Genomic DNA, 121,896 nt, shown 5'->3' with positions numbered 1-121,896 from the left:
CTAGGGACCTGCCCTGCACCAGGCACGCACCTGTAGATGCCAGGCAAGTCCAGGAGGTTCAAGACATGGGTCAATGTGACCTGAGCTCCGGGAGCTCTCCTTGTGTCTCAGACATTAGCCCTTCAGTGTGAAGATGGTGAGGAGGCCCAGGTGGTACTGGGTTAGCCAGGGTGGTAGAGAACTTTGAGGTCTCAGGGCACTGGTTATTTAACAATTGCTACAGCTGTTCCAGTGTGCTGACTGTATCTCAGCCACAATTGTTCCCTGGTGCCCAGCATTGCATGTGGCACACAGTAGGTGCTATTGAGTACATGAATGAAAGAATGAAAGGTCCCTGGTCTAGAAGCATTTACAATCTAGTGAGGGAAACATGACACACCGCAAACCCACGAAGAATCTTGCCCAGTGGTAGCCCCAGAATTTTGCTGTTGAATACCTTGAGGTATCAAAGTACTTTCAGGACTAGGTGGAGGGTGGCGCGTGGGAGGAGGCTGTGAACCTGGGCCTCAGAAAACACTGCATGCATGCACAGGACCCAGCTGTCCCAAGACCAATGGGAAGCCATATGACTCAGGGCAAGGTGGAGAGCTGGAGGAAGGGTGGGGCACCTGGGGAAGTGCCAGTGAACCCCAGGAGGAGTTAGCCTCATCTCTGCCTTCTTGCCTTCTCCACTCCTTTTGCACTTTACTACTTCTAGTCAAAGGCCACTGCAGAAACTCACAGACAAGCTTTGACGGCCTCTGCAACACACGTAGCAAAGACCAACATGAGATAAAGGTGGAGTGAGTTTCTGAGTGCAAAAAATAAATAACATCTCAGAGATCACTTCCAAGAATAGGGGCAGCTGAGTGTAACAGAAGGAACTTGATCCTCAGCGTTAGATAAATCTGGGTTAAAATCCTGTTTAGCCACTGTTTAGCCACAATCTCAGACAAATTCACCTAAACTCCCTGAGCCTCAGTTTCTTCTTTAGTCTGGGGGCTGGAGATAGTGTCTGTAGAGGGCCTGGCTCATTCAGTCGGGCTTGGGAAGGATACGTAGGCATCACCCGTTCATGGTCACTGTCCCAGATTATGGCTGCAAAGATGCCTGGGTAAACAGGCCTTGCTAAAAGCCACAGGGACTTCCACAGGGACAACGTCACTTCCTTTTCTAATATTGCTGAGTGATTACCTACTAAAACTGCCCAGAAGCAATATCTACTGCAGAGGAGAGAGAACAAGGTGGTGCGACTGGTCCTCCCCGCGACATTCAAAAACATAAGCAAACCCATTGCTGGCAAGTCGATTCTGAATCATAGGAATTCCAAGGCTCTAATCTTTATGGAGAAATCCTAGTGGTGCAGTGGTTAAGAGCTATGGCTGCTAACCAAAAGGTCAGCAGTTCAAATCCACCAGCTGCTGCTTGGAAACTGCATGGGGCAATTCTGTCCTGTCCTATACGGGTTGCTATGAGTTAGAATCGAATTGGTGGCAATGGGTTTGGTTAATCTTTATGGAACCAGAGTGTCACATCTTTCTTTCATGGAGTGGCTGGTGGGTTCAAACTGCTGACCTTGGGTTAGCAGCTGAGTGCTTAACCATTGTGCCACCAGGGTTCCTTTTCCCATTCATCAGCTCTCTATCGATCTATCTCCCATGCTGAGTTCTCAGCCCAGAGCCTGAAAGGAAGAGAGGAAAGGAAGACCCAGCCCCTGCCCTCTGGAAATGTGATCTCAAAGGGCTGATCAGACTCACAAGAGCAATGGCATGCAGTGATGGCAAGGCTAGGGGGACCACAAGTCCACAGCTCAAGCTTGAACTGCCAGCACAGACCCTTTTTGCACTGTGACCTCTTGTCCTCATCCCCAGAGATCTTCCTCACTTACAGACACTCTCCCTGCCAGCCACACCCCTTTGCATGTTCTTTCACAGCACATTCCATGCCTGGTCTCTGTTGCACACTCTATCTGGAAAGCCCTTCTTCCAACTCATGTGGCCTCTCCTTTGGGAAGGTTTCCTGGAGGTCTTCCCTCCTCTTTTCTCCTTCAGCACTTTCATTTATTCCAGTAATATTGACTGACGCCTTCTTCATGGTAGGCAGGGCCTGAATAAAATAGAATGTGGTCCCTGCCTTCAAGGAGTTCCCAGTCACATGAACTTTGTTAGTCTCTGTGAAAGAGCCACTACGTGGCACAAATTGTTGGTGGTTCCAACCCATTGAGAAGTGCCTCAGAAGAAAGGCCTGACAATCTGCTTCTGAAAGGTCACAGCCTTGAAAACCCTATCTAGCACAGTTCTACTCTGCACACATGGGATCGTCACGAGTTGGAATTGGCTTGATGGCAGCTGGTTTGGTTTTTTGTTTTGGTGAAAGAACAATCAACTCTCTTTTTTGCAATTATGTGTGTTAAATGAAATGAAAATGGAGTCCTGTGGTTGACAAAATGGCGTTGGCAGTCAAGTCGGCAATGCCCCTAAGACTTGTCTTCCCTGAAACTTAAGCCTAGCTTTACTGTAAGTCAGGCCACCCTCCCTGAGCAATGAAATCTGGACAGTGCTTCCATTCTTCTTGACAGTGAGAACCTGACAATGCTTCAGTAGTAAATCGTATAAGCCAATCAGAAATAAGCTTCATTTGCTTCCATGTTTTGCCAGTATAAGCTAATCGCTGCCGATGCTTGGTGGAGTACCTTTCCACATGTAGTTTGGTGCTACCCAATTTGCGAATCTTCTGCCCGAATAAACCTTATTTAATAGGTTAATATTATTGACCCAGTTTCTTTTGACAAGTGTTTGTGTGTCTGTCTCCCCCACTAGGTCATGAAGGAGCTCTGTTGTGTGTCTGTCCTGATCACTGTTTTGTGTCCAGCACCTACTACAGAGCCTGGCATATAGTGGGTGCACAGTTGATTGAATGGCTCTGTGACCATGTGTGGGACCGAGGGCTTTCTGGGAACTCAGGGAGGGGGTCATGATGGTAAAGAATAACCAAGGAGAGATTCCTGGAGGAGGCAGTGGTAGAGTTTTTATAGGAGGGAAGAGGGCAGGACTACAGCAAAGGTATGGAGGTAGGAATGAGTCTGGGCTGTGCAGGAGACAGTGGGGAGACCTGTCTGCCTTGCTGGGAAAAAGGTGGGAAAGTTAGTTGGATGCAGGGCAGGAGAAGGTCAGGCATGCCTCCTGGGGTTTCAGGGTCTCTCTGCATCTCTATATAGCCTTGGCTTCTCCCAGCCCCTGGTTCTATCTCCCTCATACTCCCACCTTCGAAAAGAATGCCAAGAAGTCCATGGATAAGGGACCCAGAGGGCAGCAATGTAGGTGCAAGAACTCTGATCTGGGAGTTTAGGAAGTTCTTCTGTGGAAGCCCCAGCTCCAAATCACTGTTCCCAGATAGTAGAGTTGCCAGATAAAATAAAAGACACCCAGTTAAATTTGAATTTCCTATAAACAATGAATGATCTTTTAAGATAAGTAGTACTGGGACATGCTTATATTTAAAAAATTAGTTGAACCAAAAATATCTCCTGAAGTCTTCTTAAAACCAAACAACAGTTTTGCTTAGTTACTAAAGAATGTCTGCCTTGAGCATTGTGCTCTTTTAAGAACTATCTACATGGGATCAAATTGATGACAACAACCTGAAAGATTAGACAGGAAACTGATGGGGCAGTAAGTTTATGTTAATGAGGGAGGAACAGCTTGGAACAGGAGGGTGAGAATGGTTATACAACTTGAAGAATGTAGTCAATGTCACTGAATTGTACGTGTAGAAATGGTCGAATTGGTGTATGTTCTGCCATGTATATTCTCAACTGCAACAAAAAATAACATATATTATTTAAAAAATTATTTGTTGTTTATCTGAAATTCAAATTTAACTGAACTTCCTGTATTTTCATTTGCTAAATCTGGCAACTCTTGCCCTACTCTCCATTTCATAATCTGCCACTCACCCCTGCCCTGAGCCCCAGGGAACCATCGAGAGGCCATGTGCCTTCCACAACATACTCAACAAAACAGGAATTTAAAGCTGGAAGAAAAATGCAGAGTATATAGGCCCATCCCTCCTCCCACATACTGACTAGGAGTCTGAGGCCCGGGTGGTGGCAGACCTGGCAGAACAGTGGGTACTCTGCCTTCTTGGCTACAGCTTCCTGGACAGCAGAAGGTCCCTCAGATAGGGGCTGGTTAGAAAAGGGCAGTGCTCACCCACCCATCCCTCTTGGGCGAGGCAGGACAGGGAGTCTCCAGGCTTTCACCCCAACCCTGGGCTGTTTCCTGGATCCTGACACCTCCAGGTGAGTCATCTCCGCCTGCCAGGCCAGCCTTGGCAGCTTCTGCTGGGTGGGCAGGGAGAGCCAAGTGGGCGACGCTGGGTCTCGTGGACAAGGCCACTCCTTCAGAAGGTTTATCACCCCACCATTCCCCCTCTCAGGCCCCTCTAATGGCTGGACCAGGTGGGGCCCTCAAAGATAACCCAGCTCAACACCCATTTTAAGATGGGAAAACTGAGATCAGAGGGGAACAGGGACCAAAATTACCAGTCAGTCAAGTTGGGTAAAGGCACTGTCTGTCAAGTGGCCATTTCATGGCTCCTGCTGAAATATCCCACCCCTACCCTAGTTTTATGTTTCTTCCTCTCTCTTATTCCTTGACGTTATATTTTGTATTTGTTTATTGTCAGCCTCCAGTTAGAACGTAAATCCTGTAAAGTTTCTTCCTCTCTCTTATTCCTTGACGTTATATTTTGTATTTGTTTATTGTCAGCCTCCAGTTAGAACGTAAATCCTGTAAAGAGATTCTAGAGCAGTGCCTGGCACTCAGTAGGTGCTTAATAAACATTTGTTGAAGGAAACTGCCTTTATTATATTTCCTCTTCTGTGGAACATGGTACATGGTGCCACAGTCCTCCCAACCTAAGACCCGTACCATGGCATCTACCAGAAACCTGGCTCTGTGCCAGGTTGTGTGCTCCCCCAGGTCTGGGTCTGTGGCTCCTTCCTCTGATTGTAGCTCCACCTGGGTCCTGGGATGGAGAAAGTAACAGCACAGCGTTGGGACAGACTGATAGACAGTGGGTTTAGGGATGCTGCTTTATGAGGGTTTGGACTCTCAAGTGTTCACCGTAGTGACCCCACATGAGCCAGATAAGCCCATAACATCTGGGCATGGAACCCAATCCCAGAGCCACACCGGGGTTGACCTCTCCCAGTCAGTCTGGCACAGGGTACAGTCCTGACCAGGAGCTAATGACATCCCCATCCCTTACTAGGCATCTTTCTACCTCTCTGTATGATGATGGCTTTGGACTGATTCATCTTTAAATCCCACCAGCCTTCTTCCTACTACTTGCCACCCCCAGACCTCTGTGCCAGCCACTCTTGCCCTCTAATCCTTAGGTCCCAGATCCTTCCCTCCACCCTGGTCAGAACCTCTGCTGACAGTTTCCTCTGTCCTCCCCTGGAGCCCAAGTCCAGGCCCTGTCTGTCCTGAGGACCATGGGTGGTGGGGACCTAAGGGATTGTCCTGGGGACATTTGTTGTTAGGTGCTGTGGAGTCGGTTCAGATCATAGTGACCCCTTTGCACAACACAACAAAACACTGCCTGGTCCTGCACCATCCTCACAATTGTTGCTATGTTTGAGCCACTGCATCAGTCCATCTCATTGAGGGTTTTCCTCTTTTTCTCGGACCCTTTCCTTTACTAAGCGTGATGTCCTTCTCCACGGATAACATGTCCGAATTACATGAGATGAAGCCTTGCCATCCTTGCTTCTAAGCAGCATTCTGGCTGTACTTCTTCCAAGACAGATTTGTTTGTTATTTTGGCAGTCCGTGGTATAGCCAATATTCTTTGCCAACACCATAATTCAAAAGCATCAATTCTTCTTTCTTTCATATTCATTGTCCAGCTTTCACACATATATGAGGCGATTGAAAATACCGTGGTTTCGGTTAGGCGCACCTTAGTCCTCAAAGTGACATCTTTGCTTTTTAACACTTTAAAGACATCTTTTGCAGCAAATTTGCCCAATGTAATATGTCGTTTGATTTCTTGTCTGCTGCTTCCATGGACGTTGATTGTGGATCCAAGTAAAATAAAATCCTTGGCAACTTCAATCTTTTCTCTGTTTATCATGATGCTGCTTATTGGTCCAGTGTGAGGATTTTTGGTTTCTTTATGTTGAGGTGCAATCCATACTGAAGGCTGTAAGTGCTTCATCACTAAGTACTTCAAGTCCTCTTTGTTTTTAGCAAGCAAGGTTGTGTTATCTGCATATCGCAGGTTGTTAGTGAGTTCCCCTCCAAGCCTGATGCCCCGTTCTTTTTCATATAGTCCAGTTTCTCAGATTATTTCTCAGCATATAGATTGAATAAGTATGGTGAAATAATATAACTGCGTTGTACACCTTTTCTGAATTTTAACAACTCAGTATCCCCTCATTTGGAAACCCTGGTGGTGTAGTGGTTAAGAACTATGGCTGCTAACCAAAAGGCCAGCATTTTGAATCCACCAGGTGTTCCTTGGAAACTGTATGGGGCAGTTCTACTCCATCCTATAGGGTCGCTATGAATCGTAATTGACTCGATGGCAAAGGGTTTTGGTTTTTTGATCCCTTTGTTCTGTTTGAACAACTGCCTCCTGGTCTATATACCGGTTCTTCATGAGCACAATTCAGTGTTCTGGAATTCCCATTCTTTGCACTTGGGTCAATTTAAATCCATCCGGAGAATGTTACTCGCAGAGAATCTGCCCAGATTTGCCTTGCCCCACCCCTCTGACCAATGCAGATATCTTGTTTTGGATGACTCTTCCCTTGGTATGTTCGAAACTGAACTCTCTATTTTCCCGCAGACCTGCTCCTCTCAGAATCTCAGGGAGAACACCTCCAGCCAGCTGGTCATCAGAAGGAACCCAGGAATCACCGTTCTCCTCCCGCTTCCTCCTGCCCTCATCCAATCCTTCACTAAGTCCTGACTGTTCTTTGTGAGATCTTCTCCCCTTCCACAGAACCACATTTATCCATGCTTCATTTTTTCTCACCTGAACCTCAGAAATAGAGGGCTCCTAGACACCACCCTCTCTGGAGGCCTTCAACCTATGCTTCATGTAGCAGGCAGAAAGGGATCCTACTGGCAGCAAATCCAACTGTCACTCCCCTGCTCAAAACCCTTTGCCTCCCCATTGTCCTCAGGATAAAGTCTAGCACCTTGGCCTGGCATTCGAGGCTCTTCACGATCTAAATTCTAGCAGCTACACTAGCTCACCTCACACTGCTCTTCCACAGAATGCGGAGCATTTTTCAGCTTCCAGCCTGGGCTCAAGTTGTCCCTTCCACCTGGAATGGCTTTCTCCTTCTTAATGCTGAGATTCTTCCAGCTTCAATCATCTGAAGAGCCCACAGCAGGAGTCAACTTGATATCCAGGGAGGCTGGATAAACAAGGCTTTTTTTCAGGGTGCCTGTGTTTGTTTTTAGAGTCGGCCAATATTTATTTATTTATTCATGTATATATCAAAAAGGATTTGAGATGGGCCATTAAATATTGAGTGCCAGCCATGTGCAGCAAAACCCTGTGTGCACACATGCACACTCATCACACTTGCAGACGCAAGACCAGGGGTACCCAGAGGACCAGGGGACAGGAAGAAAGGCATAAGGGCTCCTCAGTGGGCTCGGAGCCCAAGGCCAGGGTGAATTAGGATGAGGCATCAGGGTTCAGAGACAGGCAGAAGTGGACTCGGGGTTCAAATCCAGGGTTTTCTGAGCCTAGAGCTGAGGCTGCCCCCAGATGGCTGCCCTTGGGGCTGCCCCTGGATGGCTAAAGCCTAGCCCTGCCCTCAGAGAGCTCCTTTTCTATTGGAAGGAGAGGATTCTCTCTGGAAAATTGAACAAAACACTCTGGAGGATTCATCTCTGAGTTTACCCCTTAGTGCCCCATGGGGCTCAGCCTCCAAGGGTAAGGCAGCTCAGAGGACAGCTGTGGTTGGGAGGAAGGGGGATATGGAAGGGGGAGGGCTTGGAAGACATAGAATAATGAGAACTGCATAACAGAAGACAGAAACAGTGGGAGCAAAGGCTGGAGGCAAGAGACGGGGGGAGAACTACAGCTTCCACCTGTGACCCCCGTTTGCATTTCTCTTCTCTCTTGCCCAGCTCAGCTTCAAGATCTGCTCCTCTTTCCTCTTGTAGCATTGCTGGGTGGGGAGTAGGGTGGGGATGCAGGCAGTGGGGTGAAGACTGTTGGATGCTCAGGCCCTCCCTGAGCTCTGGGCTCTCTACAGGAGGGAGCCCCAGGCCCAAGCCTGGTGCAGCCCCCGCTGCTGAAATACACACCAGAGTTCCCAGTGCTCTTTCTGTTACGGAATTCTAGAAGGTGGGTCCTTGTCTGGTACACTCAGACTTGCCAGTTATCTAGACACAAGTCTTTGAGAGTGAGGAAAGTAAATTTATTGCAATTTGCAGAGCAAGAAGCCTGTAGGAAGTTCCTCAGATTCGACTCCTGGAGCTATGGGGAAGCAGGGCTTATATGTGATTTGGGCAAGATGGTGGCCATGCAGACATACTGGGGAGGGGAAATTCTAGAAGGGAGCCAGGAAACAGGAGGTGGCGTGGTTCTCGTCGGACCTCTTGCTTCAGAATAGGGTCTGGGTGCTGATTTTCCTTCTTATTCTTTCCACCTGTTATTGGTCCTCTGTTGAAGTCAATTAGTGGTCACAGCTGGTGCTTCTGTGCATGCAGGGCAAGCCAAATCCTGGCTTGGGCTAGTGTAAGGACTAATGGAAATTTACTGGCATTTGTAGGGTCAGGTTACATTTCCAGTCACACTCATCTCTTCTGTCCTTCTCAACCAGTGATTGTGTATCACTACACCCATTTCATAGGCGAGGAGGCCAAGGACTAGAATATTGTGGCAGAGCAAGGAGTCCATCCCTTTTTCCTCAGAGGCTAAAATCCTCCCTTTACCAACAATTCCAGATGCCATCTGCTTGTGATTCTCAACAGTGAGGCACAAGCAAGGGTACTCAAAAATACGTGTTGGGTTGGCATCAGGAGGGACTCTGGGAAGGGGCCTCCTCTGCACCTTCCAGGCAGGAAGTCAACACAAGCCTTGCTTTCCATGGGCCCCTTTAGGTGCTGGATCCCTCTGCATCTTCACATAGCCGTAGGCACAGGGTACAGAGCCCAGCTGGGCATCAGGATATCACCAGCTCTTCTATCACTTGCTGTATGACTGTGGGCCAAGACCTTGTCCTCTTTGGCCTTTCCTTTCTGCAGGTGCTGAGCTAGAAGTTCTTCAAGGGGGGTCCTTCCTGTCCTGAGCTCTGTGATCTCTGACTTTCATGTTTCCACTTGGCTTGGTTCCCTGTCTGCAGAGAGTGTGCGGGTCTAAGGCAAGACCAGTTCCCATGCCATCTATCTGTTCAGCACTGAGATGGAGCTTTTCAGGCAGGGGAATAAGGAGGTCTGGGGGCAAATATTCTAGTCTCTTCTCCTGCAGCCAAAGATGGGGCTCACCTGGCCCACTCCCAAGTGACCCCACCAGACACCAATGTTGAGCAGCTGGGAACTGAACTGAGGCAGCTATCAAGACAGCCCTAAAATTAGCCCCAACAGGGATAGGGAGGGGGAGCAGGCCCAGACTTCAGCTCCTATGACCCCAAGGGACTGAGTCTGTACCCCACCCAAGGTAGGAGAGGTCAGACAGTTCTGGAAGTGGCCCTACGATGATGCTGGATTGGGACAGTTGCAAATGTGTATGGACACATATCAGGAAGAGGTTAGAAGGGCAGGTGCCCTTTGCCAGTTGCTTGGGTCCTGATGTGGCTTCCAGCCTGCAGCCCTTCAGAACCCTGGGAAGGACCACTCAGGAACCTTGTTATTTATGCTTTTCTAGGCCTGGTTGAAGGGGCCAGTCTGTCCTCCCAAGGCTGAGTTGGATAATTTCACATGTTAGCATGAACTCTCAAGTGCAGAGGAAGGTCAGGAAGCACATATAGCAGCCTGATGTAGGAGCAGACTGGAGCACCCAAAGCCAATTCCTCCCACCCAAGGATAGCAGCTCTACCCTCTTCCTTCCTCTTTGGCATGGTGCTCTGGAGATATTATTCAAAAGCAGATTCAGAAAGTCTCGGGTGGGGAGGTGAGATCTATGAGATTCTCACAAGGTTCCACATTGGTCTACAGGTTCACATTGAGCATGAATCTCACACCCCATGCAGCCTAAGTGGGCCCCAAGGGCAAGCCCCCTGTTTTCTTCTGTTCTATACGTATCCCACCTCTCACCCCTAGTGGAGCCTAGAACAGGACCAGGCACCCAGGAACAGGATATGCCAGGTTGTTGTTAGTTGCTATCGAGTCACCCTTGACTCATGGTGACCCCATGCACAAATGAACATAATGCTGCCCAGTTCTGTACCATCCCCATGATTGGTTGCAGATCAGACCATTGTGATCCATGAGTTTTCATTGGCTGAGTTTTGAAAGCGTCCATGAACAGATGGGTAGTGGTTTTGCATGAGGTACATTGGCTGAGAATAGGACCTGAGTGTCCTGCATGAAGGGTGAGAATTCTACCACTGAACCACCACTGCCCTTATATACCAGGTTGCTGACGTATTATTGTGGGCTGCTGTGTGGGTGTATAGGTGCACACGTATAGAGAGAGTACAAAGATTCACGTGTACAGTAATAATGAAATAAAACTAGCTAAAAGTTAAAAAATAGTTAACTTTTATTGAGCACTTATGCCCAGGCAATGTACTAAGAATGTTAACACCCACCAACAAAAAATGTTAACGCACAGTATCTTATTTAATTCTCACAATGACTCTGATGAGATGACAAAATTGAGGCACAGAGAGGTTAAGTGACTTGGTCAAGGTCACACAGCTAGTAAGTGGCAGTCAGGGCTGGGATATGTATGTACACATGGGTCTATTAGTGTGCTCACCTTGGTGCACATATGCAATGAGATGAGCACATGTGATTGGAAGAGTAAATCAGCAGCAAGGATGGAGTGAGTGAGGTAGGAGTCACGTGCACAATGATTCAGAGCATGAGGTTTCTACAGCATAGGGGGCAGAAAGAGGTACAGGCAGGAGTCTGACCAGCCTGGGCTTGAGTTCTCACACTGGGCAGGGCTGAGCTTTGACTTCCTTCTCCGTGAAATGCGTGTGATAATACTTGCCTCATGAGGCTCTGTGAGAAAGAAATGTGGTAACACAAACAAAGTGCCCCACCCAGCACTTGCGAGGCACACAGTAGGTGTTCAGAGTGTGTGAGTTGGCTGGCCCTTCCTTCCCATATGACCAAACTGCATGGCCATCCAGGAAGTGGCTCATGCCCTGTCTGGTTACGGGCAGAGTAAGAGGAGGGAAGGGCCTGGGAGAAGTGGGCAAGGTCTAGAGGGTGATATTGTGGTCACATCTGAGGAAGCATCTCAGGAAGGGACAGATATCCAAACAGACCTTATAACCAGACGTACTGCCCATTGCCTTGGTCCAGACAGGGAGGCCAAAGCTGGAGACCATCCCCTGCCAACTGAGTACAAGCCTTCTTAGGAAAGCAAACACCTCATCCTTGACTCGCTCCTCAGCTATGTTATACATGTCAGCCTCTATTGTCCTGCAGGTGGTGCTCACTGGGAACAAAATCTCCTCTGGGCTGGTGGTCATCAATTGGGCTAGGCCTGTGGAAGCCTCTGGTGGCTCATTTTCTTTTCCTTCACCCACAATTCTGGCCATGCCCTTAGAGCTGGGGTCTCTGAGGCTGCTCACATCTGGGTGGATTTTGAGTGTGCCACTGTGAGGCATCACCAGGCAGATCTCTGATCTACCATCCATGTAATACCAACAAGTTCACTGCCAGAGCCACTCCTGGGGAGGTAATGAGCTGTCTCCTGCAGGCCTCTATAAAACATAGGAAGTTACCTGGGTAGGAGTTACCTTTTCCTGGGATCCAAAACAGAAGCAGGTGCTCAGATGGATCCCTTGGCTGGCTGAGAAGCAGGTGCTGGGGGACTAAGCTGAGGGCACACTGCAGGTAAGAGCTGGCGGAGGGCAGGAGACCAGATTGTAGCACTGGGGGTCCCGGTGTCTCATTGCATCTGCCACCTTCAGTTGCCATGTGAGGAGCCTCAGGCCCCAAGAGGGTCAGCTGGCCAGGGTCACCCAGAGAAGTGGCACAGACCTGACCCCAGCTACCAACCCACACTGCTGATAGGAGAGCTTCTGGGAGGCTATGGAAAACTGGGTTTGGCACCCCCATGTGACAACAGAAAAGGCAGGACTGGGCAGAGGTTTGGAGAGCAGACATCCTGGATAGCGGGTGATTCCAGGGTATGGAGGTGCCCTTCTCTGGTAACAGGGCAAGGGCTTACTCCAGTTACACAGGCCCTGACCCTGCTGGTCACTCCAATCCAATATCTACATTCCCTGCCCGACTGGGAGCTCCCCAAGGGTAAGGTAGGGTGTGATCTATCATGTCCCTAGGGCATGCTGGGTAGACACTGAGAGGGTTTGAGGAAGGGAATTGAACTGAATGTTATTCAGTATAAATGGAAAGAAACAGTGTGGAATGTGAACAAAGATTTCTTCACAAATGTGATTGTTAAGGTCGTGTGTCAACTTGGCTGGGCCATGATTCTCAGTGGTTTGGCAATTATGTAATAACGTAGTTTGGCAGTTATATAATGATGTAGTTGGCAGTTATGTAATAATGTAATTGTCCTCCATGATGTGACCTGATGTGATTAGCCAGTCAGTTGTGAGGGGTGTTTTTTTTGGAGGTGGGACCTGCATCCAATATATGTATAGGCATTCTGGCAAATCTCTCTTGGTTGCTCTGAATCCTGCATCTGGCTCATCATCATCTGACCTCAGTTCTTGGGATTTGTCAGCCTCCACAGCTTGTGACCCAGCAGTCTGCTGTCTGACCTACAGATCTTGGATTCACCAACCCCTGCAGTTACGTGAGTCAGGAGAAACCTCCAACCCGATGCCTGACCCATGGACTTGGGACTTGCTAGCTTCTGCAATGGCATGGGCTATTTCCTTGTGATAAATCTCTCTCTCTCTCTCTCTATACACATACTTCACTGGTTTTACTTCTCTAGAGAGCCCAGCCTAAGACATTTGGTACTGAGAGTGGTTCTAGAGAAACAAAATTGTAAGAATGAGTTTTCTAAACTGGCTATCAAGTCTGACTAGTCTTAAAGGTACTGATGACTCAGCTTCCATTAGTAAAGAAGGCACTGAAAATCCATGCCATAAGGTGGCAATGTTAATATGCAAAACATGACCACCAATAGATCAAGTATTGTTGAGAAGTGATGGGTGATTGCACTTTGGATACTTTTCTATAATTTTGTCAGAGGGAGAATATAGGAAAGCTGGTTGGTTGACCCTACTTTTCCTAGACGAAGCGGTGAAAGAGCTGAGGTAGGGCTTCAGAGTCAGCTCAAGCACCACATAAAAGACTTGAAAGTTGCCAACTTGTTACTTGAAAGAAAGCCTGATTTTTTTTTACAGTAACAGAGCTGATATTGCCGAAAACAAAACCCAGGGTGTTTTTGTAAGAGTGGCTGAATTAAAATGTCAATTGAATTCTCAACCAAGAATGGTATCTGAAGTTAAAGTTAGGGCATTGATTGGGAAGAAATGGGATTCTGAAACCTGGGATGGGAACATACGGGCAGACAATCAGGAAGTTGGGGACACTGAGCCCCTAAATTCTGTTGAATCACTCCTGCCAACAGAACCAGCCCTCTTACCCTCATCTGAGGAGATTACTCCCTCTTTGTCTGCTGAGCCACCCTCCTCAGAAAAGTCATTAGCACCTCCACCTCCATCTGATGAGATTAACCTAGCTGTGCCTGAAGAGCCTTTGCCTGAGATATCACCTGGGGCGGTGCCAAGGGCATTGCTTGGGGCATCACTTGAGGCAGATGCCTTACAAGACATTGCTGAATGTTCTCAGACCCATCACCACCACCCATTTTTGCTTCTGGACCTATAACTAAAGTTAAGTCCTAGCGAGCCCCAAAAGACGAAGTAAAAAGTGTGACCCAGGAGGAGGTAAGCTACACTTCAAAAGGACTGCTTTACTTTCGTAATATGTACAAATGGAAACCGGGGAATATGTGTGGGAATGGTTATTAAGGATGTGGGATAATGGTGCGGGGAACATAAAGTTGGGTCAGTCTGAGGTTATTGATATGGGCCCACTAAGCACAGATTCTTCATTTAATGTTTCAGCTTGAGAAGTTAGGAAAGGATGTAATAGTTTATTTGTTTGGTTTGGTAAAACATGGATTAAGTGGTGGCTTACACTAAATCAAGTTGAAGTACCAGACCTGCTTTCGTATGTTGTAGAAGCCATCCAAAGGCTTAGGGAAATTGGCACGTTAGAGTAGATTTATCAGGTTGAACCCACCGTCCCACCTGTGGAGTACCCAGAGGACACGTTTTTTACCACAGCCATGACGAACATATCCGTGAAGAGAGCACCACCATTCTTGAAGACTACTGTGATTGTTACTTTATTTAAGTTCGATTTGACAGTGGGAACTGCCCTGGTTTAAGACACCTAAATAAAAGGGGGCTGATTTGGCCCTGTGGTTGTAGGGGCCAAGTGACGGCACTTTATTGACAAAGACAAGGTGGGTGTGATTACCATAATGGACAACACAATCAAAACAATAATCAGAATAGTCTGACTCGTATGGACTCATGGCATTGGCTACTTAGTCATAGCATCCCTCGGAGTGAAATAGATTGAAAATCTCCTAAATATTTTCTTGAACTGTACAAGCAGAATTCTGGGTCAAGTGAATGGCAGTCTAACTCAAATTGCCAGAATAGTCATGGCCCCTCAATCAATTCCCAGACTTGAGCCAGTTTATGGGCCTACAACTGCTCGAATGAAGGGGCGGCTGGGTGCCCTTGAGGAAGGACCCTGTTACGCTGCCCAAAATTTATATTGTTATTTTTCTTCAGCCTTCCCCAAAGGAATCTATGGCCTTTCACAAGAGTGACTGTTCATTAGGGAAAAGGACATAATCAAACTTTTGGGGGATTACTGGTGTCATGGATTGAATTGCATCCCCCCAAAATGTGTCAACTTGGCTAGGCCATGATACCCAGTATTGTGTGATTGTTCACCATTTTGTCATCTGATGTGATTTTCCTAAACAAACAAACAAAAAAAACCAAACCCGTGGATTCCAACTTATAGTGACCCCATAGGACAGAGTAGAACTGCCCCATAGGGTTTCCAAGGAGTGCCTGGTGGATTCAAACTGCTGACCTTTTGGTTAGCAGCTGTAGCTCTTAACCACTCCGCCACCAGGGATTTTCCTTTGTGTTGTAAATCCTACCTTTCTGATGTTAATGAGGTGGAATTAATGGCAGTTATGTTAATGAGGCAGGGCTCAATCTACAACATTAAGTTGTGTCTTAAGCCAGTCTCTTCCAGGGGAATACTGATGACAAGGATCTTCATCCAGAGCCAAGTGAGCGAGAAAGACTTCTCCTTTCAGGGGAATTCAGGCTGGCGCCCTGAATTTGGACTTCTAGCCTCCTAGACTGTGAAAGAATAAATTTCTCTTTGATAAAGCCATCCACTTGAGGTATTTCTGTTACAGCAGCACTAGATAATTAAGACAACTGGATAAAAAACTGGCTCTGAAATGATACTAATTCCAGGAGACCAGAAATGTCACTGTGCCCAACTAGTCAGGGTGGGGACATATGGAATTCAGGCTTTTTAATGGATTCTTAGCTCATTTTTGTCTCACAGTGAGTCCAGTGGGTCCTAAACCCATCTTGTAGTGATTTTCTGTTTCAGAATTCATAATTAGAGTAGATATACTCAGCAACTGGCAGAACTCCCACATTGGATCCCTGACAAGTGGGCTATTATGATAGGAAAAGCCAATTAGAGCCATTAGAACTGCCCTTATCTAGGAAAATAGTACATCAAAAGCAAAACTGCATTCCTGGAAGAATTGCAGAAATTAGTGTCACCATCAATGACTTTAAAAATGCAGTGGTGGTAATTCCCACCACATGCCTATTCAACTCACCTATTTGAGCTGTGGAAAAACAAAACAAAACAAACAAACACAGATGAATCTTAGAGAATAACAGTGAATTATTGTAAACTTAACCAGGTGATGACTAATTGTAGATGTTGTTCCCGATGTGATTTCATTGCTTGAGCAAATTAATACACCTGTTGGTAAGGGTGATGCCTTCTTCTCAATTCTGGTTTTGAAGGATCACCAGAAGCAGTTTGCCTTCAACTGGTTTAAGGCCAGCAATACACCTTCACTGTTCTACTAGGGCGTCTCAATTCTCCAGCCTAATGTCATAATTAAGTCTGCGGCAGCCTTGGTTGCCTTTCCCTTCCACAAGATGTCACACTGATCCATTACATTGATGACATTATGCTGATTGGACCTAGTAAGGAAGAAGTATCAATGACTTTTTACTGATTGGTAAGACATTTATGTGCTAGAGAGTGGCTAATTAACCCGGCAAAAATTCAGGTGCCTTCCAACTCAGTGAAATTTCTAAGGGCTCTGTTGTGTGGGGCATTCCTTCTGAAGTGAAGGATAAATTATTGCATCTGGCCCCTCCTACAACTATAAAGGAGGCACAACACCTGGTGGGTCTCTTTGGATTTTGGAGGCAACATATCCCTCATTTGAGTGCGTTACTCTGACCTATTTATCAAATGACTGGAAAAGCTGCTAGTTTTGAGTGAGGCCCAGACCAAAAGAAGGCTCTGCAACAGGTTCAGGCTGTGTGCAAGCCACTGTGCCACCTGGGCCATATGATCTGGCTGATCCAATGGTATTTGAAGTGTTAGGCAGATATGGATGCTGTTTGGACTCTTTGGCAGGCCCCTATTTGTGAATCACAGCTCAGACCCTTAGGATTTTGAAGCAAAGTCCTGCCATCCTCTGCAGATAACTATTCTCCTTTTCAGAAACAGCTTTTGGCTTGTTATTGGGCCTTAGTAGAGACTGAATGCTTAACCTTGGGCCACCAGGTCACCATGTGGCCAGAGCTGCCCATCATGAATTGGGTGTTGTCTGATGCACAGAGTCATAAAGTCAGACATGCACAGCAGCATTCCATCATTAAATGAAAGTGTTAGTAAATACGAGATGAGTCTCGAAGAGGACCTGAAGGCACAAGTTGCATAAGGAAGTGGCCCAAACACCTGTGATTTCTACTCCTATCACATTACCTTCTCCCCTCCCGGTCTGCATCTATGGACTTACATGGCCTTCTTATGATCAGTTGACTGAGGAAGAGAAACCTTGTGCCTGGTTTACAGATGATTCTGTGTGACACCACTTGAACATGGACAGCAACAGCACTGCAGCCCCTTTCCGAAATCTCCCTGAAGGATAGTGATGAGGGATCATACTTTGGCTCTTGTGGACTTTTTCTAATTTTCTTCAGCTTCAACTTGAACTTCCATATGAGCAATTGATGGTCTGTTCTGCAGTCGGCCCTGGCCTTGTTCTGACTGATGATAATGAGATTTTCCATTGCCTCTTTCCACAGATGTAGTTGATTTGATTCCTGTGTATTCCATCTGGCCAGGTCCATGGGTATAGTTGCCATTGATGTAGTTGAAAAAAGGTATTTTCAATGAAGAAGTTGTTCACCTTGCAAAATTCTTTCATGAGATCTCCAGCATCGTTTTTAACACCAAGGGCATATTTTCCAAGTACCGATCCATCTTTGTTTCCAACTTTCTCATTCCAATCACCAGTAATTATCAATGCATCCTGATTGCATGTTTGATCAATTTCAGACTGCACAAGTTGCTAAAAATCTTCAATTTCTTCTCCTTGGCCTTAGTGCTTGGTGTGTAAATTTGAATAATAGCTGTATTAACTGGTCTTCCTTGTAGGTGTGTGGATATTATCCATTATCCTAGTATTGACAGTGTTGAACTTCAGGATAGATCTTGAAATGTTCTTTTTGATGATGAATGCAATGCCATTCCTCTTCAATTTGTCATTCCTGACATAGTAGACCATATGATAGCCTAATTCAAAACGGCCAATACCAGTCCATTTCAGCTCACTAATGCCTCTGATATTGATGTTTATGCTTTCCATTTCATTTTGATGATTTCCAATTTTCCTAGATTCATGCTTTGTACATTCCACATTCCCATTATTAATGGATGTTTGCAACTGTTTCTCCTCATTTTGAGTCGTGCCACATCAGCAAATGAAGTTCCTGAAAGTTTGACTCCATCTGCTTCCCTCAAATCGACTACATTGAGGAGGCATCTGTTCCCCAGTTGTCTTTTGAGTGCCTTCCAATCTGAGGGGCTCATCTTCTGGCACTATATCAGACAATGATCTGCTGCTATTCATTAATTTTTCATTGGCTAATTTTTTCAGACGTAGACGGCTAGGTCCTTCGTAATCTGACTTTGTCTGGAAGCTCTGCTGAAACCTGTTCTCCATGGGTGACCCTGCTGGTATTTGAATACTGGTGACATAGCACCCACTGTCACAGCAACTGCGAGCCCTCACGGTATGATAAACTGACAGATGCATGGGTGTATATATATATATATATATAATATATATATAAAATAATATTTTTGTTTTCTTCCCTCCTTTATCCCATTACTCACAAAATATAAGATGTAAAAGGGGCTAGTGCGTTTTTGGTTGTATGCATGTTAGTTGTATCATGTTAGGCACATGTATGACTTTATAATTGTCTTTATTTAGAGATTATATATGCTTTAAAGAGGTGTGTATAGGTGCCATGTTGACAAGGGATGGAATGTGATGGTTAATGTTTTGTGTCAGCTTGATTAGGTTATGATTCTCAATGGTTTGACAGACACTGGACTGACTGCTTTTCCGTAAAGCAATATAATAAAAAAAAAAAAATTTTTTTTTTTAATATAATCACCTCCATGATGTGGCTTGATGTAATCAGCAAATTAGTTGTAATAAGAGTTTCCTTGGGTGTGTGGCCTGTTTCCAACACATATGGACATTCTGGCAAAGCTTGCTGGCTTGCTTTCGATTCTGCGTCTGACTTCACGTCATCATATGACCTCCAGTTCTTGGGACATGAGTCAGCAGCCTCTGGCTGACCTGTAGATTTTGAGATTTTCCAGCTTCAGCAACCCCATGAGCCAGCAGCCTTCTGTCCGACCTGCTGATTTTGGTTCATCAGCCCCCTGTCCTATTGTTCACAGATTCACTATGTGACCGGCATTCTAACAGTAACAACAGCCACTGCAACCACGTGAGTTAGGAGAAGCCTCCAGTCTGACATCTTCTTTGAGATAAAAACCTCTATCTCTCTCTTTATGTATTTATATACATATATATAGTCTTAGGCTGGCTTCTCTAGAGGAGCAAAACCAGCAAGGTGTATAAACCAGTCAGGCTGGAAACTTCCTGACTCATTTAGCTGCAGGAGCTGGTGAACCCAAGACTGATAGGTCAGACAGCAGGCTGCCAGCTCATAGGCTATGGAAGCTGATAAATCCCAATTGGCAGGTAAGCTGCTAGCTCAAGTTCCAAGAACTAGAGGTCAGATGTAGGACCCAGAGTGAGTAAAAGCCAGTGAGCTTTGCCAGAAACTCTCCATATATTGGATGCAGGCTATACCCCCAAGGAAACTCCTTTCAAGTGATTGGCTGCTCATAGCAGATCTCATCATAGAAATCATTACATTATATCAGATCTTATTACAAAGCTGCCAAACATGAATATGTGCGTATATATACATATATCTATGTATGTGTGTGTGTGTGGTGTTTTCACTTGTTTTGCTTCTCTGGAGAATCTAGCCTAAAAATTCCATGGCAGCATTTTTAATGTCTGTAGACATTATTACCTTGCACAGCTGCATCATGTTATTTAGATTTCTATTGTTGGACCTATGTTTCCTATTAACTCATTTGTTTTGAAATTTCAAACACATACAAAAACAAGCTGAATAGTATAATGAACCCCTATATCCATCACTCAGCTTCAACAATTATCAACGCACTTTTTGCTTTTACAAGCATTGATGAAGTGAATATTTTTGTTGTCTTAGGCTGGGTTCTCTAGAGAAGCAAAACCAGTGAAGTGTATATGTGTATATATATATATAGACAGAGAGAGAGAGAGAGAGATTTATCTCAAGGAAGTGGCTCAAACGGTTGTAGAGACTGGCAAGTCCCAAGTCCTTGGGTCTGGTGTCAGGCATCGTCAGGCTGGTGGCTTCCCTTGACTGATGTAGCTGCAGGGGCTGATGAATCCAAGCTCAGCAGGTCAGACGGCAGGCTGCTGGCTAACAGGCTGTGGAGGCTAATGAATTCCAAGAACTGGAGGTCAGATAATGATGAGCTGGATGAAGGAGTGAGCTTTGCCAGAATGTCCATATATATATTGGCTGCAGGCCACGCCCTCAAGGAAAATCCCTTATAACTGATTGGCTGATCACATCAGATAACATCATGGAGGTGATTATATTATATTACATTATGAAAAAGCACCACGGAGAATCATAATCTAATCAAGTTGACACATAACATTAACCATCAGACTCTCTGCTGCCCGGTCTCTCCTAATGTGGTAAAATGAGTCTTGAGTGCTACCACTTGCCTGAGCCCGAGTGTGTCCACCAGTGTAGCCTGCGGGGTGCTGCCTAGCTCAGGTCTGGCACTTCTTTTCTGCTTCTGAATTGTCTCTCTTTCCCTGTTGCTGCTCAGTCCAACGTCCCCAACTTTGTCTTTGATGTTCAGGGCTCCTAGATTGTCATATATAGTCAATTCACTTGTTTTTTTGTGTCTTTGTTGTAAGAGGGACCACAGGAATCATTTGACTATTCCGCCACCTTGGCCCCGCCCCTCTAGATAGTTCTTAAAAGAGCCAGGTGCCAGGCAGACATTCTTTACTAGTTAAGCTAAACTATTCTTTGGTTTTAAGGAGACTTCAGGGGATATTTTTGGTTTAAGGTTTAACATTTAAAGATTATCTCAGGGTAATAGTTTTGGGGGTTCATCCAGCCTCCAGGGCTCCAGAAATCTGAAGTCCATGAAAATTTGAAATTCTGTTCTATGTTTCCCCCTTTTGATCAGGATTCTTCTATAGAATCTTTGATCAAAATGTTCAGTTGTTCTTATCTCATGGTAAAGGAGGCAGTTGTTCATGGAGGTAATTAGTCACACATTCCATTTCTTTTTCCTATTTCTGACTTTCCTTTTTTCTCTGTTGTTCCAGGTGAATAAAGGCCAATTATTGTACCTTGGATATTGACTTGCAAGCTTTTAAGACCCAGGCACAACTCAGTGAACTAGAAGATAGAACAGAAGCGCCAAACAGAATATTAAGCCAATTAACTGGGATGCCCTATGAAAGCAAGACCCTAAACCTCTGAACCAAAAAACCAAATCTCTTGAGGTGTGTGGGTATAAATAAGCAGCCTCAGTAGCTGCTCCTTTTTTGTTATTGTAAGTATATATATCACACGATTTTTGCCAATTCAACTTTTTACAGGTGTACAACTTATTGACAGCAATTACGTTAATTGGTTGTGTAGCCCTATTCTTAATCAATGAGATTTTTTTCCATCATCATAAATTGAAACTCAGTGTTCCATGAGCAATAACCTCTCCTTTCACCCTCTCTCATGCCTCTGTAACCACTAATACACTTTGGTCTCTATAAATTTGTCTGTTCTTGACTTTTTCTATAAGTGAGGTCATATAATATTTGTCCTTTTGTGATTGACTTATTTCACTCAGCACAATGTCTTCAAACTCCATCCATGTTGTAGTATCTATCAAGACTTCATTTCTCGTTTTGGTTGAGAAGTATTTCATTGTACCAGATTTTGTTTATCTGTTCATCTGTTGATGGGCATTTATGTTGTTTCTGCCATTTGACAATTGTGAATAATGCTGCAATGACCATTGGTGTGCATATATCTGTTTGTATCACTGCTTTCAAGTCCTTTTGGCATACACCCACTCCTCATTTGTTGACATGATTAGGTTCCAAAGACCAGGTAGTTATGTGAAAATCAGCGTTATGCAAAAATGGAGAATAACTACATCTGATAACAAAATGGAGGATGACTACATCATTACATAACTACCAAAGTACATCATAACATAACTGCCAAATCATATCATTACATAACTGCCAGACCCCAGGTCCAAGAATCATGGCCCAGCCAAGCAGACACATAACCTTAGCCTTTATAGCCAGCGTTACTCTTGCCACACTCTTCAGCATTCGTTATGGCCAGATGCATGTCATTAATGAGCAAAACAATCAGATAGTAGATTTTTTACTATTGTAGTAAATGCAAAATGTCAGATAGTGAGACAGTCAATGAGTAAGGAGCAGGTATATTCCTAGCAGTAGAATTGCTAGGTCATATGGTAGTTCTATTTTTATTTTTTTGAGGAACCACCTGTCTTAGTTATCCAGTGCTGCTGTAACAGAAAATACCACAAGTGGATGGCTTTAACAAACAGAAATTTATTCTCTCACAGTCTAGGAGTCTAGAAGTCCAAATTCAGGGTGCCAGCTCCTCGGGAAGACTTTCTCTTTCTGTTGGTTCTGGGGGAAGACCCTTGTCATCAATCTTCCCCTGGTCTAGAAGCTTCTCAGTGCAGGGATCCCAGGTCCAAATGACACACTCCACTTGTGGCTCTTCTTTCTTCATGGTATGAGGTCCTTCTCCTTTCTGCTCAATTCTCTCTTTTACATCTCAAAAGAAATTGACACAAGATAAAACCTAATCCTGTAGATTGAGTTCTGCCTCATTAACATAACTGCCTCTCATCCTGCTTCATTAACATCAATAGAGGTTAGGATTTACAACACATAGGATAATCACATCAGATCACAAAATAGTAGACAACCACACAGCACTGGAAATCATGGCCTAGCCAAGCTGATATACATTTTTGGGGGATACAATCCAATCCATAACATTCCACTCTTTGGTCTTCAAATATCCATGTCCTTGCCACATGTGAAACACATTCACCAAATCATGTCATTTCAAAAGTCTTAAATCAACTCAAAGACCAAAATCTCATCTTGTGCAAAAGTCCTCTTTCTTCATCTGTGAAATCTAGAATACAAGTTATCTGCTTCCAAAGTGTAGTAGTGGAATAGGCACAAGCTAGACATTTCCATTTGAGATGGAAGAAATTTGAAGGGAAAGGAGATAATAGGCACCAAGAAAGTCACCAGAACACATTACATTAGCTCTCAGGCCTTGAAAATAATCCTCTGTTCCCTGAGATCATTTAGGCAATGGCACTGCCCTCTGGATTCTAGGTATTGTTCACACTCTCAGGATCTGGGTAGAGGCCCCTCAGCCCCGGGCTTCAGCTCTGCCTTCCAGGTTCACTGGAACAGCAACTCTGCTGCCTCACATTTGGGCGGCTCGATTCTCCTACTCCATCTGAGTGGTGACCCTACTCACTTGGCCCTGACAGCCCCTGTTCTTCTGCCTCTTAGGCATGGCAGACCGGCTCTTCAGCTTTGGGCAGCATATCTGGCCTCATCTTGCTGCCCTTGAGAAGGGTAGCCCCACACTCTGAAACCGAGCTGGTGAAGATCTGATTCTTTGAAACCTAGGAGACTGTGGGCCCACCCTTTGCAACTCCAGAGGCCATGGCTCCGTCCTTTGAGACCCCAGAGACTGTGGCCCTACCCTTTGAGACTGAGGCAGCCCTGCTTCCTGTGTTCCCTGTCTCTTCAGCTTCTGCTTCCTGAGTCCTTGGCCTCTCAGCCCCTTGGGCCTCTTGGGCTGGCCTTGGCATCTGCCTTACTCAAACAAGTGTTCCAAAGCTCTTTAGCTCTACCTATAAGTGCCTGGAGGCATCCCACTTTGCTAGTAAACATCAGCCAGAAGGAGTTCAGCTCTCTCCCTCCGTGGGTTGGCAAGCCTAGCTCCACTGATAAGTGCCTGGAGACACCCCACTCCACCAGGAAGCCTCTTGGGCAAAGGCACTCAGTTCTCTTGCTCCATGGGTCAGTCTCCTGGTTCTGCTGCCACTGTTTCTCTGCTGCTTCTTCTTGCCATCTGTGCTGTCTCCAGCGTTTCAGCTCTCCTCATTTCCTTCTGAGTCCTCACCAGAATTGTCTTTGGTTTCCATAATTCCACCAACAGTGTCTTCAAGGCAATCAAGGCTTTTACTATTAGGCACTTTAAAGCTCTTCCAGCCTCCGTCCATTCACAGTCTCAAAACTGCTTCCACATTTTAGGTATCTGTTAGAGCAGCATCCCACTCTCCTGGTATTGAAATCTGTCTTAGTTATCTAGTGCTACTACAACAGAAATACCACAAGTGGATGGCTTTAACAAACAGAAATTTATTCTCACAGACTAGGAGGCTAGAACTCTGATATCAGGGTGCAAGCTCCTGGGAAAGATTTCCTCTTTGTCAGTTCTGGAGTAAGGTCATTGTCATCAATCTTCCCCTAGTCTAGGAGCTTCTCAGCCCAGGGACCCCAGGTCCAAAGGGCAGGCTCTGGTCCCAGTGTTTCTTGGTGGTAAGAGGTCCCTCTCATTTTTGCTTGATTTTCTCTTTTATATCTCAAAAGAGATTGATTCAAGACACAACCCAATCCTGCAGATTGAGTCCTGCCTCATTAACAACTGCCTCTAATCCTGCCTCATTAACATCATTGTTGCCATTGTTAGGTGTTGTCTAGTTGGTTCTGACTCGAAGCGACCCTATGTACAACAGAATGAAACACTGCCTGGTCCTGTGCCATCCTCACAATTGTTATGCTTGAGCTCATTGTTGCAGCCACTGTGTCAATCCATCTTGTTGAAGGTCTTCCTCTTTTTCACAGACCCTCTACTTTACCAAGCATGATGTCCTTCTCCAGGTACTAGTCCCTCCTGATAACATGTCTAAAGTATATGAGATGAAGTCTTGTCATTCTTGCTTCAAAGGAGCATTCTGGCTGTACTTCTTCCAAGACAGATTTATTCATTGTGATATTAATGATATTGTTCAATAGTTTCCACATTCTGTTGGATCACCTTTCTTTGGAATGTGCACAAGTATGGATCTCTTCCAACTGGTTGGCAAGGTAGGTGTCTTCCAAATTTCTTGGCACAGACAAGTGAGCACTTCCAGTGTTGCATGTGTTTATTGAAATATATCAGTTGGTATTCCATCAGTTCCTGGAGCCTTGTTTTTCACCAATGCCTTCAGTGCAGCTTGGACTTCTTTCTTCAGTACCATTGGTTCTTGATTATATGCTACCTCTGGAAATGGCTGGACATGGACCAGTTCTTTTTGATACAGTGACTGTATTCCTTCCACCTTCTTTTGATGCTTCCTGCATCATTTAATATTTTCCCTGTAGAATCCTTCAATATTGCAGCTCGAGGCTTGCATTTTTTCTTCAGTTGTTTCAGCTTGAGAAGTGCCCACTGTGTTCTCCTGTCTTACTTTTCTAACCCCAAATCGTTGCACATTTCATTATACTAGGAAGAAGGAACTGGTGGTGTACTTCTTATATAATTAGCCAGGGAAAACCTTATTAATAGCAGCGAAATATTGTCTGATATGGTGTCAGAAGTTGAACCCCTCAGGTTGGAAGACACTCATAATATAACTAGGGAAGAGCTCCCTCCTCAAAGTAGTTGTTGTTAGGTGTTGTCAAGTTGTTCTGACTCATAGTGACCCTATGTACAACAGAACGAAACATTGCCCAGTCCTGCTCCATTCTCACAATCATCGTTATGCTTAAGCCCATTGTTGCAGTCACTGTGTCAACCCATCTAAGGGTCTTCCTCTTTTCCGCTGACCCTCTACTTTACCAAGCATGATGTCCTTCTCCAGGGACTGATCCTTCCTGACAACATGTCCAAAGTATGTGAGACATAGTCTCACCATCCTTGCTTCTAAGGAGCATTCTGGCTGTACTTCTTCCAAGGCAGATTTGTTCATTCTTTTGGCAGTCCATGGTATATTCAATATTCTTCTCCAACACCACAATTCAAAGGTGTCAATTCTTCTTCTGCCTTCCTTATTTATTGTCCAGTTTTCACATGCATATGATGCCATTGAAAATACCATAACTTCGGTCAGGTTCACCTTAGTCTTCAAGGTGACATCTTTTCTTTTGAACATTTTAAAGAGGTATTTGGCACCAGATTTGCACAATGCAATACATCTTATGATTTCTCAACTGCTGCTTCCATGGGTGATTGTAGATCCAAGTAAAATGAAATCCTTGACAAATTCAATCTTTTCTCCATTTATCGTGATGTTGCTTATTGGTCCAGTTGTGAGGATTTTTGTTTTCTTTATGTTGATGTGTAATCCATACTGAAGGCTGTGGTCTTTGATCTTCATCAGCAAGTGCTTCAAGTCCTCTTTGCTTTCAGGAACCAAGGTTGTGTCATCTGCATAATGAAAGTTTTTAATGAGTCTTCCTCCAATTCTGATGCCATGTTCTTCTTCATATAGTCCAGTTTCTTTGTCCAGCATACAGATTGAATAGATATGGTGAAAGGAGTGGGCGCTTCCAGCGCTGCATCCATTTGTTGAGACATCTCCACTGGTATTCAGTCAATTCCTTGTTTTTTGCCAATGCCTTCAGTGCAGCTTGGACTTCTTTCTTCAGTACTGTTGGTTCCTGATCATATGCTACCTCCTGAAATGGTTGAATGTCTACCAATTCTTACTGGTATTAAAAAAAAAAATTGCTGTTGAGTGGATTCCAATTCATGGTAACCCTATAAAACAGAGTAGAACTGCCCCATATGATTTCCAAGAAGTGCCTGGTGGATTCAAACTGCTGACCTTTTGCTTAGCAGCGGTAACTCTTAACCATTATACCACTAGGGTTTCCCTTTTTGGTATACTGACTGTGTATTCCTTCCACCTTCTTTTGATGCTTCTTGTGTCATTTAATATTTTCCCCATTAAAAAAAAAAAAAAAACCCGTTGCTGTCGAGCAGATTCTGACCCATAGCGACCCTATAGGATGGAGTAGAACTGCTCCATAGAGTTTCCAAGGAGGGCCTGGTGGATTTGAACTGCCAATCTTTTGGTTAGCAGCCATAGCACTTAACCACTACACTACCAGGATTTCCTTATCCCCATAAAAATAGAATCCTTAAATATTCTAAATCAAGGCTTGTATTTTTTCTACAGTTCTTTTAGCTTCAGAAATGGAGATTGTGTCCCGTTCTTTCGGTTTTCTATCCCCAGGTCTTTGTACATGTCATTATAATAGTTTACTGTGTCTTGTTGAGCTGCCCTTTGAAATCTTCTGTTCAGCTCCTTTACTTCATCATTTCTTCCTTTCTTTTTAGCTACTTGATGTTCAAGGGCAAATTTCAGAGTCTCTTCTGACATCGTTTTGGTCTTTTCTTTCTTACTTGTCTTTTAAATGATCTCTTGGTTTTTCATGTGTGATATCCTTGATGTCATTCCACAACTTGTCTGGTCTTCAGTCATGTGTCAATGTTCAATGTGTCAAATCTATCTTGACATGGTCTCTAAAGTCAGGTGGGATATACTCAAGGTCGTACTTTGGGTCTCATGGACTTGTTTTAATTTTCTTCAGTTTGAACTTGAACTTCCATATGATCAATTGATGGCCTGTTCCACAGTTGGCCTCTGGCCTTGATATTGAGCTTTTCCACTGTCTCTTTCCACAGATGTAGTCGATTTGATTCCTGTGTATTCCATCTGGTGAGGTCCACGTGTATAGTTGTCGTTTATGTTGTCGAAAAAAGGTAATTGCAATGAAGACATCACTGGTCTTGCAAAATTCTATCATGCAATCTCTGGCATTGTTTCTATCACCAAGGCCATATTTTTCAACTACCGATCCTTCTTTGTTTTCAACTTTCTCATTCCAATCACCAGTAATTACCAATGCATCCTAATTTCATGTTTGATTAGTTTCAGATTGCAGAAGTTGGTAAAAATCTCCAATTTCTTCTCTTTGGCCTTTGTGTTTGCTTCATAAATTTGAATAATATTTGTATTAACTGGTCTCCCTTGTAGACATATAGATATTTTCCTATCACTGACAGCATTGTACTTCAGGATAGATCTTGAAATGTTCTTTTTGATGATGAATGCAACGCCATTCCTCTTTAAGTTGTCATTCCTGGCATGGTAGACCATATGATTGCCCAATTCAAAATGGCCAATACCAGTACATTTCAGTTCACAAATGCCCCTAGGATATTGATGTTTATGAGTTCCATTTCATTTTTGAGAATTTCCAATTTTCCAGATTCATACTTTGTACATTCCATGTTCTGATTATTAATGAATGTTTGCAGTTGTCTCTTCTCATTTTGAATCATGCCACATTAGCAAATGTAGATCCTGAAAGCTTAACTCCATCCATATCATTAAGGTTGACTCTACTTTGGGGAGGTAGCTCTTCCCCAGTTGTCCTCTGAGTGCATTCCAACCTGAAGGGCTCACCTTCCGGCACTATATCAGACAATGTTTCACTACTATTCATAAGGCTTTCACTGGCTAATTCTTTTCAGAAGTAGAACACCAGGTTCTTCTTCCTAGCCTGTCTTAGTCAGCCGAAACCTGTCTGCCATGGGTGACCCTGGTGGTGTTTGAATACCTGTGGCATACCTTCCAGCATCACAGCAACATGCAAGCCCCCACAGTACGGCAAACTGACAGACGTGGGTGCCTCAAAGCAGAGTTGACTTTAATGAGTCAAGCTTTTGGGACCTTCATTTGCTGATGTAGCATGACTCAAATGAGAAGAAACAGCTGCAAACATCCATTAATAATCAGAACCTTGAATGTACAAAATATGAATCTAGGAAAATTAGAAGTCATCAAAAATGAAATGGAACACATAAACATTTATACCCTAGATGTTAGTGAGCTGAAATGCACCGGTATTGGCCATTTTGAATTGGGCAATCATATGGTCTGCTATGCTGGGAATGGCACATTGAAGAGGAATGGTGTTGCATTCATCGTCAAAAAAGAAAATTTCAAGATCTATCCTGAAGTACAAATAATTAAAACTACACCGATGTTCACTGCAGCGCTATTCACAATAACCCAAAAGTGGAAAAAACCTAAATGCCCATCAAAAGATGAATGGGTAAACAAAATGTGGTATATACATAAAATGGATTATTACTCAACCATAAAGAGAAATAAATTCCTGATACATGCTGCAAGATGGATAAACCTTGAGAACATTATAATGAGTGAAATAAGTCAGTCACAAAAGGACAAATATTGTATGATTCACTCATACAAAATAGGCAAATACATAGATATCAAAACTTATTAGTGATTACCCCTGGTATGAGGGAAGGGGAAAGGAGGAGTCATTGCCTGGGGGGCACTGAGTTTCAGTTAATGGTGGTAGAATAATTTGTAATAATGCTTAAGTTCTGTTAATAGTGGTAATGGTTGTGCAATTTGATGAATGTCATCAATGTCACTGAATTATACATGTAAACACTGTTGAATTGGCAAATGTTTTGTTATACATATTTCTACCACAATAAAAAATAATTATGTTTTTAAGATAGAAGAAAAAAATGTATAACTATATCTACACATGATCACAGATCTCATATTGCCCCAAAAAACATGGATGTGCCTTTTAGCTCTCAACCAATTAGATAATTATTTTGCAAAGATAATTTTATAGAACTCATTGTCTTTCCCAATGGGCAAGTTTCTAACAAACAATACAAAACAAACAAAAAAAACCAAGCCGATGCCATCAAGTCATTTCTGACTCATAGTGACCCTACAGGAAAGAGTAGAACTGTCCCATAGGATTCCCAGAGAGAGGCTGGTGGATTTGAACTGCCTACTTTTTGGTTAGCAGCCAAGCTCTTAACCACTGTGCCATTAGGGCTCTGCCAAACAGTAGTGCATGGCAATAATTAACACACCAAATAGCATTATATGATAAGTTTAACATATCAACTCATAATATAAAATCCTTTTAAAAATCCTTTTTGGCAAGTGTGCCATTTGAGGCTTCTCAAACTTGGTGTCATAAACAGCCTCCAAGATGTCCCCCAATGGTCCTCACCTTATCTGAAGAACGTAGTTGGTGGCCATAGTTTTGGGTTTCACGTGGAAGTATGTCCTAAACGGACATGTTGGGTACTGCCTCCTTGGAAAGAATCCAAAGCTTTAACAGCCTTTTTTTGGTATGCAGGAAAAGCCTTTCTTTACTGTAACTCTCTTAAGAAATTTCTCTGCAATTTCAGTAAGGAAATTCACCTATAGGTGATGTGGAGGACTTGTGGAATCATATGGCCTCCAAAGTAGAAGATATCAGCTGAGTATAGTATGACTCCAACTTGCAAGTGCAGAACAGAGATACTGGAGGGTGACCTACAGTAAAGCTTATGGTGTAGGGAAAGGATCTTGAGAAGATCCATCAACGAAATGTGAAGAGGGATATAAGAGAAGCAGAGAGAGTATGCAAGTTGCCTACTTCAAGGATACTGGCCTCATCTCATTTATGAAAGGGTTAAGTTTTTTAACTCATTTTTTTAAAAATCATGTTACTTTGATAGGTCAGAGTAGAACTGCCCCATAGAGTTTCCAAGGAGCACCTGGTGGATTTAAACTGCCAACCTCTTAGCAGCTGTAGCACTTAACCACTATGCCACCAGGGTTTCCATATATATACGTTTTTTTGATGTATATGTATATATACATATAAAAAAAACCAGTGCATATACATATATATATATTTCTTCCCAAGTATATGTATATATTTCTTCCATTCATTTTAGCTACTTGAGGTTCAAGAGCAACTTTAAGAGTCTCTTCTGACATCCTTTTTGGTCTTTTTTTCCCTATGTTTTTAATGACCTCTTCTTGCTTTCTTCATGTATGATATCCTTGATGTCTTTCCACAACTCATCTGGTTTTTGGTCATTAGTGTTCAATGTTTCAAATCTGTTCTTCAGACGATCTCTAAGTTCATGTGAGATATGTTCAAGATTGTATTTTGGCTCTCGGGGACTTGTTCTAATTTTCCTCAGTTTCACCTTGAGCCTCCATGTGAGCAATTGATGGTCTGTTCTACAGTCAGCCCCTGGACTTGTTCCGACATGATATTGAGCTTTTCCATCATCTCTTTCCACAGATGTAGTCGATTTGATCCTTGTGTGTTCCGTCTGGAAGGTCCATGTGTATAGTCGCTGTTTATGTTGTTGAAAAAAAGGTATTTCCAATGAAGAAGTCATTGGTCTTGCAAAATTCTATGATGCGATCTCTGGCTTTGTTTCTATCACCAACACCATATTTTCCAACTAACAGTCCTTCTTTTTTGTTTCCGACTTTCAAATTCCAATCACCAGTAATTATTGATTGCATATTTGATCAACTTCAGACTGCAGAAGTTGGTAAAAATCTTCAATTTCTTCTCTTTGGTTTTAGTGGTTGTTGCATAAATTTGGATAATAGTCATATTAACTGATCTTTCTTGTGGATGAATGGATATTATCCTATCACTAATAGCGTTGTACTTCAGCATAGATCTTGAAATGTTCTTTTTGACGATGAATGTGATGTCATTCCTCTTCAATTTGTCATTCCTGGCATAGTAGACCACATGACTGTCTAATTCAAAATGGCTGATACCAGTCCATTTCAGTTCACTAATGCCTAGGATTTTGATGCTTATGAGTTCCATTTCATTTTTGATGACTTCCAGTGTTCCTAGATTCATACTTCATACCTTCCATGTTCCAATTATTAGTGGATGTTTGCAGCTGTTTCTTCTCATTTTGAGTTGTGCCACATCAACAAATGAAAGCCCCAAAAGACTTCATCCACATAACTATGGTGGATTCTACTCTGAGGAGGCAGCCCTCTCCCAGTAATATCTTGAATGTTTTCCAACTGAGAGGCTTATTTTCCAACTCTATATCAAATAATGTTCCACTGTTATTTATAAAGTTTTCAGTGGCCAATGTTTTCAGAAGTAGACTGCTGGGTCCTTCTTTCTACTCTTAGTCTGGAAGGTCAACTGAAAACTGTCCACCAAGGGTGACCCTACTGGTATTTGAAGTACTGGTGGCAAAGCTTCCAATATCACAGCTACGTGCAAGCCACCACAGTATGATAAAATGATAGACACGTGGTGAAAGGCAAGGAAGAAATGATGAGGTAAAAGAACTGAAAAGAAGATTTCAAAGGGTGGGTCTAGAAGACAAAGTAAAGTATTATAATGAAATGTGAAGACCTGGAGACAGAAAACAAAAGTGGAGAACATGTTCGGCATTTCTCAAGCTGAAAGAACAGAAGAAAAAAAATTCAAGCCTTGAAGGATTCTACGGGGTAAATATTAAAAGATACAGGAAGCACCAAAAGAAGATGGAAGAAATACACAGAGTCACCGTAACAAAAAGAATTGGCTGATGTTCAGCCATTCTAGAATGTAGCATATGATTAAGAACCTATGATATTGAAGGAAGAGGTTCAAGCTGCACTGAAGGCATTGGTGAAAACCAAGTTTCCGGGAATTGGCAGAATACCAACTGAGATATTTCAAAACACGGGTACAGCTCTGGAAGTGCTCATTAGTCTATGCCAAGAAATTTGGATGACAACTATCTGGCTGACCAGCTGGAAGAGATCCATATTTGTACTGATTCCAAATAAAGGTGATCCAACAGACTCAGAAATTATCTAACAGGATCATTAATATCACAAGTAAGTAAAATTTTGCTGAAAATCATTCAAAAGTGGTTGCAGCAGTACATTGACTGGGAACTCCTAGAAATTCAAGCAGGATTCAGAAGATGTGGAACAAGAGATATCATTGCTTATGTCAGATAGATATTGGCTAAGAGCAGAGAATACCAGAAAGATGTTTACCTGTGTTTTATTGACTATTTTCTTAGTTATCTAGTGTTGCTATAACAGAAATGCCACAGTCGATGGCTTTAACAGAAATTTATTCTCTCATAGTCTAGGAAGCCAGAAGTTCAAATTTGGTCTCAGCTCCAGGGAAAGGCTTTCTCTATCTGTTGGCTGGGGAGGGGAGGGGGAAGGTCCTTGCCATCAATCTTCCATGGTTGAGGAGCTTCTCAGCACAAAGCCTCTGGTCCAAAGGACGTGTTATTCTTCTGGCTCTTGGTTTTTGGTGGTATGAGGTCCCTTTGTCTCTCTACTCACTTCTCTCTTTTGTATCTCAAAAGAGATTGACTTAAAACACAACCCAATCTTGTAGATTGAGTCCTACCTTATTAACATAACTGCTGCTAACCCCACCTCATTAACATTATAGAGGCAGAATTTACAACACATAGAAAAATCACATCAGATGACATAATGGTGGACAATCACACAGTACTGGGAATCATGGCCTAGTCAAGTTGAAACATATTTTTAGGGGACACAACTCAGTCCATAACCAATAAGTAAAGGCATTCAACTGTGTGATCATAACAAACTATGGATAACATTGCAAACAATGGGAATTCCAGAAAGCTTAATTGTGTTCCTGAGGAACCTGTACTTAGACCAAGAGGCAGTCATTAGAACAGAATAAGTGGCTATTTCGTGGTTTAAAGTGAAGAAAGGTGTGCATCAGGGTTGAATCCTTTTACCACACTTAGTCAATCTGTATGCTGAAAAAATAATCTGAGAAGTTGGACTACATGAAGAAGAACAGGGCATCAGGGTTGGAGGAAGACTCAATAACAACCTGCCTTATGCAGATGACACAACCTTGCTTGCTGAAAGTGAAGAGAACCTGAAGCACTTACTAGGGAAGATCAAAGACCACAGCCTTCAGAATGCATTACACCTATACACAAAGAAAACAAAAATGGACAAAAACAGCTGGGCCAATAAGTAACATCATGATAAATGAAAAAAAAAAAAATTGAAATTGTCAAAGATTTCATTTTACTTGGCTCCACAATCAATGCCCATAGAAGCATCAGTTAAGAAATCAAAGGATACGTTGCACTGACATATTTGCTACAAAGGATCTCTTTAAAGCATTAAAAAGCAAAGATGTCACTTTAAGGACTGAAGTGCGCTTGACCCAATCCATGGTGTTTTCAATCACTTCATATGCATGTGAAAACCGGACAATGAATAAGGAAGACCGAAGAATTGATGCTTTTGAATTACGGTGTTGGCAAAGAATACTGAATACACCATGGACTGCCAGAAGAATGAACAAATCTGTCTTGGAAGAAATACAGCCAGAATGCTCCTTAGAAGCAAGGATGGCAAGACTTTGTCTCGCGTCTGACAAACCCAAGATTGGCAGGTCAGATGGTAGATCACTGGAAGTATCAGAACACATCATGGAGGATGACTACATCATTACATAACTGCCAAATTACATCATTATATAACTGCCAAACCGCTGAGAATCATGACTCAGCCAAGTAGACACACAACCTTAACCATCATAGGTGTATTATATTTTGGGACTTCAGGAGGACAGGAACTTACCCAAATCTGTGGGTAAAAAAAAGTACTAGAGGTAAAATCTGGTGGCAAGCTCTTGTCTTGGCTTCCTAGCTTGGAGAAGCTTTTACATATTCAATCTGAGATTTCCTAGGAAAAATTCCAGCAAAGCAGATTTAAAAGGCCTATATGATAAAACCACCATTCTTGCTGCACCTATGTAAATACTTATGAGCAACATTATTGTTATGGATTGAATTGTGTTCACCAAAAATATATGTTAGAATTCTAATCCCTATACCTGTGGATGTAATCTAATTTGGGAATTGGATTTTCTTTGTCAAGTTAATAAGGCCATATCAGTGTAGGGTGTGTCTTAAATCTCCTAATTTTTTTAGATATAAAAGGAGCAAATTAGACACAGAGAAGCATGAAAGGGGAAAGATAGATGCCACATGGAGATCTCCAAGGAAGTACAGAATGCCACAGAAGCTGAGACAAGGATTTTCTGCAAGAGTGAAAAGAGAGAGATCCTTCCCCTAGAGCTGGCACCCTGAATTCAGACTTTTAGCCTTCTAAACTGTGAGAAAATAAACATCTGTTTGTTAAAGCCACCCACTTGTGGTATTTCTGTCTGCTATATAGGCACTAAGAAACTCAGACATCAATTATAAAGGAAAGATACTACACTTTCCTAGAGAAAAAGAGCAGGTCAGCTACAAAGAAATGAGAATAAAATGACATTTTTCTTCTCAGTAGCAGCCCTGGATGCTGGAAATCAATGGAGTTATGTCTTTACCATTCTCAGGGGGTCTTCCCTACTTATCTAGCAGCAGTAAGTAACTAATACATTTATTTTAAGATCAAGAATAACTTTGTTTTGAGATTGTCTTTGAGCAAAAGTAGAGTAACTATACAAATTTATGTTTCAATAGATAATCGTAGCAAGCCGTTGTGGGCTATCAGATACTGGTCCTGTTCATTAACTTTGAGTGCTTTACACCTCTTTGTAAACCACAGGCAACTAATGATTGTGTTTTCTACCTGTAAAACAGCTTATGCTGTTTCCATGTGTCCATAAATAATCATTTACCTGAAAGAAAAATTAGGAATATGAGAAGGACCAACAATGTAGAAACTAAAGAATAAACCATTAGCCATTTAGATGCAGCACTAAAAGGAAGTTAGAAAAAATCCTCTAACGCAAGGCAAACTTATAGGATGCTTGATTTTGGGTACAATTTCTTTAGTCATGGGAGCTGAACTTTCATGTTTTGGAAGATAAACTCTAAGATTACAAATAGTGCTAGACAAAGTAGCATTAGAACTACACAACTCAGTGTCACAACTTAGGCAAGGCATCTTTTCACTATCCAAAGAATTATCAGAAATTCATGAAATGACACTAAAAAAAAGACTAGATAATCTTCAGATTATATGTTGATCTCACAAGAAAGTGTTTCATGCTTTGTTTGGGTCACAGTGCTGTGTGTACACAAATGACACCTAGCATGAAATTCATCAAAGTGTTGGAGCAGCTGAAGCTCATGCATAAGAAGCTGCCGAACTGGTCAAAGTGAAAATTGAAACTCCATGGGATTTACTCTCCCGGCTAAATCTTGGCTCAGAGGAATCTTTCAAACTTTGAGTATTGCCCTATTAGTCACTATCATTGTAATCACCTTCCTAAAACGTATAATCTCAAGGATCTCAAATACTTGTGTACAGCTTTCTAAGATGGCAAATGATATCCACCATCATCAGTCAGTCCACAGAAACAAGCACAACAACAGGATCAGATTTCGGCTTTCTTCAATGAATATCTCTACTGAGCAGTGATGGAAATATTTGATCAAGCTCTCAGTACCTTTGAGGTTATTTCCAAGAGGAGGACGTATTGTTTAAAAAAAAGAAACTGAGGCCCAGAATTTCAGATTCCTCTGTATGCATAGGAAATTTCACAAAGATCTCTGATCAATGTGGAGTGCACCCAAGAACAGATGAACAGAAACAGAGGACGCATGGTTGTGTACTCAACATGGCCCTTCTAGCTATGATCTTTGCGATCTAGACAGTGATTGAGTGGGACTATGCAAATAAGGTATATGGAACCTGTGATGGTTGGGATTATGTGTCAGTTTGGCTAGGCCATGATTCCCAATATTGTGTGGTTGTCCTCCATTTTACGTGTCTTGGATCCTGACCTCCACATTTTGATAAACCAGGATTGATTTATATATACATTTTTTTTTTTTTTGGTGAAAACATACACAGTAAAACGTGCACCAATTCAAGAATCTCTACATGTACAATTCAGTGACAGTGATTATTCCTCATGTTGTACAACCCTTCTCCTTTTCCAAATTATTCCTCCACCATTAACATAAACTCACTGCCCCCTAAACTTTCCCCTTAGTTTTTCCGTCAATAAAATGGTGATAATATAGGCGGCTGTGTGAAAATCAATTGGAATAATAGTTTCCAAGCATTTAGCACCATGCCTGGCATATGGCAAGCTGTCAATTGATGTCCTATGTTGTTCTGGGGTGCGGTAGGGATGAATTACACCTCTCTGGAGTATGTCCTCTACTTCAGTGCATTTTCTGTTCTTAAGCTGGGAGAAGTGATATAGAGAGGAAAGAGGATGTAAATTCTTAAATCTGGTGGTTAGGTAAGGGAGGACCCAGGTCTTGGGGTGTGACTAGAGCTATGGAGAAGCCTGAAGCTTTAACTACAGAGATTTTTCTTGATATCAGCATTTGAAAATTCCATTCATCAGCTTGTGCAATGTGCCTTGTTTACAAGTTCTTAGAGAGTATCATGTGGAGAAGAGCACAGGCCAGACAGTATTCCAATGGTATGGTCAATAGGTGTTTATTACTCACAGAATAAACAGGACAAGGATGAGTAGAACTGCATACATTATCATCAGCCAAGGCTCCCTGAAGTTAGCCTGTAGTCTAGGGTGTGATATCACACCCATGCATGCCCCTTTGGCACCATGGGAAATGAATGCTGAAGCTCCTCTCTGCTGGGATTAGATACTAACAGGGAGCCATGTCCATATGACAAATAGAATGTATAGAGAAAAGGTAGGGGGCATAATAAAAGGTTAAAGTGGAAGGGGTCATGAAAGTAGAAGGCCACCCACAGAGCAACAGACATTATTCATAGCCCCTGATCTGGGGTAGTGACCATCTCCTACTGGTTATTCTAGATTTACTTGGCCTCAGGAGCATTCTTTCCCCCTTTGTCCTGGTAGGATAATTTAACGCAGTCCTGGGTTTCTTCAGAGGGCTATTGTCTCCCTCTAAGGCACATACTCTGTGCCCATTAATAGCTATTATGTCCATTAGCAGTTAGGGAGCAGGTAAGGGGACATTTATAATACAGCACATCTGTGTGCCCAGCAGACCCAAAACCCAGCAGATTTAAGTAAATAGACTTCTCTATATAATCCACCAGGTGCTCCTTGGAAACTTCATGGGGCCGTTCTACTCTGTCCTATAGGGTCGCTATGAGTTGGAATTGACTCGATGGCACTGGGTTTGTTTTTTTTTTTTTTTTAATCTAGTCTAGGGAAACCCTGGTGGCATAGTGGTTAAGAGCTACGGCTGCTAACCAAAAGGTTGGCAGTTCAAAATCCACCAGGTGCTCCTTGGAAACTCTACGGAGCAGTTCTACTCTGTCCTATAGGGTCGCTATGAGTCGGAATCAACTCAATGGGAACAGGTTTGGTGTTTTTTTGGATCTAGTCTAGAGGAGCCCTGGTGGCTCAGTGTTTAAGAGCTCAGCTGCTAACCGAAAGATTGACAGTTTGAATCCACCAACCACTCATTGGAAACCCTATGGGGCAGTTCTACTGTCCTATAGGGTTGCTATGAGTCAGAATCAACTTGACAGAAACAGGTTTTGTTGGTTTTGGATCTAGTCTAGAAGGAGACTGGGGAACGTAAGTGGTTTGTGTTAGCTACTACAAGAAAGGCTGGGGGTTTGAAACCACCCAGCAGCTCTTTGGGGGAAAGATCTGGTGATCTGCTTCCATAAAGATTACAGCTAATAAAACCTTATGGAGCAGTTCTACTGTGTAACATATCGGGTAGCCATGAATCGGGTGCTGACTGGACAGAAGCTAACAACATCTAGTCTGGAATGCACTCTGGAAGGCAAGCCTCCCACTGCTATTTTGGTTTCAGGGCTTTCTTTAGCAGCAGCCAAGGCACGTATTCATTGTCTAAACTTATTTTACTGGAAGCTTCAAATATCTTGATCTCACCACATTCAGGGAAGTAGAACTCTGAGGCCTCGGATGCCTCCAGAGTCAATAACTCACTTGAATCTTACGAATCCTTTGGCCGAATAAGGCAGACATGATTCTACCATTTTAAAGCTAGTTAAAAGGAGACAGAAAGGTTACAAAAACACATGGCTCCCTTGCCTGACCTTGAGGTGAGCAGAGTCAGGGTTGCTAGATGAAGCCAGGGCCAGAGTATCCCTGAGGCAAGAGGAGTACACCTGGGATCCCATTGGCTGCTCTTTTCAGGTTATAAACCAGAGATTCTCTGTGCCTAAGGTACTTAAGTTTTTTTTTTTTTTTTTAAGGTACTTACCAGCTATACCCTGCCTCCTGCTCCTCCCTGGTGCTGGGCTCTGAGATGGGTAAGTGCCTCCTGCTGCTGCTCCTGGGCCTCTCTTTGCTGCTGGGCTTCCTGCAAGGTGAGCTCCTGGAGAGGGAGATGGAGCTGGACACGTTTAAGAGTACAGGTGAGCAGAACACATGCAGGTGGCTGTGGATTGTTGGACCATGAGGTGATGTGCAAGGATGGCCCTAACCTTCACTTTAGAGGTGGTCTCCACAGCCTCCACCCTACCCCACTCATTTTCCTCACCCTTTCCACTCTCCTTTGCTTACTCCTCCACTTTTGGCCTCACTTTGCTCCTTTTCCTTTCTTTCTCCTCCCTCGCCTATTTTACTTCAGGCTCTTCCCCATACTACCTCAGATTCTAACCCTGATACTCCCTGATACTCTCAGCTTTCTTGCTGAGAGCCCTAAATTTGAGTTGACAGGGTGCTAGGAAGGCTATATGTGAGTGATGAGGGCAGATGATGATGGTTGTTCTGGGAGGAGGGGTGCAGGTCACAGGATTTGGGATCTTGGGGAGTTGTAATGTAAGTCATGATTTTCACCCTCTGGCAGCATGGTCTATTTCAGGAAGCCTGAGTACTTGTGAGTATAGAGATTCTGTCTCTACTTGGGCGAGACCCCGCCGCCAGACACGTATCCTCCTCCCCAGAAAGGCCCTTGATGCAGGCCCCAACACCCCTATACGTGGAAGAGGCTCCAGAGGCATAAGCCAACCACACAGAAATCAAACTGAGCTTTCAACACATTCACCCAGGCCAATACCAGTGGAGACCTGGCCATGGTTCGTGCTAGGTGTGGGGTACGTGGCTGGCAAACTGAGCCCAGAAAGAGACTCATTATGCTGGTTTTTACTTTCTAGCTCTGAAATGTTACAAATGTCATTTTATCGGTTTTAATGGGACTTGCTGGACTAAGAGAACCATCTGCCAAGCTCAAAAGGACCAGCAGTGTGTTCTGAAGAAGTTCTATGGAGGTAGGTGGGTACTGAGTAGCCTGATCTTGAGGGAGGTGGCTCTCTCAGGAGCCGTAGTGGGTAGGAGCAGAGAGTGTGCGAGGATTTTTTTTCCCTAAAGATTTGGGACAGTGTTCTCTGGTTTGGTGCTGTATTGCCACTGGTTCTTGATGAACCAGTAGACCTGTCAGGAGAAAAGGTACTTGCTGAGGGGTCTCTGGGTTCTTGGGTGCTGCTAGAACAACAGGCAAATGGGTGCTGTTAAATCCTGAGGGATGACAGGAATTTGGCTATAAAAATTCCACTGGGGTTTGTTTGTGGAAAGCCTTCTTAGAGCTGGAGGCTCTGTTGGGGAAGATTTGGGGCTGGGACAGGGTGATCCACCAGAGGCCCACCTCAGTCATCTCAGTCCCTTCCCACCAAGCAACTTGACACCCAGGGCAATGTGCTGTTTCTCCTCACTCACTGAATCACTGATTTTCCAACAAATGTTTATTGCTTACCACTTATGTGGCAAACGCTTGCCTTCTTGAAGAGTGATTGAAGGCAGAAATCAGGATCCCCTTTTCTTGTCTTTCTTCTTCTCCAGGTAACAAGTTTATATTTGGAACCCAGACATGTGGGACTACGTGCAACCCCACGACCATAGTCTATCGAGATGAGTACACCTATTTCTCATGCTGTAAAGACAATCTCTGTAACAAGTTTTAGAGGATTGACCCTTGATCGTGAGCCTCAGCCCTCCAGTTCAGCCCTTCTCTGTTCTCAGCCTCAAAGGACCGGGCTTTCTTTCTGCTGCATTGTCCAAGCCCTGAAGCCAGCTCCTGCTCAGCTACAAGTGCTCAAGTTTCAACAGCTCCACGCATCTGATAGGTGCTTTCTTCTTTCCACCATCCATAGTGCTCTGCCCTATCTTGGATTTTAGTCTCCTTTCCTTCATTTATTCCTCCCACTCCTGCCTCCCATCCTCCCTCTCCTCAATCCTTTCTTTCTTCAACAAACATTTCCTGACTGCTGAGCACTGTAACTAGGTGGTGAATGTACAACAGTGAATAAGACAGAAATAAGACAGAAAAGATCCCTCTTCTCAACACATCTTTAGTACTCCTTTTCTGCCAGGCTGGCCAGGATTACTATGGTCCCAGCGCTCGCTACCCTTCTATTTATAGAATTTAGGGCTTGAAAGAACTCCTTTGCCATCCCTTCCATCATACACACACACACACACACACGCATGCACGCATGTGCTCTTCCTCTCTCTCACTGATACAAATTTCATCAGTCTTTTCCCCTTTGCTCATTTTTGCTTTTTTCCTAAGACATCCCTTAGATTTTGGGGTTGGTGTCACTGTAATTTTTGTTTTAATTACATGAGCAATATGAATGTTTAATTTAAGAAATGTTAAAATAAAAAAGTAGACATCATTAGTAGTCTTATCCTGTGCACTTGCATATACATTTTTAGTGTATTGATTTCTTTTTTTATTATGATATTTTATTGTGTTTTTGGTGAAAGTTCAAACAGCAAATTAGGTTCCCATTTAACAATTTCCATACTTGTTCTTCAGTGACATTGGTTACGTTCTTTACAATGTGTCAACATTCTCATTATTTCCTTTCTGGTTGTTCCATTTCCATTAATCTAGATTCACTGCTCTGCCTTACTTTCTCATCTTTGCTTTAGTGTAAATTTGACTTTTGGTCTCATATAGATGATTTTTTAAAGGAGCACAGTACTCACGGGTGATATTATTTATTTTATGAATCAATCTGTTATTTAGCTGAAAGGTGACCTCTGGGTATGGTTTCAGTACAAACTTCAAAGGGTATTTCAGGGCAATAGTCTTGGGGGCCCCTCTGGTCTCTACTGGTCAAGTAAGTCTGGTCTTTTTTAAGAATTTGAGTTTTGTTCTACATTTTTCTCCCATTCTATCTGGGACATTCTGTTGTGTCCTTGGTCAGAATAGTCAGTGGTAGTAGGATAGAACTGATGTGGTTCATGCAGGCTATTAGTTTATAGACTAGTTTCTTTGAGTCTTTGTTTTCCTTCTTTATCTTTTGCTCCAGATGAGTAGAGATCAATAGTTGTATCTTAGATGGCCACTCACAAGCTTTTAAGATCCCAGATGCTACTCACCAAACTAGGATGTAGAACATAAACTGTGTTATGCCAATTGACTGAGTTGTTGCACGAGACTTCAGTCCTAAGCCTTCAAATCCAGTAAACCAATCTCACAAGGTGTTTGGTTATGTCTAGGAAGTATCTGCAACTGTGCCTCCTATGTGTTTTATTATATATATGAATATATATGCAGTACGCACATACATGTATATACTCATGCCTACAGATATGCGTACACATACACCCTTATATACACATCTATACATTCATAACAAATCTGTCTTAGAAGAAGTACAATTAAAATGCTCCTTAGAAGCAAGGATGGCGAAACTACATCTTACATACTTTGGACATATTATCAGGAGGGTTCAGTCCCTAGAGAAGGACATCATGTTTGGTAGAGGGTCGGTGGAAAAGAGGAAGACTCTCAATGAGATGTATTGACACAGTGGTTGCAACAATTGGCTCAAGCATAACAACAATAGTGAGGATGGTGCAGACCAGGCAGTGTTTTGTTCTGTTGTATAAAGGGTTGCCGTGAGTCGGGACTGACTTGATGGCACCTAATAACAACAACATACCTTCATATACACATATATGTACACTTATCTACCTATGTAACCACAAACACATTTTTTGGTTGTTATTGCTGTTGTTGTAAACTTGTACATGGTATAGCATTTACCAAAAACGTCCTTTATTTTTGTGTACTTCTTAGTATCATCATTCACCCATATTTGGTATTGCCTTAAACATCCTTTATTTTTGTGTGCTTCTTAGTATCATCATTCACCCATATTTGGTATTGCCTTCACCATCACTCAAAATAACAAGCATCTACTACCCAGAAAGTGATTGCCCCTCCCTCGCCCTCCAATCCCTGGTAACCACCAATGAATGCTGGTTTCTGTATATATACCTATTAACGGCTTCTTATAAGAGCATGATCAAACAATATTTGTCCTTTTGGGGTTGACTTATTTCACTAAGCATAATGTCCTCCAGGTTCATCCATGTTATATTTTGAGAACTCATCATTATTCTTTATAGCTGCAAAGAATTCCACTGTATGTATGTACCGCATTTTGTTTATTCATTCATCCATTGATGGGCATTTAGGTTGTTTCCATCTTTTTGCTATTGTCACTAATGCTGCAGTGAACATAGGTGTGCATATGTCTATTTGTGTCATTGCTATTAGATCTCTAGGGTAGCTACCTAGAAGTGAGATTGCTGCATCATAAGGTATTTGTATTTCTAGCTTTTTGAGGAAGTGTCATACCATTTTTCATAGTAGTTGTACTGTTTGACAATCCATTTGCAGTGGATAAGGGTTCTAATCTCCCCAAAACCTTATCAGTATTTGTTTATGTCTTTTTTTTTTTTTTAATCATTGCCATTTTTGCAGGTAGGCTTATTGATTTCTAACAAAAAATGCCTGATGAAATTTTGATTGGAATTAATGCTATACATTTCCTTGAAGCACTGTTGATCTGCATCCCAGAAATTTTGGTATGTCTTTATTTTTATTCCATTCAAAGTATTTTCTATTTCCCCCTTCGACTTACTCCTTTCAGTTAGAAGTATGTTGGTTAATTTCCAAAATAATTGGAGTTTTCCTGGTTATCTTTCGATTATTGATTACTAGTTTAATTTCAATGTGGTCAGAAAACATACTCCGTATGATTTATTTTAAATTCATTGAGACTTATTTTATAGCACACAGTATAGTCTATCATTATGAATGTTTCAGAACAGTTAAAAGGAATGTTATTCTACTGCTGCGTATTCTACAAAATATCAGTTAGGACTAGTTATTTGACAGTGTGTTTAGGTATTCCACTCAGCAATTTTTTTTTTTTTGTCAACTTGTTCTATTGATTGCTGAGAGAAAAAACCAAACCAAACCCAGTCCCGTCGAGTCGATTCCAACTCATAGCAACCCTTTAGGACAGAGTAGAACTGCCCCATAGAGTTTCCAAGGAGTGCCTGGTGGATTTGAACTGCTGACCCTTTGGTTAGCAGCTGTAGCACTTAACCACCACGCCACCAGGGTTTCCTACTGAGAGAAGAGTTTTGAAATTTCTAGTTATTATTATGAATTGGTCAATTTCTCTGTTTCCACTGGTTTTTGCTTTATGTATTTTGGCATTCTTTTGTTAATGCACAAAACATTCAGGATTATTATGTTTTCTTGGTGAATCGGCCTTTTTATCATTAAGCAGTGTCCCTCTTTCTCTCTGGTAATATTCATTTTCCTGATAATAACCACTCCAACTTTCTTTAAATTAGTGTTTGCATGATACATCTTTCTAATTCCTTTATATATACATATACACACACACACGCATAAATAAATAAATATGTTGTGGTTAGGTGCCGTCAAATCAATTTTGACTCATAGCAACCCTACGTACAACAGAACAAAATACCGCCTAGTGCTGTGCCATCTTCACAGTCGTTTTTATGCTTGAGCCCATTGTTGCAGCCACTGTATCAATCCATCTCATTGAGAGTCTCCCTCTTTTTCACTGATCTTCCACTTTACCAACCATGATGTCCTTCTCCAGGGACTGATCCCTACTGATAATATGTCCAAAGTATGTGAGACATAGTCTCACCATCTTTGCTTCTAAGGAGTACTCTGTTTGTATTTCCTCCAAGACAGATCTGTTCATTTTTTTGGCAGTCCATGGTATACTCAATATTCTTCTTCAACACCACAATTCAAAGATGTCAATTCTTCTTCAGTCTTCCTTATTCGTCATTCAGCTTTCTCATGCATATGAGGTGACTGAAAACACCATTGCTTGGGTCAGGTGCACCTTATCTTCAACGTGACATCATTGCTTTTCAACACTTTAAAGAGGTCTTTTGTAGCAGATTTGCTCAATGGAATGCGTCTTTTGATTTCTTGACTGCTGCTTCTGTGGGCGTTGTTTGTGAATCCAAGTAAAATAAAATCCTTGACAACTTTAATTTTTTCTCTGTTTATCACAATGCTGCTTATTGATCTAGTTGTGAGGATTTTCATTTTCTTTATATTGAGACATAATCCATACTGAAGGCTGTGGTCTTTGATCTTCATCAGTAAGTACTTCAAGTCCTCTTCACTTTCAGCAAGTAAGGTTGTGTCATCTGCACATGGAAGGTTATTAATGAGTCTTCCTCCAACCCTGATGCCCTGTTCTTCTTCACATAGTCCATCTTCTCAGATTGTTTACTCAGCATACAGATTGAATAGGTATGGTGAAAGGATACAACCCTGATGCACACCTTTCCTGACTTTAAACCATGCAGTATCCTCTTGTTCTGTTTGAACTACTGCCTCTTGACCTATGTACAGGTTCCTCATGAGCACAGTTTGGTGTTCTGGAATTCCCATTCTTCGCAGTGTTATCCATAATTTGTTATGACCCACACAGTCCAATGCCTTTGCATAGTTGATAAAACACAGGTAAACATCTCTCTGGCATTCTTTGCTTTCAGCCATGATCCATCTCATATCGACAATGATATCCCTGGTTCCACATCCTCTTCTGAATCTGGCTTGAATTTCTGACAGTTCACTGTCGATACACTGCTGTAGCTGCTTTTGAATGATCTTCACCAAAGTTTTACTTTTGTGTGATGTTAATGGTATTGTTCAATAATTTCCACATTTGGTTGGATGACCTTTCTTGGGAATTGGTGTAAATATGGATCTCTTCTAGTCAGTTGGCCAGGTAGCTGTCTTCCAAATTTCTTGGCATAGATGAGTGAGTACTTCCAGTGTTGCATCCGTTTGTTGAAACGTCTCAACTGGTATTTCATCAATTCCTGAAGCCTTGTTTTTCGCCAGTGCCTTCAGTGCATTTCAGACTTCTTCCTTCAGTACCGTCAGTTCCTGATCATACGCTACCTACTGAAATGGTTAAATGTTGACCAATTCTTTTTGGTATAGTGACTCTGTGTATTCCTCCCATCTTCTTTTGATGCTTCCTGCCTTGTTTAATATTTTCCCCACAGAATCCTTCAGTATTGCAACTCCAGGCTTGAATTTTTTCTTCAATTCTTTCACCTGGAGAAATGCCAATCCTGTTCTTCCCTTTTGGTTTTCTATTTCCAGGTCTTTGCAAATTTCATTATAATACTTTACTTTGTCTTTTTGAGCTGCCCTCTGAAACAAAAATAGAAACGATGCCAGACTATGCATTACAAACTATGCAGTACTGTACAAAATGGAGTGACTGTTTTCAAATGATGATAGAAAATGCACCAGGCCAGATTTCTATACCCAGCAAAAATATTTCCAAAAGTTAAGGGTAAATAAACATAAATAAAGAAAAAGAGGAGATTCATTGCCAGCAGCATATAACAAGAAGTATTAAGGAAGTTCTTCAGATAGAAGAAATGTGATACTTGGGTCTACACAAACATGTCTCATGCATGCGAGGATATCAGGGGTGCTGGAGGGTTTTTCTTTGCATTTGTCTCCTCATCAGCTTTCAGCCATCTCCGAACGACTGCACTGCAGAGGAAGTTTCTTTCTAGGTTTTTGCTTGTTACGTAGTGCTAGGCTTGTGTTAGTAACAGAGGAATTCTCTGTTATTCTGGTTCAATGACAGCTGAACTATAGTAAAAATGAATGAGAAGACATTATCAAAGAAATATGAAATAAATTATGTAAGCACATTTTCCTCACCTGAATGAGACATAAGTCTTCAAATGGAAAGGGTCTACCAAATTTCAAGTAGAATAAACAAAAAGACCCCTCTCAGACACATCATTTTGAAAATCCACATGCTAAATATAATGAAACTATACTACACTTTCCTAGAGAGAAAAAAAATACCAAAAACCAAACCTGTTTCTGTGGAGTCAGTTCTGACTTACGGCCACTCCATGTGTCTCAGAGTGAAACTGCTGCATAGGGTTTTATCTGCTGTAATCATTATGGAAGCAGTTAGCCAGGTCTTTCTTTTGCGACACTGCCGGGTGAGGTTGAACCACCAACCTTTAGGTTAGTAGTTGAGTACAAACCATTTATGTCACACAGCGACCTTTCCTAGAGAGAAAGAGCAGGCCAACTATAATGAAATGAGAATAAAAACAACATTGTTCTTAGTAGCAGCCCTAGATGATGGAATTCAAAGGAGTAATGCCTTTACCATTCTCAGGGAATCCTCCAGGTTTAAGATGACAGAATAAAAGTGTTTCTGCCCTCCTGCCCTCAGAAATCATTTAAACATAACAAAGAGAATGAGAGACAAAAGTACATACTTTACCTTGGAGGAAACAAAGCACCTGTAACACCACAATACAGCACATGAAGATGGAAAACCAATGATGGAGTGAGAAATGACTTGAAAAGCAAGAGATGTGGAGATATAAGGGCCTGCATAGAGTGTACCAGAAGCAGAACCCAGGGAGGCTTATAAATTTTAGCCCCTAGGAACTGCTTTGGGGTGAGGCTTGGGCCTAAAAACAAGGAAGAAGTTGGTAAGGAGCAGTTAGTTTCCAATTCTCCACCCTACCCCACATAGGAGGGTAACACTTCCTCCTTTTTCCCCTTGGAGCTGAAAAAATTATTCCCAGAACTCTAGACTCTGGACTCTGAGCAGAGCTGGAGGCAATATAAAGTGCCAGACAGGAAATGAGGATGAAAGGAATGCCTGAATAGTGAATGGTGAGGCTCTGCTTGCCCTCCCCCTAACTGCTTTCTGAATGCTGAAGAGACTCCTGCCTCCACAAAGGAAGGAGTTTGAAGAATCATTCTCTGGACTCCTGCAAAAATGCGAGAACTAAAAACACTGACATTTGTAGCCCCCTTCAAGAAAAGGTCAGCTCTGCTAGGTTCCCCTTCTACCCCTACAGTATAGACCACTAGTCAAAAAGCTCTACCCTATCACACAGAGCTTTCTGTCAGCTCTTTAGTACCTCAGTCTTAAACTTCAAGAGCAGAATCGCGGGGCATTTTAGGAAACGTCCACTAGAAATGACAGAAACTGAAACAAATACATTAATTTTTTAAAAAAGCAACTTAAACAGAAAAGTAGAAGAAAATTTCAAAAACGCTAATATATTCAGAGATGATAACATTATAAAATTATTGGAGAATTTTAAAGATAATGTTGAAAAAACTACCGTAATAGGAAAATAAAACAACAACAACAAAAACCCAAAGAGATGGGCAATAGAGAAAGCCAAAGTTTTGGAGTCATTCTTGACTTCTCTCTTTCACTCACACCCCACATCTAATTCATTGACACATTCTGTAAACTTTACCTTCTGAACCTATACAGCGTTGGCCCTCTCACCACATCCAGTGCTACCCATGCTACAGTCACCATCATCCCTCACCTGGAAGACTGCAATAGCTTCCTGGTCCTGTTGCTTCCAAACCTGCCTTCTCTTCCACCCCTGCCATAGTTTTTTTTTCCACAACTGCAGCCAGAATGCTTCTTTTAAAATGTAGGCAGATCAGGTCGTTCTGCTGAACACCTCCCATTTGCTTCCCCTTTCTCTTAGGTTGTAGCTGAAATACGGGGATCTGCAATGCCCTACCAGATCTGGGGTCGCTTTATATCTCTGGTCTCATCTACTCTCCCCACTCAGCAGCTCTTGGCTTTCTTTCTGTTCTTCAAAACCCTCAGCAAAGTCCTACTTCAGAACATCTGTGCTTGCAGTTTCTTTTGCTTGGAATGCTTTCCCTGGGTAGCCTCAAGCCTTACTCCCTGACTTCCTCAGGTCTCTGACCTTTTCAAGAAATTCTACACCCAAGACACTACAGCAAGATAATATCACTTGTGTTAGTCTTTGTCACTTGTATTAAAGAACCCCATGAGTGGCAGCATGACAATCTTAGCAATCTCTAACTGAAAAGGTGTTGGATAATATACGAAACAGAGACAATTTTCAGGAGCATCTTTCATTAACTATTATAAAGTAGCAGACACCAAGAGGTAATAATGTTTGTACATTTATGTTTTGAATATCATGTAGCATAATCATGCAAAGATTTTAAAGTACCACTAAAAATCCATCCATGTTCATTAGCGTCTATATAAGGGACATACCATGAGTTGATATCTAGAGGAATGTACGGGAGAATCTTCTGTAGGCCTCCAAACATCATGAAGTGATAGTTCACACAGAAAGATGAGGCTGAGGAAGTTGTTCCATTATGCACCAACTTGAGGAAAAAGTTTTCTGTTTCAGGAAAGAAAGGCTGCAGAATGAAGGCTAGCAAACATTCCCATGCATCATAACAAAGAGAAAAGTTTAGATGATTGATTATTTTCTTTAAGATTATGTTTAGGCAGAATTTTTGGGACATCATTCTCCTGACCAAGGGTAGAATAAATATCTCCTGGCCTATTGGCTTTATCATTATGTTGTTTAATTTATATTGGAACAGGTATTTTTTTTTCATAGCAGTCCTCATGGGATTCTATTTAGCAGCCCCTCACCTCTTCTCTTTGAGATTTTAGGATAATGGGCGAAGATGAGAGTGAGACCTATGCCCACAGGAGACAATAGCTCTTGTAAGAAACCATGAGCATTTCCAAGGTCTTCACCAGGGGCATGCCAAGTGGATGTAATTTACCAATTAGGAGACAATGTTGAATCACAGGCAATGGTAACTAGTAATGTAGCTGATGTGCATCCTCGTTGGGTTAATAGAGTCATAAACAAGGTTGCTTAAACACGGTTGACATACCTTCTTATCAGATTACAGAGAGGAGCTGAGCTAATAAATTAATCCAAGGTCAAATTCATTCAGAATAAAAAAAAAAAATCCACCCCCTTGACCTGTGGCTTCTTTATCCAAAGGAGTAGAGGAAAAAAATGACAGCGTAATCTACATGTGTTCACAGAACTCATATTACCCCATAAAACATTGGTGTGTTTTTCATTCCTTAACCAATTACATAATTCTTTTGACAAAAATAATTCTATAGAACTCATCGTCTTTTCTAATAGGCAAGTTTCTACATATGACAGTATAAGACAATCAGGGGTGAATTAACCAGCCAGCAAAGTAAGCACAGGCTTATAGTAAACAAGGTACACATGAGCTTAATTGTGTTTACTTACTAATCTGCAGTGCACAATTTCACCTGTTTTTCACATCTTTGCTTTGGTGAAACCCATGTGAAATTGCACACTACAGATTAATAAGTAAGCACAAGTAAGCCTGTGCATACCTTGCTTATTGGGTAATCCATCCCCAATGACAATACTTAATACACCAAATAGCACTAAATGACAAATTTACCTTATCAAATCATACTAGAACATCATTTATGAAATCCTTTTTGGCAATGTTGTTGTTGTTAGGTACCATTGAGCTGGTTCCAACTCATAGTGACCCTATGTATAACAGAACAAACCACTACCTGGTCTTGCGCCATCCTCATAATCATTGTTATGCTTGAGCCCATTGTTGCAGCCACTATGTCAATCCATCTCTTTTTTGCTGACCCTCTACTTTACCAAGCACGATGTCCTTCTCCAGGATCTGACCTCTCCTGACAACATGTCCAAAGTATGTGAGACATAGTCTCACATCCTTGCTTCTTCCCAGACAGATTTTTGACAATCATGTGCCATTTTAGGCATCTTAAACTTAGCATGGTACCAACCTCCAAGATGGCTCCCAATGATCCTCACCTGAACAAATGATTTCTTTAATAAGGATCAGCACAAAGTCTTCCGGCCAACATGGCACCATAGACAGAAGCATCATGCCATCCCTCTACAGCAACGACCTGAAAAACCAAGTAAAACAGACAAACATCATTCCTGGAACCTGAAGTGTCAAATGAAGAGATAAAGAACTCAGCCAAACACCGAATGGAACAAGAAACTGATTCAGAGGACAAGAAGCAAAGAGAGACACGTGCAGAGGTTACCTATCGGCTTGCACAGTGTGGATTCACCATCTTGGACTCCTATCGGGGATCCATGAACTTGGAGCACGGGAAAGCAGCTTCATGGAACTCCCAGCAGGAGACAGAGCAGCCAGTAATGAGCGATATATGCTTTCTTACTCCCCATCCTCTCCCTGCTGCTCTACCTTTGAGCTTCCTGGCTGGCTGCGGTGGCTCAGCTGTTTCTCTCTCCTTTTTCCCATACCCATATTAGCTCCACATATCACAACGTACCCCCTCTTTCCTGCCTACCTGTACGGTGCACTGAACATAACACCCCCAAACAGCACAGGTATGGCCTACTGGAACCTGCCCAGCACTGATTCCTGGCCCACCCTCTCTGCCCTAGTATGTGCCACAAACAACCCATCCAAGCCCCTCCCCTTCAGCTGGACCTGCCCTGCTGCACCATAACTCAATAACTGTCCCTGCTCATTGGACAAAGAGGTGAAAAGTATTGTGGCTACAGATAAGCAAACAAGAAAGTACACACAGCCTGCCTGATCAGACATAACCAAATAAAACAAAAAAGCATAATGAAACAAACAAATCTACAATCAAGAAATGAAGAAAATAACTATTGAATGTCCCAAAGACAGCAGATAATATGAAAACATATTAAAAAAAACAGGACAGGATGGTTCTAGTAGGTGTACAAAATAAAACATCAGATGGCTTTCCAGTAGAAGAAAAGGCACTAGAACTACCTGACAGGGAATTCAAATCTCTAATATTCAGAGCAACCCAAGAGCTGAAGCAAAAAGCAGACAAAAATGAGGAAGAAATGGACAGATTTATAGAAAAGGCAGACATTTTCATGGAAAATACAGATAAAAAATAGAAGAACTCAGGAAAATTATACAGGAACAAAATGCCAAAATAAACTCACAACTAGAAATCATACAAAAACAACAATTAGAAATCCAAAAGATAAACAAGATTTCAGAGATGGGCAGTGTCACAGAAGGGCTGAGAAGCAGGTCTGAAATGATGGAAGACAAGATGGGCAAAATTGAAGACAAATAATTGGGTTCAACTCTGAGGAAAAATCAGAAAAAAGAACAAAGAATAATGAAGAAACCCTGAGAATTATGTGAGATACAATCAAAAGCAAAAATTTGTGTGTGTGTTCGGAGTTCCAGAACAGGGAGAGAAAATGAAAAATACAGACAGGGTCATTGAAGAATTGCTGACAGAAAACTTCCCTAATATCATGAATGATGAATAGCTGACCGTCTAAGAAACTCAACGAACCCCATATAGGATAGGCCTCAAAAGAACAACTTCAAGACATATCATAATCACACTCACTAAAACCAAAGACAAAGAAAAAATCCTGAGAGCAGCCTGAGAAAAAAAGTCACGTATGGTGGTGAAACAATGAGACTCAAAAAAAAAAAAAAAACAATGAGACTAAGCTGTCATTATTCGGCAGAAACCATGCGGGCAAGAAGACAATGGGATGACATATATGAAACCTTTAAAGAAAAAAATTGCCAGCCAAGAATAATATATTCTGCAAAAATTTCATTCAAATATGATGGTGAAATTAGGACATTTCCAGATAAACAGAAATTAAGGGAATATGTAAACACGAAACCAAGCTTACAAGAATTTATTAAAGTGAGTCCTTTGATCTGAGAACAAACATGAGACCACAGCTTGAATCTAGGATGCAAGATTGTACCACCCAGATACCAACCTAGGAAATGAACTCTCAAGGATTATCCAAAACCAAAAGAATTGCAATCTTTTGTTAATCTGTAAATGACAACAACATCGGAACAATAAAACAGGGAATAGATGGTGTAGGTATAGAACTTTTGAATGAAGAGGAAGGCAAGGTGATACCAAGTAATAATAGACTGGTTCAAACCTAGGAAGATAAGCGTAGATTTCAAGGTGACCACAGAGAAAGTTAACAAACCTACTCATCAAAATAAAGAAGAAAACATAAAGTCTCAATAAAAACAAAATCTACAAAGACAAAAGAAACAAAAAAGAAATCTACAAACAAAAGGAACTCAGTGCAGGAGAGTAAGAGGAACAAAGAAAATGTTGGCACCAAAAAAAAAAAAAAAAAAAGCACTACAAAATGACAGAAATAAACTCAGACCTATCAATAATTAGACTGAATATAAATGCCTAAATGCACCCATAAAGAGACAGAGAGTGACAGAATGGATAAAAAAAGCAGGATCCATCAATATGCTGTCTACAAGAGACAAACCTTAGAAACAAAGACATACATTTATTAAAAATCAAAGGATGGAAAAAAATATATCAAGCAAATAACAACCAAAAACGTGCCTGAATGGCAATACTAATCTCAGATAAAATAGTCTTTAAAACAAAATCCACCATAAAAGACAAAGCGGGGGAGGGGGGGCCGATGGCTGACTAGGTAGACGCTACCTCGGATCCCTCTTGCAACAAAGACTCGGAAAAACAAGTGAATCGATCACATACATGACAATCTACAAACCCTGAACAACAAACACAGATTTAAAGAGTTGACCTGAGTGACAGAGAGGGAGAACGAACAACTACAGGGAAGCTGCGGCTGTTTTCGGAGCCTGGAGCCAGCGTCCCAGTCAGGTAACCTTGGCGCCGGGCTTAGGACTGGCCCCTGGAGAGCTGAACACAACATCTTGTGAGGGCGCAAACATGGGGTGCAGCCCTACCCCCCTGAACTGACCCCGGGAGGGGGCCCAGCCGGTCCGTGCTGGCGGCGTGGCGACACGGCTAGTGGGAGGAGAAATCCCCGGGAGGCAGTGACTGGTTTTGGAGCCAGGAGTGCAGCGTCCCAGCTGGGGAACCTTGGTGCCGGGCTTTGGTCTGGGCACAGGGGAGCTGAACACAGCATCTGGTCATGGCGCAAACACGGGGCACAGCCCTGCTCCCCTGAACTAACCCAGGGAGGGGGCCCAGCCGGTCTGCGGGGGCAGCTCGGTGACGTGGCTGGCAGGACGAGAAGTCCCTGGGAGGCAGCGACTGATTTTGGAGCCAGGAGTGCAGCGTTCCAGCAGGGGAACCTTGACGCTGGGCTTTGGACTGGCAGTGGAGGATCTGACCGCGGCTTCAGCGGGCCAGACCCTCGGGGACAATCTCCACACAGCCAGCACACGTAGGCGACACGCCCCTCGGGAATCTCAGATAAAATAGTCATCCCAAGCAAGATAAGCAACTTTGGCTATATTCCGGGGTGCTACTCTCTCCTGTTTTTCTGAACCCTCCCCTCCCCTTCCCAGGCGGCTTCATTAACATTGGAATTTCCTGAGCCAGAGGGAGAAAGGCTCTGGCTCCGCGGCTTTGCTTTTCCCTTTTTTTGGTCTTTTCCTAACCCATTCTTCCGGCCTGAGAGAAGCAACCACAAAAAACCCAGGGACCAAAAATCCTTCCCTAATTGGACTAAAAACACAGAACCAGCTCCAGCCAAGCATATATGATCCAAATCTCAGGCTTTCATCCTTACAGGGAACAAGGTGGCTGTTATAATGCAAAAGCAGTTCTAATAGGGATCTGACTGCATTTTTTTTAGTGGATTTACTGGAAAAACAAGTTTCCCAGGTCTAATATCTCTGCTTATTCAACAGAGCCCTAACTGACCCACAACAGGGAACTGAGGGCTGAAGCTCCCCCCAGGCCACCTAGCCTCTTGCCTTAGGGGTCTAAGGAGGGTGACACCTACTAATCAGTAGAGGTACTTGCATTGGGGGCCTAAGGTACAGCTGCAGAGCCCTCCCATCAAGGTGCTATAGGAATAGAGACACATCTACCTCACTGACACTTGGGGGAAGCCTGTCAGCATTCTGCCCCCACTGGAGGGTGACCCCCCAGTTGCTAATAGAATCTGGTGCACACAACTATCACCAATACTTCTCGAGGTGGATAGGTGTTAGGGTGCAGCACACACTTGATGACCCCAAATCAGATTCTACTCAAGAATAGTGAATAGACTCAGGCATATATATCTGGCAACAGCCCAAACCAGCTGGTAATAGGTCATTAGTAAGTCAAGGGCTACGACAAACAAGACAGCACAATCTAGTAGCCCATCCACATATATTGAAAGAAAACAAAACAAGATAAGACTCGGTGAGCAATTATAGAATAAATCACTACTATAAAAAATTTTTTTTTTTATATCTTAGTGATGGCTTGGAGACAGCAGTCGATATCAAACCACATAAAGAAGCAGACCATGGTTGCTTCTATAAGCCCCCAAACAAAAGAATCGAAATCTTTCCCAAATGAAGATACAATCCTGGAATTATCAGATACAGAATATAAAAAACTAATTTACAGAATGCTTAAAGACATCAGGGATGACCTCAGAAATGAAATAAGGCAAACTGCAGAAAAAGCCAAGGAACACACTGATAAAACAGTTGAAGAACTCAAAAAGATTACTTAAGAACATAGTGGAAAAATTAATAAGTTGCAAGAATCCATAGAGAGACAGCATGCAGAAATCCAAAAGATTAACAATAAAATTACAGAATTAGACAACGCAATAGGAAGTCAGAGCAGCAGACTCAAGCAATTAGAATGCAGACTGGGACATCTGGAGGTCCAGGGAATTAACACCAACATAGCTGAAAAAAAATCAGATAAAAGAATTTAAAAAAATGAAGAAACCCTAAGAATCATGTGGGACTCTATCAACAAGGATAAATTGCTTGTGATTGGAGTCCCAGAACAGGGAGGGAGGACAGAAAACACAGAGAAAATAGTTGAAGATCTGCTGACAGAAAACTTCCCTGACATCATGAAAGATGAAAGGATATCTATCCAAGATGCTCATCGAACCCCATTTAAGATTGATCCAAAAAGAAAAACACCAAGACATATTATCATCAAACTTGCCAAAACCAAAGATAAAGACAAAATTTTAAGAGCAGCCAGGGAGAAAAGAAAAGTCTCCTTCAAGGGAAAATCAATAAGAATAAGTTCAGACTACTCAGCGGAAACCATGCAGGCAAGAAGACAATGGGATGACATATACAGAGCACTGAAGAAGAAAAACTGCCAGGCAAGGATCATATACCCAGCAAAACTCTCTCTGAAATATGAAGGCAAAATTAAGATATTGACAGATAAACACAAGTTTAGAGAATTTGCAAAAACCAAACCAAAGCTACAAGTAATACTAAAGGAAATTGTTTGGTCAGAAAACCAATAATATCAGATACCAGCACAACACAAGGTCACAGAACAGAACGTCCTGATATCAACTCAAATAGGGAAATCACAAAAACAAACAAATTAAGATTAATTAAAAAAAAATGCTCAAAACAGGGAATCATTGAAGTCAATACGTAAAAGATCACAATCATCAAAAAGAGGGACTAAATACAGGTGGCATAGAACTGCCATATGGAGAGGGATACAAGGCGATATAGGACAATACAAGTTAGATTTTTACTTAGAAAAATAGGGGTAAATATTAAGGTAACCACAAAGAGGTATAACAACTCCATAACTCAAAATAAAAGCCAAGAAAAATGTGACGACTCAACAAACATAAAGTCAAATACTATGAAAATGAGGATCTCACAATTTACAAAGAAAAACGTCTCAGCACAAAAAAGTAAGTGCAAAAATGAAATTGTCAACAACACACATAAAAAGGCATCAAAATGACAACACTAAACACTTACTTATCTATAATTATGCTGAATGTAAATGGACTAAATGCACCAATAAAGAGACAGAGAGTCACGGACTGGATAAAGAAACCCGATCCGTCTATACGCTGCCTACAAGAGACACACCTTAGACTTAGAGACACAAACAAACTAAAACTCAAAGGATGGAAAAAAATATATCTAACAATAAGCAAAAAAGAAGAGGAGTAGCAATATTAATTTCTGACAAAATAGACTTTAAACTTAAATCCACCACAAAGGATAAAGAAGGACACCACATAATGATAAAAGGGACAATTGATCAGGAAGACATAACCATATTAAATATTTATGCACCCAATGACAGGGCTGCAAGATACATAAATCAAATTTTAACAGAACTGAAAAGTGAGATAGACACCTCCACAATTATAGTAGGAGACTTCAACACACCACTTTCGGAGAAGGACAGGACATCCAGTAAGAAGCTCAATAGAGACACGGAAGACCTACTTACAACAATCAACCAACTTGACCTCATTGACTTATACAGAACTCTCCACCCAACTGCTGCAAAGTATACTTTTTTTTCTAGCGCACATGGAACATTCTCTAGAATAGACCACATATTAGGTCATAAAACAAACCTTTGCAGAATCCAAAACATCGAAATACTACAAAGCATCTTCTCAGACCACAAGGCAATAAAACTAGAAATCAATAACAGAAAAACTAGGGAAAAGAAATCAAATACTTGGAAAGTGAACAATACCCTCCTGAAAAAAGACTGGGTTCTAGAAGATATTAAGGAGGGAATAAGGAAATTCATAGAATGCAACGAGAATGAAAATACTTCCTATCAAAACCTCTGGGACATAGCAAAAGCAGTGCTCAGAGGCCAATTTCTATCGATAAATGCACACATACAAAAAGAAGACAGAGCCAAAATCAGAGAACTGTCCCTACAACTTGAACAAATAGAAAGTGAACAACAAAAGAATCCATCAGGCATCAGAAGAAAACAAATAATAACAATTAGAGCTGAACTAAATGAATTAGAGAACAGAAAAACAATTGAAAGAATTAACAAAGCCAAAAGCTGGTTCTTTGAAAAAATTAACAAAATTGATAAACCATTGGCTAGACTGACTAAAGAAATACAGGAAAGGAAACAAATAACCCAAATAAGAAATGAGAAGGGCCACATCACAATAGACCCAACTGAAATTAAAAGAATCACATCAGATTATTATGAAAAATTGTACTCTAACAAATTTGCAAACCTAGAAGAAATGGATGAATTCCTGGAAAAACACTACCTACCTAAACTAACAGAATAAGAAGTAGAACAACTAAATAGACCCACGACAAAAAAAGAGATTGAAACGGTCATCAAAAAACTCCCAACAAAAAAAAGCCCTGGCCCGGATGGCTATACTGCAGAATTCTACCAAACTTTCAGAGAAGAGATAACACCACTACTATTAAAGGTATTTCAAAGCATAGGAAATGACGGAATACTACCCAACTCATTCTATGAAGCCATCATCTGCCTGATACCAAAACCAGGTAAAGACATTACAAAAAAAGAAAATTACAGACCTATATCCCTCATGAACATAGATGCAAAAATCCTCAACAAAATTCTAGCCAATAGAATTCAACAACATATCAAAAAAATAATTCACCATGACCAAGTGGGATTTATGCCAGGTATGCAAGGCTGGTTTAATATTAGAAAAACCATTAATGTAATCCACCATATAAATAAAACAAAAGACAAAAACCACAAGATCTTGGTTTAATATTAGAAAAACCATTAATGTAATCCACCATATAAATAAAACAAAAGACAAAAACCACAAGATCTTATCAATTGATGCAGAAAAGGCATTTGACAAAGTCCAACACCCATTCATGATAAAAACTCTCACCAAAATAGGAATTGAGGGAAAATTCCTCAACATAATAAAGGGCATCTATACAAAACCAACAGCCAATATCACTCTAAATGGAGAGAACCTGAAAGCATTTCCCTTGAGAACGGGAACCAGACAAGGATGCCCTTTATCACCGCTCTTATTCAACATTGTGCTAGAAGTCCTAGCCAGAGCAATTAGGCTAGACAAAGAAATAAATGGCATCTGGATTGGCAAAGACGAAGTAAGATTATCTCTATTTGCAGATGACATGATCTTATACACAAAAAACCCCAACGAATTCACCAGAAAACTACTGAAACTAGTAGAAGAGTTTTGCAGAGTCTCAGGTTATAAGATAAACATACAAAAATCACTTGGATTCCTCTACATCAACAAAAAGAACATCGAAGAGGAAATAACCAAATCAATACCATTCACAGTAGCCCCCAAGAAGATAAAATACTTAGGAATAAATCTTACCAAGGATGTAAAAGACCTATACAAAGAAAACTACAAAGCTCTACTACAAGAAATTCAAAAGGACATACTTAAGTGGAAAAACATACCTTGCTCATCGATAGGAAGACTTTACATAGTAAAAATGTCTATTCTACCAAAAGCCATCCATACATACAATGCACTTCCGATCCAAATTCCAATGTCATTTTTTCAGGTGATAGAGAAATAAATCACCAACTTCATATGGAAGGGAAAGAAGCCTCGGATAAGCAAAGCATTACCGACAAAGAAGAAGAAAGTGGGAGGCCTCACTCTACCTGATTTCAGAACCTATTATACAGCCACAGTAGTCAAAACAGCCTGGTACTGGTACAACAACCGACACATAGACCAGTGGAACAGAATTGAGAACCCAGATATAAATCCATCCACATATGAGCAGCTGATATTTGACAAAGGACCAGTGTCAGTTAATTGGGGAAAAGATAGTCTTTTTAACAAATGGTGCTGGCATAACTGGATATCCATTTGCAAAAGAATGAAACAGGACCCATACCTCACACCATGCACAAAAACTAACTCCAAGTGGATCAAAGACCTAAACATAAAGACTAAAACGATAAAGATCATGGAAGAAAAAATAGAGACAACCTTAGGAGCCCTAATACAAGGCATAAACAGAATACAAAACGTTACCAAAAATGACGAAGAGAAACCAGATAAGTGGGAGCTCCTAAAAATCAAACACCTATGCTCATCTAAGGACTTCACCAAAAGAGTGAAAAGACCACCTACAGACTGGGAAAGAATTTTCAGCTATGACATCTCCGACCAGCACCTGATCTCTAAAATCTATATGATTCTGTCAAAACTCAACCACAAAAAGACAAACAACTCAATCAAGAAGTGGGCAAAGGATATGAACACACACTTCACTAAAGAAGATATTCAGGCAGCCAACAGATACATGAGAAAATGCTCTCGATCATTAGCCATTAGAGAAATGCAAATTAAAACTACGATGAGATTCCATGTCACTCCAACAAGGCTGGCATTAATCCAAAAAACACAAAATAATAAATGTTGGAGAGGCTGCGGAGAGATCGGAACTCTTATACACTGCTGGTGGGAACGTAAAATGGTACAACCACTTTGGAAATCTATCTGGCGTTATCTTAAACAGTTAGATATAGAACTACCATACAACCCAGAAATCCCACTCCTCGGAATATACCCTAGAGAAATAAGAGCCTTCACACAAACAGATATATGCACACCCATGTTTATTGCAGCTCTGTTTACAATAGCAAAAAGCTGGAAGCAACCAAGGTGTCCATCAACGGATGAATGGTTAAATAAATTGTGGTATATTCACACAATGGAATACTACGCATCGATAAAAAACAGTGACGAATCTGTAAAACATTTCATAACACGGAGGAACCTGGAAGGCATTATGCTGAGCAAAATTAGTCAGAGGCAAATCGACAAATATTGTATAAGACCACTATTATAAGACCTTGAGAAATAGTATAAACTGAGAAGAACACATACTTTTGTGGTTACGAGGTGGGGAGGGAGGGAAGGTGGGAGAGAGCTTTTTGCTGATTAATTAGTAGATAAAAACTGCTTTAGGTGAAGGGAAGGACAATACTCAATACATGGAAGGTCAGCTCAACTGGACTGGACCAAAAGCAAAGAAGTTTCCGGGATAAACAGAATGCTTCGAAGGTCAGCGGAGCAAGGGCGGGGATTTGGGGACCATGGTTTAAGGGGACTTCTAAGTCAATTGGCAAAATAATTCTATTATGAAAACATTCTGCATCCCACTTTGAAATGTGGCGTCTGGGGTCTTAAATGCTAACAAGCAGCCATCTAAGATGCATCAATTGGTCTCAACCCACCTGGATCAAAGGAGAATGAAGAACACCAAGGTCACACGATAACTAAGAGCCCAAGAGACAGAAAGGGCCACATGAATCAGAGACCTAGATCATCCCGAGACCAGAAGAACGAGTTGGTGCCCGGCCACAACCGATGACTGCCCTGACAGGGAGCACAACAGAGAACCCCTGAGGGAGCAGGAGACCAGTGGGATGCAGACCTCAAATTCTCATAAAAAGACCAGACTTAATGGTCTGACTGAGACTAGAGGAATCCCGGTGGTCATGGTCCCCAAACTTCTGATGGCCCAGGACAGGAACCATTCCCGAAGACAACTCATCAGACATGAAAGGGACTGGACAGTGGGTAGGAGAGAGTTGCTGATGAAGAGTGAGCTAATTATATCAGGTGGACACTTGAGACTGTGTTGGCATCTCCTGTCTGGAGGAGGGATGGGAGGATAGAGACAGTTGGAAGCTGGCAAAATTGTGATGAAAGGAGAGACTGGAAGGGCGGACTCATTAGGGGGAGAGCAAGTGGAAGTATGGAGTAAGGTGTATATAAACTTATATGTGACAGTCTGACTTGATCTGTAAACGTTCACTTGAAGCTTAATAAAAGTTAATAATAAAAAAAAAAGACAAAGCAGAGCACTATATAATGATTAAAGGGACAATCTATCATGAAGACTTAACCACAATAAACATCTACATACCCAGTGACAGGGTTCCAAGATACATAAAACAAGTTCTAACAGCACTGTAAAGAGAAATTGACAGTTCTGCAATAATACTAGAAGACTTCAACACACCTCTCTTGGTAAAGGACAGACAATCTAGAAAGAAACTGAACAAAGACACAGAAGAGCTAAAGAGCACAATGAGCCAACTTGACCTCATAGACATATATAGAACACTCACCCAACAGCTGTGAAGTACACGTTCTTTTTCAAAGCACATGGAATGTTCTCCAGAATAGACCACATCTTAGGCCACAGAGCAACCCTCAACAAAATCCAAAACATTGAGATAATGCAAAGTATATTCTCCGACCACAACACCATCAAAGTAGAAATTAACAACAGGAAGAGTAAGGAAAAAAAAAGATTGATTACATGGAAACTGAATAACACCCTGCTTAAAAACCACTGGGAAATAGAAGAGATTAGAGATGGAATAAAAAAATTCCTAGAATCAAACGAGAATGAAAACGCATCATACCAAAACCTTTGGGACACAGCAAAGGCAGTCCTCTGACGTCAATTTATAGCACTGGATGCATCCATCAAAAAAGAAGAAACGGCAATCCCACTCCTTGGAATATACCCTAGAGAAAGAAAAGCCTTTACATGAACAGATATATACACATCCATGTTCACTGCAGCACCGTTTACAGTAGCAAAAAGATGGAAGCAACCAAGGTGCCCATCAATGGATGAACGGATAAATAAATTACGGTATATTCACACAATGGAATACTATGCATTGAAAAAGGACAGTGGTGAATCTGTGAAACATTTCATAACATGAGAAATATGGAAGGCATTATGCTGAGTGAAATTAGCCAGTTGCAAAAGGATAAATATTGTATGAGACCATTATCATAAGAACTCGAGAAATAGTTTAAACAGAGAAGAAAATATTCTTTGATGGTTATGAGAGGGGGGAGAGAGCAGACAAGAACTATTTTAGATGAAGGGAAAGACAACACACAATACAAGAGAGGTCAGCACAACTGGACTAAACCAAAGGCAAAGAAGTTTCTGGAATAAACCGAATGCTTTGAAGGCCAGTGTAACAGGGGTGGGGGTTTGGGCACCATGGTTTCAGGGGACATCTAGGTCAATTGGCATAATAAAATCTATTAAGAAAACATTCTGCATCTCACTTTGGAGAGTGGTATCTGGGGTCTTAAATGCTAGCAAGTGGCCATCTAAGATGTATTAGTTGGTCTCAACCCACCTGGAGCAAAAGAGAATGAAGAACACCAAAGACACAAGGTAATTATGAGCCCAAGAGACAGAAAGGGCCACATAAACCAGGGACTACATCAGCCCGAGACCAGAAGAAGTAGATGGTGCCTGGCTACAACTGATGACTGCCCTGATAGGGAACACAGCAGAGAAACTCTTGGGGAGCAGGAGAGCAATGGGATGCAGACCTCAAATTCTTGTAAAAAGACCAGACTTAGTGGCCTGACTGAGACTAGAAGGACCCCGGAGATCATGGTCCCCAGACCTTATGTTAGCCCAGGTTCAGTAACCATTCCCAAAGCCAACTCTTCAGACAGGGATTTGACTGGACTATGGCATAGAAAATGATACTAGTGAGGAATGAGTTTCTTGGATCAAGTAGACACATGAGACTATGTGGGCAGCTCCCGCCTGGAGAGGAGATGAGAGGGCAGAGGGGGCCAGAAGCTGGATGAATGGACATGAAAATAGACAGGGGAGAGAAGGAGTGTGTAGTCTCATTAAGGGGAGAGCAACTAGGAGTACATAGCAAGGTGTATATAAATTTTTGTATGAAAGACTGACTTGATTTGTAAACTTTCACTTAAAGCACAATAAAAATTAAAAAAAAAAAAAAAGAAGGAAGGGACAAAAGTTAATTACATAACTTGAACAAGTAGAAAGACAATGGCAAAAGTAGCCCACAGGAATCCGAAGAAAGGATATAATAAAGATCAGAGCAGAAGTAAATGAAATAGAGAATAGAAAAACAACAGAAAGAATCAACAAAATCAAAATTGGTTCTTTGAAAGGATCAAGAAAATTGACAAACCACTGGCCAAATTGACAAAAGAAAAGTAGGAGATGAGGCAAATAACCCAGTAAGAAATGGAATGGGGACGTTACAACAGATCCAACTGAAATAAAAGGATCATAACAGAGTATTATGAAAACCTATACTCCAACAAATTAGAAAACCTAGAGGAAATAGACAAATATCTAGAGACACACTACCTACCCAAACTAATACAAAATGATGTTGAAAATCTGAACAGACCCACACAAAAGAAGAGATTGAAAAGATAATAAAAAAAAACTTCCAACAACAAGAAAAAAGCCCTTGCCCAGATAGCTTCACTGGAGAATTCTACCAAACATTCAGAGAAGAGCTTACACTAGTACTACTCAGACTATTTCAGAACATAGAAAAGTAAGCGATACTTCCAAATTCATTCTATAAAGCCAGTATAACCCTGATACCAAAACCAGGCAAAGACACCAGAAAAAAAAGAAAGCTATAGACCAATGTCTCTCATGAATATAGTTGCATAAATTCTCAACAAAATTCTAGCCAATAGAATTCAGCATCATATCAAAAAAATAATACACCACAAACAAGTAGGATTCATGCCAGGTATGCAAGGGTGGTGCAACATTAGAAAATCAATTAACATAAGCCACCACATAAATAAAACGAAAAAAAAAAAAAGAATCACACGATCATGTCAGTCATCGCAGAAAAGGCATTCGGCAAAACCCAACAGCCACTCCTGATAAAAACTCTCAATAAAATAGGTTAGAAGGGAAATTTCTCAACATAATAAAAGACATCTATACAAAACAAATGACCAACATCATTCTTAATTGAGAGAGGCTGAAAACATTCCCCTTGAGAACAGGAACAAGACAAGGGTGCCCTTTATCGCCACTCCTATTTAACATTGCGTTGGAAGTCCTAGCTAGAGCAATAAGGCAAGAAACAGAAATAAAGGGCATCCAAATTGGTAATGAAGTTAAACTGTCCCCATTTGTAGATATGATACTGTGCATAGAAAATCCAAGAGACTCTACAAGAAAACTACTGGAACTAATAGAAAGATTCAGCAGTTTAGCAGGATATAAGATGAACATACAAAAATCAATTTGATTCCTATACACCAATAAAGAGAACAACGAAAAGGAAATCAGGAAAACAATACCATTTATAATAGCCCTAAAAAAAAAAAAAATAAATAAAATACTTGGGAATAAATCTAACTGGGATGTAAAAGATCTATACAAAGAAAACTAAAAAACACTACTGTAAGAAACCAAAAGAGTTCTACATAAATGGAAAAACATACCATGCTCACAGATAGGTAGTCTCAACATTGTGAAAATGACAATTTTACCTAAAGGGATTTACAAATACAGTGCAATCCCAATCCAAATACCAACAGCATTCTTTAAAGAGATGGAAAAACTTATCATTAACTTTATGTGGAAAGGGAAGAAGCCTTGGATAAGTAATGCACTACTGACGGAGAATAAAGTAGGAGGACTTGCACTACCTGACCTCAGAACCTACTATACAACTACAGTAGTCAAAACAGCCTGGTGCTGGTACAACAACAGATACGTTGACCACTGGAACAGAATTGAGAACCCACCCAGATGCAAACCCATCCACCAATAGCCACCTAATCTTTGACAAGGGCCCAAAGCCCATCAAATGGGGAAAGGACAGTCTTTTTAACAAATGGTGCTGGCAAAACTGGACGTCCATCTGCAAAAAAATGAAACAGGACCCATACTTCACACCATATACAAAAACTAATTCAAAATGGATTAAAGACCTAAGTACAAAGCCAAAAACTATGAAGTCCATAGAAGAAAAAATAGGATCAATGCTAGAGGCCCTAACACACATCATTAACAGTATAAAAACCACAACAAACAACACACAAGCTCCAGAGGATAAGTTAGATAACTGGGATCTTCTAAAAATTAAACACTATGCACATCAAAAAAAAAAAAAAATTTTTTTTTTCCAAAAGACTTCACCAAAAGAGTAAAGAGAGCCTACAGGCTGGGAAAATATTTTTGGCTCTTACAAATCAGACAAAGGTGTAATCTCTAAAATCTACAAGAAAATCCAATACCTCTACAACAAAAAGACAATAATCCAACTAAAAAATGAACAAAGAAATGAACAGACACTTCTCCAAGGAAGACATTCAAGCGGCCAACAGACGTGAGGAAATGCTCAGGATCTCTAGCCATCAGAGAAATGCAAATCAAAACCACAATGAGATAACATGTCACCCCCACACTACTGGCAAGAATCAATAAAACAGAAAATAACAAATGTTGAAGAGGCTGCGGGGAGATCAGAACTCTTATGCACTGCTGGTGGGAATGCAAAATGATGCAACCATTTTGTAAAATGATATGGCGTTTCCTTAGAAAGCTAGAAATAGAAATACCATATGATCCAGCAATCCCACTCCTAGGAATATATCCTAGAGAAATAAGAGTCATCACACAAATAGACATGCATACCCATGTTTATTGCAGCACTGTTCACAGTAACAAAAACGTGGAAACAATCTAGATGCCCATCAGCAGATGAATGGGTAAACAAACTATGGCACATACACATAATGGAATATTATGCAACAATAAAGAACAACGATGAATCTGTGAAGCATCTCATAACATGGATGAATCTGGAGGGCATTATGCTGAGTGAAAGAAGCCAATCACAAAGAGGACAAATACTGTATGAGACCACTTCTGTAAAAACTCATGCAAACGTTTACTTACAAAAAGAAACAATCAGATGGTTAAGAGGGAGGGGAAAGGTGGGGATGGAAAAACACTTAATAGACAACAGATAAGTGGTGACTTTATGGAAGGGTAAGATAGTACACAACACTGGGGAAGCCAGCACAACCTGTACAAGGCAAGGTCATGGGAGCTCCACAGACATATCCAAACTCCCTGAGGGGCCAAATTGCTGGGCTGAGGGTTGGGGGGACCATGGTCTCAGGAAACACCTAGCTCAATTGGCATAACATAGTTCATAAAGAAAATGTTCTACATTCTATTTTGGTGAGTAGTGTCTGTGGTCTTAAAAGCCTTTGAGCAGCCATCTAGGTTACTCCACTGGTCTTCCCCCTTGGGGAGCAAGGGAAAATGAAGAAAACTAAAGGCACAAGGGAAAGATTAGTCCAAAGGACTAATGGACCATTTCTACCACTGTCTCCACCAGACTGAGTCCAGTAGAACTAGGTGGTGCCTGGCTACCAACACGGACTGGTCTGATTAGGGATCATGATAGAGAGTCCTGGACAGAGCTGAAGAAAAATGTAGAACAAAATTCTAAGTCAAAAATAAAGTCCAGACTTGCTGGCCTGACAGAGACTGGAGAAGCCCTGAGAGTATGGCCCCTGGACAGCCTTTCAGCTCAGTAATGAGGTCACTCCTGAGGTTCACCCTTCAGCCAAAGATTGAACAGGCCCATGGAGCAAAACAAGACTAAAGTGGGGCACCAGCCCTGGGGCAGGGACTTGAAGTCAGGAGGGAACAGGAAAGCTGGTAATAGGGAACCCAGGGTTGAGAAGGGAGAGTGTTGACATGTTGTGGGGTTGTTAACCAATGTCATAGAACAATGTTTGTACTAACTGTTTGATGAGAAACTAGTTTGTTCTGTAAACTTTCATCTAAAGTACAATTAAAAAAAAAAATTCAGAGGAATAGCCAAAAAGGGGAAACAACCCAAATGTCTCTCAACTGATGAATGGATAAGTAAATGTTGTATACCTATGCAATGAAATATTATTTGGCAATAAAAAGGAATGAAGTTCTGAAAAAAAAAAAAAAGAATCAGCTCAAAGCTGGTTCCTTTTGGGCAAAGTTTAAAGATATTCGAAATGTCCAACTTCTCCCAACTGCTATTCCATCCCATCATCTCTAACACCAACTATCCCCCTACCCTCAGTATTCTTCCTCCCATCTTTGGGTTTGGTAATTTGCTGCAATGTCTCACAGAGCTGATGAACTGTACTAACAGTTAAGTGGTTTATTGGAGGAAATAACAGGTTATAACTTGGGATCAGAATCAACTTAGAAATAACTGGATACAACCTGGGATCAGGATCAACTTGGAAACAAATTTATACAACTCAGAAGACAAGATACAGTTCTTCAATCAGGACAGCTTCCGTCTAAGATAGCTCTCAGCTCCTTCTCAGCTGTATCTGCAGGCAGGTCCTTAGTTTGGGCCTACTGCTACCGGGTCTGCTTGGGCCTGCTGCTGCCAGGCCTGCTTAGGCCTCCTGCCGCTGGGCTTTGCCGTCTCTCACTCATTTCTCCTTGTCTTGTGTCATTTCTTGCCGTCTTCAGTGTTAAAGCCCCTTCTTTTCTCTATCTCTCCTGTCTCTCTCTCTCAAAAACTCAGGTAACTGCTTATACAGCAAGCTCCTTTTCAATTTCAAGGCATGGTTCCTACCCAGCAAGGCTATGAACTAACCAAGCCCCTCAGTAGATCAAATGTACCTTATTTGTGTAGTAAACTGTCCAGTCACTGCAAGAGTTTTACACACCTCATTTGCATGGTAAACTGTCCAATCTCTGCAAGGTTTTATGTAGCTTATTTGCATATTAAACAGTCCACTCCCTTTGCAAGATTGTAGCCTAGCTAATCATCTTGGCAAAGCTATAAGCCTAGGGCCAGAAAGGCCATATATAAAGGAAAACCTGTTGCCCTGCATAACTTTATATGAAGGATATGACCAGTGGTCATCGTTTTAGCTTTCAGGTGGAAGTATGCCCTAACTGGCAAACTTGGCTACAAAATAGTAGATGGTAGGATTTCCAGTTTTCCTGATATTGAGATAGTTTCTGGAGCAGACAGAGAGAAGGAAGGCTTGGAACTAGGTCAGAAAAAAGGCCTAGGGGAATTTAATGAGAAACTTCCCACTAGGTCTGGGAGACCCAGGTCCAGCTTGTTTCAAATTTGTGTTGGCAGGCATCTGTTACCTTAGCGATCTGAATGACGGAAATTAATAAAAATAAATGAAAAGAAGACAGAATTGAGGGTTGTTCATGTAGAACTCTGCCTCCTTGAGAAGAATCTAAAACTTTAAAAGCCTTCTTTTGGTATGCATGAAAAACTTTCTTATATTGTGATTCTCTTAAGAAATTTGAGCTTTCAGTAAGGAAATTCACCTAGAGGTGATGTGGAGGCCTTGTGAACCCACCTGGACTTCAAGCAGAAGGGTTGGCTCATGTAGTGCAGCACAACTCAGAGTTTTAAGTGTGGAAGAGAGGCACTGGAGGACGACCCAGGGTTAAGATTGCAGTGGCAGGGAAATGATCAGAAGATCCACCAAGCAAAAGGGATATAAGAGAGAGAAAGTAAGAAAGTTGCATACTTCATGGATGCTGTCCTCCTAAAAATGAAATGGGGAAAAGAAGGAGGGAAATTAACATTGAGTTCCATCTGTAAAACAGCCATGACAATTTTACCTTGTCTACTAAAATTTTTTTTTTTTTTTACTTTATTGGGTTGTTTTTGTGAAGATTTTATCTGATGATGTAAATAGAAAATGCAAATATTATTATACAGGTGTCTTAGGCTGGGTTTTCTAAAAAAAAAAAAACCCAGCCTAAGACACCTGTATAATAATATTTGCATTTTCTATAAAAACTAGTGAAGCATATATAAATATGTATAGAAGCATATATAAATATGTATAGAGAGAGTTATTTCAAGGAAATGGCTCATGCAATTGTGGAGGTTGACAAGTCCCAAATCGTGGGACTGGCAGAGGCTAGAAGCTTCTCCTGACTCACATGGTTGCAGAGGCTGAAGAACCCAAAATCTGCAGGTCAGGTTGGCTGGCTGAAGGCTTCTCAGGTCCCAAGAAGCGGAGATCAGAGGATGATTAGAAGAATGCAGGATCAAGACAGAGCAAACTTTGCCAGAACATTTATTTTTATGTCATGAATGCAGGCCACACCCTCAAGGAAACTCCTCTCCTAATTGGCTGCTCAAATCAGATCACAAAATGGGAGGTGATACACAGTTTCTGCCAAACCACTGAGAATTATAGCCTAGTCAAGTTGACACATGACATTAACCATCACAATAGGTAACCGGCTACTTTTGTTCATACTCTGATTCTGAACATGCATGTGAAATACATATATGAGAATTAGGTTACATGTTAGAACTGGCTCCTAGATAAATAAAAATATTATCAAAATCCCAATTAAACTTCATCATGTAGACACCATCTTCAATAACATATTTATTTTCGGCGTTTCTAGCACTCTCCTTAAACTTAATTCTCTCCACAATTGCTCGTGATGTAACCTGGGTTAAGTCCAATGAGCATCCAATGGAAGATTTTCTGCTTTTGCTGCACTTAAATGGTTTTTTTTTTTTAGGTCAAGTACAAGGTTTATGGGATCTACAGTTCTCATTTCTACCATAATTTTGTAAAGATTAGAAGTCATATGGAATAATTTTTCAAATAATCTTAACAAACACTGCTGAGGTGACAAAAGTCACAAAGGAGGTGTTGCTGGTTGGTGGTGCCACCTCATGACGCTGGATATATTCACTTGTCAGTTGATGCATCCAAATCTGAGTCCAGCCCATAAAAGGACGTAAGGGGAGTTGGCATATAATGTACAGAAGTACAGATTGATCAAAAGTTAAACAAAGGATGTAGAGACCTCCATGTCCATCAATTTAAGGTGTGATCTTCAGCAGCCAGAAGCCTGACAAAATTAATATAAGAAACGACAGTCAGAACTAGACTCCTGGGGCTTCTTGGATTTTGTAAACAATTGGACAGAGCCTAGTCTGCATAACGCCTTCTACATAGTAGGAGTTCGAATATAGTTTGCTGGGTGCCTGGTAAAAAGTCTTTAGGGAAATTTTTAGATCATGAGAAAAATGTATACTTTAGGTTAATTAAATGAAGATATTATTTATGCAACATAGAAAAACATAATCATTGAAAACTCTGAATTCTGAGTTGACATTTTCTTGGGTTGATAAATCAATATATATATGAGGAAGGAGGAAAAAAAGGAACATTCCAACTTTTTCAAGTTCCAAAAGTAAGTCATTCGTTTTTTTCTTTTATTTGATTTTGCTTTGCTTGTTTTTTTATTGTGGAAAGTATGTAGAAGAATTGATGCATTTCTTTTTTCGTGTCGGGGAAGAATATTAAACATACCATGGACTTCCCGAAGAACGAACAAGTCTATCTCGTAAGAAGGACAGCCAGAGTACTTCCAAGCTCCTTGGAAGAGAGGATGGTGAGACTTCTCACATACCTTGGACATGCTATCAGGAGGGACCTGTCCCTGCAGAAGAACATCATGCTTGGTAGAGGGTCAGTGAAAAGAGGAAGACCCTCTATCAGATGGATCGACACAGTGGCTACAACAATGGGCTCAAACATAGCAATGATTTTGAGGATGGCGCAGGATCAGACAGTGTTTTGTTCTGAGTTGGAACCACCACCACAACAAAAGTATATATATGTGTGTGTGTGTGTGTGTGTGCGTGTATGGAGCCCTGGTGGTGCAACAGGTTTGGTTTTTTTTGGTTGTATATATATATAACCTGTTGCCACCAGTTGATTCTGACTCGTAATGACCCTGTAGGACAGAGTAGAACTGCCCCCTAGACTTTCCAAGGAGTGGCTGGCCTTTTGGTTAACAGCCAAGCTCTTAACCACTGTGCCACCAGGGCTCCACATAGGTATGTATGTGTGTGTGTGTGTATGTATATGTATAGTCCCTAGGTGGCACAAGCGGTTTGCTCTCAACAGCTAACCTAAAGGTTGCCAATTTGAACCCACCCAGTGATACCCCAGGGGGAAAAAAAAAAAGAGACCTGCCAATCTGCTTCTGTTAAGATTACATTTAAGAAACACTATGGAGAAGTTCTATTGTGAAATACATGGGGTTTCTGTGAGTTGGAAGTGACTGTTGGTAACTAAAAAGAACAACACAACAAAACATTTTCCATTTCAATATTTTTAAATGTATAATTCAGCATTATCGCTTACAGTGATCATTTTGTGCAACCATTACCATCATTATTTTCCAAATTTGCCCATCATCCTTAACAGAACCTTGGTACCTCATATGCACGAGACCTTTGTTTTTGCAGAGGAATGGTTGATTCTGTAGCTCTGTGAAGAAGGTAGGGCTATGGTCAAGATAGTGGATGAAGAAGGATTTTGTGCGTAATAAAAGGAGGAAAATTAAGATTCCAGGAGACCTGTGGTTCCCAGGGCTCTAGAGAAAAGAGAAAGTTGGAGAGCCTGGAGAGGAGTCTTGATGGGGAGGTGGTCAGGCAACATGGTAGTATAAAACCCCTCTTTTTATCACCCAAATTTTCAAAAATGCGTGTACACACAAATGCCCTTTTTATTTTGGCGGCAAAGGGGTGAATGAGAAAAGGAGCTGAATTACTTCTCTGGGTTGGTGCTGAGCAGAGATATGATGGAAGCTAGGGAAGGTGAAATGCCTGTGAGGTCAAGGTCCAGGAAGAGATAGAATTGGACCAAGAGTGACCATAAAAAATGTAAAGTGATGGGTGTACCCACATGATGGATGCTGATACTCTAAATACATTGGAAGCTTTTCTGGTCAGGAGAGAACAGGTAAATAAGAGAAGGGCTTGAACTATACTATGGCTCATGTTCTGTTCCACCTGCAGACACAGGATCCCTTAAAGACTGGGCTGGTTCCCTCAAGGGAACCTTACTAAAGGGCCAATGATAACATGAGTGACTTTCTTAGGAAGTCCAGAGCCAGGGACTGGGGAGGAAGATTCTGAATTGTGTTGCTGTACTCTACAAAGATGTGTTGAAATAGCAGGTCTCTGAAGCTGAGAGGCAAAGAAGGAAGGCTGAGAAATCCGCCTGGCAACGTGAGGGTACCTGGGCCTTTTAGGTCATGATTTCCACCATGCACACACTATGCACACACAGCAAAAAGAAAAGCCTCTGATAGTGTGATTTGACCAGAGTGACTCTTGCCAAAAGCAACACAAGATGGTGCTATTGAACTGGGAAATAGCTAAAGGAGGCATTTCTGGGGAGGAATGAATATAATCTCGGCCTTGGAAAGGGAAGGACAGAACGGGTCGGGTCAGCATGAAGATATGAATGTTGTGAAATGACTATACGTGAAAGGAGGATATAACTGTAAGCCTGAAACTGCACTATGTGAAGCATTAAGGGGATCAAGGAGATTTAGCAGAGCAGAAGAAAATAAATCTAAGGGCCCATAAAGAGGGATAGTGACAAGAATCAACATAATGTACACCATAACTACCAGAAAAAGGTGGGGGTGATGTGGATTGCTCCATCAAAAAGATTGGTTAAAAGTCTATACAAGGAAAATTGAGATTGTCAGGTAATCCTTCCTTCCTGAGTTCAGACCCATATAAGCAACTTCTAGCTACGTCCATTTCATATATCTAGGCACCAATCCCACCTCTACTGCCTTAGGAGAAGTGAGGTATATTCTTTAAGGAAATTAAACCAGAGAGGCTCGAGGCAGGGAGCACTAGGTACAGGGTTAGGGAGTGGAGGTGAGGTAGGTGTCAGACTGAAACCTGGAGGGTTAGGTAAAAGTTTGAATGCTGAATGGTGGAACCTCCAGTTCTTTTTAGCTTCAAGCAGGCTACCAGTCAGGCTCTGCCAACCCCTCCTTAGCTAGGAAAAAGATCAGAAGATCCTTTTCTGGAAAACTTGGATGGCTCTAGAAAAAGACCTACAGAAGTTTGATGCTTGGGTAAACCAAAGAAAGAGTTATTTGCCAACTCCACCCCCATTATTTAAAGTGACGCTTCACTTATTGATGAGCCCTCCACCCTCTCACCCAGGCACACGGAGTTTACAGTGGCTTTTTTTTTTTTAGAGTCTCTATGTGAAATGTGAACACAGAGCCAAGGTCACTAGACATTTTAGGAAAGCCTTCAATATGAAAGACACAAGCCAAAGAAACAGGAAGAAATACCATAGAGGCAACAGAGGCAATACACAGAATAGATGAAAACCTTTATATATGATATTCTTTGTGATGTAATTTCCAACCACTAGGGATGTAGAGATCCTAAGAGTTTGCAAAGAGAAAAACAGTATCTAGTGAAAAGATTAGGAAAAAATTGTAGCATTAAGGTTCTCAATACCAACATGGAAAAGTAAAAGAAAATAGAGAACAACCAAAAAAAAAAAAAAAAAAGAAAATGATTTTCAACCCATATTTCTTTACTGTTTAATCTGAGAAGAGAATAAAGATGTTTTTAAAAATCAAAATCTCAAAAAAAAGAAAAAAAATTTCCTGCTGATACCAGGTCAAAGGCTTGATTGTCAGGGTCAAGTGCCTGAAATTCTTTTGCCCTTTCCCTTATTCTTCTTGTTTATAGTCCCGAGATGGCTGTCCAAGTGTAGGCATAACATCCATACTCAAAATGGTGGCTGCTGGAGGTGCAATGGACAAGAATCGAGACCTTATGGGTCTCCGTCTTAGTCATCTAGTGCTGCTGTAACAGAAATACCACAAGTGGATGGCTTTAACAGAGAGATTTATTTACTCACAGTAAAGTAGGCTAAAAGTCCAAATTCTGGGTATCAGCTCCAGGGGAAGTCTTTCTCTCTCTGTCGGCTCTGGAGCTAGGTCCTTATCCTCAATCTTCCCCTCGTCGAGGGGATGACTACATCATTCCATAACTGCCAAACACTGAGAATCATGACCCAAACAAGTTGACATTCAACCTTGACCATCATACCCGGCTACCACTACTGACTGTTCTGACTAGGGACATAATAGAATATCCCAGATAGAATGGGAGAAAAATGTAAAACAAATCTCGAATTGTCAAAAACAGCCACACCTACTGGACCGATGGAGACTAGGGAAACCCCCGATACTATCACCATAAGATACCCTCTGAACTTGGAATTGAGGCTATTTGTGCAGGACACCTTTCAGGCAAATAATGGATTGGCTTATAAAATAAATCATATCACCTGTGAGTAACGTTCTCCCTTAAACAATTAACTCTTTGAGACCAAATGATCAACATTCGCCCAACAGCAAAGATGAGATGGCAGGGAGGGGAAGGGAAGCTAGATAAATGGAAACAGAACAAACAGAATGGAAACAATGAGAATGTTGACATGTAAAAATTGTAACCAATGGCATGGAACAATTTATATAAAAATTGTTCAAAAGGAAGTTAATTTCCTGTGTAAATTTTCACCTAAAACACAATAAAATATTATTAAAAACATAAAGTGAAGCTTTACTTATTGATGAGCCCCCACCATCACCTCGCTCATGTACACAGGGTTATAGTGGCTTCTTAGAGCCTCTATCTGAAATGTGAACATAGAGCCAAAGTCACCAGACATTTTAGGAAAACCTCCAATATGAAAGACAGACACCAAAACAAACAGGAAGAAATACCATGGAGGTAATAGAAATGATAAGGAGCCATGGGGGCACAGTTTGAACTCAACACAACAGCAATGTCTTCTTTATTTCTGGTAGTATTTATTCTTCTGATAATATAGTTACTTCAGCTTTCTTTGGATTAGTATTGGCATGGTAACATCTTTCTACATCCTTTTACTTTTGACACACACATACACACGTGTATTTACATATATATATATATGTGGAGGGTCAGCGAAAAAGAGGAAGACCGTCAGTGAGATGGACTGACACTGGGCTCAAGCATAACAACGATTGTCGCACAGGGATCAAGGCAGTGTTTTGCTCTGTTGTACATAGGGTTGCTCCGAGTCGGAATCAACTCTTCGGCACCTAACAACTTATGGCAACATATGTATATATATATATGTATATATTTATACTTAAAGTGGTCTGTTTTTGAGCACAGCATATAGTTTTGTCTTTTTTTTATTCAATGTGACAATTTCTGACTTCTAATTGATGTGCTATACATTGTTTACATTTAATAATATTATTGATATGGTTAGATTAAACCTTATTATCTTGCTAGGTGTTTTCTATTATTTTTTTCCCATAGAAAAATGTAGGCACTTATTGTGTCTATTTGTGTGTGTGTGTGTGTGTGTGTATGTATGATTCCATCTTATCTCCATTATTGGCTTATTAGTTATACCTCTTTTCTAAAATATTTAAGTGGCTGCTAGGGTTTATGGTATACATCTTTAACTTACCACAATTTACCTTAAAATAACATTATACCACTACATGTAAAGTGAAAAGCTGTCTTAGTTATCTAATGCTGCTATAACAGAAATACCACAAGTGGATGGCTTTAACAAAGAGAAGTTTATTTTCTCACAATAAGTAGCCTAAAAGTCCAAATTCAGGGCATCGGCTCCAGGGGAAGGCTTTCTCTTTCTGTCAGCTCTGGAGGAAGGTCCTTGTCCTCAATCTTTCCATGGTCAAGATACTTCTCAGGCACAGGGACCCCACGTCTAAAGGACGCTCTCTGCATCTGGTGCTGCTCTCTTGGTGGTGTGAGGTCCCCACGTCTCTCTGCTTGCTTTCATCTTTTATATCTCCAGAGATTGCCTCAAGACACAATCCAATCCTGTAGCCTGAGTCCTCCCTCACTAACACAATTGCCACCCATCCTCACTCATTAACATCATAGAGGCAGGATTTACAACATATGGGAAAATCACACAATACCGGGAATCATGGCCCAGCTAAATTGATACACACATTTTTGGGGGGACATAATTCAATCTATGACAAAACCTTTCAAAAGTATACTTCCAATTTCTCTCTTCCATTCTTTGTGTTATTGTTATCATATATTTACTTTTACATGCGTTATGCATCCCACCATAATTTGTTACTATTTTTGCATTAGGTAGTCAATTACTTTTTGGAGCACTTAAAAACAAGTAAAACAATGTCTTTTACATTTACCTTCATTTATGCCATCTCTGGGGCTCTTCACATCTTCATTTGTATTTGGTATCATACTCCTTCTATCTGAAGAATTTCCTTAACATTTCTTATAGTGTGCTGCTGGGAATGAATTCTCTCATCTCTTTTTCTAGGAAAAAAAGAAAATTTCCCCTCAGTTTTGGAAATATTTTTGCTAGATATACAATTCTAAGCAGAAGCTTTTTCTATCAGTATTTGAAAACAGTCACTCACTGTCTACTACATTGCCTAGTTTCTGATGAGTGTTCTCGTATGTTTCCTATTTTTGTTTCTCAGTATGTAAAGAGCTATTTTCCCCTGGCATCCTCTAGATTTTCTCTTTATCTTTGATTTTTAGCAGTTTAATGGTGGTGGTGTTGCTTATCGGTATTTATCCTGTTTGGGATTGTCTTAGTTTCTTGGGTCTGTGTTTCAATAGTTATCATTATTTTTGGAAAATCATAGCCGTTGTCTCTTAAAGCATAAATTTTGCTCCATTCTGTCTTTCTTCTCTTTTTGAGAAACCAGTCACATATATGAGACTGTTTTGTATTGTCCCACAGCTCTTGGATGCTCTGTGCTTTTTTTTTTTTTCTTTTAATTCTTTTTGTGTTTCAGTCTGAACACTTTTTATTGTGCTATCTTCAAGTTCACTGATTCTTCCCTCAATTGTGGTGAGTGTACTGAGGGGTGTATCTCAGGAATTCTTTACTTCTAATATTGTGTTGATTGATTTCTAGCATCTGAATTGGAGTCTTTCTAAAAGATTTCATTTCTCTTTTCAAATTCTTCATCCGTTCATGCATATTGTCTAAATTTTCCACTCAGCCTTTTAACATATTTATTATAGCTACCTTGATGTCTCTGTCTGATAGTTCCAACATCTGAGTCTTTGCTCAGTCTAGTTTTATCGATTAATCTCTTGACAATGGCTTGTGTCTTAGCTATCTAGTGCTGCTCTAACAGAAATACCACAGTGGGTGGCTTTAACAAACATAAATTTATTTTCTCACAGTTTAGGAGGCTAGAAGCCCGTATTTAGGGTGCCAGCTGTAGGGGAAGTCTTTCCTTCTCTGTTGGCTGAGAGGAAGGTCCTTGTCTCTTTGAGTTTCTGCTCCTAGGTGATCTTCATGTGTCATCTGTCTTCCCCTATCTCTGCTTCTCTTTCTTGTTTGTTTAATCTCTTTCATATCTGAAAAGAGATTGACTCAAGATACACCCTAATCCTGCCTCTTTAACATAATAAACATAATCTAATACTCATTGACATAACCTAGTCCTACCTCATTAACATAACAAACACAACCCATTGACAAATGGGATTTTTACCACACGCAGATGTTAGGATTTACGACACGTGTTTTTTTTGGACACAATTCAATCCATAATAGCTTGGATCCTCTTGCTTTCTTGTGCATCTTGTAATTTTTTATGTAATGTTGGGCATTTTGCATGGAACAGTAGAGACTGAGGTAAATAGTATTGATGCCTAGAAATGGATCTCTCTTCCTGTGCCAGGCTGTTAGTGTGAGTAGTGGTGTCAATTTAGTCAGGAGTTGTGCTGGGATGGTCTTGTTGTTGCTGTCATTGCTTTCAGCGTACCACAGGCTTCAAATTCTTCTAGTGGTGGGTTGCTGTTGTCTTGTGCTCGTGAGGATGTCAGGGGTGCTGGAGGGTTTTTCTTTGTATTCATCTCCTCACTCAGCTTTCAGCTATCCCTGCATGATTGTACCACATAGGAGGTCTCACTCTAGGCTCTTCTCTCAGGTGTATACTACAATTGCTTGTTACTCAGTGCTAGGCTTATGATGGCTGCATAGGGATTCTCTGTTGTCTTGGTTCAATGGCAGTTGAACATATAGTAAAATGAATGAGAAGGTATTATAAAAGAAATGTGAAATAAATAACATAAGCCCATTTTCCTCACCTGAAATGAGATATAGTCTTCAGATTGAAAGAGTCTACCAAAAGTCAAGTAAGAGAAAAAAAGCTCCAATCAGACACATTACTGGGAAAATTCAGTATGCCAAGTATACCATACTTTCCTAGAGAGAAAAAAATACCCCAAATCAAACATGTTGCCATTGTGCCATTTCCTACTCATGGCAACCCTAAGTGTTACAAAGTAGAACTGCTCCATAGGATTTTCTAGGTTGTCTTTATGGAAGCAAAATTTCCAGGCCTTTCTTCTACGTCATCACTGGGTAGATTTGAACCGCTAACCTCTAGGGTAGCAGTTAAGCACAAATCATTTGCACCACAGGGACCTTTCCCAGAGAGAAAAAGCAGGCCAACTATAAAGATATGATAATAAAAATGACATTGTTCTCATTAGCAGCCCTGGAATCTGGAATCATTGAAATAATGCCTTTAATATTCTCAGGGTGTCCTTCAGGTTTTAAGATGAAAAAAGAAAGTTATTTCTTCCCTTCTCTCTTCAGAAACCACTCAAACACAACAATGAGAAACAAGAGTGCATACTTTACCTTGGAGGAAACAAAGCACCTGTAACACCACAATAGAACGCATGAAGGTGGAAATCCAATGAAGGAGTGAGAAATGACTTACAGAGCAGGAGATGTGGAAATGTAAGCATCTTATGAGGGCTTATAAGAAGCAGAACCCAGTGAGGCTTAGGAACTGAAGCCACCAGGAGCTTCAAAGTTGGGATGAGGCTTGGGGTTAAAACAAAGGAATTCTCTGATGTCCTGATTCAACTACAGTTGAACATGTAGTAAAATGAATGAGAAGACTTCAGCAAATAAATGTGAAATAAATAATATAAGCACACTTTCCTCCTCTGAATGGAAGATAGTAAAGAGATACTAGGTTCCTATTCTCTACCTTACCTCACTTAGGAGGACAATTGCTTCTTGCTCTTCCTCCTAGGAGCTGAGAAATTGATTCCCAGAGCTCTAGACGTGGTCTCCAAGCAGAGCGAGAGGCAGGATAAAGTGCCAGACAGGAAATGGGGATGAAGAGAATGTCTGAATGTTGAGGTCCTTATTTTCCATCTTCCTACATGCTCCCTGAATGCTGGAGACATTCCTTCCCCCACATTTTTTTTTGGTTGGAGAATCTTTCTATGGAGAAAATGACCACTGCAAAATAAGAGAACTATAAGCACTGATACCTGTGACTCCTTCCATGAAAGGTCAGCTCAAAAAACCTCTGACCTTGCACATAGAGATTCCTGTCAGCTTTTTAGTTGTTGTTGTTGTTAGTTGCCATGGAGTTGATTCAGACTCATGATGGCCCTATGTATGCAGAGAACTGCTCTATTGGGTTTTCAACACTGTTGACTTTTTAGAAGCAGATTACCAGGCCTGTCTTTAGAGGTGCTTATGGGTAGGTTGGAAGTGTCACCTTTCAGCTAGTAGTAGAGCACTTAATCCTTTGCACCACCCAGGGACTCCCAGCATTTTACTACCTCAGTAGTAAATAGTAGGATCATGAGACATTTTAGGAAAGCCTCCATTAGGAAGGACCAAAACAAATATATTTATTTATTTTTAAATTAATATTTTACTGTGTTTAAGGTGAAAGTTTACACAGCAAATCAGATTCCCATTTAATAATTTCTACACAAATGATTCAGTAATATTGGTTACATTTTTCAAAATGAGTCATTATTCTCATTCATTCCATTCTGTTTGTACCATTTCTAGTACTTTAGTTTCCCTGCGCCCTTACCGTTTCATCTTCTCTTTAGAGTAATTTTTGGCCATTTGGTCTTCTATAGATGATTTTTTCTTAAAGAAGCTCATTGCTCATGGGTGATACTCTTATTTTATAAGTCAATCTGTTATTTAGCTAAAATGTGACCTCAAACACTAATTTTGGTTTAAGGTTTAAAGTGTATTTCAGGGCAATAGTCTCGGGGAGTCCTCTAGTCTCAACTAGTCCAGTAGGACTTTTTAAGAATTTGAATTATGTTCCACATCTCTCTCCCATTCTATAAGGATCCAGCTACTGTGGTCCTGATCAGAACAGTCGGTAGTGGTAGCCTGCTACCATCTAGTTTTTCTGGTTTCAGGGTAGATGAGGCTGTGGTTCCTGTTGAGTATTAGCCCTATTGACTGCTTTCCTCTCTGAGTCTTTGATTTCCTTCTTTCTCTTTTTTTAAAGATTCTTTTTTAAAATTTTATTGTGTTTATAGTGGAATTTTACATAGCAAGTTAGGTTTCCATTTAATGTTTTTATACCACTTGTTCCATGACATTGATTACATTTTTCACAATGTGTCAACATTCTCATTATTTCCATTCTTTTTGTTCTGTTTCCATTAATCTAGCTTCCCTACCTCTTCTTAGTTTCTCCTTTTTGTTTTAGGGTAAATGGTCAACATAAACAGTTGATTAATTTAAGGGAACACAGAATTCATGGGTGATATTATTTATTTTATAAGCCAATCTCTTATTTTGATGAAAGGTGACCACCAGGAGTGGCTTAGTTGCAAGGTCAAAGGGTAGCTTAGGGCAATAGTCATGAGGGTTCCTCTAGTCTCTATTGGTCCAGTAAGTCTGTCATTTTTTGGGGAATTTGAGTTTTGTTCTACATTTTTCTCCCATTCTAACTGGGACCTTCTACTGTGTCCCTGGTCACAATGGTCAGTAGTGGTAGCTAGGTACCATCTAGTTCTTCTGGTGCCAGGTTAGAAGAGGCTAAGGTTCTTGTGGACCATTAGCCCCATGGACTAATTTTTTCCTTGGGTTTTTTGTTTCCTTCACTCTCCTTTGTTCTAGACAGGAAGAGACCTATAGTTGTATCTTAGATGGCTGCTGGTAAGCTTTTAAGATCCCAGATGCTACTCACCAACCTAGGATGTAGATCATTACCTTTATGAGCTATGTTATGCCAATTGACCTCAATGTCCCCTGAGACTATGGTCTTCAGCCTTCAACCCAGTAACTAAGTCCTACAAGGTGTTTGGACATGTCTAGGAAGTTTCCTTAACTGTGCCTCCTATGTGCTCTATTATTTTGTTGTTGTTGTTATGTGGTGTTAAGTTGGTTTTGACTCATAGTGACCCTATGCACAACAGAATGAAACACTGCCTCGTCCTGAACCATCCTCACAATTGTTGTTATGCTTGTGCCCATCGTTGCAGCCACTCTATCAGTTCATCTTGTTGAGGGTCTTCCTCTTTTTCACTGACAATCTACTTTACCAAGCATGATGTCCTTCTCCAGGGACTGGTCCCTCCTGATAATATGTCCAAAGTACGTGAGATGAAGTCTTGCCATCCTCACTTCTAAGGAGCATTTTGGCTATACTTCCTCCAAGTCAGATTTGTTTGTTCTTCTGGGAGAAATACACAGCATATTCAATATTCTTCACCAATGCTATAATTCAAAGGCATAAATTCTTCTTGGATCTTCATTATTCATTGTCCAGTTTTGCATGCATATGAGGTGATTGAAAACACCATGGCTTGGCTCAGGGGTATCGTAGTCCTTCAGGTGACATCTTTGCTTTTTAATACTTTCAAGAGGTCTTTGGCAGCAGATTTGCCCAATGCAACGCATCAGTTGTTGTCCCGACCACTGCTTCCATGATTGTGAATTCAAGTAAAAGGAAATCCTTGAGAACTCCAATATTTCTCCATTTATCATAATGTTGATTATCAGTCCAGTTGTGAGGATTTTAGTCTTCTTTATGTTGAGGTGTAATCCATACTGAAGGCTGTTGTCTTTGATCTTCATCAGTAAGTGCTTCAAGTCCCCTTTACTTTTAGCGAGTAATGCTGTATCACCTGCATATCATAGGTTGTTAATTAGTCTTGCTCTAATCTTGATGCCCTGTTCTTTTTCAAAAAGTGTATGTTCTACATCCTCATGTTCTACATCATCCAGCTTCTTGGATTATTTGCTCAGCATACAGATTGAATAAGGTGATGCACACCTTTCCTGATTTTAAATCATACAGTATTCCCTTGTTCTGTTTGAATGGCTGCCTCTTGGTCTATGTACAGGTTTTTCATGAGCGCAATTAAGTGTTCTGGAATTTCCATTCTTTGCAATGTTATCCATAATTTGTTATGATCAACACAGTCAGATGCATTTGCATAGTCAATAAAGCACCGGTAAACATCTTTCTGGTATTCTCTACTTTCAGCAAAGGTCCGCCTCACATCAGCAATGATATCCCTTATTCCATGGCCTCTTCTGGATCCAGCTTGAGTTTCTGGCAGTTCTTTGTTCATGTACTGCTGCAACTGCTTTTGAATGATCTTCAGCAAAATTTTATTTATGTGATATTAATGATATTGTTCTATAATTTCCACATTCTGTTGGATCACCTTTCTCTGGAATGGACACAAATACAGATGTCTTCCAGTCCATTGGTCAAGTAGCTGTCTCCCAAATTTCTTGGCATAGATGAGAAAGCCCTTCCAGCACTGTATCCATTTGTTGAAATGTCTCAGTTGGTATTGCCTTGTTTTTCACCAATACTTTCAGTGCAGCTTGGATTTCTTCCTTCAATACCACTGGTTCTTGTTCGTACGCTACCTCCTGAAACAATTGAACGTCGACCAATTCTTTTGTTACAGTGACTCTGTGTATTCCTTCCATCTTCTTTTGATGCTTTCCGTGTCATGTAATAGCTTTCCTGTAGCATTCTTCAATATCGCAACTTGGGGCGTGACTTTTTTCATCAATTCTTTCAGCTTGAGAAATGCCAGGTGTGTTCTTCCCTTCTGGATTTCTAACTCCAGGTCTTTGCAAATTTCATTATAATACTTTACTTTGTCTTCTCAAGCCACCCTTTGACATCTTCTATTCAGCTGTTTTACTTCATCATTTCTTCCTTTCCCTTTAGCTATTCTGTGTTCAAGAGCAACTTTCAGAGTCTCTTCTGACGTCTGTTTTAGTCTTTTTCTTTCTTTCCTGTCTTTTTAATAACCTCTTGCTTTCTTCATGTGTGATGTCCTTGATGTCATTCCACAACTCGTCTGGTCTTTGGTCATTAGTGTTCAATGCGTCAAATCTATTTTTGAGATGATCTCTAAATTCAGGTGGAATATACTCAAAGTTGTACTTTGGCCCTCGTTTACTTGTTCTAATTTTCTTCAGCTTCAACTTGAACTTGCATATGAGCAAAAAATAAAAAAAATCTGTGTGGTGGGAGGGGGTCAGGTGGGCCTGGGGCCTGGGGAGGCTTGTATTGTGGACCCCAGCAGTGGGGACTGCTGGGATGGGGGGTTTGCTTCTACTCACCAGAAGTGTGAGAGGTGGGAAAGTGTGTTTCTGGGGTTACTGGGTGGTCTGTCTCCTGTTGGGAGCTCTGTGAATTAGTCTTCCCTCACTCCCTGTCCAGGGTAGGTGTTGGCTGTGATTCAAGATGGTAATGCTTTGCTGTGTTAGCTGACAGGGGACTTCCACTCCTTGTCTCTCCTCCTTCTCTGTTTTCCATCAGTTTCTTCTTCCATTCGGTATTTGATCTAGTTCTTCATCCTTTCATTTGATGCTTAGGGCTCCGGGATTGACATTTGTATCTGTTTTACGTAGTTTTTCAGGTTTTTGCTGCAGAGGGATGGCATGGTGCATCTCTCTAGAGTGCCATGTTGGCTCTGCCTCTCTTTCTTTCTCTTTTGTTCCAGGTGAGTGGAGACCAATAGTTGCATCTTAGATGATGGCTCGTAAGCTTTTAAGACCCCAGACACTACTCACCACATGAGGATGTAGAACCTACACTTTTTGAACTATATTATGCTACTTACCTGAGTTCTCCCATGAGACTGTGGTCCTAAGTCTTCAAACCCAGAAAGCCAATATCCCAAGGTATTTGATTATGTCTAAGAAGTATTTGTCCCTGTGTCCCCTATGTGGTTTATTATATATATTGTACATACACATCTGTATGTACATATGGCTGTAGATACATCTACCTGTGCACATATATCTACTCACATATTCAAACTCATATACTTTTATGCCTATGTACATAATTGTATAACACACACATATTTTTGGTTGTTGGTGTTGTTGCAAAATCTTATTTGTTATATCCTTTATCAAAGACATCCTTTTCTCTTGTGCACTTCTTAGTGACATAGTTTACCTTAGTCAAGCTGTGTGCACTTCACTCACATTCCACGCTACCTTTTCCATCACCAAATGTAACAAGTGTCTACTATCTCAGTAGTGGTTCTGCCACTCCCTCCCGCCCCCCATCCCTGGCAACCGCCATTGAGCATTGGTCTCTGTATATACAGTAAAACCTACAAAAGCCAGAACTTCTGTAAGGCAGAAACCTGTCAGAGAAGGAAAACTCACTGGGTGTTTATGAAGTAGGATTCTTTACAGAGAGCAATAGAAAATTGGCAAGCACCCTGTCAAAGGCGGAAAACTTGTGAGACCTGGAAAAACAAGGCAGTCCCATTGAGTTTCAGCTCTCACAGTTTTCACTGTACATCTAGTCTCGTCTTCTTATAAAAGTGTGACTGTACAATATAGTCCTTTTGTGATTGACTTATTTCACTCAGCATAATGTCTTCCAGATTCATTCATGTTATGTTTCAAGGTATCATCATTATTCTTTATGGTTGCATAATATTCCACTGTGGATATGTACCACATCTTGTTTCTCCATTCATCTGTTGATGGGCACCTAGGTTGTTTCCATTTATTTTTTTGCTATTGTGAATAATGCTGCAATGAATGTAGGTGTGCATATGTCTATTTGTGTCACTACTATTGGATCTCTAGGGTATATACCTAGGGGTGGGATTGCTGGATCATAGGAATTTCTATTTATAGATTTTTGAGGAAGCACCATACTGCTTTCCGTAGTGGTTGTACTATTTTACAATCCTGCCAGCAGTGGGTGAGGCTTCCAATCTCCCCACAACCTCCCCAGCATTTGCTGTTTTCTGTTTTTTTTAATCAGTGACATTCTTGAAGGGGTAAGATGGTATCTCATTATAGTTTTGGTTTGCACCCTTCTAAAGGTTAATGTGACTCTTTTCATGTGCTTGTTGGTCACTTGAATGTCCTCTTTGGTGAAGTGCCTGTTCATGCCTTTTGCCCATTTTTCAGTTGAATTGTTTGTCTTTTTGTTGTTGAGTTATTGATTTTAGAGGTTAAACCCTTATCAGATATGTCATCTTCAAAGATTTTTTCCCAGCCTGTAGATTGTCTTTATTCTTTTGATGAGCATAAGTATTTAATTTTTAGGAGGTCTCAACTATCTAATTTGTCATCTGTTGTTTGTGTAATGTAGGTGTGTTTGATAATCTATTTATGAAAAAAAAGTCGAGTTCCCATAGTTTTGTCCCTATGTTATCTTCCAGGAACTTTATATTTTTAGCTTTAACATTTAGGTCTTTGATCTATTTTGAGTTAGTTTTTGTGTATGGTGTGAGGTATGGATCCTGTTTCCTTTTTCTGCAAATGGATATCCTGTTCTGCCAGTACCGTTTGTTAAAGAGACTGTTTCTTCCCCATTGCATGGATTTGACTCCTTGTCAAAAATCACCTGCCCGTAGATAGAGGGATTTATTTCTGGGTTCTCAATCCTGTTCCATTTGTCTCTGTGTCTGTCACTGAAACAGTACCAGGCTGTTTTGACTACTGTGGCTGTGTAGTATGTTTTCATATTGGGAAGTGTGAGACCTCCTACTTTGTTCTTATTCAATATTGCTTTGGCTATTTGGGGCCTCTTTCCTTTCCATATAAAGTTGGTGATTAGTTTTTTCATTTCAGTAAAGAAAGTTGTTGGAATTTGGATCAGAATTGCATTGTATCTATAGATCTCTTTGGGTAGCGTTGACATTTTCACAATGTTAAGTCTTCCAGTCCATGAGCATGATATGTTCCTCCATTCATGTAGTTCTGTTTTAGTTTCCTTCAGTAGTGTTTTATAGTTTTCACTGTGCAGGTCTTTTTTTCATTCCTGGTTAGATTTATTCCTAGGCATTTTATCATTTTGGCAATACATTTATTTTTAAAACAGTAACTTAGATAAATAGGAAAATAGAAGAAACTTAAAAAAATGCTAATATATTCAGAGATAATAATAACATTTCTAAAAATTAATAGAGAATTTGGAAGACAATGTTGAAAAACATCGACCAGAAATTAAAAAAAAAAAAAAAAAAAAAAGGCAAAAAACCCAAACACATGGACCATAGAGAAAGCCAGAACTTTGGAGTCATTCTTGACCCCCTTCTTTCTCTCACAATCCACATCCTGTTCATTAACAAGTTCTGTCAACTTTACCTTCTGAACATACCCAGGATTGCTCTTTTCACCACCTCCAGTGCTACCCCTGGTCACAGTCATTATCATTTCTCACTGGGAGGAATGAAATTGCCTCTTGCAATCCACCCCCTTGACTTCTAGTAAATGTTTTAACACAGAGAAAAAAAGAACCCATAATCTACATGCGATCACAGGTCTCCTTGTTTCCAAACTCGCCTTCTCTCCCACCCCAGCTATAGTTTTTTTTCTCCACAACTGCAGCCAGAGTGCTCCTTTTAAAGTGTAGGCAGATCAGGTCTTCCTCTGTCAAACACCTTCCATTGCTTCCCATTTTTCTCAGAGTGAAGCTGAAACCCTTACAGGAGCCTGCAAGGCCCTATAAGGTCTGGAGTCTTTTTATGTCTCTGAGTGCTTCTTCTACCCCCCGCCCCCAGCAGCTCTTGGCTTCTTTGCTGTTCTTCAAAACCCCTAGCAAAGTCCTACATCAGAACATTTGCACTTGCTGTTCCTTTTGCCTCGAATGCTTTCCCAAGGTAGCCTCAAGACTCACAACCTCACGTACTCAGATCTCTGCTTAAATGTCACCTTTTAAATGAAGTCTATACCCAAGACACTATAGCAAGATAACATCACTTGTGTTAGTGTTAGCCATTCTACTAAAAAATCCTAAAAGTGGCAGTGTGCCAATCTTACCAACCACTATTTGATAAGGTGTTGGATACTCTACAAAACAGAGATAATTTTCGAGAGTGTTTTCTTTCTATTAACAATTATAAAGTAGCAAACACCAAGCAGCAGTAACATTTGTACCTTTATCTTTTCAATATTATGTACCATCATTATGCAAATGTTCCAAAGTACCACTAAAAATTCACCCATGTTTGTATGTATGTATATATATAAAAAAGGCATACTAAGAGTTGATGTCTAGAGAAACATATGCCAGGATGCTCTGTAGGCCTCCAAACATTATTGAGTGATGGTTTACAGAGAAGGATGAGGCTGAGGAAGTTCCTCTTCCATCAAGCACAAAGTTGAGACAAAGTTTACTGTTTCAAAAAAGACAGGCTACAAAATGAGGGCTAGTAAACAACCCCACGCATCCTTCATAACATGGAGAAAAGTTTAGGTGATTGATTATTTTCTCTAAAATAAAATTTGGTTAGAACATTAAGGGCATCATCTTTTTTACCAAGTGTAGAATAAGTAGCTCCTGACCCATAAGGTTTACATCATTATGCTGTTTAATTGACATTTGAACAGAGATTTTTCTTCCATAGTATTCCTCATTGAAAACTATACAGCTGTTTCTTACCTCCTCTTTGAGCTTTCAGGATAACAGCTCAGGTATAACTGTGCTCACAAGAGCCGACCCCCCTTGTTGAAATCCATGAGCACCTTTTTTAGTTTCCAAGGGCCTTACTAGGGACATGCCAGGTGGATGCAATTTACCAATCAGGAGGCAATGTTGGACCACAGGCAATGATAACTAGTAATGCAGCTGTTCTGCCTCCTTACTGGGTTACTGGAGCTATAAACATGGTCTCATAAGCACAGTGGACACACCTTCTTATCAGATTACTGATAGGAAAAGAAATAGTCAACTAATCCAAGCTCAAGTTCATTTTCAAGGAAGAAAGAAATCCACCCTCTTGACATGTGGTTAATTATCTTTTACACAGATGAGAAATGACATACTCTGCACATGATCACAGAACTCATATTGCCACTTAAGACATGGGTATGACTTTCATCTCTTAACTAATCAGATAATTATTTTGGTAAAAACAATTTTATAGAACCCGTCCTCTTTTCTCATAGGCAAGTAACTATCAAATGCTAGTGGATGCCAATATTCACCACACCAAATATCATTAAATGGCAAGTTTAACATATCAATAAAATCCTTAAAAAAATTCTTTTTGGCAATAGTGCGCCATTTTAGGCTTCTGAAACTTGGTGTACAAGGTGGCCCCAAATTAACCTTACCTTATCTGAAAAACATTGGTGGTGTCCACGGTTTTGGGTTTCAGGGTGAAATACGCCCTAATTGACATGTGGGACACTGCCTCCTTTGGTATGCAGGAAAGCCTTGCTATATTGTGATTCTCTTAAGAAAATGCTCTGTGCTTTTAGTAAGGCAATTCTCTTATAGGTGATGTGCAGGCCTTGTGGAGCCATCTGGGCTCCAAGCAGAAGGTGCCAGCTCACTGAGTGCAGCATGACTCTGAGTTGCAAGTGTGGAACAGAGGTGCTGGCAGACGGCCGATGGTGAAGCTTGGAGTAGCAGGGAAAGGATCAAAAGATTCACCAAACAAAAGGGATATGAGAGAGAGAGTATGAAAGTTGCCTACTTCAAGGATGCTATCTTCCTCAAAATAGGGTGGGGAAAAGAAGGAGGGAAACTAAACATTGGGTTCCATCTGTAAAATGGCCATAATAATCTTACCTTGTCTACTTTATTGGGTTGTTTTGTGAAGATTCTACCTGATGATGTAAATAGAAAATGAGAATATTATTATGTAGGTAATCCCTTACTTTTGTTGGAAACCCCGGTGGCATAGTGGTTAAGAGCTATGGCTGCTAACCAAAGGGTCAGCAGTTCAAATCCACCAGATGCTCCTTGGAAACCCTATGGGGCAGTTCTACTCTGTTCTATAGTGTTGCTATGAGTCTGAATCTACTCGACAGCAATAGGTTTGTGTTTTTTTTTTTTTTGGTTTTACTTTTGTTCATACTCTGATTCTGAAAATGCATGTGAAAATTAGCTTATATGTTAGAACCAGGTTTTCGTTCCTAGGTAACTAAAAATATTATCAAAATCTCAAACTTCAATGTGTAAATAACGTTTTCAATAACATGTTTATTCTTGGGATTTCAAGCACTCTCCTTAAACTCAATTAGCTCCAAAATTGTTCACGAAGTAACCTGAGCATCCAATGAGCATCCAGTGGAAGATTTCCTGCTCTTGCTGCACTTAATTGGTCGTTATTAGGAGCCCTGGTGGTACAGAGGTTAAAGTGCTTGACTGCTAATCAAAAGGTTGGTGGTTTGAACCTGCCCGCTGTTCTGCCGGAGAAAGATGTGGCAGTGTGCTTCCGTAATGATTACAGCCTTGAAAACCCTATGGTGCAGTTCTATTCTGTCCTATAGGGTTACTAAGAGTCAGAATTGACTAGATGGTAGTGGGGTTGGTTTTTAGTTTACTGCGCCTATGAGACCTACAGCTATTATTTCTGGTACCTTGATTTTGCAAACAGGGTCAAATGGAATAATTTTTCAAATAATCTTACAAATACTGCTGAGGTGACAAAAGTCACAAAGGAGATGTAGCTGGTCAGTAGTACCACCTTGTGACGCTGGATACACTCACATGTCAGTTAATGTACTGAAGTCTGAATTCAGCCTCTAAGAGGAAGAAAGGGTAGTCAGCATGTAATGTACAAAAGTACAGATTGACCAAAATTAAGTATAGGATGAAGAGACCTGGATGTACATCAGTTCAGAGTGTGATCTTCAGCAGCCAGAAGCCTGATAAGATTAATATAAGAAATGGTCAGAACAAGACTCCTGGAGCTTTGTGGATGTTGTAAACAATTGGACCGAGTACCTTGGATCTGCTTAAGGCCTTTTACGTAATAGGAGTTTAAATATTGTTTGATGAATGAGTGATAAAAAGTCTTTAGAGAAATCTATTAGACTATGAAAGCAATGTGATTATAGGTTAATTAAATAAAGATATTATTTATTTAAATTGAAAAACATAATCATTGAAAACTCTGAATTCTGAGTTGGCATTGACTTGGGCTGATAAATCTCTATACTTCTGAGGGAGGAGAAAGGAAACATAACATTTCAGTCTTATCCCATTCTAAAAGATGAGGGACCTTTGCTTTATTTTTTTTTTTAATATAGTGGCATATCACCCACCACACACCCACAGCTTTTGAGTCGATTCTGACTCATAGCGACCCTATAGGACAGAGTAGAACTTCTCCATAGGATATATATTATATGAGTTCCCCACAGAAACTCCCATGTATATATATCGGAGCACTGGTGGTGCAGTGGTTAAGAGCTTGACTGCTAACCAAAAGATTGGAAGTTAGAATCCACCAGTTGCTTCTTGGAAACCCTAGGGGCAGATTGATGGCAATAGTTCCTAGGTGGCACAAATGGTTTGCTCTTGACTGCTAACCTAAACGTTGGTGGTTTGAATGCATCCAGAGGTAGTGTGGAAGAAAAGATCTGGTGATCCACTTTCATTTAGATTACAGCTAAGAAAACCCTATGGAGCAGTTGTATTCTGTAACACATGGGATCTCCATGAGTTGACTCCAATGCAGTGAACAACAGCACAGTATATACATAAAGCAAAATATTTGGATTTCAATATTTTTACATGTACAATTCAGTGCCATTATTTACAGTCATCATTTTGTGTAACCAGCGCCACTATCAGTTGCCAAAATTTCTCATTACCCTTAACAAAACTCAGTGTCCCTTAAGCAATGATTTTTTTTTTTTTTGTAGTGGAATGGTTGAGTCTGGAGATCCGTGAAGAAAGTAGGGTTAGGGTTAAGATACTGGACCAAGAAGGATACTGTTCTTCATAGTAAAAGGAGGAAAATTAAGATTCCAAGAGACCTGTGGGCTGATAAATTCATATCTTAGGCCTCTAGAGAAAAGAGAAAGTTGGAAAGCCTGGAGAGGAGTCTTGAGGAGGAGGTAGTTAGGAAACATGGTGGTATAAAACTCCTCTGCTGAGCCCCCAAATTTAAAAAAACCCTAGTACACATGGATGCCTTTTGTTATTTTGGTGGCAAAGAAGTGAATGCAGAAAAGAAGCTAAATTACTTCTCTGGGTTGGTTCTGAGCCCAGGTATGAGGGAAGCTAGGGAAGGTGGAATTCTAGTGCGCTCAAGAGTCCGGGGAGAGACAGAATTAGACCAAGACTATAAAATTTAAAGTGATGTGTACATACACAGCATGGATGCCGATATTGTATCAGCTTTCCTGGTCAGGGGGAACAGGTTGATAGCAGAAGTGCTTGGGATAGTCTGTGGTTCTCCTTTGTTCGATCTGCAGACACACGATGCCATGGAGACTAGAGATCTGCTAGAGGACAGATGTTACCATAAATAAGTAGTTTTCTTCAGAAGTACAGAGCCAGGGACTGGAGAAAGATTTTGAATTGTGCTGCAGCACTGTATAAAGATGTGCTGAACTGGAGGCCTCTGAACCCAAGAGGCAAAAAAGGCCAAGAAGTCTCCCAGGCAACACTAGAGCAGATGGGCCTTGCAGGCCAAAATTTCCACTGTGCACACATATGGACAAACTATGCACAGAACAAAAACCAAAAATAAAGCCACTGCTGTCAAGTCGATTCCAACTCACAGCGACCTTATAGGACAGAGTAGAACTGCCTCATAGCATTTCTAAGGCTGTAAATCTTTACAGACTCATACTGCCACGTCTTTCTCCTGCAGTTAGCAGTGAAACGCTTTAACCACTGTGCTACCAGGGTTCTTTATGCACACAGAGAAAAAGTCTCTGAAAATGTGATGGGACTCCAGTCACTCTTGCCAAAAGCAGCACAAGAAGTTTCTACTGAACTGAAAATCAGATAAAGGATGCATTTCTGGGAAGGAATGAATACAGTCTCAGCCTTGGAAAGGGAAGGACAGAGCGGGTCAACATTAAGATGTGCGTGTTGTGAAAGGGCATTTATTTTTTTTTTGTAAAGCAAGGATATAAGCCTGAAACTGCCTTATGTGAGGCATAAAGGAGATAGAGGAGAGGTAAATGACTTAATAGAGCACAAGAAAGGAAATCTAAGTGCTCATAGAGCAAGAATGAAGCTACATACACCATTAAAAAAAAAACCAAAACACCATAGCTACCAGAAAAAGGTGGGGATGAAGTGAATTGCTCCAAACAAGATTACTTCAAAGTCTATATAACAAAAAGTAAGACCCCCAAGTCCCCACTGTCTCCTGAGTTCAGACTCATTTATTCAACTACCAGTTACCCCTACTTCATACATCTAGATACCACCACCCCCCCACTCCATTAGTAGAAGGGAGGTAGATTTTGGGGGAAAATTAAACTAGAACAGCTTGGGGCAGGTAGCTCTAGGTACAGGGTTAGTGAGTGGAGATGAGGTAGGTGGCAGACTGATACCTGGAGGATTAAGTAAAACTCCGAATGCTGAATGATGAGAGCTCTAGTTCTCTTCCCTTTTCACCTTCCAGAAGGCTGGTAGTCAGGTTCTGCCAACCACTCCTTAGCTAGGCAAGAGCTCAGAAGATCCTTCTCTGCAGAAGCTGAATGGTTTCAGAAGAAACGGCTACAGATTTTGATGTTTTTGAGTAAACCAAAGCAAGAGGTGTTGCCCACTTTGTCCCCATGATTGAAAGTGAAGATTTACTTATTGATGAGCCCCTCCCCGCACCTCCTGCTCATATACACAGGGTTTGCAGTGGCTTCTTAGAGTCTCTATCTGAAATGTGAACACAGAGTCAAGTTCACTAGACATTTTAGGAAAGCCTCCAGTATGAAAGACAGATGCCAAACAAACATGAAGAAATACCATAGAGGTAATAGAGGCAATACACAGAACAGATGAAAACCCTTATATATGATATTCTTAGTGATATAATTTCCAACCACCAGGGATAAAGAGAAGATCCTAAGAGTTTACAGAGAGAAAAACAGTAAGTATAGAGAAGGTCAGGAAAAAATAACAGCATCTAAAGTTCTGAAAAGCAACATGAAAAAGTAAAAGAAAATAGAGAATGACAAAGCAAATAAATTAAAAAAACCTGAGTGAAAATGGTTTTCAACCCATATGTCCTTACTCAGTTTAATTTGAGAAGAGAATTAAAAAAGCCAGAAATAGAACTACCATACTATTGAGCAATCCCACTCTTTGGAATATATCCTAGAGAAATAAGAGCCTTTACATGAAGAGATATATGCACACCCATGTTCTTTGCAGCACTGTTCACAATAGCAAAAAGATGGAAGCAACCAAGGTGCCCATCAACAGATGAATGGATAAATTATGGCATATTCACACAATGGAATACTACGCATCCATAAAGAACAGTGATGAATCTGTGAAACATTTCATAACATGGAGGAATCTGGAAGGCATTATGTTGAGTGAAATTAGTCAGTTGCAAAAGGACAAATATTGTATGAGACCACTATTATAAGAAGTCAAAAAATAGTTTAAACAGAGAAGAAAATATTCTTTGATGGTTACGAGAGGGGGAGGCGGGGAGGGTAGGAGAGAAGCATTCACTAATTAGATAGTAGATAAGAATACTTTAGATGAAGGGAAAGATAGCACACAATACAGGGGAGGTCAGCACAACTGGACTAAACCAAAAGCAAAGAAGTTTCCTGAATAAACTGAATGCTTCAAAGGCCAGCGTAGCAGGGGAAGGGGTCTGGGGACCATGGTTTCAGGGGACATCGGTTTCAGGGGACATCTAAGTAAAAAAAAAAAAAGAAAACATTCTGCATCCCACTTTGAAGAGTGGTGTCTGGGGTCTTAAATGCTAGCAAGCAGCTGTCTAAGATGCATCAATTGGTCTCAACCCACCTGGATCAAAGGAGAATGAAGAACACCAAGGACACAAGGTGATTACGAGCTCAAGAGACAGAAAGGGCCACATGAACCAGAGACTACATCATCCTGAGACCAGAAGAACTAGACGGTGCCTGGCTACAAGCGATGACTGCCCTGACAGGGAACACGACAGAGAACCCCTGAGGGAGCAGGAGAGCAGCGGGATGCAGACCCCAAATTCTCATAAGACCAGAATTAATGATCTGACTGAGACTGGAAGGACCCCGGTGGTCATGGTCCCCAGACCTTCTGTTGACCCAGGACAGGAACCATTCCCAAAGCCAGCTCTTCAGACAGGGATTGGACTGGAAAATGGGTTGGAGAGGGATGCTGGTGAGGAGTGAGCTTCTTGGGTCAGGTGGACACTTGAGACTGTGTTGGCATCTCCTGCCGGGAGGGGAGATGAGAGGGTGGAGGGGGTTAGAAGCTGGCAAAACGGACAGGAAAAGAGAGAGTGGAGGGAGAGAGTGGGCTGTCTCATTAGGGGGAGAGTAATTGGGAGTGTGTAGCAAGGTGTATATGGGTTTTTGTGGGAGAGACTGACTTGATTTGTAAACTTGCACTTAAAGCACAATAAAAATTATATTAAAAAAATATTTTCAGAAAACCAAAGTCTCAAGAAAAAGAGAAAATTTCTTTTATCAGAAGTGCCCTGTTCTACAAATCATGAAATACCAAACTACAGTGGTTTAAAGAAATAGGGTTTGCTCTCTCACATAAGAAGTCTGGAGGTAGGCAGTTGTTGACACTAGGTCAAAGGCTTGAATGTTGTTGTGTATTCTTTCTGTATGCTCTGAAATCACATCCGATTCTATAATGTTCTTGTACACCTAGGTATAAGTCACTATTACGTATGCTTCTATAATGCTTTTTACACTGCTATGGTGCCTTTTTAAAACACATTTGTATAAGTAGGAAACCCTGATGGCATAGTGGTTAAGCAGCACGGCTGCTGACGAAAAGGTCAGCAGTTCGAATCCACCAGGCACTCTTTGGAAACTCTATGGGGCAGTTCTACTCTGTCCTATAGGGTCGCTGTGAGTTGAAATCGACTTGACAGCAACTTTTTTTTTTTTTTTAATGTATAAGTCATTTATAAGGTGAAGTTAGAAACGGAGACTTTCTGAACCTATAAATGTAAACATGTGTACTTCTATAATTCTCTTGAACCATTAACTCTAAGTTACTAAAAATTTGTTCTAACCTTGGAAATAGAAGCATGTGAAATATGTTGTAAATAACTTTCCAAAGTGGGGCTGTGCATATGTGGTCTGGGATAATAAAATGTAACTTCAATCAAATCTCTGTAAATTGGCCTTGAAACAGAAATAGGTCACTGAACAATTCCCATAATTTTTAACTAATTAACTTGGCCTTGAAACGTATGTAGTAAACAAAAACATACAATTCCCTAATTGGCAATAAAGCATAACAATCTTGGTTAAACACGACATCATCTAACTTTTATCTTGTGAAGTCAAAGTGGAGGAATAGTATATTACCAAAAGATTCCTGCTCACTTCTTGAAGCAGAAGACAGAGCAAAAGGTCTCTCTGAAGACTGAGAGCCTGCTGAGAGACCTCCTGCAGCAACTGACCTTACTAGGGGCGGGGACCTCCTCTGAGTCTGAGAGGTGGTCAAGTCTCCTCCAGAGACCAAACATGAAAGGTAAAAGGCGGAAATCTAAAAATTTGGACTCTAACCATTAACCTAACGTTGTAATGCTTAATTCTGATTCTCCAGTGCTAAATGAATGTCTTGAGGTTTTACTTGTGTGCCTTGCCATGACTACCTTGCAATAAACTGAACGAGTTCATGTGTGACAAATGTCAAACTCAAGTGTCTGGAATTCTATTGCCCTTTCCCTTATACTTTCTGTTCATAGTCACAAGAAGATCGGTCTCTCACGTAGCAGGTAAAAATTCTACCACTGAACCACTGCTGCCTCCTGTTCTATCACTGCCTGACACTGTGCTATCTTTCAATTTGTTTGTTTATTTCTCACCTGTATCAGTAGGTTTTATTTGTGTGCTCATTACTTTATTTTGTCAAAATAACCAAAGCACAAAGAAATTACAGCATTTAGGGTTTATTTGAGCAGTTAGAATTATGATGTTGGCAAAGAATATCGAATATACTATGGATTCCTGGAAGAATGAACAAATCTGTCTTAGAAGTATAGCCAGAATGCTCCTTAGAAGCAAGGATGGCAAACTTCATCTCATATAGTTTGGATATGTTATCAGGAAGGACCAGTCCCTGGAGAAGGACATCATGTTTGGTAAAGTAGAGGGTCAGCAAAAAGGAAGAAGGCCCTCAACCAGATAGATTGACACAGTGGCTACAGTGATGGGCTCAAGCATAACAACGATTGTGAGGATGGCGCAGGACTGCGCAGTGTTTCGTTCCGTTGTACTGATCTGTTGCTATGAATTGGAACTGACTCGAGGGCATCTAACAACAGAACTGCCCCAAAGGGTTTCCAAGGAGCAGCTGGTGGATTCAAACTGCTGATCTTTTGGTTAACAGCTGAACTTAAAAAAAATTTTTTTTTTACTGTGTTTTAAGTGAAAGTTTACAAATCAAGTCAGTCTCTCATACAAAAGCTTACATACACCTTGCTATATACTCCCAGCTGTTCTCCCCCTATCGAGACAGCACACTCCTTCTCTCCACCCTATATTTCCATGTCCATTCAGGCAGCTTCTGTCCCCCTCGGCCTTCACATCTGCCCTCCAGACAGGAGCTGCCCACATAGTCTCATGTGTCTACTTAGTCTAAGAGGCTCACTCCTCACCAGTATCATTTTCTATCTTATAGTCTGGTCTGATCCCTGTCTGAAGAGTTGGCTTTGGGAATGGTTCCCATCTTGGGCTAACAGAAGGTCCGGGAACCATGACCTCCGGGGTCCTTCTAGTCTCAGTCAGACCATTAAGTCTGATCTTTTTAAGAGAATTTGAGGTCTGCATCCCACAGTTCTCCTGCTCTTTCAGGGGTTCTCTGTTGTGTTCCCTGTCATGGCAGTCCTCAGTTGTAGCCAGGCACCATCTAGTTCTTCTGGTCTCAGGATGATGTAGTCTCTGGTTTATGTGTCCCTTTCTGTCTCTTGGGCTCATAATTATCTTGTGTCTTTAATGTTTTTTATTCTCCTTTGCTCCAGATGGGTCGAGGCCAATTGATGCATCTTAGGTGGGCACTTGCTAGGGTTTAAGACCCCAGACACTACTCTCCAAAATGGGATGCAGAATGCTTTCTTAATAGATTTTATTATGCCAATTGACTTAGATGTCCCCTGAAACCATGGTCCCCAAACCCCTGCCTCTGCTATGCTGGCTTTTGAAGCCTTCAGGTTATTCAGGAAACTTCTTTGCTTTTAGTTTAGTCCAATTGTGCTGACCTCTCCTGTATTGTGTGTTGTCTTTCCCTTCACCTAAATTAGTTCTTGTCTACTATCTAATTAGTGAATTCTCCTCTCCTTCCCTCCCTCCCTCCCTCCCTACTCTTGTAACCATCAAAGAATATTTTCTTCTCTGATTAAACTATTTCTCAAGTTCTTAAAATAGCAGTCTCATACAGTATTTGGCCTTTTGCAACTAATTTCACTCAGCATATAATGCCTTCCAGATTCCTCCATGTTATGAAATGTTTCACGGATTCATCATTGTTCTTTATCAATATGTAGTATTCCATTGTGTGAATATACCATAATGTATTTATCTATTCATCCATTAATGGGCACCTTGGTTGCTTCGATCTTTATGCTATTGTAAACAGTGCTGCAGCAAACATGGGTGTGCATATATCTGTTCATGTGAAGGCTCTTATCTCTCTAGGATATATTCCAAGGAGTGGGATTGCTGGATCGTATGGTAGTTCTATTTCTAGTTTTTTAAGGAAGCGCCAAATTGATTTCCAAAGTGATTGTACCATTTTACATTCTCACCAGCAGTGTATAAATGTTCTAGTCTCTCCACAACATCTCCAACATTTATTATTTTGTGTTTTTTGTGTTAATGCCAGCCTTGTTGGAGTGAGATAGAATCTCATTGTAGTTTTGCATTTCTCTAATGGTTAATAATCCTGAGCATTTCCTCATGTATCTGTTAGCTACCTGAATGTCTTCTTTAGTGAAGTGCCTGTTCATATCCTTTTCCCATTTTTTAATTGGGTTATTTGTCCTTTTTTGTTGAGTTTTTGCAGTTACATGTAGATTTTAGAGATCAGCTGCTGATTAGAAATGTCATAGCTAAAATCTTTTTCCCTATCTGTGGGTAATCCTTTTAGTCTTTTGGAGAAGTCTTTGGTGAGCATAGGTGTTTGATTTTTAGGAGCTCCCAGTTATCTAATTTCTCTTCTGACATTTGTACATTTCTAGTAATGTTTTGTATACTGTTTATGCCACATATTAGGGCTCCTAGTGTTGTCCCTACTTTTTCTTCCATGACCTTTACCATTTTAGATTTTATATTTAGGTTTTTGATACATTTTGAGTTTGTTTTTATGCATGGTGTGAGTTATGGGTCTTGTTTCACTTTTTTGCAGATGGATGTCCAGTCATCCCAGCACCATTTGTTAGAGGCTGTCTTTTCCCCATTTAACAGATTTTGGGCTTTTTTCAAATATCAGCGGCTCATATGTGGATGGATTCATGTCTGGATTCTCAATTCTGTTCTCTTGTTCTATGTATCTGTTGCTGTACCAGTACCAGGCTGTTTTGACTACTGTGGTGGTATAATAGGTTCTAAGATCAGGTAGAGTGAGGCCTCCCACTTTCTTCTTCTTTTCCAGTAATGCTTTACTTACCTGGGGCCTCTTTCCCTTCCGTATGAAGTTGGTGATTTGTTTCTCCATCTCATTAAAAAATGTCACTGGTACTTGGATCAGGATTGCATTGCAACTATGGATGGTTTGGGCAGAATGTTGAGTCTTCCTATCCATGAGCAAGGTATGTTTTTCCAGTTATGTAGGTCTCTTTTGGTTTCTTGCAGTAGTGTCTTGTAGTTTTCTTTATAAAGGTCTTTTACATCTCTGGTTAGGTTTATGTCTAAGTAATTCATCTTCTTGGGGACTACTGTAAGTGGTATTGATTTGGTGATTTCCTCTTCAATATTCTTTTTGTTGGTGTAGAGGAATCCAACTGATTTTTGTATGTTTATCTTGTATCCTGTTAGTCTGCTGAACTCTTCTATTAGTTTCAGTAGCTTTCTTGAGGATTCTTTAGGGTTGTCTGTGTATAAGTTCATGTCATCTGCAAACAGAGATATTTTTACTTCTTCCTTACCAATCTGGATGCCCTTTATTTCTTTATCTGGCCTCATAACTCTGGCTAGGACTTGCAGCACAAAGTCGAATAAGAGTGGTGATAAAGGGCATCCTTGTCCGCTTCTCATTCTTAGTGGGAACGCTTTCAGACTCTCTCCATTTAGGATGATGTTGGCTGCTGGCTTTGTATAAATGCCGTTTATCATGTTGAGGAATTTTCCTTCTATTCCTACTTTGCTGAGAGTTTTTATCATGAGTGGTGTTGCACTTTGTCAAATGCCCTTTCTGCATCAATTGATAAGATCATGTGGTTCTTGTCTTTTGTTTTATTTATATGATGGATTACATTGATTGTTTTTCTAATGTTGAACCATCTCTGCATACCTGGTATGAATCCCACTTGGTCATGGTGAATTATTTTTTTGATATGTTGTTGAATTCTATTGCCTAGAATTTTGCTGGATATTTTTGCATCTAAGTTCATGAGGGATATAGGTCAGTAATTTTCTTTTTTTTTTATGGTGTCTTTACCTGGTTTTGGTATCAGGGATATGCTGGCTTCATAGAATGAGTTTGGGAGTATTCCATCCTTTTCTATGCTCTAAAGTACCTTTAGTAGGAGTGGTATTAACTGTCCTCTGAAAGTTTGGGAGAACTCTCCAGTAAAGCTGACCAGGCCAGGGCTTTTTTTGTTGGGAGATTTTTCATTACCTTTTCAATCTTTTCTTTTGTTGTGGGTTTATTTAGTTTTTCTACCTCTGTTTGTGTTAGTTTACGTAGGTAGTGTGTTTCTAGAAGTTCCTCCATTTGTTCTAGGTTTTCAAATTTGTTAGAGTACTATTTTTTGTAGTAATCTGCTGTGATTCTTTTTAATTTCAGTTGGGTCTGTTGTGATATCGCCCATCTCATTTCTTATTTGGGTTATTTGCTTCCTCTCTTGTTTTTCTTTTGTCAGTTTGGCCAGCTGTTTCAATTTTGTTAATTTTTTCAAAGAACCAGCTTTTGGTCTTGTTAACTCTTTCAATAGTTTTTCTGTTCTCTATTTCATTTAATTCTGCTCTAATTTTTATTATTTGCTTTCTTCCGGTGCCTGAGGGTATCTTTTGTTGCTCTCTTTCTATTTGTTCAAGTTGTAGGGATAATTCTTTGATTTTGGTCCTTTCTTCTTTTTATATGTGTGCATTTATTGATTTAAATTGACCTCTGAGTACTGCTTTAGCTGTGTCCCAAAGTTTCTGATAGGAAGTGTTTTCATTCTCATTGGATTCTATGAATTTTTTTATCCCATCCTTAATTTCTTCTATAATCCAGTCATTTTTGAGCAGGGTATTGTTCACTTTCCAAGTGTTTGATTTCTTTTCCCTGCTTTTTCTGTTATTGATTTCTACTTTCCTGGCCTTATGGTCAGAAAAGATGCTTTGTAATATTCCAATGTTTTGGATTCTGTTAAGGTTTGCTTTATGACCTAATATGTGGTCTATTCTACAGAATGTTCCACATCTCACAGGCAGAAGTTGGCACCTGAATATGGCTTAATTGAACAAACTGAGTTGGGCATTATTCTCTTGTGCAACTGAGGCCACCCTCTGCTCTAGAAGACGCTGCTCTTCCCTATGTCGCCAAGCCAAGTGAAGGGGCAGCTGAAACTAGAATGTGAGGGAGGGGCATGCACGGTTACAAGTCAGGGTGAGGAGTGATAGGTAGAGACTGCAGTTAGAAGCTGGTCTCAGGCACATAACGAGGAGTCTCCTACATGTCCTCTGTTCCTTTCCCTCCGAGCCACCCTCTTGGACATCCTTCCTGAAGTTGTGACCTCAGGATGTGTCTGATAAACAATATCACCAACCATATCTAGAGTCACAATAATTATAGAAAGTGGAGCCAAGATAAACTGGATTAAAAAGATATAATTACTCAGAACCTCTTTGTCTCCTCTGTAAAATAAGGCTGATAATATGTGCATGTTAAAGAAATTGCCTGTTCCTCCTATTTAAACTTGACTCCTAACCCTTCCCAGGAGCTAAAAACTTGTGCTGAAGACAGTTCTGGAAAAAGTTTAAATAATAAACCATAATTAGCCTATAGAATGCAGACATGAAAACTTAATAAACCAATCCAAGCTAAAGCCCCATTTTTAGATAGCCCATCTGCTGCCCTTTAAGTGAATGACAACCAGACATTTTAAATTTCTGTTCTGGAAAATCCCCTAATAGTTTGTACTATTTATAAGCTGGTCAAAATTGTAACGTGAGAAGTTCATTTCATTAGAGGGGTGCTTGCTGTTTGTGAACAGTTATTTGCACCCAATAAAACCTTTTAACTCTCATTGACTTATTGATAAGATTTTTATATTGACATGCGTCATAGTATTGCTATTAACAGATTAATTATAAAGTACTATATACAAATGCTACAAATTTAATATATGTGTGATATTATCAGCAAAACTTAAACCTCCAGAAAAGAAAATCTTAATAATTACTGACTACTCTCCATTAAATGCCTTCTGTGATCCAGGCACGGTGCTGAGTATATTCACCTACATAATCTCATTCAAACTTCAGAAGCCTAAAACTTAGCAGCTGATGTAGATCTTGTTAGTTGCTGGGTGCTGGTTCTGACTCAGGGTGACCTTACATATAACAGAATGAAACATTGCCCAGTCCTGCACCATCTTCATGATCCTTGGTAATTTGCTCCCACTGTTGTAGCTATTGAGTCAATCCATCTTATAGAAGATTTTCCTTGTTTTTGTTGGCTCTTTTCTAGCTATTGGTCTCTACGGATGATGTAAGCAAGTTGAAGTCTAGCCATCCTGGCTTCTAAGTAGCATTTTGGTTGCGTTTCTTCTTGTTTGGTGGTCCACGGTATATTCAACATTCTTCACCAACACTAAAGTTCAAATGCATCAATTTTTCTTCTGTTTTAGTTTCTCATTATCCAATTTCACATGCATATGAGGTGATTTAAAAGACCATGGTTTGTGTCCTATTTTACAAATGAAGGCACTGAGGCTCAGAGAGGGTAAATCTCTTGCCCAAAGTAGCACAGGCAGAAACCTGCAGAATAATATTTAAACGTAAATCTTTGCTTTGTGACATGCCAAAACCAAACCTATTGCCGGTCAAGTCGATTTCAACTCATACTGACCGTACAGAACAGAGTAGAACTGCCCAATAATATTTCCAAGAAGCAGCTGGTGGATTCGGAATCTCCTCGATGGCAACGGGTTTGGTTTGGTTTAGACAAGATCTATGCGTGCTCATAGTTTTTACTAAGAAACCCAGTAGTTTTCCTCATACTCTTACTCATCCTTTTTAGCCACTCTCAACTACTTGAGGTCTTTCTTCTGGGATTTACCTCCATGAAATAATAAGCATATATCACTATTTCTGAACCATCCATTTTAGACATTATCTGTAAACCAAAACCAAAACCATTCCCATTGAGTCTATTCCTACTCGTAGCAACCCTATAGGACAGAATAGAACTGCCCCATAGAGTTTACAAGGAGTGCCTGGTGGATTCGGACTGCTGACCTTTTGGTTAGCAGACATAGCCCTTAACCACTATGCCACCAGAGTTTCCATGACGTCTATAGACTTACTAATATGAAAGACGAAGATTTACCTCTCTCACACGTTTCCCTTCCTCTGCTTCCATGCCTTCATTATAGTTATTACACAATACGGGATAAACCAATATCCACTCATCCATTTAGATATTGATTAAATGTCTAATATATGCCAAAGTCTGGGGATTGTTAAAGACAGAAACTGAGGACCAGAGAAATTGACAGGTTCTACTGTGTACAAACTGTGTACATAGGAAAATTCACTGACCAGTGTGGAATACACCTTAGAACACATGAACTGGAATAAGAGGCACAGTGGAGACGTAGTGACTATGAAATTGTGCAAATCCCTTTTGATGACATGAATTTGTTAACCACAAATTTGCTTAAAGTTAACCTTGAGCAAAGAAAGTGACTTATTCAAAGGATTTTGGCATTTGCTCTTGTTTACTGAGAAATAACTCTTGGAACTTCTTGAGTAGCTGAGGTGTTTTTATTATTCGAGACCTCCAGAGAACACCTGAGAGTTTGTGCAAATGAATAGAGGCTGACTACTCCACAAACACCACCTAGTGGTCAATATCAGCTAACCCTCAGGAAATTCAAATCAAACATGCTAAGACTAGCCAGTGTAGTTTTCTGCTCTGTATTTCCTGTCTTTTTTCCTTAAAGAACTAATTGTGACTAGCATGAGTCTCTGTCTGAATAGAGTGGTCTCCCTGTGTCCATACAGATTAACTGACTGAGTAAACACAATCTGCTTTAATTACTTTGTGCTACTGTTACTCTTTTACATAGTACTATATAAAAGTATTGTTTGTCATTAGAAGAATTGTAAGGTAGAACACAGGCATAGGCCATGTCAGCTTATTGTTTGAGCCAGGCTCACCGACCGGTGAATTCGTGATTATCACCAGACCAGCATCCACTTGTCAACTTTGCTATGGGTCACCTATAAAACTTGACAAGGTCTTCCTTCCATTTCCTTTGTGTCTTGAGAGCTTGGCTTTGATTCAGAGAGAGCATTCTCTCTGGTTTTGTGCTAGCTGGGGGATCCCGATTGTTATGTCTGCATGTGGAGGTGGCCAGCTCTCAGGATGGGGGCTCAAGACACGAGATACATGAGCGTTAAATTCCTGTGAAACTTTGACAGCTGTCATGGTGTCATCAAAAGAGGCATTGCATTGGGCAAATATGCTGCAAAGGACCCTTTAAAGTGTTGAAAAGCAAAGATGTCACCTTGAAGACTAAGGTGCGCCTGACCCAAGCCATGGTATTTTTCAATCACATAATATGCACGTGAAAGCTGGAGAATGAATAAGGAAGAACAAAGAAGAACTGACGTCTTTGAATTGTGGTATTGGTGAAGAATATCGAATATACAGTGGACTGCCAAAAAGAACAAACCTGTCTTGGAAGAAGTACAACCAGGATGCTCCTTAGAAGCAAGGATGGAGAGACTGCATCTTACATACTTTGAACATATTGTCAGGAGGGATCAGTCCCTGGAGAAGGACATCAAGCTTGGTAAAGTAGAGGGTCAGTGGAAAAGAGGAAGACCCTCAACAAGGTAGATTGACACGGTGGTTGCAACAACGGGCTGAACCATAACAGCGATTGTAAGGATGGCGCAGGACCAGGCAGTGTTTCGTTCTGTGGTACACAGGGTCGCTATGAGTCAGAACTGACTCGAGGGCACCTAACAACAACTAACAACAACCTCTTCTCTTCTAGAAAAAAGTCCTGTTTTTTACATGTTCTGTCATTCCTAAATCTTGCGCCTATTTTTCTAAATGGTATAAATTCACCAAGCATTACTTGAGCCTGCAGTGTTTACTTTGGACACCAGTGAACTGGTTAATTTAAGCAGTGCAATAGATATAAAAAGATCTCAAATTTCTCAAAAAGAATGGAGTGCCTATTTTGATTGATATAAATGTGGCCTCTAAAAGACAGAATGATTCCAAAATTACTTCTCTAAAAGATTCTTTAAAGCTTGCAAAACAGAGTTAAATCTCTGATTTCACTTCAACGGTTAGTTGTTCTGCTCCCTTATTTATATATATATGTTATGTGTGTACGCCGTATTTTCCTACCTCTGCATGGTACTATCAAATTTGATTATAATAACCTTTCAAAGAACTTTATTCCGATTGGTTTAGAGATAAATAAGCACTTACATAAATTGCCTAATACTAATATTTTCAGGAATTAAAGAAAGTGAATTTATTCTGACAAAATTTTACGTCAACAGTAATTGTGTTTTTGGTGTAAGAGCTTAAACACAGATTCCAAGATCTTTTTGGTAATTTAAAATCCTACATTTAAGCTAGGTTAGGCAAGGTGTACGAGACGGATTTTATTAAAGAAAAAAAAAAATTTGCCCTTACTTAAAAAGACTAGTTGTTCCAGAATGAAGAAAAAGAAAGTGTGAAACAAAACCCCATGGATATGAAAAGTTGTGGGATGTTTGTGGAAAAGGAATGTTACTTCTTATATTCAAAGTTAACTAAGATTCAATAGGAGTTTAAAATAACTTTAGTATCAAACAGTATAAAAAGCTGTAATTTGGTTTTCCCTTCATTAAAACGACAAAAGTTTCTTTAATTACTGGGTTGTCCTTAAAAACCCAAAACCCACTGCCGTCTAGTCAATTCCAGTTCATAGCGATCCTGTAGGACAGAGCAGAATTGCTCCATAGAGTTTCCAAGGAATGCCTAGCGGATTCAATCTGCCAATCTCTTGGTTAGCAGCTGTAGCACTTAACCATTATGCCACCAGGGTTTCCGTGGGTTGTCCTTAGTAAGAAGTTAAAAAGCTTATCTTTATCTTCTCTGTAATCTGTGCAGAAGGCAAAGATTCTAGGTCTTATCAGAATAATTTTCTGATCTTCTGTTGACCTTATCATGTCCTCAATTTTTAAAGAAAATGCAAGTCTTTCCATTTATGAGAGCCAAGGTTTTTTACAATCATGTTACTGCCTGTATTTTCTTTTGAAATATTTTTATCATCGCTTTAGTTAAATATGTATTTTTTCTTTATGACCTGTGATCCTATTTAACCAAATGTTAAAACCACCCAAAATCTAGCCCTAAATGATATGCTTCTACCTAAAATTTGTCTTTTAAGATCTCCTGTCAACACCCCAGAAAAGTCTCAAAAGATTTGTTTTCTCCCTATTTGTAAACAGAGAGGTACTAGAAATTACTAGATTTATTTGACATATTATGAGTTGCATGGGAAATGCTATCCAATCAGAAGTGATGCCTCATGATATTTTGGGACCTTAAGAAGAGAGGAACTCACCCAAATCTGTGGGTATATACACAGGTGAAATCTGATGGCAAGTTCTTGTCTTGGCTTCCCAGCCTTGAGAGGCTTTTATAAATTCAGTCTGAGATTTCTTATGAATACTGCCAGCAAAGCAAATTTAAGGGGCCTTGAAACCCTGGTGGCATAGTAGTTAAGTGCTAAGGCTGCTAATCAAAGGGTCGGCAGTTCGAATCCACCAGGCACTCCTTGGAAACTCTCTGGGGCAGTCCTACTCTGTCCATAGGGTCGCTATGAGTCGGAATCCACTTGACAGCACTGGGTTTGGTTTGGTTTTGGTATGTGATAAATTGGAGCCCTCGGGGAGTATGTGATTAAGAGCTTGGCTGCTAACCAAAAGGTTGGCAGTTCGAATCCACCAGCTGCTCCTTGGAAACCCTGTGGGGGGAGTTCTACTCTGTCCTTACAGGGTTGATCTGAGTTGGAATTGATTCGATGGCAATGGGTTAGGTTTTTTTGGTTTTATGTGATAAAGCACCATTTTTGCTGCACCTCAGTAAATAATTTTAACCAACTTTATTATTATGGCTTGAAATGAGTCCCCTATAAATTTGTTTTGTAATCCTAACCCCCATACCTGTGAGTGTGCTTCCATTTGGAATAGGGTTTTCTTTCTTTCTTTTTTGCTTTAAAGAACAGAAATTTATTTTCTCACAATTTTGGAGGCTAGAAGTCCAAATTAGGGCATCATCTTTAAGGGAAGGTCTTTTCTTGTTGGTAGCCCTGGGAGTTCCTTTGAGTTCCTTGGAGTACTTTGGTGTTCCTTGGGATTCCATGTGGTTCCTTGGCATTTCTTGGTGTTCCTTGGCATTTCTTGGTGTCTGTCTTCCCCCAGAGTGTCTCTGTGTCTATTCCAGTCTTTTTATAACTCTGAAATGATTAGGTTTAGAATTCACCTTACACTTGTATGATCTCTTTACATAACAAAAGAAAACTCCTATTTCCAAACATGGTCATATTTATAGGCACCAAAGCAAATCAGACCTGTTGCTATTGAGTCAATTTGAACTCATGACAACTCCATGTGTTACAGAGTAGAACTACTCCATAGGGTTTGCTTGGCTGTAATCTTTATGGAAGCAGATTGCCAGGTCTTTCTTCCATGGTGCCACTGGCTGGGTTTGAATCACTAACCTTTGGCACAAACTGCATCACCCCGAGACCTCATTTACTGGTACAGGAGTTAGTATTTCAACACATATTTGGGGGGAACACAATTCAATTCATAACATACGCCCTAACATAGCAAGAGTTACATTAAATATGGATATACCAATTAAAAGATCTAGATTGGCAGACAGGATAAAATAACATGACCCAACTATATGTTTTCTACAAGAAACTCACTTCAAATATAACAATATAGGTAAATGTAAATTAATAGGATGAAAAAATATATACCATGCAATTATTAGTCAAAAGAAAGCAGAAGTGGCTGTATTAAAGCAGATAGAGTAGGCTTTAGAGTAAATAAAATTGTTTGATGGGCGAAGGGTCAATTCATCAAGAAGACCCAAGATTGATACATGCCTATCAATCAAACAACAGAGCTGCAAAATATGTGAAGCAAAGACTCGTAGAATTGAAAGAAGAAATAGTCAAATCTACAATTAGAGTTAGAAACTTCAACAGTCTTCTCTCAACAATTGACAGAACAACAGATAGAAAAATGAACGAGGATATAGAAGAATTCAGCAATACCATCAAACAAGATCTAATAGATATTTATAGATTGCACCATGCAACACAGCGGAGTACACATTTTTCTAAATGCCCACAGTCACCAATATAAAACATATCCTGAGCCATTGAGAACAACCAACCAACCAACCAACCAACCAACCAACCAACCAACCAACCAACCAACCAACCAACCAACCAACCAAACAAACAACCAAACAACCAAACAACCAATCAAACAACCAACCAACCAACCAACCAACCAACCAAACAACCTCAAAAAAATTTGAAAGAACTGAAGTCATGCAGAGTGTGTTCTCTGACCATTTTGATTAGGGACTGAATATACATCAGTGAATAAGACACAGTAATTCCTACTCTCAACACATTTTCGGTTTATTGCTCCTTTTCTGCCAGGCTGGCCAGGGTTACTGTGGTCCAGCACTTGCCTCCGTCTTATTCATAGAACTTAGGGCTTGAAGGGACTGCTTCACCACTCCCTCCATCCATTACCCCCACACACTCACACACACAGAAACCCACACACACTCTTTCTCACACAAATTTCCTCAGTCTTTTCTCTTTTGTACACTTTGGCTTTTTTCCCTAATAAATCCCTTATATTTTGAGATTGGTGTCATTTGGAGTTTTTGTTTTAATTATATGAGTAAAATGCATGCTCTATTTAAAAAAGGTAAAAATAAGCAATATAAGCAAGAGTATAAATGACTAGCAATCCTATCCTGTTTACTCCCATATAAATTTTTAAATTAGCTTATATATTTCTTAAAAAAAAGCCTGACAAGATTTTGATTGGGATTAGTACTATAAATTTCCTCGAAGCACTGTTTTACCTACATTCCACAAATTTTGATATATTATGTTTATTTTCACTACATTAAAAATATTTTCTATGTTCCCTATTGACTTCTTCCCTCAGTCAGAAGCATGTTGTTCAGTTATCAAATAGTTGGAATTTTCCCAGTTATATTTCTGTTTTTGATTACTAGTGTCATTTCGTTAATGTCAGAAAACATACTCTGTATGATTTATTTTAAATTTGTCAAGGCTTGTTTTATGGCCACAGTATGGTTGCCTGAGGCTGGGTTCTCTGGAGAAGCAAAACAAAACAAACTAGAGAGAGAGAGAGATAGAGAGAGAGATTTATCTCAAGGAAATGGCTCACCCAGTTGTAGATGCTGACAAGTCCTAAGTCTGTGGGTCAGGTATCAGACTGGAGGCTTCCCTTGACTTACGTAGCTGCAGGGGCTAACAGATCCAAGATCAGCAGGTCAGACTGCAGGCCGCTGGCTCATGGGCTGTTGTTGTTAGGTGCCATTGAGTCGGTTCTGACTCATAGAGTCCCATGCACGACAGCATGAAAAACTGCCCAGTCCTGCACCATCCTCAAATTTGTTGTTACGCTTGAGCACATTGTTGCAGCCACTGTGTCTATCCTTCTTGTTGAAGATCTTCCTTTTTTGCTGACCCTCTACTTTACCAAGCATGATGTCCTTCTCCAAGGACTGGTCCCTTCTGATAATATGTCCAAAGTACATGAGATGAAGTCTCTCCATCCTTGCTCCTAATGAGCATCCTGGCTGTACTTCTTCCAAGACAGAGTTGTTTGTTTTTCTGGCAGTCCATGGTATAGTCAATATTCTTTGTCAACACCATAATTCAAAGGCATCAATTCTTCTTTCATCTTCCTTGTTTATTGTCCAGCTTTCACATGCATATGAAGCTATTGAAAACATCATAGCTTGGGTCAGGTGCACCATAGTCCTTAAAGTGACATCTTTGCTTTTGAACACTTTAAAGAGGTATATGCAGCAGATTTGACCAGTGCAATGCATTGTTTGATTTCTTTACTGTTGCTTCTGTGGCTGTTGATTGTGGGTCCAAGTAAAATGAAATCCTTGACAACTTTGATCTTTTCTCCGTTTATCATGATGTTGCTTATTGGTCCAGTTTTGAGGATTTTTGTCTGCTTTATGAGGTATAATCCATGCTGAAGGCTGTGATCTTTGATTTTCACCAGTAAGTAATTCAAGTATTCTTCACTTTCAGCAAGGAAGGTTGAGTTATCTGCATATTGTAGGTTGTTAATGAGTCTTCCTCTAATCCTGATGCCGTGTTCTTCTTCATATGGTCCATCTTCTCAGATTATTTGCTAAATATACAGATTGAATAAATATGGTGAAAGGATACAACCCCAAGGCACAACTTTCCTAATTTTAAGCCATGCAGTATCCCCTGGTTTTGTTTGAATGACTGCTTCTTGGTCTAAGTACAGGTTCCTCAGGATCATAATTAAGTGTTCTAGAATTCCCCTTCTTTGCAACATTATACATAATTTGTTATGATCCGCACAATCGAATGTCTTTGCATAGTCAATAAAACACAGGTAAACATCTTTCTGGTATTCTCTGCTTTCAGCCAGGATCTATCTGACATCAGCAATGATATCCCTTGTATAATGTCCTCTTCTGAATCCAACTTGAATTTTTGGCAGTTTCCTGTTGATGTACTGCTGCAATCGCTTTTGAATGATCTTTAGTGAAATGTTACTTGTGTGTGATACTAATGACATTGTTCCATAATTTCCACATTCTGTTGGATCACCTTTCTTTGGAATGGGCACAAATTTGAATCTCTTCCAGTCAGTTGGCTAGGTAGCTGTCTTCCAAATTTCTTGGCAGAGATGAGTGAGCACCTCCAGCACTGCACCCATTTGTTGAAACATCTCAGTTGGTATTCTGTCAATTCCTAGAACCTTGTTTTTCACCAATGCCTTTGGTGCAGCTTGGACCTCTTCCTTCAGTACCATCGGTTCTTGATCATATACTACCTCCTGAAATGGTTGAACATCGACCAATTCTTTTTGGTACAGTGACTCCGTGTATTTCTTCCACCTCCTTTTGATGCTTCATGGGTTGTTCAATATTTTCCCCATAGAATCCTTCAACATTGCAACTCAAGGATTGAATTTTTCTTCATTTCTTTCAGCTTGAGACGCGTCGAGTGTGTTCTTCCCTTTTGGTTTTCTATCTCCAGGTCTTTGCACATTTTATTACAATACTTTGTCTTCTCAAGCCACCCTTTGAAATCTTCTGTTCAGTTCTTTTATTTCATCATTTCTTCCTTTTGCTTTAGCTACTCTATGTTCAAGAGCAACTTTCAGAGTCTCTTCTGACATGCATTTGGGCGTTTTCTTTCTTTCCCGTTTTTTTTTATAACCTCTTGCTTTCTTCATGTATGATGCCCTTGATGTCCTTCCACAATTCGTTTGGTCTTCGGTCACTAGTGTTCAACGCATCAAATCTATTCTTGAGATGGTCTCTAGATTCAGGTGGGATATACTCAAGGTCATACTTTGGCTGTTGTGGACTTGTTCTAAATGAGAAGAAAAAGCTTCAAATATCCATTAATAATTGGAATGTGGAAGGTATGAAGTGTGAATCTAGGAAAATTGGAAGTTGTCAAAAATGAAATGGAACACATAAAGATCGATATCCTAGGCATTAGTGAGCTGAAGGGTACTGATATTGGCCATTTTGAATTGGGCAATCATATGATCTACTATGCTGGGAATGACAGATTAAAGAGGAATGGGATCATATTCATTATCCAAAAGAACATTACAAGATCTATCCTGAAGTACAACGCTGTCAGTGATAGGAAAATGTCTATACACCTAAAAGGAAGAGTGGTTAATATGATTGTTTTATTTAAATAAAATTATTCAAATTTACACAGCAACCACTAAGGCTAAAGATGAAGAAATTGAAGAGTTTTACCAACTTCTGCAGTCTGAGATTGATCAAACATGCAATCCAAATGCATTGCTAATTACTGGTGATTGAAATGTGAAAGAGGGAAATGAAGAAGAAGGACTGGTAGTTGGAAAATATGGCTTTGGTGACAGAAATGAAGCAGGAGACCACATGACAGAATTTTGCAAGACCAGTGACTTCTTTGTTGCAAATACCTTTCTTTAACAACATAAACAATGTCTGTACTCATGGACTTCACCAGATGGAATACACAGAAATCAAATTGTCTGTATCTGTTGAAAGAGGCAATGGAAAAGCTCAATATTGTCAGTCAGAACAAGGTTAGGAGCTGACTGTGACACAGACCCTGGGTTACTGAGGCTGACAAATTTAAGATCAGCAGGTAGGTTGATAGACTGCTGGCTCACAGGCTGTGGAGGCCAATGAATACCAAGATTGGCAGGCCACTGGCTCAGCCTTTGGAAGTATTTGAAAGCAGTTACTCCATTGTCTACTGAATTGAATACTTTCTAAGTATTCTGGCATAGTTCCTATTTTTGTTTATCAGTACTTAAAGAGCTTTTTCTCATGGTGTTCTCAAGATTTTCTCTTTCTTTTTGATTTTTAGCAATTTATTAATGTTTCTGTTTCAGTATTTGTCCTGTTTGGGATTAGCCTGGCTTATTGGATCTGTGTTTTAATTATTTTTGGAAAATCATGGCCATTGCCTCTTGAAGTATAAATTCTACTCCATTCTCTCATTTTTCTCCTTTTGAGAAACCAATCACATATGTTAGATTGTTTTATATTATCCCATAGCTCTTGGATGTTCTGTGCTTTAAAAAAAAAGTTTATTCTTTTATCTGTTTGCATTTCAGTCTATTGCATTCTCTTCAAGTTCACTGATTGTTTCCTGAGCTGTAGTGAATCCATAATAGGAATTCTTTACCTCTGATATCATGTTGTTTTATTTCTAAGCCTTTCTTAGAGGCTCCATTTCTTTTTTCAAATTCTTTATGTGTTTATGCATGTTGTCTAATTTTTTGACTCAACCTTTTAACATACTAATTATGGTTACTTAATATCCCTGTTTGATAGTTTCAACATCTTGCCTATTGTTCAGTCTAGTTCTAGTCACTGATCTCTTGACAATGGGTTGGCTCTTCATGCTTTCTTGTGTGTCTTGTAATTTTTTATCTAATATTGGGCATTCTGTGTAGAAGAGTGGAGATTGAGGTAAATATCATTCATGCCTAGAAACGGACAGTTGCTTCTTGTGCCAGGCTGTCTGTGAACATTTGGGTCAAATTCATCAGGAGTTGTGCTAGGTTGGACTTTGTAGATGCTATCACGCTCAGCATTTCTCAAGCTGAAAGAACTGAAGAATAAATTCAAGTTGCAATATTGAAGGATTCTATGGGCAAAATATTGAATGATTCAAAAGAAGGTGGAAGGAATACACAGAGTCACTGTATCAAAAGAATTGGTTGACTTTCAACCATTTCAGGAGGTAGTATATGATCAAGAACTGATGGTACTGAAGGAAGAGGTCCAAGCTGCACTGAAGGTATTGTCAAAAAACAAGGCTCCAGGAATTGAGAGAATGCCAATCGAGCTGTTTCAACAAATGGATGCAGTGAAAGAGGTGCTCACTCATCTCTGCCAAGAAATTTGGAAGACAGCTACCTAGCCAACTGACTGGAAGAGATCCATATTTGTGCCCATTCCAAAGAATGGTGATCCAACAGAATGCAGAAATTATCAAACAATATCATTAATATCATAATCACCCACAAGTAAAATTTTACTAAAGATCATTCAAAAGCAGTTGCAGCAGTACATTGACAGGCAACAACCAGAAATTCAAGACGGATTCAGAAAAGGACATTGAACAAGGGATATCATTGCTGATGTCAGATGGATCATGACTGAAAGCAAGAAATACCAGAAAGATGTTTACCAATGTTTTATTGACTATGCAAAAGCATTTGACTGTGTGGATCATAACAAATTATGTATAACATTGCTAAGAAGGGGAATTCCAGAACACTTAAGTATGCTCCTGAGGAACCTGTACTTAGACCAAGAAGCAGTCATTCGAACAAAACAAAGGAATACTGCGTGGTTTAAAATCAGGAAAAGTATGTGTCATAGTTGTATCCTTTCACCATACTTATTCATTCTATATGCAGAGCAAATAATCCAAGAAGATGCACTGTATGAAGAAGGCATCAGGATTGGAGGAAGACTCATTAACAACCTACAGTATGCAGATGGCTCAAAGTTGCTTATTGAATGTAAAGAAGCCTTGAAGCATATACTGATGAAAATCAAAGACCATAGCCTTCAGCATGGGTTGCACCTCAACATAAAGAAAACAAAAATCCTCACAACTGGACCAATGAGCAACATCATGATAAATGGAGAAAAGATTGAAGTTGTCTAGGATTTTATTTTACTTGGATCCACAATCAACACCCATGGAAGCAGCAGTCAAAAAATTAAATGACAAATTGCATTGGGCAAATCTGCTTCATATACCTCTTTAAAGTGTTCAAAAGCAAAGATGTCACTTTAAGGACTATGGTGCACCTGACCCAAGCCATGGTGTTTTCAATAGCTTCATATGCACGTGAAAGCTGGACAATAAATAAGGAAGATAGAAGATTTGATGCCTTTGAATTATGGTGTTGACAAAGAATATTGAATATACCATGGACTGTCAGAAGAATGAATAAAATCTTTCTTGGAAGAAGTACAGCCAGTATGCTCCTTGGAAACAAGGATGGCAAGATTTTGTCTCACATACTTTGGACATATTATCAGAAGGGACCAGTCCCTGGAGAAGGATAACATGCTTGGTAAAGTGGAGGGTCACCTAAAGAGAGAGACTCTCAACGAGATGGACTGACAGAGTGGCTACAACAATGTGCTCAAGCATAACAATGATTGTGAGGAGGGCACAGGACTGGGAAGCATTGTGTTCTGTTGTACATAGGGTCACTATGAATCAAAAACAACAACAACAAAGTCATTATTTTTAGTGTACCACAGACTTACAATTCATCTAGTGGTGCGTTACTGTTGTCTTGTGAATGTGAGAATATCGGGGGTACTGGAGAATATTTTTTTTTGTGTGTGTGTGTTCCTCTGCTCATTCAGCTTCAGCCATCCCTGCATGTCTGCAACACAGAGTAGGTCTTTTTCCAGGCTTTTGCTCCTCTCTCAATGGTATACTACTGCTGTGTTTTACTTGGTGCTAAGCTTGTGGCAATGAAAAGGATTCTCTGTTGTCCTGTTTCAACCACAGTTGAACATAGAGTGAAATGAACAAGAAGAATTCATCAAAGAAATGTGATAAATACTATAAGCACATTTTCCTCACCTGAAATGAGACACAGTTCTTCAAATAGAAAGGTTCTACCAATTATCTCCTTTTTTTTTTTTATAGGGTAAACAAAAAAGACCCCACTCAAACACATCATTGTAAAAATTCAGTGTGTCTGTTACTGAGAAAAGATACTGCACTTTCCTAGAGAGAAAACAAAGCAAAACAAAACAGAAAAACCAAGAAACCAAACTTGAGGCTGTTTTGTCATTTCTGACTTATGGCAACACCATGTGTTTCAGTGTAGAACTGATCCATAGTGTTTTCTCTGCTCTATTTTTTTTTTTTTTTTATGGAAGCAGATCACTAGGCCTTTCTTGTGTGATGCCACTGGTTGGGTTTGAACAGTCAACCTTTCGGTTACCAGTTGAGCCCAAATAGTTTGTGCCTATCATAGGGGAAAAGACCCCAGACTCCAATAAGTAAAAGAAGATTTTTATTAAGCCAAGACAAATACAGTCATTGCAATGAAGATCTGCTAGTATGTACCAGGCACAAGAGACTAGCAGAGCCCACTGAGTTACAGTTAGGGAGCAGGTAATATACTGTTACAGAAAGAAGTAAAGACACTTCATTGTCCAAGGTGGGGTAACAAAGTGGGACCTTAATAATGATTGGTTACAGAGCTTTGTTGACTAGTGTGTTAGTCATCTACTGCTGCTATAATAGGAATACCACAAGGGGATGGCTTTAACAACAAGAAATTTATTCTCTCACAGTCTAGTATATTAGAAGTCAAAATTCAGGATGCTGGCTCCAGGGAAAGGCTTTCTTGCTCTGTCAGCTCTGGAGAAATGTGCTTGCGATGTGTCAGTCTTCACTTGGTCTGGGAGTATCTCAGCGTAGGTACCTCAGGTCCAAAGGACGTGCTCTGCTCTCCGAACTGCTTTCTTGGTGGTATGAGTCCCCAGCTCTCTGCTTACTTCCCTTTCCTTTTATCTCCTGAGAGAGAAAAGGTGGTGCAGGCCACACCCCAGGAAAACTCTCTTCGTATTGGATCAGGGATGTGACATGGTAGTGGTGTTACAACCCCACCCTAATCCTCTTTAACATAAAATTGCAATCACAAAATAGAGGACAACCACAGAATACTGTAACCATGGCTTAACCACGTTGATACACACATTTTTGGGGGACGTAATTCAATCCATGACAACTAGTCACCCACTTAATGACATTACATTAATTGGTCACTTACAAGTTTTATTTTAAGATTCCTTGGAATAACTGTAGAGATGTGCTCTTTGGGTTAGGTTTCCTTTGGAAACAAGCAAACAAAATTCTGATTGGTGCTCGAGGTAAGAAAGCTTCTTAATGATATGGGTGCTTTGTTGGTTAGTGCCCACTTAGTTACCATAAAGAGTTCACAGAATGGTCACAGATACATAAAAGCTCCTTGGCTTTGTTATAAGGAAAAATCACATTCTTTCAGATATCAGACAACAGACAGAACTTGTTTCACAGGTTTTCTTACACAGAATGAATTTCAAAGCTGAATTCCACTTTAGTTTCCTTACTCAGACCAGATACCTCAAAATAAGTTTTCAGATCTCTATATCATGCCAGAGCCCTGGCGGTGCAGTGGTTAAGAGTTTGGCTGCTAACCAAAAAGTAGGCAGTTCAAATCCACCAACCATTCCTCAGAAAACCTATAGGGCGCTTCTACTCCATCCTATAGGGTTGCTATCAGTCAGAATTGACTTGACACCAATGGGTTTGTTTTTTTGGTTATATCTTGTCACACAGGGACCTTTCCTAGAGAGAAAGAGCAAGTCAACTATAAAGAATTGAGAATAAAAATAACATTGTTCTCAGTAGCACCCTTGGATGCTGTAATCTATGAAGTAATTCTTTTAACATTCTTCGGGGGTCTTCCAGGTTTTGAGATGACTGAGGAAAGGTATGTCTACCTTCCTATCCTCAGAAACCACTCAAACACAACAAAGGAGAGATAAAAGTTTCAACACAAGAGTCTCAACACAAAAGTCTCAGCATAACACATGAAGATGGAAAACCAATGAAGGAGTGAGAAATGGCTTGACAAAACAGGGGATGGGGACACGTAAGGGTCTGCAGAGGGTGTACAAGAAGCAGAACTCAGAGAAGCTTAGGAATTGGAGCCACCAGGCACTGAGAAGTTGGGATGAGGCTTGGGCCTAAAAAACAGGGAGGTTGTTGTTAAGGAGCAGTTAGGTTCTGTGATGGTTAAGGCTATGTGTCAAATTGGTTGGGCCATGATTCTCAGTGGTTTGACAGTTACGTAAAGGTGTAATTTGGCATACATTGGACTGATTGCTCTTCCATAATGTAATCACCTACATGATGAGATCTTCTATGAATAGCCAATCAGTTGTAAGAGGAGTTTCCTCAGGGTCATGGCCTGCAGCCAATATATGTGGATGTTCTGGCAAAGCTCACTGGCTTTTGCTCTATCTGGATCCTGCATCTTGCTCATCATCATCTGATCTCCAGTTCTTGGGACTTGAACCAGCTGTCCGCCATGTTGCTTGCCAATCTTGGGGTCCATTGGCCTCCATGGCCTGTGAGCCAGCAGCCTGCCATTTTACCTGCTGATCTTGGATTTGTTAACCACTGCAGCTATATGAGTCAGAAGAAGCCTCTAACCTGATGTCCGACCCATGGACTTGGGACTTGCCAAACTGTATGACCATATGAGCTGTTTCCTTGACATAAATCTCTCTGTCCCTTTCTCTATGTGTATATATATATATATACACACACACACACACACACACACACACACAGGGTCACACATATACATACATACATATATACATACATATGTATGTATGTCTTAGTCTGGGTTCTCTAGAGAAGCAAAACCAGTGAAATGTATGTGTATATATATATATATATATATATATATATATATACATATACATATATACACATACACACACACATATATATACACACACACATATATATACACACACAACAAACAAAACAAACCCATTGCAGTCAAGTTGATTCTGACTCACAGCGACCCTATAGGACAGAATAGAACTGCCCCATATGGTTTCCAAGAAATGCCTGACAGAATCGAACTACTGACCTTTTGGTTAGCAGCCGTAGCTCTTAACCACTACTCCACCAGGGTTTCCATATATACATATACATATATACATGCATACATACATATATATGATTGTATGTATATATGTATACGTATTTTTGTGTATATATATGCTTCACTGGTTTTGCTTCTGTAGAGAACCCAGACTAAGATATACATATGTGTATATATGTATGTGTGTATATATATGTTTTTGTTGTTGTTAGGTGCTGTCGAGTCAGTTCTGACTCATAGCGACCCTATGCACAACAGAATGAAACACTGCCTGGTCCTGAGCCATCCTTACAATCATTTTTATGGTTGAGCTCGTTGTTGCAGCCACTGTGTCAATCCACCTCGTTGCGGGTCTTCCTCTTTTCTGCTGGCCCTGTACTCTGCCAAGAATGATGCTCCTCTCCCGGGACTGATCCCTCCTGACAACATGTCCAAAGTATGTAAGATGCGGTCTCACCATCCTTGCCTCTAAGGAGCATTCTGGTTGTACTTCTTCTAAGACACATTTGTTCATTCTTTTGGCAGTCCATGGTATATTTAATATTCTTCCCCAACACCACAATTCAAAGGCATCAATTCTTCTTTGGTCTTCCTTATTCATTGTCCAGCTTTCACATGCATATGATACGATTGAAAATACCATGGCTTGCTTGGGTCAGGCACACCTTAGTCTTCAAGGTCACATCTTTGCTCTTCAACACCTTAAAGAGGTCCTTTGTAGCAGATTTACCCAATGCAATGTGTCTTTTGATTTCTTGACTGCTGCTTCCATGGCTGTTGATTGTAGATCCAAGTAAAATGAAGGACTTGACAACTTCAATCTTTTCTCCTTTTATTATGATGTTCATTGGTCCAGTTGTGAGGATTTTTTTCTTTATGTTGAGGTGCAATCCTTACTGAAGCTTGGGTCTTTGATCTTCATTAGTAAGTGTTTCAAGTCCTCTTCACTTTCAGCAAGCAAGGTTGTGTCATCTGCATAACACAGGTTCTTAATGAGTTTTCCTCCAATCCTGATGCCCTGTTCTTCTTCATATAGTCCAGCTTCTCGTATTATTTGTTCAGCATACAGATTAAATAGGTATGGTGAAAGAGTACAACCGTGACGCACACCTTTCCTGACTTAAACCAATCAGTATCCTCTTGTTCTGTCTGAACAACCGCCTCTTGATCTACGTAAAGGTTCCTCATGAGCACAATTAAGTGTTCTGGAATTCCCATTCTTCACAGTGTTATCCATAGTTTGTTATGATCCACACAGTCAAATGCCTTTGCATAGCCAATAAAACACAGGTAAACATTGTTCTGGTATTCCCTGCTTTCATCCAGGTTCCATCTGACATCAGCAATGATATCCCTGGCTCCACATCCTTTTCTGAAACCGGCCTGAATTTCTGGCAGTTCCCTGTCGATATACTGCTGCAGCTGTTTTTGAATGATCTTCAGCAAAATTTTGCTTGCGTGTGATATTAATGATATTGTTCTATAATTTCCACATTCGGTTGGATCACCTTTCTTGGGAATAGGCATAAATATGGATCTCTTCCAATCAGTTGGCCAGGAAGCTGTCTTCCATCTTTCTTGGCATAGACAAGTGAGCACCTCCAGTGCTGCATCTGTTTGTTGAAACACCTCAATTGATATTCCATCAATTCCTGGAGCCTTGTTTATCTCCAATGCCTTCAGGGCAGCTTGGACTTCTTCCTTCAGTACCATCAGTTCCTGATCATACGTCATCTCTTGAAATGGTTGAACATCGACTAATTCTTCTTGGTGTAATGGCTCTGTGTATTCCTTCCACCTTCTTTTGATGGAAGTTCTTTTTCCTGTGTCGTTTAATATTTTCCCCATAGAATCTTTCACTATTGCAACTCAAGGCTTGAATTTTTTCTTCAGTTCTTTCAGCTTGAGAAACACTGAGCATGTTCTTCCCTTTTGGTTTTCCATCTCCAGCTCTTTGCATATGTCAGTACAAATACTTTACTTTGTCTTCTCGAGATGCCCTTTGAAATCTTCTGTTCAGTTTTTTACTTTATCAATTCTTCCTTTTGCTTTAGCTGCTCAATGTTCGAGAGCAAGTTTCAGAGTCTCCTCTGACATCCATCTTGGTCTTTTCTTTCTTTTCAATGACCTCTTGCTTTCTTCATGTATGATGTCCTTGATGTCTTTCCGCAACTCGTCTGGTCTTTGGTCATTAGTGTTCAATGTGTCAAATCTATTCTTCAGATGGTCTCTAAATTCAGGTGGGATGTACTCAAGGTCATATTTTGACTCTCGTGGACTTGCTCTGATTTTCTTCAATTTCAGCTGAAAGTTGCCTATGAGCAACTGACTGTCTATTCCATAGTCAGTGCCTGGCCTTGTTCTGACTGATGATATTGAGCTTTCCATCGTCTGTTTCCACAGATGTAGTCAATTCGATTTCTGTGTGTTCCCTCTGGCGAGGTCCGTGTGTATAGTCGCTGTTTATGTTGGTGAAAGAAGGTATTTGCAATGAAGACCTCATCGGTCTTGGAAAATTCTATCATTCAATCTCTGGCATTGTTTCTATGACCAAGGCCATATTTTCCAACTGCCGATCCTTCTTCTTTGTTTCCAACTTTCACATTCTAATTGCCAGTAATTATCAATTCATCTTGATTGTATGTTCGATCAATTTCAGACTGTAGCAGCTGATAAAAATCTTCTATTTCTTCATCTTTGGCCCTAGTACTTGGTGGGTAAATTTGAATAATAGTCATATTAACTGGTTTTCCTTGTAAGCATATGGATATTATCCTATCACTGACAGTGTTGTACTTCAGGATCGACCTTGAAATGTTCTTTTTGACGATGAATGCAACACCATCCTCTTCAAGTTGTCATTCCCAGCATAGTAGACTATATGATTGTCCAATTCAAAATGGCCAATACCAGTCCATTTCAGCTCACTAATGCATAGCATAACGATGTTTATGCATTCCACTTCATTTTTGACAATTTCCAATTTTCCTAGATTCATACTTTGTACATTCCAGGTCCTGATTATTAATGAATGTTTGCTGTCATTTCTTCTCATTTTGACTGGTTTTGATTCTCTAGCAAACCCAGACTAAGAGAGGTTCCCATTCTCTACCCTACTCTACATAGGAGGGCAACTGCTTTCTCCTTTCCCCCTAAGAACTGAGGAAGTTATTCCTAGAGCTCCAGACTCTGGATTCCAAGCAGAGCTGGATGTAGGATAAGCCACCAGGCAGGAAATGCTGGAGAGACTCAAGGCTGCATGCAGATAGGTAGCTGGAGAATCTTTCTCTGGAGAAAATG

The 121,896-nt window shown here is 40.6% G+C and overlaps 1 long non-coding RNA gene across 3 annotated transcripts; it reads left to right on the top strand.

Moving 5' to 3' along the window:
• Positions 1-3,914: 3,914 nt before the first annotated feature.
• On the top strand, positions 3,915-80,109 carry LOC100662617 (uncharacterized). Of its 3 annotated transcripts, XR_002783648.2 has the most exons (8): positions 3,915-4,279; positions 18,418-18,553; positions 21,256-21,435; positions 39,039-39,200; positions 39,942-40,055; positions 40,624-43,668; positions 79,093-79,239; positions 79,541-80,109. It is a non-coding gene; the product is annotated as an uncharacterized LOC100662617 (long non-coding RNA). The 3 variants fall into 3 exon arrangements; XR_002783647.2 differs by lacking the exon at positions 18,418-18,553 and having other exon boundaries at positions 21,256-21,485; positions 79,541-80,105; XR_002783645.2 differs by lacking the exon at positions 18,418-18,553 and having other exon boundaries at positions 79,541-80,102.
• Positions 80,110-121,896: the final 41,787 nt, after the last annotated feature.

Source organism: Loxodonta africana, chromosome 7 (genome assembly GCF_030014295.1).
Source record: "Loxodonta africana isolate mLoxAfr1 chromosome 7, mLoxAfr1.hap2, whole genome shotgun sequence".
In the NCBI taxonomy this organism is placed as follows: Eukaryota; Metazoa; Chordata; class Mammalia; order Proboscidea; family Elephantidae; genus Loxodonta; species Loxodonta africana.
This window is presented reverse-complemented; position numbering and strand designations above follow the sequence as displayed.